General features: G+C 32.6%; 3 protein-coding genes across 3 annotated transcripts; 2 read left to right on the top strand and 1 right to left on the bottom strand.

Moving 5' to 3' along the window:
• The first annotated feature begins 27,875 nt into the window (after positions 1-27,875).
• LOC115886155 (KRAB-A domain-containing protein 2-like) lies at positions 27,876-28,265 on the top strand. The gene has a single exon (XM_030905227.1). It carries the CDS (start codon positions 27,876-27,878, stop codon positions 28,263-28,265), a length of 390 nt encoding a protein of 129 aa, XP_030761087.1.
• A 3,379-nt stretch (positions 28,266-31,644) lies between these two features.
• Positions 31,645-82,992, bottom strand: LOC115886153 (far upstream element-binding protein 3). The gene is made up of 13 exons (XM_030905226.1): positions 82,966-82,992; positions 81,576-81,651; positions 70,774-70,935; positions 70,395-70,555; positions 68,935-69,098; positions 68,638-68,860; positions 59,376-59,658; positions 54,690-54,907; positions 41,691-41,920; positions 36,278-36,533; positions 35,372-35,471; positions 34,943-35,090; positions 31,645-33,264 (listed from the first exon to the last, which is right to left on the bottom strand). The coding sequence occupies exons 1-12, from the start codon at positions 82,990-82,992 to the stop codon at positions 34,963-34,965; spliced, it is 2,028 nt and encodes a 675-aa protein (XP_030761086.1). The 3' UTR covers positions 31,645-33,264; positions 34,943-34,962.
• A 33,715-nt stretch (positions 82,993-116,707) lies between these two features.
• LOC115886145 lies at positions 116,708-117,765 on the top strand. Its single transcript, XM_030905219.1, has 2 exons — positions 116,708-117,620; positions 117,683-117,765. The coding sequence occupies exons 1-2, from the start codon at positions 116,832-116,834 to the stop codon at positions 117,695-117,697; spliced, it is 804 nt and encodes a 267-aa protein (XP_030761079.1). The 5' UTR covers positions 116,708-116,831; the 3' UTR covers positions 117,698-117,765.
• The last annotated feature ends 26,414 nt before the right edge of the window (positions 117,766-144,179 follow it).

The following is a 144,179-nucleotide window of genomic DNA, read 5'->3' as shown; positions in this document are numbered from 1 at the left end:
TTGTCTAATATTAATGGCTTAAAAAGTAAGGCCTTTTAAATATTAAGCAATGGGTTAGAAACACCTATAATATATATATATATATATATATATATATATATATATATATATATATATATATATATATATATATATATATATATATATATATATATATATATATATATATATATATATATATATATATATATATATATATATATATATATATTAAACCTCACTATAGTCGAGTTATCCACGCAGTTCTACATTGAGACAGGGATTTCTATCGACACGATGAGTTAACTGGTTTATAAAGTATAATTGAACAATTTTGGCAGAATCCTTTATGGAAGTGCCATCTTATGGGTTTCTGTCTCTGCTTAGTATGCATATATGTATACGTTAAATTGTCACAATTTAATAAATCCATGTACTGATGGCCGTTAAATTGATTTCATTTTGGTTGCATTCAATAAACATATTTATAATTTCAGCTATTTTTGTCTCAAAAAAATGCTTTCTGCACGGCATTCATTAATTTGCAACCATCAGTTCTTTAAACATCTACGTATAGAAAAATCAAGATAATACATTCGGACTGGACGCGAATATAATTATACGATCAAACGAACTTACCTGAAGTGAAGTTCGATCGTAATTATATGAGGCGTCCAGTCCGAATGTACTATCTTCCCACCCTTCCCGTTTTGCCCCATGGTCGCTTGAATTAATGAATAAATCTTTGAAAAATGAATACCGCCGCTCCAGGGCCGGCGGCGGCGCCGCCACCTAGACTAGCAACGGAAGGGAATTTAGCTTATAGCTTTAAAATTGTGCACGCAGGGACGGTACTACGTATAGAAAAATCAAGATAATACATTCGGACTGGACGCCACATATAATTACGATCGAACTTCACTTCAGGTAAGTTCGTTTGATCGTATAATTTACCAACATTTTACCAAGCGAACTTTCCATGGTTACAACACCAACTCCAAGACATCGTAATGAAAGTTGTTCCCCAATTATATCGCAATTTTGGCGCTTTTCCTTCTTTTTATAAAATGGATACATCTTGGATTTAACGTGTCCGGAAATCGAGGTGCTGCGGGTAAATTCAATGTAATAACTATGTTAAGACCACATGCAACATTTCTTGCTTTCTGCATAAACCGTCAGATTTTGCCAATTTTTCTTGATGTGCCGCTTACACTATTAATTGTCATTTATCCATGTTCGTTCTTGATTCGACCCCATAAATTTTTATTTAATTTTTTTAAAACATGCTTGGGTTTTTTTATCCAGACACTTTAAATTCGCATTATATTTTTGATGAGGAATCCATGAGTACTTATTTAACATTTAGGCAAGTTAATGACATTAAGTGGCCGGCCGTAGCGCAAGCAGTTAGTGTGTCGACCTGCGATGCGAGAGATGGGATGGTACTGGGTTCGATCCTCAGCCAGTACGGTCGCTTTATTTATTTAAATAAAATATTTATTTACCTAAATAGAGCGAGCCACCTCAAGGAAGGCAATGACAAACCACCTTGAGTATATTTGCCTTGTACAGGGTGGGTCAAATTGGACGCTTTTAAAGGAAAACACCCTTTCTATAGGAGATAGATGAAAAACTAGTATTTATCAAAGACATGATGGCGAAAACCGCACATCGATATCTGTTACCGTTTCGGAGTTACAGGTGTTTTTCAAAAATGTGCATTTTAAAAAATCGCTATAACTTTTTTGCTATGGAAAATTTTGTATTTTGGTGAAAACATTTTCAAAGCACCTTTTATGCAGAATTTAATGGTTTAAGTATATTTTTTCAAAATTAATAATTTAAGAATTATCAACAAAAAATTTGATTTTTTATATGGAACACCCTGTATATTTTTAATTAGTTGAAAATAATTTAAAATTGCCTTTCCGAAAATATAGCATACTTCATATTTTGCTTGATTCCTCTTCGAGATAGAGATTTTTCAAAAATTCGCCCACTTTGAATAAGTAGGCTTTGAACGATGCTGACTGTAATGCAAAAAAAATTCTAGTTGTGAGCAGCAATTAAAACAAAAATAATATTTACAATGAGAGATGCAGAATTTTATAACAATTTAAACTATATTTAACAACATCAACATATTTAAACTATATCTAATAACAATAAAAATTAATAGCGAACCAAGACATGAGATTTTGCTACAGGTGTTTTTTGCTACATGTCGACCGTCTTCTGTCTTCTGTTATGGATAGACGGGACCGTTTTTGAACATTCATTAACTCAGTGAGGGTGAAAGATATATACCCTCGCCTAACCGATAAGTACTTCTAATATTCTTGTTTAGATTATACGGGCAATTTTAAGAACCTTTATTCTTCCGCAAAGATAAAAAAAATCAACTAAGGATAACAGGCGCTAAGTTCGGCGGCCTCGACGGTCAACGGCTGGAATCTTGGTTAGCTATTCAATTATTCTCGAAATTAGCTGCAAAAATTTGCTGATAACTTCAGCGTTCTGAGGTCTTGCTGGAAAAATATGTTGTCGAGTTCCATTAGGGGAAGATCATCAATAAGGGGTTCAAAGCCTACTATAGCTAAAAGTGGCGAACTTATAAAAATTCTGTATTTCGAAGAGGACTATAACAAAATATGAAGTGTGCTATATTTTTGGAAAGGTAATTTTAAGTTCTTTTCACCTAATTAAAAATATACAGGGTGTCCCCAATAAAAAATCATTTTTTCTGTTGATAACTCTTAAATTATTAACTTTAAAAAAATTATACTTAAACCATTAAATTCTACGTAAAAAGTGCTTTGGAAATGTTTTCACAAAAATATAAAATTTTCCATAGAAAAAAAAAGTTAGAGCGATTTGTTTAAAATGCATATTTTTGAATAACACCCCGTAACTCATTAACGGTAATAGATATCGATGTGCGGTTTTCACCATCATGTTTTTTGATAAAAATTGAGCTCCAGACACCGATATTAGTTTTCGTCTATCTCCTATAGAAAAGGGTGTTTCCCTTTAAAAGCGTCGAATTTGACCCACCCTGTACAGCCTCTCAAATAGTGCCGTTCGGATTCGGCGATGAACTGTGGTCCCGTGTACTTGTGAAACACTGATGACACACATCACAAGAACATACGAGAGGTAGCCGCCCGCTCTGTATAGAGTATGGTACTGTAAGAAGAAATTACATTAATTTTTTTTTAAAGGTTGCTATTAGAACTTGATTAAGACAAATTAATTAAACTGCGTATATCTCATCAAGGAGATTGAAATCGATAAAATATCAAGAGACAATTTTTTAATCAGCATAAATCAATAGATCTGGATCTTATAGAATAGTAAATATAGTAGTTTATAGAAATATAGTAATTTCTCCAGCGACTACTATTCCTTTCTCCCCTTCATTTTCATAATTAAAAGCAGTCTTCAAGGAGGGTTATTAAAATATTATTTTCTCCATTTAAATGAGTTGATTTCCTAAATATCTAAATTCTATACACGAAAGATATTTAAATGTGATTGTTAACCGGTTAATCTTATGATCCAGCCGTTCGTAAACTACGTACTAGAGATGAGCAAAACTGCGCTTTTCCAATCGCAGTTGAAACTGCGATTGTGATTTGTAAATCGCTGCGACTGTAACCTGCGATTGCGATTTTGATATTTTTAAATTGATACGCTGTAAACTGGGAAGCTCAATCCCAAAATTTTTGAGAAAAAACAGAATAAATAGGGGAATAATTTTTTTTAATAAAATCTTACAAAGAAACTGTTGGGTGTTTCGATGCCATATGCCTTTTAAAGTGTTTTTTTATGATATTTTTGCTCTGCACACATATTGCACTTAAAATTTTCATCAATTACCAAAAAAAAATCAAACCAAACCAAACCACAAATAACTTAGTTTCCTTTTTTAAACATTTTTGATTAGAATAGACCAAATAAATTTAAAAGGGAAAAAATACATAAAATGTTCAAAATATTCGAATGTGCTTTTAGACAGTCTGTACGTATACTAACGAAAAATTTATTATAAAAAAGGTTGCCGCCAACCTTAATTCAAATAACGAGAAAAAAACTGTTTATTTTATCTTTTTTTCTCTTAAAAACATTTTCTTTATATGTAACTCAAAAGAAGCCGACGCCGACGGCTTTGATGCGGCCCGTCCAGTGCAAGTGCAAACTTTCGAACTTTTAGATAAATAAAAAGACAATATCACATTTTATTATATTTGAAATTTCTCTAAAATGAAAAAACTGATTGTAAAGGATGTATTTAAATTAACATAGCAGCCGATCCACAACTGTTAGTATATTCAGAAAATTATATTATATTATGGATTGTTATAAAAATGTTTATAATAATATATATACATATAACAAAATATAATAAAGAGAAAGGGCTGTTTCTTTTTCGTGCTCTATATCTTCTAGTAAATAAAGGATAAAAATAGATCATTTTTTATAATTTGAATCCAAAACTGTCCTTGAATGAATTATTTTATCTGAATCATTACCTGGGAGCAACTGTAACTATAATTAGTCATAACCGAAAACAAGAATTTTTAACCTTCTAAATCCATAATTATATTATAAATCTAAAACTATTATCAAAATTTAAAACTAAAAAATTATACATATATATTATGCGGTATATAAACATATATAAGCCTATTTTCCAACGCTTCATAAAAATAACGGGGCCCTGATGGCGAATGTGATTTTGCGATCTAGTCTAGGCCGATGTGTTGGGAGCTGCGAACGAAAATCACAATCGCCGCTCTTCGTTGGCGTGCCCACTCCCGATGCCGCGCCGCCGGTGCCAACGAAAATCGCAATCGCAATGTTGGGATGAGCTGCGATTTTCGTTCAGCTCCTCGTTCGCCTGCCCACTGCCGTATTGATGACGCGCCGCCGCCAGCCGGTGCGTACGAGAATCGCAATATTGCGATTTTCGTTCCCAGCTCATCGTTCGGCTTCTCAGTGCCGTGTCGATGCACTGCCGCGCCGCACATAGGTCATTTTCGCCAATTTAGGCGGTAATAAATAATGCCTTTAAAATTTAAATTATTTTTTAAAACAAAAATAAATTTGTTTGGTAAGAAAATAAATAAATGCGTGGGATAATGATATTTTCTTTCATTTTATGCTTGTACAGGGTGTCTTACGAAATATATTATTTTTTTCATTTTATTATATCGAACTCAAACAAAAACTGTAGTTCGTTACTTTTTTTGTAAGTGAATTTATTAGTATCTAGAAGGTTTACTAAATTTAATTTTTAATTTTAAAGTTAATTGAAAGTAAAAAATTAGCTTGAACAATGAAAAAAACAACCTAAAACATTTAACAAATATAAATAAAATGATAGTAACACTATTTTACTAGAGAAATTTATGTAATAATATTTTTATTTAATCACTATCGATATCCTCACTACTAAGGGGTACAAACATAGTGAAGCATCTAGATGCGATGCTCGCCGCGATGCATCCTACGCGCCCGTTCTAAGCACTGCAAACGAGTAAGTGCGCGTAGGATGCATCGCGGCGAACATCGCATCGAGATGCCTCACTATGTAGGTACCACTTTAGAGACATAATATCGATGATATCATCATCTGACTAATATTTTCATCAAGCTCTGATGCCTGTAAAGTACGCTCTCGAAGTAAATTAAGAACTTCTTTGATAAATGGTTCCTTGTTGACCGTGTTCCACACATACTCATCCTGACTAATATTTTCATCAAGCCTGATGCCTGTAGCACAGCTCGAAGTAAATTAAGAACTTCTTTGATAAATGGTTCCTTATTTTTGACCGTGTTCCCACACATATTTAGACAAAGAGTAATAATTATAATAATTACATTTTTAATAATTTTCACTATTTCATTATAATGTTCGTCGCCAACATGTTGCCCTAATTTAGCGTGTTCAGAACAAATGGCAAAACAGATGCATTTTGTTCTTCAAAGAATTGCTTCACACCAAGCTAAGAAAACAAGAGAGATTTTTCTATTGGACATGGTACCTAAAAACAATATATATATTTACTTGGCAATATCTTTGGCAGTTAAATTTAGATAGATTAATCGATAAAATGATTAGAATACGAAAAATGTTCTTGAAATAAATCTGTATAAATCCTGAATTATAAACATTTTAAATACAAAGTTATGAAAAACTATTTTTTTTTCTTATTATAAAAACATTGTATCTTTTTCGCCAAGTCACAAGCTTTTTAAACGGATATTATTTTTTTTTAATAATAAATCTTACCTTATGGTACACAATAACACAACACTACTTTTTAAACTCACCTTCTATTCGTAACAACAAAATTCGAAACTTTATGAACTAATGACAGTAATTTTACTATGCGAAATAATTCAAACAAACTTTGACATTGTCATTCTGGCCATGGCCACTTCTGTTAATATTAAAATATAATATCGCAGATATAACATCTATGGGGCCCTACCTCCAAGATGAAATATAAAAAAATATTTTTTTCGACATTCAATTTTTTTATTTATTAATTCCTAAAATACATAAAATGACCTATGTGCGCCGGTGCAAACGAAAATCGCAATGCTGTGATTTTCGTTCGCAGCTCTTCGTTCGCGTGCCCACTGCGATTGCAAATCGCAACTGGTGTAATATCGGTTGCCTAAAAATCCAAAATCGGCAGATATATGTTTCAATCGCAAGTCGCAGTTTGTTATGGAAAGGAATCACAGGTTGCGATTGCGAATTTACAATCGCTGCGATTAAATCGCAGTTTGCGATTTTCTGCTCATCTCTACTACGTACCAGCTGATTACTCTCAGCACTGTTATTGGTATAGCTGATAAGTAAATTCTTTTAAAATAATTGAAATCTTAGATTAGATTTTAATTTTTTAAGGTAATTTGACTCAGATAGAGTTTTTTCAGATAATACGGTATATATAGTGAACGTATTGTGCGATCTTGCGACGTGTACCTTGCAAACTTTTAATATCAAGCCGGTTTTGATTTGCAGTTAAAACAGACGGCGTTATTTTTCAATCATATGGTAGTTATTTCATTCCACACAATATTTTGATAAAATTTGCTCACCCTTTATGAGGATATTTCAGCTGAATGGGGATAATATGAAAATATTTCTGCGAAATATACAAACCTGGTCATTCTAATACCGCCCTTTTTAACGTGTAAAATAATGATGTAGTTATCCTAACCTCACATAATTTACATTCTGTTGGGATGTCCAGTTATTTTGATCTCTCTAATTTTAGATCATGCGTACCGCACGTAGGAACCGGTTATCCTGCATTCCTTTGTATCTATCAACTGGTTATAAGACAACTATTTTATCTTTATTTTGCTCATTAAAATACAGACGACAGATATAGAATGACAGGGCCGGGTACGTTAAACAAGGTCTAGATTTTTTTGTAAAAAATTAAAGTATATCATAATTGAGCATGTGAATAAAAATGTGAATAAAAATTGGTAATAATTTTAATTTTCGTATTTTCGTAGCGGGTAAACCACTTGTATGTACCTAAAATAAATAAGAACAGTTCGTTTTAATTAAACGCTAAAAAAATATGGATGGTATAAAATTTCATAATTAATAAGTGATATGTTAAAGAATTAATGAAAAAAATATATTTTTTTTTCAGGATTTACTTACCACAAATGAAGAAATAGCAATTATCTAAAAAAATATAAATACAGAAAAGTAAAATAAAAATTATAGATAAAATAAACAGAATTTGGAATAAAATATGTCAATGTAATATCAATAATTTTCAATCAAATAAATGGAAAATATAGCGTATGGATATAAAATGTTACATTTTGAATAATTTTGTAATTTAAAAATAACAATCAATAATTTTAATAATACTTAAAGGATGATCATCAAAATGTAACTTGTTTAATCAAACAAAAAAATATATATATATAGCAATTCAATGGGAAAAATCAGTAATATTCGGTAAAAAAGATCGGTAATATTCATAAATCAATATAAAATACATAAATATACAGAATGTACAAATCAATTATTGACAGTTGATGTTTGTTTAATAGAAAGACGGAAACTATTTTTACCTTATTTTATGATTAGACTAGACTTAGTATTCATTTCGGGTTTGTGGTGGCTTGGTTAGTGTTTTTTATTTCTCTTTGACGATGAACGGAACCGTATTGTTTTTTTAACAAATATAAAGCCGGACTCTAACGACTCGTGTACTTGGCAAACATTTTTTATTGAGATACAGGGTCCGGCGATAGTGCGTTGTAGCTCCTATAATAAATTACTTTTTAATTTAATTAAATAACCAGGACTGATAACAACAAAGGCCGCAGCAGCAACGACAATTTCAGGACGACCGCTATCCATGGCTGCCCTATACTGTTTACTTGCCAATGATTTTAAATAATGTCCGTGCTGGAGTACTTGATTAAAAGAATACGTCATGTGAGCGATAAGCTTGCTCTGACAAAGTTGATATACTTGCCAAGTACATGAGTCGTCTGAGTCCGGCTATAGATGGATGAAGATAAGCGACGCATATAGGCGAATTTTTCAAAATTCGTTGCCAAAACATAAAATATGAAAGTTGGTTTGCTTTTAACCTATACCATTAGATTACATACCTAGATTACATTGTTTGCTTATCAAGGTGCATCATCTTACCAACTTAAAATTTTAAGAATTATTGGAGACCCATATTACATTAAGGTTGACAATTGTTGAAGATGAATTTTGGAGTGGCTTTCTGTTCTATAAATGACCATTTATATATGCTTTATTTCTTTTATTTCCAATTTATTTATTAGAGCGATTTAATATAGATAATATTGCAGGATGTATGTAGAACTTGTTTAGCAATTAGAGTCAAAATGTGTTATTAGAGACAAAGTAAAACATGCTTATTTAGAATTATGTTGTCACTATACTACCCAGAAGCTTAAGACTCATGGAAATGTTTATGAAATATTTTACATATCTTTTCCCAATTTTTAGGTTTGGTTTCAGTTATGTTAATTAATTAATTATATTTCGAAGACTGCAAGAATCATTAATGTAGTCCCAAATCGCGATATGAGTCTGAATTACAGCAATGAAACTATCCGTATGGTTAACCGATTTCGTCTTAAAAAAGCTGCCCCGCTGAAATCGGTGCGGTCTAAAATTCGATCTAAACACTCGCTAAGTTGGTAGGTACCCCATTATATGGCTGAAGACCGCCCGACAGTGGTGTGCTTTGGTAAACTATGTGGAAGTTACTATTATAAAAAATGTCTATACCTATGTGGCGGATTCATCTCTCCAAAAAATCCTATATAGGTATTTCGCCACTGTAGGAAAATCTACAAAATAAAATAGTTATTTTTTGTAAACACTTCTGCGTTAATCCAAACGGAAACTACTTGTCAGAAGTTAGATATAGTTACAGATATAAAAATTTGCCTAACGAACAAAAAAGTCGTCGGAAGCAAAAAAAAAATACAAAGAATAAAGAAAAAACTATTTAAAATATTTAAATTCAACTATTCGAGAACACTTTAATGTTTTAAAACAGATGCGTCTACAAAAACGGTTGACGTTCTTTTAGTTACTATTATCACAGATTAAGTATACTATATGTATACATATAAAAATTTTGTCCCTAATTCGTGGTACGAAAATTGTATTTTATGACGATGAGCAAACGAGTAAAATTTCCTGTGCGCAAAAATAAACTCGCGTTTAAACAGCGTAATAGCTGGGCCGGTCAGGCCATAAGTGGACGTGCGCAAACTAGTAACCTAACTAGTGCGCGACTCCGAAAATTGGAACCACAAAAAACAATGCTTTTGACGATAAGTTTATAATCTGTATAATCTGTGCTATTATATTAACAAATAATTTTTAATTGATGTTCAATAACAAAGTATATTCATAATTTTAACTTTAAAGACATTTACTGCATTTTTTCCCAACAATTAGAAAATAGTACGTACACAATACAAGACACACTTGTCTGTTTAAGTACTCTACACATAATGGTAAACTATTTTTTACATATTTCACAGAAAACTGTATTCTTCATAAAACTTACTGCATTAAGCAGTACTAATTTTGGCAATATGTATTTTTAGGTCAGACATACAGTGTACAGGGTGTTTAAAAATAAAATGCAGATTGAACACAAATCTCACAAATTTTAATTTTTAGACCTCAGAATTAAATACCATAAAAATTCATGTAGAATATCCTATAAAGGTTTCACTTTGTCTAGCCTCTCGGTACCGGTTTCCGAAGAAATCCCGGTAAAAAGTTTGACGTACACGAATGACGTAAAAATGTACCGGTACTTGCAGTAATCCCGGTAAAATTTGAGATGTTACTCAATAACGTACTAGAAAATATAGTGCCGGTACCTGCAGTAATCCCGGTAACATTTGAGGTGTTACTCAATAACGTACACTATACGTAACGTAATATACAGGTAATCCCGGTTGTTTATATATTGTTTTAATTTGAAATTTATTTAGTTTCTAATCTATCTAGGGTTTTTTATTTAGTTTCTAATCTATCTTCGGTCATCACTTGGAAGTTGTAATTATTCTTAATGAACCATACAATCATGTACCATACAATTAAAAAAAATGGCGTCGGAGTTGACTTTTGAAAATATAGATCGCTGTCATTTTATATGTAATATCGAATGGAGAACGTCATCGATCATCATTTCCAAGTCAATTTGAAGCTTTTTATGTTACAACCGCACGGTATTTATCCGAATTCAATTTCGGAGATGTAATAATGCTTAGGTATATTGATATTGTTTAAATAACTTAACTGAAAATTAATATATTCAGTTCTTTACGAACTAGAGAAAACAAGTTTAGTTTAGGTAGGTAAATTAAAAAAAAATGATAATCAAGCGATAGTCCTACAGGTCAATTAATTAACTATATTTCGAAGACGGATAACTACTTAATAAAAATGAAACAAATTAAATTACAATAAGTAGATAGGTAGATACATATTATTTTTTCTTTTCAAAATTAACAAAACTAGAATTTTATTTTCTTTTTCAATGCTAGACATTTAGCGTGATTTTTAAGCAGACACAAACTGCAAGTTATTTTTTCTTCTTCAGCGACATGTCATAGTTGCATACTTTTGACTTACCAAAGAAAACAAAAAATGCCAAAAAATATTTTCCCCCGTAATATTTTAATTCTGGCTTAATTCTTCTAAAAATTCTTCTTGAAGAAGCAATAAGACGAGCGTCATGTTTCCAATATTTTGTAAATATTTTCAGCTCGTATTGCTTGATGCACAGAATTAACACGACCCTTGATGGCTGTATGTGCTTCCTTAAATGTTTTGAATTTTTGTCTAACGAAAAACGCCATTATTAATGATTACTCAAAAAGTACGTTTTTTTTTAAATTAACAAAATAATAAGATTGATGTACATATATAATAGACTAAGAGCCAGTGAAAGGCTACCTGTATATATTTGACCAGACCTAGGGTTTTGTACAGTGAGGCCTCTATACTTACTGTCCATGACATGGGGATTCACTAAAGCGGCGCGCAAACCAGAGCGGGTGCGGGCGCGGTGGCGGATGCGGTGGCGTTGCGGACAGTATTGGCACATGTAACTAAATTGAAGGGAGCACACTACCGCGATCTGGCGAACGCGCCCGCCTTTTCTTGCAGCGAACTACCGCGTGGAACTTTGCGGACGGCGGTACAGCAGATTAGAACGCTGCATGCACCATTTGCCCGCCAGTTCGCACGATATTTAACAAGTAGAAACACCCTAGTTATCATGTGTAATACAGAAAAAAAATATTGAAAAAGTGTGTGTGCAACCAATTTTATATGATTTATCTAATAAATCCGAGAGTAATGGTATATTGTTTTATTAAGAGTAAAAATGATACTTTTCGTGGCGAAGTTATACGTTTGACGCGTAAAAATGCTTTACTTTTACGCCTAAGCGTTAAAATTGCGTTTTTATATTGTCAATCACGTCGTAAAAATTAATACCTCTGTGACGTTGGAAAAAAAATGTTTGTTCAATGTTCATTATTATAAAAAATGAAAATTTGTAACAAACTTCTCTAAACGGTGCTGACACTGACCGCCAATTAGCTCTGTTATCTATGACCGCGGACCGCCTTGGTGTGCGGATGTTCCCGATCGTATTGTGACCGCACCGCCACCGCTTCCGCCACCGCGCCCGCTGCCGCTCAGGTCTGCGCGCCGCTTAAGCCCAACGTAGCGGACGCGGCGGGCGCCAAGGTAAAAAAGGTATCGATTTTTGGTAAATGTTAAATGTTTTTGACCACGTCTGTCGTTTTGCAATTTGAAAATATATTATTATTATTATCGGAAAACAACAATGGCAGACCATTGTCGTGCGTTTAATATTGTGGCAGACAGTTTTAAAAGTGCTAAAAAAATAAAATTTTGAAAGTAATTGACCAGATCTGCCATTGATATATTTTATTTATAAAAATAATAATAGCTCCCGTATATAGCCTTTGACGCTTTGGGAGTAGCAAGGTACAGCTTGCCATGCTAGAGCCGTTCGGTATACAAGGAAGGTAGTGTGGCTAGCACACCGCTTCAACCGCCTATTATTACCTCAGGATTGTGAATCCCAAGTACTCATTTAAGGCTGAGTCGTAGGTACGCAAACCTGGTACCGGATCCTAGGTACCCAAACTATTTTTTATTTTAATAAAAATAGTCGGCTGATGAAATGCCGGGTGTGGGATTCGAACCCAAACCTTGAGATTGGTAGACGAGAGCCTGTACCTCTACACTACCGGGCACATATATTTTATTTATTAGGGTCTTATAAACTTATGTTAATCACAGCAGATGTCTTTATTGAGTACACACTTCAACAGACAACAAAATCTGAACTACTATCCGGTCAGATGTATGCACAGACTAATACCGTATGATCGAAAAAAACGGCGTCCAGTTGGCTGGGGAATGACGATCGATGACATTTCCTATATAAATTTACATATAAAATGACAGCGATCTTCATTTCATAGCCATCGCTGACGCCGCTTTTTTTCGATCATACGGTAGCTTTATAATGATTGGTATTCTGACACATTTACAAAATTCTCATTCGAATATTTGGATGTTCTATGGAACTGGAAATAACGTATATGGACGTCACAAAAATTTATAAAGAGCTTGATGAATTGTTAGCCAAAATTTTAATCGACATCCATGCGTTCACAGGATGTGATTCTAATCCGGCTTTCTTTAATAAAGGGAAGAAAAGACTTTTTACGTTACTGAAAAAAATGTTGAATTTCAACAAGCATTTGTGATGCTTGGAGAAGATTTGACAGGTTAAAACAGGTATTTAACAGCATTCAGAAATTTACTTGCCAGCTTTATAATGCAAAAAAATCAATTGACGTTGATGATAGAATTAAGGTACCAACTTTTCGACAACAATTATAAAGCTTCCGACGTCAATTAAAACTTCAGCAAAAAATACTTAATTTTGATGCAAGCTTAATACCACCATGTTAGAGTGTACCAGCAACTTCTAAGAACACATTATGTTTCAACAATTTGGAAAAATGCTCACAAAAAGCAAACCTAGGACATTGGACCCTTTAGAGTATGGTTGGATTGAGCAAGACGAGAAATTTGCGTCCAAATGGTTCGAAGGAGATCAACTTCCAACCCTTGTGAGTGACTTAATTATCCAAGTCCCTGGTAAATTCATAGTAATCAATTCTTTATCGGCTATGTTCGGATCAATTTACAAATTACTTTCACACCATGAAAAACATGATTCCGATGAATACAAATTCAAATTGATAAAAAAGAAATTTATTTTATAACGATTCACGTTTTTAATTAATTTTTTTTTAAATTTTGTCTTAAATATATAAAAAAAAGAAAATCAAATGAATATTTGAATGATTATTTGCTGATTGCGTTATACCTAGATATTTGAAATTCTGTCAAAATATATTTACTTTTTTATCATCAGCCTTATATGCTTTAGTATATTGTTGACAAAATTAAATAAAAATTTCTATAAATACAGTGACAGAGTAAATCATATTGATGTGAAACAGGGAACGTCATGAACAAACATCTGATCGGATAGCAGTTTAGATTTTGTTGCCTGCTGAAGTGTGTACTCAATAAAGACATCTGCTGTGATTAACATAAGTTTATAAGACCCTAATAAATCAAATATATCAATGGCAGAGCTGGTCAATTACTTTCATTTTTTTTTTCACCACTTTCAAAACTGTCTGCAGCAATGTTAAACGCGCGATAATGGTCTGCCATTGTTGTTTTCCGATAATAATAATATATTTTCAAATTGCAAAACGGCAGACGTGGTCAAATACATTTAGAATTTACCAAAAATCGATACCTTTTTTACCTTGGCGCCCGCCGCGTCCGCCACGTTGGACTTAGTGAGTCCCCATGTTATGTACAGTAAGTATAGGGGCCTCACTGTACAAAACCCTAGGTCTGGTCAAATACATACAGATAGTCTTTCACTGGCTCTTAGACTATAATAGCTGTGATAACAAATAAAAATCAAATAAACATACATATATTAGGATAAGTATAAGTTTCGTATCGCCTAATATCTACCGGGACTTTTTTCAATACAGGTAGATTCTTACGTCAAATGCTTACGTCACTATTTTTGCCGGAATTAATTCGAATACCGGTACCGGGGGGCTAGACAGCGTAAAGTTTTTTATGCAATTTCCAAAATAAGTAAATCATTATCCAGCAAACAAACAGCAAAAAATGCCAAATTTTAAATAGGTATACAGGGTGTCCCAGGCTGAGCGTCCATTAGTATTTTCTGGAGAACTACAATATCTAGATAGGATATTTTTTGCTTTAAAACTAAATCTTAAATAACTTAAAAACGATTTATTTTAAGTATAATGTATAATCACAAAGTAAAAAATTGAAAACCCGTTTCACTAGCGAAATAAAAAGAATGTATGATATCAAAATTCATAAAATGTCTATTTGTTAAAAATGGGGGTGCCCATTTAAAATAAGACAGTTGCTGTCAACTTCCGGTGTTCCCGGAAGTGCCGCCATATTGAAAATATTTTTAATTGATAGATCTCATTGTAAAACAATGATATGCAAAAAATCTCCGATCTAGATCTTGTAGTTCTTTAGAAATTTCTAATGCACGTTAAGCATGGGACACCCTGTATACCATACAGACAAATACAATTCTGTTTTTAAGCGCACCTAGAAAAAAACTCGTCGCCCGCTATGTTTATCGTTGTCAGAACTACATTTTTATTACATATGTTTAATCCTTAAGGCAACTCTAAGAATATTTCATTACTAACCGCGGATATCTATTTTCGTAATAACTTCCATCTAGTTTGTGTGGCGCCGTTACCCAAACCTGTTTAAATTAATAATAAAAAGTATAAAGTCCCTTTGTACTCAAAAAAGCCTTTTGAAGGGAAAGTTTTGAGGTAGTTCTTATTTCTTCTATTTATTATGTTTTTTGGGGGTGCTGATTTCGAATCTGATGTTTGCTAACAAAATTTCATGACGGACCATGGAGAAAAATGCAAAAAAGTAAAAAAAAATAATTTTTGCGGTTTTTTGTTTATAACTTTAACAATATCGACTTTTCGTAAATAACATTACTATTCAAAATTAAATATAATTTCCTATAATTTTTGCTAATTAAAAAAACTCACAGACAGGTAAGTATCTCAAACACTATGATACTTTTTCTTACAGCCGACAAAACTAAATTCTGATACTACAGTAATCCTTAAATTATAGTAATCCTTCACGCAATAAATAAGGGTACAAACATAGTGAGGTATCTCGATGCGATGCTGGCCGCGCTGCTCGCCAGGATGGTAGCCGCGATGCATCCTACGCGCACTGTTTTAAAACGGCGAATAGGTGCGCGTAGGCATACTGAAACATTTACCATCGCCGTTTTATTAAGCACCAGTTTATGTAATAGTAGTTATTAATTAGTATAGGCTTGGTGCATTTCAGTTGATTTCAACAAATTCCTACCGCAGCGAGTCAATGGCAAAAATCAGAAATTATCCCTATCTATTTCACGTCGCCGTCATGTTGATCGCGTAAAATAATATTGAAATCGTGGTTTTGTTATAATATATAAGTATTTTAGTTGTTTGCTAGTACAGTTATTGAGCCAAAAAGAGATAACACTCAGGTACCAGATTTGTATGATGTAACGCTGTTTCGGGTAGTAAAAAATAAATGAAAAAGAATTCGAACTAGGCGTCGGCGTCGTGCTGTGTTGGAAAAATGTTAACGCATAAAGGAGAGCGCAATTAGGGCGTTGTTGGGTGCAATTACATTCAATAACTCACCTTTCCCGGATATTCAACTCTCCTGAAACAAAATTTTATAGCTTCATAGTTTCTCACACCGATTTGATCAAAAGCAAAAATGTTTTCAAGCAGTTCGACGAAACAAGTGAGTAAACAAAGTGCTCGTAACATAATCAAAAAATTAAAAAGACATATACTATGAGAGGATAAAATATAATTTGCAATATTAATGGTACACTTTTTTTAATCAACTAGTGATTAAAGTACTTGCTATAAATAAATATAGTCCATAAACTAATTTCGATTTTGAAAATAGCTACTGTCACTAGAAACCTGCCATGACGACATCAGCCCTCTTTGTTGCCATTTTATTGAAAAATTGCTCTTTATTCAAAATCTGAGCTAGATAGGTATAGGACACCCTAATATATGTAGTTTGAAAGAGCATTTGAATCTGTTTCGATTTATTTTAAAAAATAGGTTGTCGTATTTGAAATAACAAAGTTTTTATGTAAAATAAATATTTAAAATAAATTATCAATTTTTGGTACCCTGTATAAATTTAAGACAGCAATACAATTTTTCAGTAAAGTTTACTTCTCTATCACAAGAATGCAACTCAGCACAAGAATTAATTCTAAAAAGTAATGTACAGGGTGTTGATAATCTATTCCATTGTAGCATGCATATTTAAATATCTATAAATATCTCAAAAACCAAAGCTTGTAAACATATTAATATATAATAACCCTTATAATACATGCCTTATTTTGTGTCCAAAGATCCAAATAAAAAATAAAATATCGGGTGTTCCATAAGAAAAAATATAATTTTGGTGTAAATCTTAGTTCTCACATACCCTGTACATTTCAAAATAATTTTAAATTATGCATATGGTCTTCCCACATATGCCCATAAAATATTTTGTTTCTACATATTTCCGTTTTCGTATAATCAACCGACGCGAATGAGTTGCGCCACCCCGTATATAGGTGTTCCATTTAAAAAAATATTCGCGATCCACTCACACTTTTTTGAGCCACCCTTTAGAAGTTTAAATATTTTCCTCAAATACATCCTAATACATACTTTATGTCTGGACTACAAAATTCATAAGTTTTTTATTATTAGAACTACAGATGCCCGACGCACTATTGCCGGACCCTGTAGAATCAAGGTTATTACATTGTTGGTGATAAATTAAATATTAGTATTGTGAACATTTTATTCTACCCGACTCTAGTTCGACATATGCTCAACGAATTGTTATCCTAAACCGACCAATCAAATGTAAAGTTTCAGGCATCCGCGTCCGCTTCTCGCAAAAAAACAAAAATTTTGTTTTTTAGGAAGCATCCCGCTGAACATCTAGGTGCGTGGCGAGGTGCGAGGCTCCGGTATGTTTTGACGCATAAATTTGTACGTGTTTGATTCAGCATCGCTGGATGGCGAAGTGAATGGCGCGCATCGCATCGAGACGAAATGCCCCGCACTATGTTTGTACGATAGTCGCGATGCATCCTACGCGCACCTATTCGCCGTTTTAAAACAGTGCGCGTAGGATGCATCGCGGCTAGCATCCTGGCGAGCAGCGCGGCCAGCATCTTGGCGAGCATCGCATCGAGATGCCTCACTATGTTTGCGCCCTAAGTCTGACACAACGAAAATGTTCAACTAGAGAAAATTAAAATTTCTTAAAGTTTTTTGTTGTAATCTAAGTTAAAACTGATATAAAATTTGGAACCATCCTTCATGTCTTCAGTGAAAAACTCGATTTGGAAGCGATAGCTTAAAATACGCTAATCAAAGCTAGAGCCTAATCATATTGTATGAGGAAAAACAAATATAAAAAACTGAATCTGTAGGAAATTTTGTCTACTTTTATTTTGTATAGAAGTATTATTTCCGAAAAATTTACATTTTTGGAGTTACTAAGCAAAAAAAAACCGCAAAAATTGTAATTTTTTACATTTTTTTCCTGTTCCAAATGTTCCGTCATCGTCACGAAATTAAAATGAACAAAATAGACCCCGTCCAGATTAGCAATAGCAGCAAAAATAAAATGTTACCGTATTAACTTAATTTCGAATCCCGTAGGTGTACATGTACAGGGTGTCCCATTTTCGTGTTTTACAGGGTTTCTCGTTTATGAGTAGAGGTACAAAGATGCGGTTTTCACATTACTACTTTTTGCTACTACTGCTACTTTTTATGAAACTAAAGATGCTACACTTGTCCTAGTTCTCTTAGTTCGTGAAATACAGGGGGGAACTTGAATTTGTTGCATTTTTTGACTATGATCGTATCTCGTTTATCTCATACCTAATCGGAATGGTGAAGTCCGATAGAGCTTTTCATGTAGAATATTCAGTGACGTAACTAGTTCTTCGATGGAAGCTGTCATGAAATTGAATGTCATGCTGTCATGAAAACTTGAGATATGACATAAAGTTATGTTCGTTTTAATACGATACTCTGTATATTAGAAGTGGGCAAAGACTTAACGAGTCGTTTATTTGTATGAGTATTAAAAATGAATAGTGAGATTCGATTCGCCGTTTAAAATACGGTTCGTTCAATTGAATCGTTGCCAGCACGGTATTGTATTATTGTTCAGAGACTCGGCTACAGAATAAACCAGGAGTAAAGGCAAAACTCATAAACTTTTATTGAAAAACGGTAGACACACTATAAACAGAAACTACAACTACAGATTATTATCGTTGTCACGACATATGCACATAATGCAGCCAGCAATACATACATACCGGATTGTCTGGTTTTCTACCCACGCCACGGATCCATAAAATTTGAACTAACGAGTTGTAAAAAAGAGTCGTGTAAATTGAATCGGATCACAATGCGATCGTTCGTTTCTACGGCTCGTTCAATCACTCGTGAGAATTGATTCATTGCTCACAATACGGTTCGCTCAATTGAATCGTGGCGGAATCGATACGGATCTATAAAATTTGAATCATGAGCCGTAAAAAGAGTCGTGAGAATTGAATCAGATCACAATGCGATCGTTCGTTCAAAGAGTCGTGAGAATTGATTCATTTCTTACAATACGGTTCGCCCAATTGAATCGTGGCTAGCACGCCATAAAATTTGAACGATGAGCCGTAAAAGAGTCGTGAGAATTGAATCGGATCACAATGCGATCGTTCATTTCTACGGATGGTTCGTTCAAAGAGTCGTGATTGATTGATTTCTTACATTAAGGTTCGCTCAATTGAATCGTGGCCAGCACGGATCCATAAAATTAGAGTCGTAAGAATTGAATCGGATCACAATGCGACTAGTTCGTTTCTATGGCTGTGGCGCGGCGACGATATAGGCATAGTGAGAGTTGAGTACCGATATTTAGATTTGAACAAAGCCCTAAACAAAAATCATGGGCATAAAATGCAAACGATAAGAAAGTTATTTACAAGAAAAAAACTTTATATTTATATTATGCTTAGTACGGAAGTATCTGTAATGCATTTAATTTTTTCGTAATGGCAGTATTTCAACCTGTTATTTTAGATTTTCTTGAAATATAGATATATCTATCCGTTTATTGTTTTTGTTTAAATATTTCATAGATTAAATTTAAATCTATAATTAAAGACGCGAACAGTCAGACGCTAACTTGATTTAGGTAATAGATAGAAACTCTGAAAATTACTTGTATTGGTTAGTACGAAAATTAATCGCGAAGCACTTTTCACGCTTGCGTAGTTAAAAGCCGTTCAACCAAAAGGACCGACTTATGCGGATTTTTTATAGCTCCATCTCAAAAATTTGGCTTCAATTTCTGTGCGTGACTAGCCATATAGTCTTTAAATATATATGAGATTTTAATTATATTTTTAGAAAGCTCATGACAAGGCAAATAAAACAAAGAAATAATATACAGTGTGTCCCATTTTAAAACAACAAAAGTTTGAGTAATAATACTAAAATAACAGCCCCCAGTGAAAAACTCTACGGGACAAAATGTTCACCTTTTCGATAAGTTAAGATAACCAAGATACCAAAGGAGTCGAAAAATGCAACATTTTAAAATTCCCTGTATTACAAAAACTAAGAAGGATAAGACAAATCTGTGTAATATCTTTACTTTCATAAAAAGTAGCACAATAATGCGAAAACCGCATCTTTATGCCTCTACTCACGAAAGCCTAAAAACACGAAAATGGGACACCCTTTTATTATTTACCCGGGAATTAAACTCTGTGTGGAAGGAAATAAGAGAGGTCCGATATCAAAGTTTAATCAGGACCGACTATAATATAATGTTAGTGAAGGGTGGGGGATTTAGTGATGGGGGGATTTAAGAAACTTCTGTCAGCTACGGAAATTATACCGGGTGCGTCTCGAAAGTGGCCCACCCCTATAACTTTTTAATTTGTTCAAATAAAAAAAAACGAAATTTGGTATGTTCGTATATGACATAAATTAGGATTGTTTGACGCATTCAGTTATTTTTGGTCACTTCCTGTTTCACCGGAAATGACTACAACTTTTGATTTTTAAATGGCACACTCGGTATATTTCTACCTTATTCAATCGAAAATGACACTCTGAATAGAATGACATATCATATGTCAACTTTTGACATTTTCGCTTAAAAACAAATCGTACCTTAAATTTCAATCTGTGTTAAAAACACTAATTTTTAATCAAAGAGCCTCGGAAAAATAGTTTTGATCATCTATGTTTTTCGAGTCTTGTCCTGGCCGGTTAAAAGATGCCCTATAACTTTTTAATTTGTTCAAATAAAAAACGAAATTTGGTATGTTCGTATATGACATAAATTAGATTGTTTGACGCATTCAGTTATTTTTGGTCACTTCCTGTTTCACCGGAAATGACTACAACTTTTGATTTTTAAATGGCACACTCGGTATATTTCTACCTTATTCAATCGAAAATGACACTCTGAATAGAATGACATATCATATGTCAACTTTTGACATTTTCGCTTAAAAACAAATCGTACCTTAAATTTCAATCTGTGTTAAAAACACTAATTTTTAATCAAAGAGCCTCGGAAAAATAGTTTTGATCATCTATGTTTTTCGAGTCTTGTCCTGGCCGGTTAAAAGATGCCCTATAACTTTTTAATTTGTTCAAATAAAAAAAAACGAAATTTGGTATGTTCGTATATGACATAAATTAGGATTGTTTGACGCATTCAGTTATTTTTGGTCACTTCCTGTTTCACCGGAAATGACTACAACTTTTGATTTTTAAATGGCACACTCGGTATATTTCTACCTTATTCAATCGAAAATGACACTCTGAATAGAATGACATATCATATGTCAACTTTTGACATTTTCGCTTAAAAACAAATCGTACCTTAAATTTCAATCTGTGTTAAAAACACTAATTTTTAATCAAAGAGCCTCGGAAAAATAGTTTTGATCATCTATGTTTTTCGAGTCTTGTCCTGGCCGGTTAAAAGATGCCCAAGTTGTATTTTTATTCTTATCTCAATTTTTTCAAATGGAACAAGAGTGGCTCATTAACATATTTGGAAAAAGCATTCTTTACGAATAATTTGGTACCATACACTTATTATTATACAGGGTGGTTCGAACTGTATTCCGGAAACTTCAGCGGCAAATTCTGCAGATAAAAATAAGTAAAAAAGTTCGTATAAATGTATGTCCTAAATGCTTGGTTTCGGAGATACAGGGTGTAGAAGTTTAATTTTTATTTCGATTTTATCCAAATAATTTCTGAAGTAACGTCAATATTTAGATGAAAATTGGTGTCTGGGAGAGTTTTTTGACACCAAAAATTTGATTTTGATGTCAATATGACTCCTACTAGTAGAGGACGCCACCTACATATTTTTAACTAGTTTGAAGTGTAATAACTTTTCGTCCGTCCTTGTATAAAACTACCAAGTAAAAAATATAAATTTACGACGTTTTCTACGTAAAAAAAGATTTCTTGGTAAAAATCGCTACGAGTACTAGTTTTCAAGATATTTGGAATCGAAATTATCAATACCTGTCATCATTGACATAAATTAAACATGTTGACTAAATAGTTATAAGCCTGAAATCATAAATTTGAAATGTTTTTGTGTCAAAAGTTCAATAGAAACTGCTATATTTTTTGCAGAAAAAATATAGCAGTAAAAGCAATATAGCAGAAAAATATATAATTAATTAAAAAAAATAAAAATTTCCCAAATTTATTATTTCAGTGAAATAACTATCTATTCAACGTGTTTATTTTTCATCAATAATGGCATGTATTGACTATTTCCAGTCTAAATATCTTGAGAACGGTTGCTCCTAGCGATTTTTACAAAGAGATATTTTTTGCGTGAAAAGTCTCAGAAACGTATATTTTTCCCTCGGTAGTTTTATACAGTTACGGATAAAAAGTTATTAAGCTTCAAAACAGTTAAAACACAGGTAGGTGGCGCCCTCTACTAATAGGAGTCATATTGACATCAAAATCAAATTTCTCATGTCCAAAAAGTCCCAGTCACCAATTTTCATCCAAATATTGACGTTATTTCAGAAATTATTTGGAAAAAATCGAAATAAAAATGAAACTTCTACACCCTGTATCTCTGAATATACGAACTTTTTTAATTATTTTCATCTGCAGAATATGCTGCCGAAGTTTCCGTTTCAAATATAGTTCGGACCACCCTGTATAATTCGGCATTTCGAGTCAAATTGTCGTTATGAACAGCAAGTTACAATTTCAAATAAACCATATGTGAAAATGTCAAAAGTTGACATGACATATCATACTATTCAGAGTGTCATTTTCTATCGAATAAATTAGAAATATACAGAGGGTGTCATTTAAAAATCAAAAGTTGTAGTCATCTCCGGTGAAACAGGAAATGACCAAAAACAATTGAATACGTGAATCAATCCTAATTTATGCCATATATTAACATACGAAATTTCGTTTTTTTTATCTAAAAAAAAATTAAAAAGTTATAAGGGTGTGCCACTTTTGAGACGCACCCGGTATAGACTGAGGACAACATTTTGCACATTTCTTCATTACTGCATAGTAATTCAGAAACACATGCCAAAAATATTTATTGTAGAAACGATTAAATCGCTCCTATTTCCTCTAAAAACTAATTCGAAATGGGACTTTTTACTGATGAAAATATCCAAACAGAAAGCTTAGATTTATTTTTAAACTATGTAAAAAATTTAAAAATGAGGAATTAACAGGCGTCAGTGTTACCTTGGAAATAAAGATCTCTATCATTCTATATGTAAAATTAAATGGTAAATAGCATCGATGGTCATTTGCAAGCTAACTTGATTGAATTGAATTACTTTTTTCGATTATCTACAGGAAAATGTCAAATATAAACCCGAATAAAAAATCTACTATAGTCAGTTATTCATTTCCACCCAATATAAGTTTGTGGTATTATTAGTGATAATATTAGTATTTCGCTGTGATAATCATTCTATTACGCAAACAACAACCCATTAAAGAAAAAAATGCACATTCTGTATTAAAAAAGTCATTGTCAATCAATATCCGAGACATTCGTAACACTATTCTTACGTAACATAGCATCATCCTCAAAGACCGTCGAGAAAGCACCCCATCACGATCGCCTCGACATTCTTCAAACTGTTTTTTAGGCGAAATCCATTTAGCAGGCGCAGAGAGCCCCAATCCCTACAACGTAAAAGGTGTACTGTAGTGTACAACTTTAAAGATAACATTTTCGTTGCGTTTCGCTATACCGTACACCCTCTCCAGGTAAAACTTCATCAACACAATAACCGCCAACAAAAAAATATCACCTTTAGTGGCAAATCACAAAATATACAGAAATAGCAGTATGAAAAGTATAGGCAATATGAATACATAATATAAATATGTCAAACAGGGTATCAATATACGATATCAGAACTTTTGGTGGGACAAAAAATCACAAAATATATAGAAATAACATTATAAAAAGTAATATTATATCTAGATAATATTAATAACTCAGATCATGGTATTAAACAACAAAATAAAAATAAAAACAATAAATAATATAAATCTAGACGAAATTAGACGAACAATATGTGTACAGTATATCAAAGATTGTAATATAGTAGACAGAAAATTTTAGATAGGCAAAATATAATGGGAAATGTTTTAAATACATCGCCTTTCTTGTAAAGCGTGTCATCAAAATACTTACTTACTGTGTGTGTGTGTTGACATGCCTATTCAACATTTAAAACACAGCTTATTCAATTACCCAGCTGAACATTTCTCCAAATTTTCAAGACGACCTGTCATCTGCTGCTCATATGTGTGCATATGACTTCGTAGATGGGTTCTTGTAATCTTCACATTCTACATGTATTAAAACAAAAATATATAAAGGGTTGCCAGTAGTATCTGCCACAACATATCAAGCTATTGAATAAGCTGCACCTATATTTAAGGTAACTTAATAGAAATGAGATAAGTATCATTCAAACAAGTTTCGTGATGACAAATGACCTATAAGCTACAAATATGTCCATCCTTAAGCTTACGTAAATTGTCACAGAATACTTTAGCCTTATGACGGATCCAGATCAAGGTCACAAAAGGAAAACATAATTTCGAGACAAATACAAGAAAACCTTAAGGCAAAATTAAAAGGAAAACTAAACTGAAACAACTACACACACCAGCTAATGCAACACTTCTATTGCACTGCCGACAGCATTAAATACCGAGTTTTCAAAAGTGGCTCACCACTATCACTTTATTTTTTCAAATAAAAAAAACAGATCTGGTGTGTTAGTAAATGGCATAAATCAGAATTGATTGACGTATCCAATTAGTCTCGGTCACTTCCTGTTTCACCGGAAATTAGTACAACTTTTGATTTTTAAATTGTACCCTCGACATATCGTAAAAACATTTTTTTACTTTATTTGATAGAAAATAACATTCTGTATAGAATGATGTATCATCAAGGAGCCTTGGAAAAATACCTTTCATAGACTAATGTTTAAACGTTTCCTGACCGATTAAAAGATACCCCCGATTGTATTTTTAATCATTATTCAAACTTCAAACGGAACGTGGGCTCATTAGCATATTCAGAGTCAAATTGTCATTATGAACACAGCCATTACTCTAGATTGAAATTTAAATACTCTTTTTTTAGCAAACATGTCAAAAGCAAAGATTTCAGTTAACGTCCCCTTTTTGCTGCCAGGGCTAATCTGGACGGGGCCCACTTTGTTTACGCGGAATCCGAACCGCGGTCCTCGGCCATATCATAGTCAATGGCCTACCGACTTGGCAAGTGTCTAAATCGACGTAGCTGGGCCGTTGCCCATGTCAAAAGTTGTTTCAACGTTGTTAGCGAACATGTCATTCTATTCAGAATGTCATTGTCTAACAAATAAATTAAAAAATACCGAGGTTACCATTTAAAAATCAAAAGTTGTAGCTTCCATTATAGTACAATAATAGGTATTTAATGAGGGCTTAGTATTTCCCTAATATTTTACCGTGTCTCCCCAGAAAATTGTATGCAAAAGTTGAATTAAACTCTTAAAGAGACGTTGAAGTTGTACTTTCGCCAAGAATTTTACTTTATTCGGAATGGGCATTTAAATGTTATATCGTCAATGAAACGTGCAAACCTGCCAACTCCATTCTTGATTTTAAATAAATAATACTTTTATTACATCATTTTTACGTAAAATTTTTAACGAAATATTGATTTTTATTCTTCCCCAACAAATATTATGCTTACCTCTGTATCATAATGCATGAATATACTTGCTACATGTGTACTGTGTACATATATTTTTTGTACCGTTTCTTTTCTCTCCTCTAAAATTAGGAATAATGGAGTTAGCAGTTCATCACATTTCACCGACGATATACTAAAATCTACCTTCAAATTAGTAAAATTTATAATACGGCCCAGGGATAGCTGCAATTAAAATACCAGCAAAAATATGATTTTGTCATTGTCAAATTCGATGTCACATTTTGTTTACAATAATTTGTGTGATTTGGAAGGGCTGGATATTTTTTTCTAAATTGGGATGTTCTATAAAAGAATTAGTTGAGTTGAAAATAGTATTCACGGTGTATATGTTTACTATTCATTATTCTATCACTTTCATGACCTCGCTTATACCACATACATCCAAAATGCAATGTTCTGTGCGACCCAAAAGCGCAAATTAGCAAGAACGCTTAGGCCAAACATTAAGTTATCCACAACTAACACGCTAGAATTCTCTGTATGATGCTCTAACACAAATTATTCAATAAAGGTTGAATAGAACTATTTGAAAAGTTGGGCTACTGCCGAGATCTTAAAACGTTTAACTAATTCCATCGACATTTTACAAGGTGAACAAAATACCTTTTACGGATATCTTATGCCCACTCTTGGAGCTATTTTCAAGAAATGGAGAGATTAGAGACACCAGATTGAAAACTTCAAATGCGGCTTATAAAATTCTAAAGGCAAGTCAAGAAGCATTGTTAAAACGCTTTAAAGTTCTTTAACTTTTCCAAAACACAGGCTAAAGAAGCAATTTTGGTTTCCTTCACTTGGACCAGATTTAAATTACGCTGGGTAAAAGCGTTCTAATCTGTTTACAGAGACAGTGAATTTGTAGTAGAGGCAGCCGACAAAATAGAGGTAACTAATAGTGTATCTGTTAGGAGCAAACACCGATTTCGGCCAATGGACGGAAAATATGGTCAAAACGCGTTCTGGCTGTTATCATTTTGCCAATGTCCGAATTATCGCTTTCTGGCTATTTAATGAAGCCCAGAACGCGTTTTGGGCCACCTGCAATTGCCAGAACGCGTTCTGTTTTCTACTGCGATTGCCATAATGCGTCGCCGATTTTATGCGAGTCTCAGCTTGTAAACGATACCACCGGAGCTAGAGCCTAGAGCATTCATTTAGTATTTGATCTTTGTGCGGGTTAGAAAGTCGCTAGAAAGTATCATGGAGGACCTTAAATTATGTTTTAATGATGAACTGCAAAAGGCATAAGTGATAGCAATGATCGTAGCAATATTTTTACAAGAGAAAGATACGACCAAATACTTACGGAGGTGAAGGCGGCAAAAGCTTGTAAAAGCAACGGTGATACAATATCTTCGAAACAAAGACGGCGATTAAAAAGGTATATTTTAAAAATTGGCGAAACCGAAAAACTAATTGAAAGGAAGACAGACGAAACTGCCGAACTACGGTATTTTTGCATGACCCACGAATTGTTTGACATTATTCATTCCGCTGATGTGGAGGCAGGACATAAGAGACTACGAGGTATGTTTTTTCAGTTTTTTAATGGACTCAAGATCTACAAGTGTTTTTATTTATTTTAGTTATGAATTCTGAACTCAAGAGAAAATATTGTAATATAACACGGCAAATAGTTGAAATTTATTTATTACTTTGCAAGCAATGCCAATTAAAACAGAAAGTTCTACGAAAAGGACTAGTGGTTAAGCCAATTTTGACAAATGAAATGAATTCTCGCTGTCAAGTAGATTTAATTGACATGCAAAGTGAACCAGACCAAGAATTTCGTTTCATCCTAAACTATCAGGATCATTTAACAAAATTCACCGTACTACGAGCATTGAAAACAAAGACAGCTGAAGAAGTTGCCTATCATTTATTAGATATTTTCTGTTTATTGGGCGCACCTATGATTCTACAAAGCGACAATGGTAGAGAATTTGCAAACCGTATAATCAAAAATCTTGCTGAAATGTGGACCGGATTAAAGCTGGTCCATAGAAAACCTCGCCACTCGCAGAGTCAAGGGTCCGTAGAGAGATCAAATCAAGATGTAAGGGACATGCTGGTTACATGGTTAGCCGATCAACACACAACAAAATGGTCTGAGAGGTAGCGATTCGTGCAAAGCAATAAAAATCGTTCTCTGCATACAGGAATAATGAAAAGTCCTTATGAAGCTATGTTCGGTGCGCCTCAGAAGATCGGTCTCAAGGATTCGTCACTTCCTGAAGAACTTTTGTCTAACATCGAAACAGAAGAAGAGCTGCAAAAGTTGTGCGATCAGAAGAATTCAGACGAAAGTGAAGATAAACATGATGAAGATCAACGAGAGAAAAAATTTTGTACAATATGCGAAAAAGAAATTTCAGATACTTATCAATGTTCAGTTTGTTACCTACCTATTCATATCATTTGCGGAAAAACTAACGAAACAAATGGAGAGGGTGAGCAGAAAATTACATGTGACCGATGTCTACGAACTGAAAAAATAACTATTGTCCGGGACGAGGCTAAAGAAGGACTAGAGAAACAATCCGAGAAAATGATTGCCCTTTCGTATTCAAAGTTACCACCTATAGATGTAGGAAGAACTGTTATTGTACGAGTACCTGATGTTGACAGAGGTAGACTTGCCCCGAGAAATGTGTTAGCTGTTGTACTCAGTATTAACGACTCTGGACTTTATCAGCTTGGTGTGTAATAAATGTATGTGAGCTATTTAACATTATAACTTTTAATTCATTTTCAGGAACGAAAGATGGAACTTTGCAGTCGCTGTACTGTCGTAATGAGTTTACTTTGGCCGACTCAAACTTTATCGACATTTCTTCAGTTCCATCAACGTCTGTTTCTCTCCGTACAGCTTCTGGTTTAGCATCTGGATCAAAACAGGGCTTTGTACAATGTAATTGCAAGCGCTATTGCGTAGACAAGAAGTGCGCGTGTAGGGCGAAGAAAATAGTATGTAACAGTAAATGTCACAACAATAGTTCGTGTAAAAATAAGTAGATAGACAAGATGAAAATTGTTTTTTTTGTTCCGCGTTTGAATATTTTACGTTTCTTTTAAAAATAATGTTAGTTTTAAGGTTTGTATGTCGTATTTACATAAACAATAAAAATATTTTTTCGCATTGAGCATTGAATATTTGTGTGCTTGACTCGTCCTGACAATGACGCATGCCATAATGCTTCTGGGCTGATTTGGGAGAGTTGGAATGCGTTCTGGTAAATGCTAAAGGCCCCGAACGCGTTCTGTTCTCCCTTAGACGACCGGAAAGCGATATTTCGAACATTGGCAAGTGGCTGGCGGCCAAAACGCGTTTTGGCCATATTTTCCGTCCATTATCCGAAATCGGTGTTTGCTCCTAACATATCCATTAAAAAGAATATTATAAAAAACACTACTGAATTATTATTTTTTACTATTCATATGCTTTAAATTAGACCTTTATGACTCTCCAGACACGCTTAAAAGTTGCAATAAAAGGAAATTTGAGATTTTGCAGTATGTAGAGGATCGAAGTATGGACTTGAAATCATTAGATCGATTTCCTTTTATACGGGAACTATTTTTGAGATATAGTAACTCTAAGTTTGAATTTGTGCCTGCCTGTTCATTTCAACGTGTGTCTGCCTACCGTCATGCGTCATCGGCACACGTTGAAAGGCTTTTCAGTAACATAAACAGTAAACGTGACTTGAACATATGTGCTTTCTAACTTATACTTCAAACAATTAGTTATACTAAACGGTAAAATACTTACGACTGAAGTAAAAAAATATAAGTACTTATTGTTATAGTTACAAGCTCAAGTTAGCTTATTTATAGTTAATAATTAATAATAAATAAATAATATAATTTATTTATAAAGTTCATTATTAATACTTATTTGTAAGTACACTTTAGTTAATACATACTTCTTACATTTTTAACTGTTTTTCTGATGCACTTTCTGCAAATCCTTTAAATACTACATAAATACATGAAATAAACATGTGGTATTCGAAGTACGTTATTTGAACAAAAGCAGGTACTATTAAAGTATTTGATTCTTGAAATACTTTACAATACCCACATCATAACCATAAAAATATATATGTCGCAGGCGCAGGCGTATCGAATAACTCGGCATTTTGCAAAAAGACTAGGCATATCATAAAAAACGCCGGTGTTTTTAACAATAGAAGGATATTTTACAAAGAGCATATCTGTTTTTAGTCGCCTTGCAAAATGCCTAATGAAAACTAGTCAGATTGCACAAAACATTTACGTGGGATTGGTAAAACTAACTTAAATTTATCCAACGACATTTCTTGAACTTCTCTTTCAAAATTAGGAAATAATGGTACAAAAAGTGATAATTCTGTTAAATAGAGTATGGTTAACGGCGGTTATTATGAAGATATAAATTCATTTTATTCTAAAAGAATAAAAGTCCCAAAAAAAGAAAGCAAAGTTCCACAAAGAAGCAGCCCTGTACACAGAATCTGCCTGGCAACGATTTGGCATTTTGTAAAACGACTAAAAACTTTTTTACAGAGGTGTACAGAAAATATCGTCATTGTTAATATGCCTAATTTTGATTAGGTTTTTTGCAGAGTTATTTTTAATAGGGTTTTTGTAAAAATTCTTTCTTTTGTTTTTTAAAGCCGGCGATTTATAAGATGCCTAGTCTTTTTGCAAAAAGCCGGATTATTCTATGCACCTGCGACATACATATAAAATTTCAACGCGCACAGGTAACTAAATTTAGCGAATCTTATTTAAAAAGTCACCTACATTAGAAGCGGTATGTTAGTTTTTATGATATGTAAAATACCTAAATTAAATAATGTAAAATACCTAATGTGTTAAAAGCCTCTGGCAGACCTTCCTCTATCTATATAGAAATATTACTTTCTTAAAAAGAAAAAAAAACTATAAATTAGAAGGCACAATAGAATAATCATATCAATAAAAAATACCTAAAATTTAAATATGCAATTGTAAATAAATATCAAAAAGTAAAACTGAAATATAAAATTTTATATCATATTCAAGAAATCACGTATTAGTAGAAGTCTGATGTTAATTTTATCAAAAAATGGTAAAATAAGTATCAAAACATAATAAAAATAATTTTGTGCAGTCATTCCAATTCACCATGAATATCCATCAGAAAGTCATTCTGTGCTGTTTTTTCCTGAAATGCATCATATATACCTTACCTTTTTATTAAAAAATATGTTTTAGGAAATAAAATTATAAATCAAAGGACAGTACATATCACATAATAGAGAAAATCATACCAATAAAAATTTATAAAATTTAAATATGGTTATATATGTATCAAAATCAATAGATATGGTGTAAAAAGTCATATAAATATATACATATAAACTATAAAAGATCCCATTATGTCGCGAAAATATATACGTACTGTACCTCGACCAGCTTTTGTTGGATGGGTAAATGATCTGAAAAAGAGAATAAAAAACAACAAACGCAAAAAGAGTTAAAGAGTAAATTTAATTGTCTTCGTACATAAATGGACAGACGAACTGCCTAAATACATATTAAAATGTTACAATAGGTTTGGGACTAACGGTCAGATAATCAAAAAATAAATGAATTTCATACTCTCAAACAAAGAGGACCATTTAATAATCGTAACGTTTTCTTTTTCTTGCTTTTAGTTTCAGAGACTATCAATGATTTAGTTTTTGATCTGATAATTTTTCAATCGTAAGCAGTATTTTATTTTTAAGGGTATTTTCTAAAACTAGAAATTGCATTGTTTATTCAACATACTAAAACCGAACTGATATCTTTTATTTTAAAGAATGAATCTAAAAATCAATTTATAACATTCCTATCGTTGTTTTGTTCGATAATATCTCTCCTAGAGTTCGCTGGCTTACCCCCAGCAACTCTTTTAGTAGTTCAAAAGTACTATGAACTATACAAATATTCCTAAAAGACCTTATAAAAAAAATACTGCGGCGATATCCCAATAAAATCGTAAAAAGTAAACTATTTAAGAAAGAACATTGAGTGTGCTGCTTCCTGATTTAAAAAAATATAATATAAACAGAAGAATAGACTAACCTAACACTGCGTCTGAGACATACAACCCTCTGTCAACTTTACTGTGTTGGCCTGATTTATTTAACATTAGATCGTACATACTTTGCGGATACCCCTACTTAATAAAATTTTTTAAATTATTATGCAAATCAATTGACAATATCCATATATATATACATATATATAAAAGGCTCAAGCTCAAAAAATATTTTTGTACTGCTTCACTCAATCCTCAATTCCAAAAAGTTATCAAATGATTTTGTTGAAGAAATAAATAGTAAACACACATTTTCGCTTGCCAGGTTTGCAGGCAAGCACTATTGCTGTTTTTCCTAGTACCGTATGATCGAGAAAAATCGGCGTCAGCGATAGCTATTAAATGAAGATCGCTGTCATTTTATATGTAAATTTATATGAGAAATGTTATCGATCGTCATTTCCCAGCCAACTGGACCTCATTTTTTTCGATCATACGGTATAATAGGTGTACGTTTGTGTTTTGATTAATATTGAATTTAAAACTTTTCACCATCAAACATATGACTTAGACAGTCCTATCAGGGAGCTCAATAGTCGAGCAAACAAAGAAATCGTCATCCCACCCAGAGAAAGACCCATGCCCTAGACTAGAATGTATCTATATCCTACATATATATTCTTTAATTTTGAGCCACGATTCGATAAAATGCACGCGGTATATTCTTTTATAAGTATATGAATTCAATAATAAAAAAAAATGTTGCAAGCTTTATGGTGATTACTATATAAAAAATATCAAATTATATATCTGAAATTTTACTTAGCGGTTCAACGCTGTAAAGTTGATCGAAAGTGTTGAAATGTTTCTAGACCAGGTCCATTTACACGTTAACCTAAAAAAAATCAAGCATTATCTCCTATATATAGTTTGTCTCATGCCGCCGTGCCAATCGAATAAAATAAGTTGCGTAAATCTAGGACGACCTTAAAAAATTCCTTATGTAAAGAAATTTGAATGTTTCCGTTGTCGATTCTCAGGTTAGACGGCTGACCACATTTATAATCTGGAAATGATATATAATACTGATTGGTGCTGTTGGCTGTGCTTGGCTGAAAGAGAACTGGCAAGGTATTGCTCAAACATTCACAGTAAAAATGCAAAATGACTGGTAAATAAAACATTCTCTTACTTATGACTAAACGTTTGAATATAGAAATATCTCAGACCAATTATTATAAATATACAAGTAAAGCATTTGAAAAACTGTTGAGAGATAGACAAGACGAACGTTTATTTTCGAAGTTTAATAACCTTTTCATGCCAGTGATTGGCAAAGAAATGTTTATACGGTACTACCGCTACTAATAATACAGTTATTAATTTTAAATAGTTTTCAAAATTAGTGTGATAAAAAAAATCGACGATCAGGCAGATTTTGGATGGTGACAGATAACATAGATATAGTTATACAGTAAATGTGTCAAGTCAGCTCGATCAAACAGTATACAGGGTGTTCCTTAATGACATGCTAATATTTAAGGGGGCGATTCTAACCTATGGTGACCTATATTAAGAAAAAAACTCATATGAATGTATGCCTTAAACATCCTAACTTCTGAGAAACAAGGTTTTTTCATAATAACTGAGGTTATTGTAATTATCTTTATGAAATTTCATACACGCCTACTATGCATAAAACTGTTTTTTTTTTGGTGCAATTTTTTTTGTTGTATCTCTTAATTTCCATCCATTAATTTTATCTTAATTTATTTTTAAAACCTAAACCTTAAATTTACCCGCCTATGTAGGATTCCGCGAAATAAGACGGAAAGGAGAAGATCTGATAAAACTTCAATCGGGAAACATGTTCTACTATAAAGGTACATCTACTGGAAGGATTAGTGGCATAGAATTTCTTATCAAAAAGGAATGGAAAGACAGAGTAGTGAATGTAACAGGTATCTTAGATAGAGTGGCAAGCCTAACACTCCAACTGTCAGAGAAATATTACTTGCAAGTGGTACAAACATACGCTTCAACAACTAGTCATTCGAAGAGAAAGTAGAAGAATTCTATAATAAAATCAACCAAGCATTGGTTTGGTACTAAAACGCCCTCTAGCTACGAAACAAAGCAGAATCGGACCATGTTGACGTAAAAAATAAATTCTATTTGTAAATGAGGAATCTCTGAATCCACGAGAGATGGTATATGTTTTTTGAACACTCTGTATAAGTATATGTATCATTGCAGATCAAAGAATCAACGAATGAAAATATAAAGCGTATTGTGGAGTAGCAATTATCAAATTAAAACAAATTGAAAAGTATTGAGTGTATTATTAATCTAAGGTTCCAAACATATTGAAACATTTGAAATGAGACTACAGTTTTTATTTATGTTTTACACTAAAAAATACTATGCTTTTAAATGGACTTTACTGGTCTATTTATATTTGGCCAGAGAGAAGTAACATTCAAAACGCTATTTTGTTTTTCATGCAACTCTCACGTATTTTTACTGAAAAATCTAACAGTACCTTTTGCTATCAAACTACACATAAAATTATAACAATGAATTCCTGTATCCTGAAATAGAGAACCTCATAATCGACGTAAAAAACGAAAAGTTTGAAAAATAGAATAGAAAAGAAAGCAAAAAAATAAAATAAACACACAATATATCAAATTCGTGGGGGTTAAAATGTAAAAGAGAAGAATAAAAAACGAAATTATACTCACAAGTCTGAAAATATTGAAGGTTAGTTATCAGGCGGGTTAGGGGGCGCTGACGTCGGTTGCCCTCCGTACCCGTATTGCGGAAACCCGTAGTTTTGCTGACCAACACCGCCAGGAACTGGAGCTTGGGGCTGACCGGCGTAATAACCACCTAAAAATAATTGTACATACAAAGTGTGCAACAAAAGAAACGAATATTATTGATATTGAAAAAAGTTTGTGCAAAATTTCTTCAGAATGCCCAATTACAGCAAAAAATAATTTTGACATTTGTAATCACTGTCATGGCGGCAGAGTATAAAGTCCTCTTTACACAGCAAAAAGTGGGGTTAGGTTTCAAAATAACGAAAAAAAGTCAGAAAAATATATCAGGATAATGTAAAAACGGTGCTAATTATGAATATAAAGTAGTGTGAAGCTTATCTATTTTACCTGGTTGTTGATATCCTCCATATGGTTGTTGATATCCTCCAGGTGCTACTTGTGCAGCGCCTTGTGAAACAGGAGCTGCGGGCGCTGCAGCACCACCAGTCTGTTAAAAAGAAATATATCCACACATTTATTTAGCAGTTTACAGAAAAATAAAAATATTACTGTGTTTGAAACTTAATAACTAAACATAAAAACATATCCCACTGAACAATAAAAAAGAACAAATACCATTACAAAGAGATGAGAAATAGATAAAAGATAAGAATTTAATTTTTATGTAGCAAATAACTTAAAACACTAGTTTTTCTATTCTTAAAATTTTCCAGTACTGATGACAGATTATTAAATAATTTTTAACCCTTCATAAATAATGGTTTGTCCATCATAATACTGCTGTTTTTCAATGTGATAGCTTAAAGCTTTTCTTAAATCACACCAAATCATAGATCCTCTTTTCTTAACCACTTTTTAAAGAACGCTGTTAAAAATTTTATGTATCACTTTATAAATAAAAATTATAATTGCCTCTTTCACTATTTGTTGAATATTTAAATATTTAAAAGCTCAGTATTTCAACACAAACAAATCTTTCACCTTACAATATCTATTCCATCCTAGCACAATTCTTAATGTTCTGTTTTGTTATACTTGCGGTCGGTTTAAATCTGTTTAATTAATTTTGTTTTTAATAAGGCGTTGAATGAGCTGCGGCTGATGCAGGTCGATGCCGGGGCTTCGAAAAATGTTTAAGTAAAATAACTCGGCTATTTTGAATTTATTTTAAAAATGGTAAATAGAAAGTATGTTTCTTTTATACATATCTAGCACTCCTTAAAATACTTATGCCTCACTTAAGAGGCATCCCGTAAAAATAAATATTTTGTTACTGAACTACTGCTACCCTACCTTATTTTTCATCTGTGCCTCGATAGCTTCCGCCTCCTTCATTTTACCGATGCTTCGGTAATATTCAGCCCACTGAGCACTGTAATCCGGTTGACCCGACCCTCCCGCACTGGCAGGTGCTTGAGCACCACCTCCGGGCTGGGTTCCCGCTTGGGGAAGGACGGGGGGAGCGGCTCCGTTGGCCTCCGGCGTCGGGCCCGTTCTCGCCTTAGCCTGATGTTCGATTACCTCGGCCTCGCGGTGCATGCCCAAGGATCTGGAAGAAAAAATATGAGTTTAGGCAAATGGGACATTCAAAAGACTACTCTCTCTACTAGGCTCTTGATTCGAGAAAGAAGAATTGCGTCAGGTTAGAGGGAAATTACTTGGTAATTGTCTTAAAAGTAAAAAATGGCTTTACCTCTGGATCAACTAAAGATTAAGGTACATAATAAAATTATATAAGAGTTTCTTGCCTTGAACTGCTAATATAGAAATTGATTCCACGCTGTGTTCGACATAATGTGGATCAACTTGCTCTCACTACCGGTTTCAGGGCCCGACCCCATCATCAGGTGAGCTTGGGTCGTTTCCACAAAATGTCGAGCACAGCGCAGAGTATATAAACACGACTTGTCGTTAAAGTAGCGGTAAGATATTAAGTCCCGCGTCGCGAGATATCACATTTTGTGGAAACGACCCAAGCTCACCTGATGATGAGGTAGGGCCCCGAAACCGGTAGTGAGAGCAGGTTGATCCACATTATGTCGAACACAGCGTGGAATCAATTTCTATATTAGCAGTTCAAGGCAAGAAACTCTTATATAATTTTATTATATACCTAAAAACTGCAAGAAATTTATTTTCCATTATATAGATTAAGGTACATTTAGATGGTCAGTTGAGTTTTCCGTTTAGTTTCAGTCTCAATTCAGTTTAAAAATAACGATCTATTTAGACATCAATTGAGTTTTCATTATTGTCGTCCACAGTGCAGTCGACATGTATGAGGAATGGCTAATTGCGTTAATTTTCGCCTTAGCACCGAAGAAACCAAGAAAGAAAAGAAGTAAATAGAGCAAAGACTGTCTTCTAGAGAATATCACTGTCTCATGTAAATTTCAAATCTTGCGGATCTGTCCCACCGTCTATTGTGCGATTATCATATTTAACAATTACAGTGTTGATGTTTTTTTTAATGGATATAATATATAATTTTCCCATAAATATGTTTGGTTGGGTGAATTTTTTCAATATTTTATAAAATATAAAAACCCACAACTCTACAGTATATATTATGTACAGGGTGGGTCAAATTCGACGCTTTTAAATGGAAACATCCTTTTCTATATAGATATACGGAAGAATAAGGAACATTTATTCTTCCGCAAATATATCCATAGGATTAGATCCATGGGCACTAAGTCAGGCGGCTTCGACGGCCAACGGCTGGGATCTTGGTTAGCTATTCAATTATTCTTGAAATTGGCTGCAGAAATTTGCTGATAAGTTCAGCTTTCAGAGGCGGTGCGTCGTCTTGCTGGAAAAATATGTTTTCGAGTTCCATTAAGGGCATATCATCAATAAGGGGTCCAAAGCCTACTAGTTAAAAGTGGCAAACTTTTAAAAATTCTTTATTTCAAAGGGGATTACAACAAAATATCAAGTGTGCTATATTTTTGGAGAGGTATTTTTAAGTTCTTTTCAGTTAATTAAAAATATACAGGGTGTCCCAAATAAAAAATCAATTTTTCTGTTGATAATTCTTAAATTATTAATTTAAAAAAAATTATACTTAAACCATTAAATTCTACGTAAAAAGGTGCTTTGGAAATGTTTTCATAAAAATACAAAATTTTCCATAGCAAAAAAGTTACAGGGATTTGTTAAAGATGCACATTTTTGAAAAACGCCCCGTAACTCCGAAACAGTAACAGATATCGATATGCGGTTTTCATCATCATGTTATTGACAAAAATTGAGCTCCAGATACCGATATTAGTTTTTGTCTATCTCCTATAGTAAAGGGTGTTTCCATTAAAAAGCGTCGAATTTGACCCACCCTGTACAACATATGAAGGGTCCAGGGGAAGAACTTGATAAGCGCCAATTTCTTAATTTAAAGGTTTTACAATATTATAGTAGGTCTCACTAGTCCCTACAAAATGTATAAACTCGGCAGGGTTAATAAGTTGTTAAATCCTATAATATATGCCTAGTAAAAACATATAATACACGGAAAGAACCTGATAAGCACCAGTTGTGTTCTCACCAACTGTTTCCAGTGCTCTCCTGTAAAATTAGTATAATGGCGCTTATCATGTTTTTCCCTTGGACCCTCCATATTTCAACATGTTCTAATTTTTTTCTTCTAAAGTAATTCACATTTTTGTAAGATTTAAAAATAACTAGTTTGTAATTGTTTAAATGAAATAAAACCCTACAGGGAAGTTACCACTTACAAGTCACAGTTACATGCACAAACATTCGCCTGCAGAAAAGTATAATAAAGGAGTTTTACATTATCATATTTCTTGTAAGCTAATTAATTAAAATTATTTAATTATTTTGGGTTTCCCAAACTTCTAGAGTATACAGGGTTAGTTTTCTACGATGTTCTCTATGGATATCTCGGAAACCACTGGAGATACAGAGTCCGTTAAATGGGGAAAGAATTGCAGTTTTGTGGGGTCATAAATATGCGCCTTTCAGATTTTCTAAAAATTTCATGGCTTACTAGATATTTCCACAGATTATACAGATTATAAACTTTGTTTTTTCTTTATTGTTTTTCGCGGTTCCAATTTTCGGAATCGGGCACTAGTTAGGTTACTAGTTTGCGCACATAGCACGCCCACTTATGGCCTCTAAAATTGTGAACAGAAAACCGAATAGCGTCATGCTGTATTTACGTGTACCTTATTTTGACAGTTACGATATGCGCAAGTCAATTTTTAACGCAACGCCCGCTAATAACGTTACCGCCTGACGTAATTTGCGGATCAATTACACCAAGCGTTTTTTAATTAAATAAATATGGCCCAAAATAGGGATTCCACGTCTTCCAATATTACAGAACCTATAAAGAGGCTTAGGTTTACAGCAGATGACGACTTAGCCCTTCTAAGAGAATTTGTTGCCCTAAACCCACTGGCAGACGTTGCACAATAAAGCACTTAAGCCCTTTAGTTTTAAAATACCTAGTAAACAAAACAATTCCAAAGTTTTAAATTCAAAGTTAGGTTAAGTTTAAATAGCGGACGCGACGCGAATAGAATTCTTTCCGATCCGATAACTATAAATGAAGAGAGTTAATACCACCTCACGTAAAGGAAATAACACCTGGCGTTATTAACGTCCATGCACGCTACTCGGTTTACCGATATCTCTCTATTACGCTGTTTATTGTTATTTTACGCGAGTTTATTTTTGCGCATAAGAAATTTTACTCGTTTGCTCATCGACATAAAAAACAATTTTCGTACCACGAATTAGGGATAAGATTTTTATCTGTATACATATAGTATACCTAATCTGTGATATTTCGAAAAAAGCAAATTTCGGCTATTTTAAAAATTGTCCCTAATGCCATTATAATCTATTTTAGACAGAAAGTTGTCAGATAAAAGTTGTAAATAATCACATCCTTGATGAGATTGTGTCCTCCGTTTGTTTCTAAAGCCTGTCATTTTTGACATATGACACAAACATATATTTTTTAAATGGAAACCATAGTTTGCCATGACTTCACAAAAAGTGCAACTTTTTAAGCGTTTCAGCGATATATAAGCTATATTTTTTTGAAAAATTACCGATTTATAGCCAATTATTATCATTTTTAAACAATTTCGCTTAGTTAGCTATGGAAACAAGTTCAATCGTCGTTACTCTCAGAAATGTGAAACTGTCACATCCAAAGTTTCTATATTAAAATAAACAAAAATTGTAAATATTAATTTTGCAAATGAAGAAAAGCGTGTAGGATTATTGGTTGAACTTTTCTTGGCCATACATTTTCGAGGATACGTTGACCGGTGACGGTTACTTACATTTTTTAGAGAACGGTTTTCAAGACACGTTAGAAAAGTTAAATTTAGATACTCGCGCATCAATAGAGTGTTTCCAACATGACTTTCAGTATGACATCCCCCCCCTCCCCCATAATGAAAGAAATGTTAACAATTATTTATATCATGATTATGTAAACTCAGGGATAGGAAGAAGTGTACCACTTGCATGGGTCTCCTCGATCACCTGACCTATCCATTTTAGATTTTTTATGCGGTATGATTAACAAGGTTTACAAAAGAACTTATGAATTAAGAGAGGCACTCGAAGAGGCGGCACGGGAGAAGTTTAATTACGCCGACCGGTCGTTCTGTGAGAATAACTAGTAATTCAGTTTTAAAAAGATGCATTTATGTACTCAAAACAATGGCAGATTTTTTGAACATTTTGTAAAATAACTTAAAGTGTATGTAATGATATTTTTTTTTTAAGTTTTAGTTTGTGCAATGTAAATTGTAAACAACCGTTTGATAATATATTCTGTCTTTTTATAAGTTATAAATCATAACAGAATAAGAATACCATACCAACTAAGTGAAATTAGTCAAGAAAGATAAGAATTGGCTATAACTCAGTCATTAAAAAAAAACATATTATAGCTTACATCGCCGAAAAGCTTTAAAAATGGCGCTTTGTCTGAAGTCATGGCTAACTATGGTTTCCATTTAAAAAAAACATATGTTAGTGTCATATGTCAAAAATAACAGGCTTCAGAAAAAATCGGAGAACACAAGCTCATGAGGGATGTGATTATCTACAACTTTTATCTAAAAACTCTTTGTCTGAAATAGATTATAATGGAATTAGGGACAATTTTTAAAATAGCCAAAATTTGTTTTTTTCGAAATATCTAGTAAGCCATGAACTTTTTCAAAAATCTGAAAGGCGCATATTTATGACCCCGCAAAACTGCAATTCTTTCCCCATTTAACCGACTCTATCTCCAGTAGTTTCCCAGATACTCATAGAGAACATCGTAGGAAAGTCACCCTGTATAAGAGTATTTTATTGTGTAGAGCAGCCTCTAAGATTTTTCACAAGGTTATTTTAAAAATAAATGCGATTTACCTGGAATGATGAAAAACAATAAAAATGAATAAAGGCACAATATACCCACATATATGAGATGAATACAAACTGAACTCACTGAATTAATAATTTCGGAACGCACTTCAAATTTTCTAAACAATATGTACTGATCTCAGACACACCCTAAAACGCATATTTGACAAATAATGATGACGTTTAACGATCGGTGAACATTCACTAAGTTATACTTTTAGGACAATAATTATTTATATGAAAATAAAAAGACAAAAATTATATTAGTTAAAACAAAAGATATGAATATAAAACAACTGCTTACCTGTAGTATTCTGCCCATTGTAAAGAATAATCAGGTTGACCTGTCGAAGGATTGACTTGTACACCGGCACCACCTCCCGCGCCACCCTGCGGTGGTCCTTGCGCCGGACCTGTGTTACTCTGACCGGAGACGTCCCCTTGGCCCTGCTGGCCCCATTGTTGTTGGGGATAATTAGGCATTCCTCCCCAGCCTTGTGGATTATAACCTTGCGGCGCCATACCAGGATAGGCCTGATAAAGTGTAAAAGGAATTATAATTTAATAAGGAATATTTATTTTATTTAATATAGGATTTTGCTACATTTCAATGTCACACTGTTGTTACGTAATTTGGCTGATTCTGTGGGTTCAGTCCAGCTGTTAGACTAAAGGTCTGTTCCCAGAAGAATCTCTGACTAGTCAGCGCGTTTCTTATTGGTTGAAATGCGTAGAAACCTGACTAACAATCAGGTTTCTACGCATTTTAACCAATGAGAAACGTGCTGACTAGTCAGGGATTCTTCTGGGAACAGACCTTAAGTCACGTCCGTAACCAAATTATTTTTGTTATTATGTAACCGTAGTATGCATCACTCACGTGTCCGTTCATCGGAACCGTCTCTATTTACTTTAAACTATTAAAAAAATTAATTACTATACAATTAAAATGAGCAGAAAATTAATAGAGAAAAAGAAGAAAAAATAATAATTTCAGAGAATTACTACTAGGTCACCCAAGAAAAGAAAGAAGTATGTTACTTTTACACAACTTCTTATTGTGTTATTGATCAGATTTAACGCTGGCCTCATCTCTATTATCAAGGAATAATAAATGAGAATAAATTGTAGTAATTTCATTGATAATAGTTTTTTTTGTTAAGAGTGTTAGCGTTTTTCTATGTTTTTATCATCTCGGGGAATAACCTTTTTGACAGTGTTTGCTTCATACACAATACATTAGTTTCGGAAAATTCAAGAAAATGGCTACTATCTATGTGATGCTTAGATAGAACACAAGAACGTATTAATAACCTGCAATCACTTTTGTGTGTTATTCTGTCTTTTAGAGCTCTTGATGTTTGTCCGATGTAAGTCTGTTCACAAGACAAACAGAGAATGCTATAAACCACCCCTAATTTTTTATAATTGGATCCTTCTCTTTAATACTACTGTACAAAATGCCATTTTTTAAAAGCTATTAACTAAACTACTCAAAACAATTATCGCATATTTTCTAAAACAAAATATTAATTTGAAGACACTTTGAATTCTGCGACTTTTTTTAATAGTTTTGATACTGTAAAGTGAAATTCGAAGCAATAAGCATACGCGCTGATCTGCAATTTTAGAATTTGCAGTCGGCCGACTATTTAGTTGCTAAAGTGAAAACAATACGTATATACTTACGAAGCCGACGCGCGACGTGCTGACTGTTGATTGCTGATTGCATGTGAGCGCGGCCCTATTAGAATATATTGAACGAATTACAAATTTACAACTAATTAGTCGGCCGACTAAAAATTGCGTGTCAGCGCGTAGCCCAATTACATATCCCAAAAAAACTCAGAAAAATGCATACTTCATTTACAAGTATGTAATAATTCCTTTTTTCAAATATGCAGGAACCGTTTTGAGCAGGGCGCAATGATTTAAATCAACTTTATTTAAATCAACGGATTTTATTTTAATCATCGATTTAAATCAAAAAAATTAACTTGTTTAAAAACTTATGATAAATCGAAAGATAACTCTAAAAATTATAAAAACTTTTTCTATAAAGCTATAAAAAGTATTCCTACATCAAATATATCGTATATCTATGCATCAAATAAGTACAAAGTTACACTTCCTGTTGTAACGTTTAAATACTGAAATAGATCGAAAAATAATTGTAATAACATATAACACATATACCTACTTAATATTTATTTACCTATTAAAATGTTGGACCGATTTTTGAAGTTATTTCGTGTGAATCAATTACACTTCTAAATGGCAGAATCCATTACACTTCTAAATGGCATTTTGAAATTGTGAAGTGCCAGAAATCCGGTATTTGAATACATTTAATTCGCAAACTATAGTGCAAAACTAGTTTCTTCTGATGTCAGGTTGTATTTTTATTCCCGAGGACTAATCAATGTCAAAACTAAAACCGCCCACTCTTCTTGGTGAGACAATTCCGTTTGCGGAGGAAGTTAAGTATCTAGGATTAAACCTGGACAAAAAACTTAGCTGGAACTCCCATCTGGAAAAAATATCAGAAAAGGCTTGCTATGCTCTATGGGCATGCCGCCGAATTTGTGGTAGAAACTGGGGATTAAACCCCAAAAATATGTACTGGCTATACGTGACAGCCATCAGACCTATTATCACGTATGGCGCAGTTGCCTGGTGGCAGAAAGCCAACCAAACAACGGCAAAGAATAAACTGTCAAAATTACAACGACAAGCATGCTTAGCGGTGACAGGTGCCTTTCATTCTACGCCTTCAAAAGCTATGGAAACCCTACTCGACTTACCTCCTCTTCAAATTATTTTGGAGAGGGAGGCGAGATGAGCTACATATAGGTTTCTAAATATGGCACGAGAGAGCCAAGGAACAATCATGTTCATACAAAACCGACTAGTAGACGAACTACAAATGAGATTCTGGGAATAGTCTCGGATCTCACACCACCAATCCAACTCTAACGCGCACCTACAACGTCCTGTTTCCGAATAGGGACGAATGGGATAAGCCGAGAAACGGCTTATTATTTGCGGAAATGTGTTGGTACACGGACGGATCCAAAAACGATAAAGGATCTGGCGCAGGAATTTACTGCAGCAGTCCAAAGACTGAGATCTACCACAGTCTTGGAAAACACACCACTATTTTCCATGCTGAGCTATCTGCGATTGAAACCTGTGTGCAACTGCTGGTAGAACAGCAATACACCGGGAAAACAATAAGCATATTTTCGGATAGTCAAGCCGCGTTGAAAGCACTTGAGGCAACGAAAAGTACGTCCAGGACGATTCTTCAATGTAAGAAACTACCCAATATATTAGGAGATGGAAACAAAGTGTCGCTAATATGGATACCGGGACATGTCGGCCTAGAGGGAAATGAACGTGCTGATTCCCTCGCCAAAACTGGTGCAGGCTCGCCATTCGTGGACCCAGAACCGACACTTAGCGTACCAAAAAATCTCGCAAGAGACAGGCTCTGTGAATGGGTTAGGGATGTAACGCTTCGGGACTGGTATGACAGTCCCGGAATGGAACATGCCAAAACAATCCTAGCAGGGCCATCCAAACGTAGAACAGATGAACTCCTAAAGGCTGGTAGGAACGGAGCGCGTACGCTTACTGCAGTATACAAGGGCCACTGCCGGCTGAGATCACACCTACAGAGGATGGGACTGGTGGAAGACGCCGAATGCCGACTCTGTATGGAAGATGACGAAACAATGAAGCACGTTATGTGTACCTGCCCCGCTGGGGGCAGGACCAGGTTTGAGGTGTTTGGCAAACCCACGCTAGACTTATCAGACCTAGAAGACATATCACCCTCGGACATAACGGCCTATGTTAAAAGGATGGGTCTTGAGGGCGAACTTTAATGCTCTTTTTCTATTAAAGAGCTTGTAGAAACTGAGCCACAATAGGCCCTCGCGGCGTCAGTGGAGGGTCCCAACTGGGACTCACTCTTAGTAAAATACAAAATACAATCAATGTCAAAAGATAAGCTGGAGTCAAGGCTGTTTTATACCTTTTTTGAAACAGCTAAATGTTTATCAAGCTAACTTCCGCCTTCCCTAATTTATCTTCTAGTTCATTCCAAATTTCTACCGACATTTTGTTCTGCAATAAACACTTTGCACTTTAAACATTAGATGGTACTTCTCGACTAACTTTAGATGGTTTTATTCTCGACTTAAGACTGTCATGACTATTTCCAAAAAAAAATCCTTCGATCTAAGCGGCCGATTTTTTTGCGGAAACAGGGGCATCGGCAAAGTTTACAGTATAAACTATATCGGTGGCCGATGTGGAAAAACGACACGCGCCGTAGAAATGTTAATATTGTTGCGGACCCGTGTGGACTCGACCTAACCTAACTATATGTCCCGGAGGGCGGGACATATAGTTAGGTTAGGTCGAATCCACACGGGTCCGCAACAATATTGTCAATATCGGTCACGAAGATTTAGCCATTTAGGATAGGACTTAAATAGAAAATTGATTAAAATAAAAAAAACATCCGATTAAAATCAAATAAATCGATATTTTTTTATTATGTTTTTTAAAAATCACGATTTTTTTTGCACCCTGGTTTTGAGTAGTGTATTTTTATATTCGGTTCGTCCTTGAAACGTCCCTTGAAAAGCTTAAAGCCCCATACTCACACTTCGCTCCTTCCTTCGCTTCCTTCCTTCCTTCCCTTCGCTTCCTTCCTTCCTATTCGATGCTTGGAAATTAGTCAGTTATGCAACAAGACACCACAAAATATTTTTAATATAGCAGCTACATGTTTAATACGAAATATCTAGTAACCTCTAAAATTTTTAAAAAATCCGAAAGGCGCATAATATTTATTTTATAAAACTGCAATTCTTTGTCGTGTCAAAAATTAAAATTGAATTTTAATAATATATTTTTTTTAATAAATCCGAATATTTCGGTATCATGTACAAGGTATATCAGTATGAATGTACAAGGCGAGTCAACAATAGAGTAAAGTTTATTATGTAATTTATATCAAAACCATGAAATTATGACATACTAATTAAACGTTAATGATGTCAATCCCCATTTCTTCAGATATTTTTGTAAAGGCATCATGCACAATATTTCTATTTTTTTTTATTTTTGTCGCTACGATTACATAAATATGGACATGCATTTTTTCACAAATATGAAGACAATAATTGTTTTTTTCTTCCATTTTTTAGACTATTGTGTGTGAATTATTTTTATATCGACTGGCGATTGCTAGATGTACAGGATGTCCTATTTGTGTGTGTTTTATGGGGTTTCTGGTTTATGAGTAGAGATATAAAGATGCTGTTTTCACATCATTGTTCTACTTATTATGAAACTAAATATACTACATAAGAAATAAGAAATAACTTTGAACTAAGAAGGCTAGGATAAATATGTATTTATCCTAGCCTTCTTAGTTCAAAGTTATTTCTTATTTCTTTCTTTTACTTTTTATTTTTTAATTAGTAGAAATTTTTGCATTTTTCGATAACCTTTGTATCTCGATTATCTTATAACTTATTGAAAAGGTGAAAAGGATCAGTGATGGGCTGTGGGTAAGTACCCAGTTTGTAGATAAATAAAATCTGGGTATATATGTATATACCTGTAGATTTAGATGAACATCCTAATTTTAATAAAAGGAGTTTCCGACGACGGCATAGAAAATACCCGGTATAATGCCGGGAATAGAAATATACCAATATATAATATCTACAATATACAGTGTGACCCACTCAAGACCGGGCACCCTCCATAAAATCTGTGTTTATAGTCCGATTTTGATGATTTTTTTTTCAAATATAAAGTTTCAAAAAATGTACTTTAGGGCTCAATGTCATGTTATTTCACAAAAAACAAGGCCTACTTAATAAAGTTTTTGTGGTGAAAAATTTGCAAAATCATATTAGCGATTTTTTTCAAAAATTTGAGTACACCCCTACATTCGGCATCCCCAAAACAGTTCTGTACCAAATTTCGTTTAAAAATATTAATTATTAATAATTCTGCAGTTAAATTAAATAATTCCCTATTTTTGCCAATTTAACGACGAGTTATCAAGTAACCCTTGAAAAAAACAATCCACGACAACGAGTTTTATTACAAACAATGATAAAAATACTACAAGCAACACAATAACCGAATAATAAGTTAAACATATTCAAATAATTCTAGTTGCTTCTACCAGCCCTCCATTCAGTTCAATACATTTGTAGCATCTTTTTCTTAGATTAACAGTTACATTCCTAAGCTGCTGTGGTGTAATATTTGCAGAAGCCTCTGTAATTCTAATACGTAATTCATCTACAGATTGAGGTCTAGACTTGTAAACTTGTTGCTTTAAGAAACCCCAAAGAAAGAAATCAAGGGGTGTTAGGTCCGGGGATCTCGGTGGCCACTCAATTAGCGGGCTATTTCGACCTATCCACTTATTTTCAAAATTTTCATTTAACCATTCCCTGACAACTGCCGCGTTATGCACAGGTGATCCGTCCAATTGAAATTTTAAATTCAAACGGGTTTGGCATGGTAAATTATGTATTGCATCCCAAAAGTCATTAATCAGAAAATTCAAAAACGTTGGACTATTCAAATTTCTCTCAAAAAAATATGGACCAATGATTCTATCATCAAGTATGCCACACCACACATTTAATTTCTGAGAATACTGTCTTCTTGTATTGATCACCCATTCAGGGTTTTCGACTGCCCAGAATCGCGAATTTTGAGAGGATACTACTCCGTTTGTACTAAATGTTGCCTCATCACTAAATAAAATTTCTTTTAAGAAATTTCTATTATTTAAATACTCTGCTTGAGCCCATAAGCAGAATTCTAATCGTCTAACATCATCTCCGTTTTCCAAAGTGTGTAAAATCTTTGGTTTAAAGGGTTTAACTTTATTAGTTCGCAAACATCTCCTAATATTTTCCCTTGGTATATCCAAATCAACACTGGCGCCTCTAATGCTTGCACGAGGATTGTTACGAAAATATTCTAATATTTCCTCATTCCGCCTATTTATTCAATGTTCCGGCCTTCTGTTTTTTAGTAAGTATTTTGACACACAACCAGTTTCATTAAAAACTCTATTTATTCGTTGAACCGTGCTTCTACTTACTGCAGGTCTGTCGGGATGTCTGTTGTTAAATTCTCTGGCAGCTTCTCCTGCTTGAAGATAGTTATCACCCACTAAACGAATCATTTCAATTTTATCCCTAATATTTAATTGTTCCATAATGCAAATAATATTTCTTGATACAACACTTTTCTGCGTGCTATTAAATTAATATTCAATTCTACGCTGCAAGAATTGACAGCTAATAAAACCCATTGTTGTGGATTGTTTTTTTCAAGGGTTACGTTATAACTCATCGTTAAATTGGCAAAAATAGGGAATTATTTAATTTAACTGCAGAATTATTAATAATTAATATTTTTAAACGAAATTTGGTACAGAACTGTTTTGAGGGATGCCGAATGTAGGGGTGTACTCAAATTTTTTGAAAAAAAATCGCTAATATGATTTTGCAAATTTTTCACCACAAAAACTTTATTAAGTAGGCCTTGTTTTTTGTGAAATAACATGACATTGAGCCCTAAAGTACATTTTTTGAAACTTTATATTTGAAAAAAAAATCATCAAAATCGGACTATAAACACAGATTTTATGGAGGGTGCCCGGTCTTGAGTGGGTCACACTGTGTATATATATATATATATATATATATATATATATATATATATATATATATATATATATATATAAGAAATATTGTAGATATACTCGTATTCCTGACCATTACTGGTATTATATCGGGTATTTACTATGCGGTCGTTGGAAATACCTTTTATAAAATTAGACTGTTCATCTAAATGTACAGGTATATACCGGATACCCTGATTTTTTGTTTTGTTCTACCTATTGAGTACTTACCCACCACCCGTGTCTCGTTTTTCAGATAGAATAGCAGTGACGAAAGTGGTTCTTCGTTGGGAGCTGTCTATTTCGAAAAATGACTCAAACTTATGTTCTTTTTTTTAAACAGGACACTCTATATATTATTTTTTATTTTATTTGCCTTGTTAATCTTTGATTAACGAGAGCTTTCGAAAATTATAATATACTCTATAGTTATTTATTTAGGTACTGCTAAACTGCTAAACGGCTCTTATTTTATTTAACTTAATTTTACCAGATAATTTTGCTTTGCATCGTGATATTTTGATAAACTACACGGAAACTGAACTTGTGCTGCTTTTAAATAACATGCCAATAACCAACATTTTACGTCGAATAAATCAGTTGATTGTTTTGATTACCTAATTTAAACCGGCCGACTATGTAATAAAGTTAAATAATGCATTTTTACCCCGTTTATGAAAATAAGTATTTTAGAAAGCTCGTAACAAGGAAAATAAAATAATATACAAAATATCGTATTTAAAAAAACATATAAGTTTTAGTCAATTTAAAAAAAGACGTCAGAGTTATGTCACTGCATTCTACGTGAAAAACTGTACGGGAGACCGTTTTCACCTTTTCGATAAGTTATGATACAAAGGGGATCGAAAAACGCAATAATTTCAGATTCGCCCTGTATTTTAGGAAGTAAGAGAGCTAGGACATATCTGTATGTAGCATCTTTAGTTTCATAAAAAAGTAACAGCGTAATGTGAAAACCGTATCTTTGTATTTCGACTCATAAACGAGAAACCCTGCAAACCACACGAAAATGCGACACCCTGTACAGACGTACTGCCAAATCAAGAAATCAACTACGAATGAAATCCAAGATCGATTTAAATATTTTATATATTTTAATACTTTTTTGTGTTCGTGATAATTCCCCAAAAACCGACAGTACGTGGAAGGACCGTTTCGAGGAAGTAAATGGACGAAGTAGCATTTTGGCGAAGGAGGAAGGAAGGAACACACAGTCGCATAAAATCTACATTTTCCCATAGTAAATATATGATTTTTGAACGAAGGGACGCGAGGAAGTAACGCGAGGAAGGAGCGAAGTGTGAGTATGGGGCTTAAGAGTAACTGTTTTTATTAACGGAAGTGAAAATCTGTATATGTTTATAGTTTCTGTATTTGGAGGACTCATTTTTTCAGGATTCCTGTTAACGTCAGGCAGAAGAATTTTGCTCTGTTTTTGTCATCCTCAAGATGTGGATACCAAGCAACTCTTGAATTTAGTTGTACACCTCCAAATTAATGCTGAGAAGCAGCATCTGATGTGGATAATGAAGAAAGTGTTAAAGAGAAGGTTCCATTAACGCTGTTTTGATAGGCGTTTTCATTTAACAATGAGTAGCTAACTTAGCGTTTTTATTGATTTTCTGCCCCTTATTAGAAAAAACGAAAGCTCCTCTCCAGTAGGTAAGATGATATTTTTATAATTTCTATCATTGGGATTCGAACAGATATCTTAGTCCTATGTCTCTTCCACTGAAGAAGCCCAATGGTAGTTTTTTTTTCATAAATTTTCATAATTCATTTCATAACGCCTATTTTAGTTTGTAGCAATTTTATGTGTATTATTTGAACTTAATTTAATGTTAATTATTTGTATATTACTGCTACAAACTAAAAAGGCGCTATGACATCTTCCATTTTATTTTGCGAAAAAAATTTACAAGTTGTTGGAGAAACGACAGCACTTAGAAGGGTAAGGTAAGATATCTTTTTCAATCCCAATGATAAAAATAGCAACATACCTACTGGAGACGAATTTCTGAATTATCTATATGGGGTGAATCAATCAATATAAAGCTATATTAACTTCCTTTTTTTTTAATCTCGCCACTTTCCAAGAAAAATAATGTAAACTACCTTCTACAGCAACAATATTAGATGCTGCTTTAAAGTATATAGTGTGGGTGTAACACCAAATTCAGGAAATCTTGGTTAGGTACTATACTTGGAGATGAAGGGAGAAAAAGGGCGAAATGTAGAAGTTTGTTTCTTTAATTTTAATGTAAGCATTCAGAATGTTAAAATTAGTGGTAGTCATTTTCAATTAGTAGAAAAAGTTAACTTAAAATTAATTTTTAACTGTTACGCTAATTATACTTCTAAATTTGCGAAGAATGTCATTTTGGCCTTTGATTTTCATCCGTCAAGAGAAATTGTGGTTAGAAATCAAAAGTTGATCGTTTTGTAAGCTAAATATTAGTCTTTCTCTATGGATACAACTCATTACCGCAAGCTGTTGCTATATGGCGCGTTGCTATATGGCATGTAGCTATAGGTGGCGCACCTCATTCGCCTCGGTTGTTCTACGAAAACGGAAAGATGTAGAAATAAAATATTTTATGGGTATATGTGGGGAGGCAACGTGCACAATTTAAAATTATTTTGAAATATACAGGGTGTCCCAGAACTAAGATCCATACCAAAGTTATATTTTTTCTTATGGAACACCAGGTATTTTATTTCATTTTTGGATTCTTGGACCCAAAAAAAGACATTTATTATAAGGGTTAAATATGTTTAAAATCTTTGGTTTTTGAGATATTTAAATATGCACCCTATGGGGATACACGTCCGTTTGTAATTCATCGTTCAGTTAAACCAATAATATTGAAATATGATCTGTAATTTTTGAAATAAACCAATAAAACTGGTTAAAAACAAGAGATGACGCATGGCGGATTTATATATAAACCCATCCAAAGTTAACTTAAAAAATATTAGAAACTTTTTTAGTTAAATAAATGGATTGGTATGGACGGTCACCTGCTTTTTTTCTGTCATCGTCTGTCAAAATCTTACCTGAGAAAAAAAACGGAGTATACACCATTTTATAAGTGATAATTTTGGTAACTAGCATTTTTTAATAAAGATGACAGTATCAAAGATATTTAACATAAACTAAAAATTGTTATTTTAAGGGTAGTTTTGGGGTGGTTTACACAGTCGGAGGGATGGGGACTTTTAGTATGTCAATCTGGACTACAATGGCTATTTAGCCACAACAATTCAGCTTTAAGGGGTTTTGTCCCACGAAGCACCTTAATTGCCCTGAATACGACTAATATAGTATAGGTTAGTTTAGTAGTATAGGTATAGGTTATTATTAGCGATGGGAACTATCGAATGAATTAGACTATCGAATGGTTAATGAATGAATGATTTCAACTATCGAATGGTTTTATTCGAATAAAATCATTCATTCATTTGTATACTAATGCATATGTGACAACCTCGCCGTGCGACTAAATGGTTATCGTTGAGCCACGACTATCGAATGCTTTTGATAAATGAAATTTAGTATTCGTTTGATTTTTGTATGCGTCAGTGCATTATTAGTTCTTCCAAATTTTTATAACTTCGCCGTATAAATACTGTGCTATTTTTGCGTTTATTAAAATAGTTAAAATACTAAAATAGTAGTTAATTTTGAATTTTATTTATTGACTATTGTGTGCATGTGCAGGTGGTCAAAATTTTTCCGAAAATTTGTGTGGTTTTCCATAGTCCGATCTGTCAATTATTTAATTTTATATGGTATATGGTATATTTTTTAATGGGAAATTTTGAGAAGTAGCAATTTTTAAGAGAGATGAGATGAACTACAATTAATTTTAAAAATACATATTTGTATTTTAGATGTTTTAATAATATGAATTAGTTGAACTTACTAATCATATTTAAGTAATGTGGTTAAGTAAATGGTTATCGAACTCAAACTATGGGCTGAGAAAATTAAAATGAAAGTTTTACACGTGCCAATTTAAAAAAAAAGTTAACGATGTTTGTATTTTGTTTATGCTAATTCTCTTACATGTAGTTTTTTGCGAAGAAATATTTCATTTATTTTTTAAAGTAAATGTCAGTAAAAGTAAATATAATTTTTAAATAGTAATATAAAGCACCTAATATAAATAATTTTGATTTCTAATTTTTATTTATATTTTCCTTCCATTACACTGCATGCTTAGAAAATTAATAAATGTTTATATTTCATGATTTTAAAATTTGTTGTTAATATAACAAATTAGTTCTGTAATTATTATTATTTAATAAACCAACGTTGCCACACACAAAAAATTTAGAGACTATATTATTTTTAAATAGGATCTAATATAAATAATTTTGACATCTAATTTGTTGTTTATATTTTGCTACTACTTCAAAAAAAATATTTATATTAAATGATTTTAAATTATGTTGTTAATAGGTATAACAAATTATTACTGTTATTATTATTTATTAAACCAGTCTTTGCTTAAAAACATTAAAAATCATTTTCCTCTACATCCAAAATAACAAGTATTATTGCAGTGTAACAACAGAATATTAATAAAAAAAATGCAGAATCTATAGACATACTATCCCTAACTAACTAAAGCCAAACAATAATATATTTTGCTAATATCAACTAATACCAAAATATGGCAACAGCGCCCTTCATAATGTATTTTCTGTGTAAATACTAGCACCTCAATAAAAAAAATAATGTGTCCTTATCTATATCTGACTCGGCAAAAAATCAAAGATGCCGGCTTCTTTCATAGCATTGCCACCGACCGCTGTCGGGTTTCTCGGAAAGAAACCTACGTCGCCGGGCGACAACTAAAATTCAGTTAATATTTTATTATAATCGATCCTGACGAATAAATGAATTTCATAAATGAATGAATTTTATAAATGAATGGTTTTTGCTGCCGAATTACTAGAATACAATATTTCAAGGCAGATGACGGATCTATTCGATAATTTTTATTCGAATAGTTTTCAACGAATGTTTTCTTACTAACTATCGAATTATTCGAATGAATTGCAACTATCGAATGTTTCGATAGTATTCATTCGGTAGTTCCCACTACTAGTTATTATAATAGAGAAGTTATGAGATATGAAAAAAGTTTCGAAAAATGTAATAATATACAATTGGTGTTCAATTTAAAATACGACAGATGCTACTACTTTTAGTATGAAGCGGAAACACTGTAAAGCTGAAAATAATTTACAGATGGAGTACCGGTTCTCCATAACATCTAACGTACCGTGTACGCCTTGAATCATTCTGTATAGAAAATATATAAATCGATGCATAAACAAAAATATAGAGAACAATTGGTTGGTCTCAATCATTCCAAAATATTCTATCAATCAGACATTGACACAAGATTGACAAAAAACACTTCACTGTTCACTCAGGCGGTATGAAGTTATTCAGATCAGCTAGTATAAAAATGTTATTTATGAATGGGCTATTCTGGTTAACTGGCAAAGCTAAAATAAAATAATACTTACTGTTGGTATGTTGTTGGCCATTGGAGCTGGAGCACCTCCCATATTGAGAAAATGAATGGGCATTTGTATTTTGTCGCTAATTATTCTTTTAGCAGCTTCTATACAGTCGGGATCACCCTTTATCGTAAACGTTTTCTCATTCTGATTGGCACTACTTCTTCTGTCTAGTTCGCAAAACGCTCCAGATTGCTGGTTTATTTGTTTTATGGTCTCACCACCTGAAAAAGTAAAAAAAAAATTACTATAGTAGAAATTAGTTGAAATTTTCCCTTTTCAAATAGATAAGCTGTTCCGAAAGTAATTGAAACCAATATACACATAATGGTGGTCACAAGATGCTATTACTGATACCAGCCATTGAATATAAAGGATGAAGCATAATGTTACGGATTCCATGGATTGTTAATTTTAGCACGATAAAAACCAAACTACAATTCACTACTTAATTATAATCGATACTAAATTAACTTTTAGTTACGCCATCGACAGCGCGATTAATAAATTCATTGTTGTCAACCATGGATATATTCGGTACCGGGCTGACTAACTAGAATTTAAATTCAATGTACTTAAACTGCCGTTAAACGGTAGCCTACTAAGATGCCGTTAACAGATATTATGACATCGTTGATGTCGGCGAAAAGTAACGCCTGGCTATGGCAGTTTTGCAAGAGCACCTGTGACTCCGTCGGCATCGTGAGCGAATTGTCCGTGGTTCAAATCTCACGCCAGACCAAGACTTTTTTATATATATTTTTTTTTGCTTATAGCGTGATTTATTTGGCGGGTCGGTTAGCGTGGTTATTTGCAGGGTGTTAATTCATTGGTTAGTTGGTTATTTGGTGGGGTTGGTTGGTTTTTACTAATTTATATATTTTGTTTTTCATATTTTTTTACCAGTGTCGAGGTTAAGTTGATTATTTGGTGGGGTGGATAGCGTTGGTTAGTCCTTATAAAATTCCTATATTTCATAAAGCCGTCAAGTGCATCACATCAACGATGTCATACCTATTAACGGCATTTTAGTAAGCTACCGTTTAACGGCAGTTTAAGTACAGCGATTTAAATTTCCCGCTGGTGATTCAGGTGAATAGATCTTCTGAAAAAAATGTCAGGTTGCCACATTTATTTATTTATTTCGTGACGTTTTGATTTGTATTACGAGTTTTTGGTTTAAGTGAATTGTGTTGTAATACTTTAAACTAAAAACTTTTTACTAGCAGACCTTGTAGTCGAAAATTGTTCTTTTTAGAACCGCTTGTAGCGCGAGGTGTACAAGATGACAAAGCACTTAACAGCCGTTACAAGAAAACTCGAATCTCTAGAAAACTACAATATTTTCAACAGGAAATAATAGCCCTTTGTGTCCCTTAAGTTTTGTTGATGTAAATAATAACTGTTTATATATTTATAATTAATTCATTTTTGGTTCCTAAAATATCTAGGAACCAAATTAAAATATTTGGATTAAAAGAAAATATGTAAAAGTCGGCATAATATGTGTATTGGTCAAGCTTAATCACGTAACTAAAAGTTTATTTGGTATGAGCTATACAGGGTGGTCCGAACGGTATCCCCGAAACTTCGGCATGTTCTACGAAAACTTGAGGGACAGGTAAAAAATGATATAATACAATTTGATAGACAATTAAATTGCGCATCTAATTCTCATAAAATATACAGGGTGTTCCATTTAAATCAAACGAGTTTTTGCCATTTAAAGGCGGGCGGCCACTGCGGGCGAAACTAAACTAAGCGAAGATAGGATTTGCAAAAATCAGCTTCCATACTTTTTAATGCGTCAGCGGCTACTTGACCGAAACAAACGAAAATATATGAACGAAGATTCGAATCGTAGTTTAGTTTCGCTCGTTTTAGTTCGTGACAGGTTCCAGCGAATTTTTCGCAGCGATTAGTTCTATGATAGCGGAGAAACAATACGAAAACTTAGCTGACTACTGAGCGAAAATCGTTCCCAGTGGAGTTCCCATTTAATTACCGTTTGTTTTCATATTCTTAGCTTAGTTTAGTTACGCTCGCAGTGGCCGCTCGCCTTAAAGCTAGAAATTATTTAAAATTAATTTTTAGACACTCTGTATGAGGTGTATATATAAAAATAAATGTATTGCTCATGCATCTGTAGATGTTAGTAATGTATGGCAATCGCTTCTTTGATTTTAAAGAACAACATAAATAAACATAACATACGTAAAATTTAAAAATAATCATACAGAAAGTTTGGGCTTTTTGGTTTTACCTTATTAAGTAATTGTTATCAGGTAGTAATTGTTAATTTTGAAGTTTAACTTAATATAAAATGTAATTTTAACAGAACGTCAACGATTTCTTGTAGACGTATCTGTTTTAAAAAGTAAAGTGTTCTCGAATAGTTCAATTTAAATATTTTAAATAGTTTTTTTCTTGATTTTTTATATTTTTTTGCTTCCGACGACGGAAAGAGAAAACTTTCCGACACGTTAAGCATTTTTTTCTTTGTTAAGCAAATTTTTATAACTGTAAACACAACTTCTGACAAGCAGCGTCCGTTTAGGTTTAACGCAGAAGTGTTTACAAAAAATAACTATTTTATTTTGTAGATTTTTCTTGCAGTGCAGTGGCGAAATACCCATAAAGGATTTTTTTGGATAGATGAATCCGCCACATAGGTATAGACATTTTTTACTCTGTATGAGGTAGTATTATTTTTATTATTGCAACACAATACTGATCAATAAATAAACTTCAGTAAATATTTAGTATTAAAAACTTTAATACCCTTGGAGAAATGAAGCCTTAAGATTTAACTACAATTTCACAAAATTAAAAATACACAGGTTATAGAAGTTTCATTTTTATTACAATTTTTTCAGAATAATTTCTGAAGTAACGTCAATATTTGAATGAAAATTGGTGTTTGGGAGTTTTTTGACATGTCAATATGACTCCTATTTGCAGGAGGCGCCACCTACATGGGTTTTAACTGTTTTGACGAGTGAAAACTTTTTATCTGTATCTGTATGAAACTACTGAGTGAAAAAATATACATTTTCGTAATTTTTTACGTAAAAAATGTCTCTTAGTAAACTAAGATATTTATATATATTTTATAAGTGTTTTATAAGATAAGTGTTTTGGTGTATTGTGGTGATTTAGTGTTTTTATTTTGCCATACATTTATACTAACTTTTTTACTTATTTTTATCTGAAGAATATGCTGCCGAAGTTTCCGGAATACAGTTCGGACCACCCTGTATACTTTAGGCTGGCACTGATATACAATTTCTAAGTTTTTTATTATAGGAGCTGCAGATGCCCTTTTGAGATGAACTTTTTGATAGGCACCCTTTTAACATTATGCACAGAATAAAAATAGCTTTAATTATACAGGGTGATCCGAACTGTATTCCGGAAACTTCGGCATCATATTCTGCATATAATAATAAGTAAAATAGTTCGTATAAATGTATGTCCTAAAAAGCTTAGCTTCGGAGATACAGGGTGGAGAAGTTTCATTTTTATTTCTATTTTTTTCTAAATAATTTATGAAGTAACGTTAATATTTGGATGAAAATTGGTGTCTGGTAGTTTTTGACATGAGAAATTTGATTTTGATGTCAATATGACTCCTACTCGTAGAGGGCGCTACCTACATGTTTTTTAATTGGTTTGAATAATAACTTTTCGTCCATACCTGTATAAAACTACTGAGTAAAAAATATACAATTACGACGTTTTTTACGTAAAAAAGGTTTCTTGGTAAAAATCGCTACGAGTAATAATTCTCGAGATATTTGGAATCGAAATTACTAATACCTGTCAACATTGACATAAATTAAACATGTTGACTAAATAGTTATTAAGCTGAAATCATAAATTTGAACAGTTTTGTGCCAAAAAGTTCAATAGAAACTGTTTTATCATAATTTTTTCGCTGAAAAATATATGATTAATTTAAAAAAATAAATATTTCCTAAATTTATTATTTCAGTTAAATACCTATCTACTCACCGTGTTTATTTTTTGTCAATAATGATATGTATTGACTATTTCCATTCTAAATATTTTGAGAACGGTTGCTCGTAGCGATTTTTACTAAGAGACATTTTTTACGTAGAAAGTCACAGAAATGTATATTTTTTCACTCAGTAGTTTTATACAGGTACGGACAAAAAGTTATTACTCTCCAAATCAGTTAAAAAACATGTAGGTGGCGCCCTCTACAAGTAGGAGTCATATTGACATCAAAATCAAATTTCTCATGTAAAAAAACTCCCAGACACAAATTTTCATCCAAATATTGACTTTAATTCAGAAATTATTTAAAAAAATCGAAATAAAAATGAAACTTCTACACCCTGTATCTCCGAAACTAAGCATTTTAGGACATACATTTATACGAACTTTTTTACTTATTTTTATCTGCAGAATATGCTGCCGAAGTTTCCGGAATACAATTCGGACCACCCTGTATATCAGGATGTATTTCAGGAAAATATTTTAACTTCTACAGGATGGCTCGAAAAAGTGAGTGGATCGTTACATAGTTGCGGCAATTTTTTGATAGACACCGATTTGATTGATTGCACCCTGCAGCCCGATCCTGTACTAACTGGTACACACTAGATCGGAGGTTTCAAGTTGAAATGGCATGCTTAATTTTTAATGTGGAAAATCTTATTCACTTACCTCGTCCGATAATGACGCCACACTTATTAGCCGGCACTGTAAAAGACACCTCCTGCTGGGGCCCAGGGCCGCCCCGGTCGTTCCAGCCTCCCGCGCCGCCGTAGTCGCCTCCGCCACCGTTGCGGTCGCCACCAAAGTGCCCGCCGCCTCTTCCGCCGCCCCGGCCTCCTCTACCGCCGCCACGGCCTCCCCTTCCGCCCGCGTGGCCACCGCCCATGGGACCGTCGTGGCCACCGTCACGCTGCATCACGCTGTCGATCAGTTCTTCGATCCTTTGGCGGGCCTGAAATTCAAAATCAAAAAAGGAGAAATTAAAATGGTTTACGTTTAAGAACTTCCTTTCAGAGTCAATTCAAATTTGTGGGATGATAGTTTATATTATAAGTTACAGCTGCAAATAGCCTAGCTAATGTGGAACATCCCGAAAGCCTTGCCAGACTCGTCAAACGCTCGGCAGGCGCGCTAAATTCATACGGCCGTGCCGATGCCGCTTCGTCTCCTCATTTAACTACCTGTCTTGTGAGTCTGGCAGGGCATTCGTAATCCGGTGTTTAACCATAGTAAATTTTTGTTATTTTTAATATAAAATTCAATTGAAGTGATTAAAAAATACTCCCTCAATAGAAAAAGAAATGCAACAAAGTTACAATTAAGGAATAAATAATAAACCAAATTCAATACAAATTTCACTGGTTTGAAATGACGCGTAGAAAATTGTGACGTCACCTATTAGTATTTGACTGAATAGTTGACAGAGGGCGCGAGATAATATTATGTTCGAGCAATGCCGTCTCTAATAGAACAGCCTCGGATCGAGAATTATGACGTCACGCTAGTTAGAGACTACGGATACTTTGATTGACTATGAACCATACAAATGCAGCAAATGTTTTACAATATACAAATAATAAATGCGTACATAAAATAATGGATAAAATGTAAAATATATTTTCAATTTTACGGTGTGAAAATCGATCTAATTTAATACCCAAAAACATTCAATATCTACTAGTGATGTGTTATTATTTGCATTCACAAAATTTATATGTATATTTTGCAAGTATCAATGTTCGAAAAATTATATTTGCAAATAATACAATATCATCGAAAAAAAGGCGTCATTGTTGGCTATTAAATAAAGATCGCAGTCATTTTATATGTAATATTATTTAGGGAATGTCATCGATGTTCATTTCCAAGCCATCTAGACGCCGTTTTTTTTTTTCGATGATACAGTATAATTCTTACATAAAATGTAAATAACATTAGACCAATTAAAAAAAAAGAAATATGATTTTTTTTTATTAAATATAATAATTGAAACACCTTTATCCTTAAAACTTGATTTTGTATTGTAAATATACCAGTTTTATTGTTATTTTATTCAAATTGTATTCAGCCATCACTTAAATATTTGATATTAATTTGGTATTATAAATAATCAACTATCTATCTAAAAAACTATCTATCGAAGCTGAACCAACAACACTTGGGAGTGGAGATGCCACAATATGGATAAAATAAATATAATTGTCCAGTTTTCTTTAATATCAGCCTGGGAGAATATTTTTAAATTTATTAAAGATATTTTCAATAGAATTATCTTGATTTATAACTCATACCCACTTTTCTTGCTCTTCCGGACACTTTAGGCTGCCTAGTATAATAATCCCTGCAATCAGGAACACAACAAAAATGAGGCATAGCACCAAAAACACATTCCACTTACGCTTTATTGATGAATTGTTAGAGTCTTAAAAAACATACACAAAAATTATGATAAATATAAAACTTTAATAAAACCTTTTATATTTCGTGTTTTTTTTTTTATGAGAAACAGAGTGACCATATATCTGGTAGTAGTTTATGTCACTTAAACACTAAAATAATTAGTTTTTTGCACTACAATAACAAATAATATCAAAAATTAACCGACAAAATATGAATACAGAATCTAACCGAATATCTAACTATGAACAGCTGATGAAGTACACAAAAGTCCGTGCTCGACTGATCTATTAGAGATGGCAGTGGTTCGAGGCGTTCGAGGGTTCGAGGTTATATTTGTATTTTCAAGTATTTTGTACATTTTGCGTTTGGCGTTAAATACTTGTTTTCAATTTTGTTTTATTGTACCCTCTTTATTATTTTTGTAATGAAGGGTGTTAAAGTTTGTTTTGTAAAGGGCTGTCTAAATAACTCTGAAGGCTCTCCAGAAAAAGTTTTTATAACTGTTCCTTTGGATGAAAGCCGTCGAAGAGCATGGTTTGAAGCGGCAAGACAACAATATGTCAGCAAAAGTACGAGATTTTGCTGTGAAGATCATTTCAACGTAAGTTCCTTAAGTTTTATTTTACAATTAATTTTATATCTACTTTAAAATGCATTTATAAAAATGATTTTTATTTACCTTGTACCTTTGTTTTAGGTTACAGAAGATATAGAAAATTATATGAGGTACAAGCTGGTTGGAGGACTGGTTTTAGTTAAAAAAAAACATGTTATTCCTCATATATTTAAAAGGCAGCAAACCACATTTAAATTTAAAATGTGAGGTTGAAGACGAAGGTGCAGCACCGGTGGAAGAAGCAATCGAACAAACATGTAAGAAGAGACGGATACGTGATACCGAGTTTGATGAAAATTTACCATCCACTTCAGGATCCACAACAAGACAGCGCACTATTGGCATTCAGGTCAAGTGTCATTCCTACTCTATTGGGGTTCAAACACATATTGAACAAAAATATTTTTCCAGTAGTGGTCACCAAAAATGAAACATTTTTCAGTAATGTGTAATATCCCTCCTAAATCTCGCCATGTTAAGATAGACACATCTAGTTTATCTTTAAAATGTGACACTGCTACATCACCTCTTAAATGTCCACCACCATCAGTCAGTAAACAGATACTTTGTTTACGGGAAAGTTCTGTCAGTGTTACAAGTAAAGAAAACATTAAACCTAGTACTTCAGAGTTTGTTCCCAGTAGTGATGCCATTAGTAAAGATAAAAATAAGGACTTATTGAAAGAGTTAGAGCAACAAGCTACTTGTGAATATACTATTAAATTAATTGAGAAAAATCCTAAACGCTACATAGGTATTCCAAAACAGTGGTTCAATAGTGTATTAAACAAGCTAATTGTAAAAGCAAATTTAAAAAAGGCAGACGTTTTGTTGAGTTTAATGAAAATTAAGTTAAATGATTCGTTCATGCGTTTAGGTGATCAGTTTGGTATATCAGGTAGTAGAGCTTCAACAATTTAAAAAAAAACTATTCCAAAAATTGAATTTTATTTAAAAACATTAGTTTTTTGGCCAAAGCCAGACATAATAAAAGTGTGCCTCCCTATTCCATTTAGAATCCGATATAATGAGGTACAATCTATAATAGATTGTTTAGAAATTCAAATTCAAAAGCCTACTGACAGTTTAAAACAAGTCCTAACATGGTCAGAATATAAAAAGGGCAACACAATTAAATATTTAATTTCGTGCACACCAGATGGTTTTGTAAATTTTGTATCCACAGGTTATGGTGGTAGGACTAGTGACATGACAATTTTGGAACAGTGCAATTTTTTAAAAGAGCTTCCAGAAAATTGTCATGTAATGGCTGATAGAGGTTTCAAACATGTAGATAGGATGTTAGCAGAAAAAAAATGCAAATTAGTTCGACCACCTTCAGTTTCATCAACTAGCAGACTCTTAAAAGAAGAGGTTATAGAATCGAAAAGAATTGCAAGCTTAAGGATCCACATAGAAAGGGTAATTAAGCGTTTAAGAGAATTATCTTTTTTAAAACCCCATGCTGTTATTGATCATCACCTTATTGGCCATACAGATTCTGTAATTACTATTTGTTGTGCGTTAATTAATTTACAAAGCCCAATTATTAAGTAAAGTAAAAAAATCACTTTTGAAATTATTTTTGTTGTAGTGTTTATGTAATATATTATATTATTTTTTAGGAGGTAGGTACTATAGGTATTAGGGTAATAGTTTAGATACTTATGCTTAAAATTTCATTTATGTTTCTTTTTATAGACTGGTTTTTTGTATTACTAGGATAATTTGCATTGTAAAAACTTTCAAGGCATTTTTTTTGAAAAAATAAACTATTTTGTATGTGTTGTTAACAATAAAAAATTATAATTATTCAAGTACAAATTTTATTAAGAATATTATTCTTATAAAAATCCATGCAATTTTCCAACCACGATTTTAAACATTCCTCATCATAGTTAACCCAAATAATTTGAACGTTCTTTGTTGTTTCAAAATCAGGCTCTGCCACACAAAATAATGCTTTTTGCATCCCAGTAGCTAACATTTGCAGCTGAACTTGACCATTGCATTTTTTTGTTATTTCTCCTTTGTTAATATAATTTTTAAGGGTTTTATTACTGATAGGGCACTTAACTTCTACCACAAAATCAGTACCCAAAGCATCTGGAAAGGCCCCAAATATTGATTAAATTTAAATTATAGTATTATTTAACATGTGACAAATTTTAAAATCCGAAGATAAAAAGCAAAAAAGTGAAATAAGAGCAAAAAAATGTTTGGTTTGGTTTGGTTTGGTTTGGCTTGTAATTTAATACCTATATGATAAATCAACAAAACTGCTTAATTTTTTGGAAAAGGCTCTCACATAGAGCCACAAAGAAAATTAATTACCTACCATTATAAAAATTAATAAATTAAAATTATTAAAATACGCTTTGCGGTACTTTCCACCTTTATATGTACTCTTTTGTTTGTGCATGTAATAAAGATTATTTTATTTTATTTTAAAGCCTTGTTATATTGTTTTATAAAAAATATAGCGTTTGGAGCGCAAACACTCTGAACGTTTGAGCTGAGTGCATAGGAGTATTTACAGGGGACTACGAGGGTGCCGGGCCCACCCTAAGTTTTACTGGGCACCCCCAGAAAAATCTTAATTTTTGACTAAATTATGACTCTTGACTAAATATTAATTTTTATTTTAATATTATTATTCTTCACTTTTTATAAAACAGAAGTCCTAAGCCCCGTAGCCCTCCCCCAAAATAAATTGCTAGTTACGCTAATGACTGAGTGTCCTCAATATAAGGATGGCATATATGTCATTCGCTAATGAAATGCCGATGTTGTGCAATTTTTGGATCCCAACTCCCTTAATGACAATGAAAAGAAAGGTGTTGACACCCAGCTGCGGTCATTTTCCATTGGTTTATATCGAAAATTGTTTTATATATTTAACTCAGATCTGGATATGACCGCTGCTTATATTCTGCTAGTTTTTGTTAGACAAAAACATCCACATGATGTTCTAGTTAAATAACGCATGGCGATATGCAAGTTTTTTTCTAATTTCTGATAATTGCTAATAAAACTAAATGATTATTATTATTATTCATTTTAATAAAAACTTAAAAAAACGTCATATGTTGCTTTGTTATGTTTTCATTTGTTGAAATTTAGTTAATACTATATTATTATAAAAGAAATTTATGAAGTATCAACAAAAACATTAAATAAATCAATAAAACAGGCGTTTTATTATACTAATTACTAAATAATGTATTTTAAAATTGCTGTTTTATAAAGACTTTTTAACTAAATCTTTTAGAAATACCATTGGAATAGTTGATACATTGAATTTCAGGAGTAAATCAAACTCCACCAAGACACGTTTTGACCGCATGTTTAGCTAACCATTAATATTTGCTTAACATCATCATATCGGTTTAAGAAATTCATAAAATTTTACCTCAAATTAAACTTAAAAATCACCTGAACTTACCACCTCGTACGGAGTTTTAAACACTGGCACACAAAAACTACAAATGATAATAAAAATGTTTTTTTTTGCTATTTCAGGAAAATATATAAAACTAGTTGAAGCCTGGCGCATCCGCCACGACATGCGACATCAGGAAAAAATTCTTTTTATTTTTTTTTTAATTAAATGAAAAACAAAAAATCCGGCGAGGGCAGTTTTTAGAAGAGCCAATTAGCTATCTTTTAGTAAAAAAAGCAACTTTCTAGAGCAAGTCGTTACTTCAGTAGAGACGACACAGATAAACATTAGCATTTTATATATATGTAGATAATAATAATTATTTTGTAGTTTATTTAACCTTCCTTAATTTGCCAGTTTATACATGAAAGTAAGCAGCCATTAAAACATGATATAAACGACTGGTTACAATCACAATCCCCGCACGCCTCAAAAAAACTACGAATGCCGTTTCGAACGCTAGGCATTGCCACGTTTACTTCCTTTTCAATATCGAGGTATTTTAGAATTTTATATTATTTTATAAAATTTAAAAATGAATCAAAATTTTAAATAACATTGAAGAAGGAAACTAGTATTAATATTTATTTCTTAAAAATATTTTTTTAATACTTGAGTATCTTAAGTTTTTTTGAGTTGCATATACGGGAAAGTTGGGTTATTGAATATTATTGCACCCAAACACGCCATATTACACTCTCTTTTACGCGTTAACATGTTTTTGGCAATTTTATTAACATTTGAAATTGTCACAACATAACACGACGCCTAGTTCGAATCGGTCAACTAACAACTATCCAAACTCCTACTTCCCACTCCAAGGTAAATTATAAGCGGAAGAGATTCTTCAATGATACCAACATTTTCGGTTTCTGTTCATATCTGGAACAAGAGAGCTGGGCCGATTTGGAAGAGTACTTGGATGTAAATAGTAAGTACGAATGTTTTTTCCGAATTTTCTCCTATTAATTTGAACTAAGCTTCCTTTGTGTAACGCTAGGGAGAAGGCGATCCCAGATTGGGTGAATAATGAAATTAAGCACTACTCGGCACATATTAAAGATCTTTACGTTACATACAAACAAACCAATAGTCCAATAATTTACTCTCGTTATAAACAAGAAAGAAAGAAATATAGAAAGTATGTATCTAATTATAAAAAAAGTCTTAATGAGAACAAAATTTTAAATGCAAAAAATAAATCAAAAACTGCATGGAATATTATAAATAAGCAAACTAATAAATCAAATTCGCATAAGGATATTTCAATAAAGTACAAGGACACTAAGGTTCGTGAGCCGAAGGCGGTGGCGGAACTGTTTAGTAAACACTTCAACCTCCCCTTTTCTTACAACGATACTTATGTGGATGTTGGTGAATCCATTACACCCACAATTTTTCTCAATCCTGTTAATTCACAGGAAATTTTTACATTCTAATGAATCTTCCAAACAAGCATTCCGCAGGTCTGGATGATATTCCGGTATTTCTGTTAAAACGCATTGCCTCCTTCATATGTACACCTCTTGCAGCACTCATAAACGTACCCTTCTCATCTGGGGTTTTTCCTTCAGCCTTGAAGGTTGCTAAACTTATCCCGGTCCTTAAAGGGGGTAATGCTTGTCTCATGAACAATTACCGTCCAGTGTCACTTCTGTCATCTTTTTCAAAAGTGTTTGAGAGGGCTCTTTGTGATAGACTTGCATCTTTTTTGGATCGAAATAGTATATTATCGGATACTCAATATGGGTTTAGGCCAAAAAAGTCATGCCACCTGGCAATATATAATGTGCTGAATTTTATTATTGAAAGGGTCGACAGAGGTGAGGAGGTAGCAGGTATATTCTTTGATTTATCCAAGGCTTTCGACATCTTGAATCATGGCGTCCTGTTAAATAAGTTGAATATATATGGAATAAGGGGAGTTGCCGCGCGGTTGCTCGAATCGTATTTATCTAATCGTCAACAACTAATTTGTGTCATTCATGAAAAGTCAAAATACCTCTCTCAGTCCGTCACAGTAAGCCAGGGAGTCCCACAGGGCTCTATATTGGGACCGCTTTTGTTCCTACTGTATGTGAATGATCTTCATGGGGAGTTTGTTTCGGGGCTGGTTTGCCAGTATGCAGACGACACCTCTCTGGTGTTGACCGACCAAGTTTTGCGGGGGCTCTCTGGGGCTTGTTCGCAGGCAGTGGGGGCGATGCGGGAGTGGTGTAGGAAAAATAGCCTACAATTGAACAATTCCAAGACCGGACTTCTTACTTTTGGTAAAACCAGAGATAACGAGTCCTTGTATGTCAGCTGTGATAACAAGTCTATACCACTGGCCGATTATGTAAAGTTTCTCGGTGTCTACATTGATCCTACGCTTCACTGGACAAAACACATAGATATTTTGACTTCTAAATTAAACAGTAACTGCGCGATAATACGAAGATTAAGGGACCAATTGTCTCTGGACACCATTCGAACTCTTTACATCGCCACTTCACAATCCTTAATTATGTATAGCGTTATGTTTTGGGGATCTTCGGCTCTAGCAGAGCAGATCTTCAGGGCCCAAAAGAGAATGATCAGGTGTATGTTCGGCTTGCATCCGAGGACATCTTGTAGGCCATATTTTGCAAAAATTCATGTCCTGACTGTGCCCTCTTTATATTTTCTGTCCCTAGTGATGTTCGTTAAAAAGCATTCCGCCCTTTTTGCTACGAACTCGAGTCACTATGGTCCAGATATGGAACGGATTACCAGGGGGCGGGATGATTTAAGCATACCTTTGCATAGCTCGTCTTTTTTTCGGAGGGGCCCAGGCTACAGGGCGGTCAAGGCCTTTGAAATGCTCCCAGCAAATATTGGGGCTGTAGGTAGCGATTACCACTTTAGGGGGTCGGTGTTGGAATTTTTACACACACGCGGTTTTTATAGCTTTAACTTTGAATTTTAATTATGTCCTTTGTCTGAAATTGTTGAATTTTTATTATTGTTATTTTTGTGCATTTATTACTATGTTTTAATGTTCTAAGATAATATACTCTGTAATGGGATAATATACTCTGTTCTGTGACGTTGCTTTGTGATCGGGAAGATCATTTTGTCGGCAATAAAGTATTTGTATTTGTATTTGTAATTCTTTTTCACTTATTTTTTACTACCCGAAATAGCGTTACATCCCACAGACCTCGTACCTGAGTTTTTTATAGTCTCAATAACTGCACTAGCAAAAAACTAAAATACTTAAATATAATAATAAAATACTTGAATTTTGTTGGCATCCAGAATAGAGGTAAAAATATCAAAATTGTCGGGCTGATAAGAGACGGCGAACTACTGGACTAACCCATTTAGCGCGTGTCCGAATTAGTAAAGTTCTACTGTATATAATCCCTTATTTTAGTTCAAAATTGAGCAGCATTACCTCTGTGAGTTAACAGATTACAGTAATTTTATATCAAAAGGAATAAGTTGCTTACATGATCAACTTGTTTAGGGTTTCCATTCAAAGAACACCTTCTATCGCCAGGTCCCTCATCCCTGGCCTGTTGGAACTGCACCCTGCAACCAGTCTCAGCTTGTATTTTCTTTATCATATCGCCACCCTTGCCTATAACCACTCCTACCGCAGCCTTGGGCACCAAAACTTCAAAATCGCCGCCTCCGCCTCCGCCATAGTCGCTGTAGCCATCACCACCAGCTCTGCGAATAAATTTCAACAAGTAAAAATTAACAATTCTATACAATGACTCAACAATAGTAAATAATGTTTTTACCTATTATCATTACGTCCTCGTCCACCACCACCTCCCCCTCTATTATTGAAACTCTTCATTTCCTTTTCTGCAATTAAATCATAAACCAATTGCTTTGCATACTCTATTTTCTGAGGATCCCCGCTAATAACCAAAGGTTTTTCTAGCTCTTGAGCAGGGCCATCCTGTAACAGAACGATTTATCAGTTTTTTTAAATTAACAAAAATAATTATCTAATAGTTTTTTATTGGAAAAAATATTAAAATACTCAAAAAACGTTTAAATAATTTGGACATTATGATTCTGTTGAGTAAATCGAATGACAAGATTCAATTAATCTATATCTCTATATAATATTCAGCGATCGTTCAACGTTACGTCATATACTGTCGTACTCTCTCTACCACTTGACAACCATTTCACTCTGATATTTATTCAAACTTGATATATTATGTTGAATTAGTACATAAATATTTAAATTATAAGTACATTATTATATTTATTAATTCACACTCACTTATCTTAATATTACCAAGATGATATATGACATTAACCTTGAAATTATGATCTAGGAAAATAAACTATGATAAATATGCAGGTAATTAACATTAATTCAACTGTAACTCTCAACTGTAATAAACATTATTTTGAATTTGTATAATAAAAAATAGAATGAAACATGATTGTAGCAGCAAATCAACAATTACAGACAACCAATACAAGATTCTACCAGGACAGTTGCTGTCTATACCCTTAAACTCTAGAAGGCTCTAAACAATTGAAACAAATTGGGCATTCACAAACAAGTTTGTTGTTATATTTGGTAATTATTAAAAAAAAATATTTGGTAATATGGCGAAAAAAAGCTGCTATAATGGTACGCGTACACTGACCAGAACCGCACGCGCCGCGACGACCCAAGATAACATAGATTAAATGAAGCGATGCGGCTCTGACTAGAGTGCGCACCTTCATTGAAAATATCACAAACAATATTTTTCTTAGGTCGATGCGGCGCGTGCGGCTCGGGTCAGTGTGCGCGTACCTTAATTGTTCATTATTTAGTGTTTCATTATTTCAATTTACTAAACTGTAAAAAAGGTATTTAAAATAGTAGACGTTGCACTATACCTAATAGTAATCTACAATGAGTAAAACATCAACAATGAATAAGATTAATCTAAGTATTGTTTGTTTTTTTAAATATTTTTAAATTTAAATGTCTACTGATAACTTAAAAAATGTGGATAACATAGGAGGTTGTGTTGGGCAACATTGCATTCTCCCGAAGTACTATAAACAAATATCCGCAAACTGAACAAGCTCAGAAGTATTTAAACCTTTGTACCTTGCTACTCCCAAGGCGTTAAACGTTATATACGGGAGCTATTATTATTATTTAAGCATTTAAACTATTTTGTTAAACACAGAAAATTGTATATTGATTTGATCAAAATATAATGTATGCAAACTATGTTACCTGTATAACAACCATCTTGGCTCCACTTTTCTCCTGGAGCTGTTTAATAGTTTCTCCACCTTTGCCAATAATAAGCCCCACTTTTGGACCTGGGATCATAATTTCGAGGCTATTTCTTCCACCTTGGCCTCCTGGAGGACCACCCATACCTAATGGATTACCTAAATATTCATAAGATTTGTGTTAATCAATGCATTTTTTAAATATTAATACAGAATTTTTAAAAAATAAGGGAAAACAGTCTAATAAGTAAATATTTCAACACAATAAATAATAAATATAATTTCTATTATCCCTTAACTTATTTTAATTTTCTAAACCTAATATATTAAAATAAAGACTGCCATAAGATTTTATTTCGGTATTATAGAAAACTTACGCATTCCCATGCCCATTTTGTCACCAGGGGCCGGTCCTGGAGCCTTCATATCCTCGGTGCCGGGTGGCCCGTTGCCTATTGGTCCCCCCATTGGTAATGCGACCTGGGGGGGTCTGCCCATTTGCGGTGGTCCTAAACCAGGACCCTTCTTCGCATCTGGTTCTAAAAAAATAATACTATATACGACCCAAAATCAAAAACAGTTATAATGGGGCGTCCACACTTAGCGACTTGGTTGAACAGTCTAGTTTATACACACTTAAGTTCAGTATAGAGTGGGGCGTGGATTGAACCCTAGCTACGCATACAGTTAAGCATGTGCAAACTTCAGTTCACACAACACTTCACAGTTCAATTCGACTCTTACGGCCTGAACGTATGTACTTACCTGCTAGAATTATCAGGAAAATATTGGGTTGTGATAAGTTTTTTAACTTTATTTTATATTTCATTTCAAAATTATTTGAAATAGATCAAATTTTGATGGAAATGGTTGTTAAATACAAAGCTGAGCCAAATATAATAAACGCAGCATAGACCTGAACCCACTTTCCAAACCTGATCCGGTTCAAGATTGTTTTCGCTCTATAAAACCATTAAACCCAGAGAAAAAATAATAAAGATGTGACTCCTAGGACGGAGATATTAATATCTATCGCAGTTTAGATTTTTATCACTCCAAACTCAGCAAGGTAGTTTTTACAGCAATTTTCTGTTGACTCAGGATTGATAGAAAAATCTAAAAAGTTAGTTTACTGATTTTCTGTCCGTAGCGCTCGCAGCTACTGTTGCTGTATCTCTATATGTTACAGTAAAAGTCAGAAATCAGTGATTGTTAACAATTACTAGTAAACGCTCACATTAACTGATTTGCTAAGACTACGCTAGTAAAAGTTCAACAGCTATTTTTGAAACCAACTTTTACTAGTGAATGCTAGCTGCTAGCATTCCCTGGAGGATAGCAGTGAATTTGGAAGATTCAGTTTGCGCGGTTGCCATATGTTGTAAAATATAACGATAAATACGGATAAGTAGAATAATAGGCAATATAAGGATAACGTTAAACTGGGTTAAACATTGGCAACGGTGACATCCATCTGGCGTAAATTGGCTTCGTTTTTTGTGGTTATGTATAATTGTTTTGATATCGTTGAAAATGTGCTGTGGGGAATTTTCCGTAAATTGAAGAAATTTTCTATGAAAAATTAAAACAAAATAGGCTCTCGCAAAAATGTAATAGTACAAATAAATTTTTCATTTTTGCAATATAATGAAATCATAGCAAGAGTTAAATATACTATAGAAAAAGTTATTAAGGAACCTAGTGACTTATTAAACGTTTTGATGCTTGAAGTGCCGGGTTTGAAAAAACTAATATAGCTCCAGATGAAGAAAATTCGGGCATCCTTTATTTTGTCTACTATGAAGAACTTTATAAAAAAAAAACATTGTACCAATAAATAATCTTATGTTTATGAATGTTTTTTAATTGTTTTGTACAGTTTAAAATGTTTACTCTTGCAAGTCTTGCACTTTTTAAATTATTTTTACTAAAGGCACTTTCTACATAGGAAAATGTTAAATAAATAGCAGTTTAAGTAATTAAATACAAATGAAAATTTTGAAGAACGAAACAATATATATATGTACAGGGTGTCCCACTAAGAATAGCTCTCGGCTGTATCTCGGAAAGTATTAGCCGTAGGGCCTGCGGAAAAAAATATTTATAACTAAAGAGGGTATGAGAAATTGCTGGAAATTATTTTCAAGTTTGTAGAACAACCGCTAAGGGGCGCAACTGAAACAAAAAATAAGAAAATTGAGTTTTTACACAATTTTGCCTAGATCAGGTGTACTATAAGTAATAGCTTCATAATATTCAGTAAATTTTGAATATTTTTTGTTAGAGCCATTTTCCCCTATCTACCAAAATAAAGTGGTGGGGGGAGGTTAGATCTGTTTTTATTTAAATATTAATAACTCCGGACTGGATGATCGGAATCCAACAAGCCAGGGCTCGTTTAAAAGAGCGTTTCTTACTCTATATTGTACCGTATAAGGTATAATAAAAAGTTTTTGAACATAGACGCTAGGGGACGTTCTCTTACAATTTAACAAACATTGCGCGTTTTTTCAAAAAAATTAAATGCGATAGTATATGTAATTTTAGCTGATAGTAAAGAGTAATAAAAGCTTAACAAGTCAGCGAAAACCGCATCTTGATATCTTTTTTCAAACCAAAGTTATTAACAAAATTATAGTAAATATGATAATATAAGCCCTTAATTACCTTATTTTTCTAACACGGTATACTAGCCCTCTTGATTATGAAAATTCTGACAAAAAATATAGAAATGATTAGATTATTCTAAAATCGACAATATACCAGAATACCATAACACCAGATCTATTAATATCTACACTCGATGCAAAAAAAAACGCAATGGAGAAAATTTTGGTCAAATTTAAACTGTTATATTTTTGTTATATTTAGCCCTATTTTCATGATTTTTTTAGCAAACTGTATATTATTATATCAACTTTAATTCGTAAACTAAGTTTTTTATAAACTTTAGTATTTGGCATATTATACAAGGTTAATCGGGGGATTGTTTTTTTACCTTAACTTTAAAACACCCTGTGCAATAATTTCGTGTGCAAATTTTCCTAAAATATAATTTTACGGCCAGAACCATGACACCTGAGCATTTTGTTTTTTGATTCATGTCAATACATACTTTGGTTAATTTTTAAGAACGAAATGAACTGATCACGATCAAATTGCAATTTTTTTAATTATCATTACTTTTGGATGTCATTTTTTAATATGACGAGATGGTTTTGGTGACTATTGTCGCAACTTCGTATTACGCTGCATTGGATACTCTATACTAAATTTAAAAAAAACGTTAAAGACTAACGAAACTGTCCTGGTTTTAATAAACATTAATAACGATAACATAACCAACGATATGAAAGAAAACATTTGTAATACTCAAGTATACAAACAGAAAAAAAATTGTAAAAAATACCCTAATACTTTGTATAACCTCCCTTGGCTGATATAGTTACCTGTATACGTTCGATCATACTGTCATTGAGGCTACATATGTATACCATATTGCGTTCTGCTTTCTCATACTTCTTTAAGAACCTAACGAAGTTCATTTAATGAAGCTGGTAGCGCTTCGCGACCTCTAACCTCTAACCCTCCTGCCAAGCATTTCCCAAACGTCGAACGTGATGGTCAGTTCATAGTAGCATATAGTTCACAATAATCACCAAAGAGGCCTTGTCATATTGAAAAATTACTTCAAAGAGAAATGATCATTGAAAAAATTGCAAATTATTGGTGGCAAGTTCATTTCGCTCTTAAAAATTAACTATGGCATGTATTGACATGATCCAAAAAACAAAATGCTCAGGAGACATGGTTCTGACCATAAAATTATATTTTAGGAAACTCTACACACGAAATTATTGCACAGGGTGTTCTAAAGTTAGGGTAAAAAAACAATCCCTCGATTAACCTTGTATAATAGCCAAATACCAAAGTTTATAAAAAACTGAGTTTACGAATTAAAGTTGATATAATTACATACAGTTTGCATATATAATTACATATAATTACATTCATGAAAATAGGGCAAAAATATAACACTTTAAATTTGACCAAAAATGTCTCCATTGCGTTTTTTTGCACCTGAGTGTAATAATTAAGATATCAATGACAATTAATAAGAAAAGACGCCTCAGTGAAGTTATGGTAGGCTTTGGAAAAAAGATGCTTTTGACGTAATAGTATCAACGTCAAAGTGTTATTAGATTAACATTTTGATAGTCTTAGCAGCGTTTTTTCTCTGTTGAAGAAAGGCATTTTTAGAAAAGTAATCAAAAGACAAAAAAAAGACTGCAGAGACTATCAAAATGTTGATATAATAACATTTTGATGTTTAAACTGTCCGTTTAAAAGCAACTTTTTTCCAAAGCCTACCATGAATTCACTGAGGTGTCGTTTCTTGTCCACCGTCATTGGTATCTTAATTATTAGATATTAATACATCTAGTATTATGGTTTTCTGGTTCATTGTCGATTTTTTGAATAAAATAATCTTTTTTATATTATTTTCTATTAGAATGATCATAATCAAGAGGGCTAGTGATACCGTATTAGAAAAATAAGGTAATTAAGGGCATATATTTTCGTATTTATTATAATTTTGCTAATAACTTTGGTTTGAAAAAAGATATCAAGATGCGGTTTTCGCTGACTTGTTAAGCTTTTATTACTCTTTACTATCAGCTAAAATTACATATACTATCGCATTTAATTTTTTTGAAAAAACGCGCAATGTTTGTTAAATTGTAAGAGAACGCCCCCTAGCGTCTACGTTCAAAAGCTTATTATTATTGTTTATATGGTACAATATAGAGTAAGAAACGCTCTTTTAAACGAGCCCTCGCTTGTTGAATTCCGATCATCCAGTCCGGAGTTATTAATATTTAAATAAAAACAGATCTAACCTCCCCCACCACTTTATTTTAGCAGATAGGGGAAAATGGTTCTAACAAAAAAGAAGCTATTATTTATAGTACATCGTATCTATAGGCAAAATTTCTTAAAAATTCCATTTTGTTATTTTCCATAGCAGTTACGCCCTCCAGCGGCCGTCCTACAAACTTGAAAATAATTTCCAGCAATTTCTCATGGTCTTATTAGTTATAAATATTTTTTCCGCAAGTTCTACGACTAATACTTTCTGAGATACAGCCGAGAGCTATTCTTAGTGGGACACCGTGTACAATGAAAATTTTAATTTTTCAATATACAGGGTGGTCCGAATTTAAATAGAGAAACTTCTTAAATAAACTACTCAAAACAATTATCGCGTATTTAAAAAAATATATTAATTTGAAAAAACAAGACACATTGAATTCTCCCAATTACATTTTTAAATAGTTTGGATACTGTAAAGGGAAATTCAAAACATTAAGCCTATGCTAAGACATGCAATTTTTAGTCGGCCGGCTATTACAATGCAATCAAATAGTCGGCCAATCCGCTCCATAAGAATGTATTGTTGTCACTTTTGCACCTAAATAGTCGGTCGTTTAAAAACTGCATGTCAGCGAGTAGCCTATTATCCCAAGAAAACTCGCAAGAGGAAGGCAAAAAAGGCATGGTTCATTTAGTCATATAATAATTACTTTTTTTCAAATATGCGATAATTATTATGAGTAGTGTACTCGTATATTCTGCAGATAAAAATGAGTGAAAAAGTTGTTATAAATTTATGTCCTAAAATGCTTCGTTTCGGAGATTCTGATTCTTCGTTTCTGAACTAACGTGAAATATGACGTCTGGTTTTCGTTGAATCTTTGGCACAATAAAAATCTAGATTTATTACTGCAGTCTAATAACTATCTACACTGTACAGGGTGTTTCAAAAACCATGTGCCATCTCTCGTGGGGAGATTCTTCACGTAAAAATAAGATTTATTTTTCATATCAACATATGTCCGATTCTGCTTTGTTTCGTAGCTACAGGGGGATATAGTTTTAATATTTTTTCGATTTATTATAATTTTCTTTCAAGTACTTTTAACGATTCAAATCAAATTTTGAGGATAAAAGTTACTATAAGTGAGACATATTTTAATGCTAAAAAAAGTCGACTTAATCACCAGGGACATGCATATGAATTATAACTGAAATATTTTTCTAAAAAGGGTTTTTCTTCAGGTGGCAGCTCTGCTGTAAAAATGTCAAACTGCCACATTTATTTATTTATTTCCTGATATTATCATTCGTTTTGACATTTTAGTTTTGTATTACGAGTTTTTGGTTTAAATAAATAGTGTTGTGATACTTTAAACTTAAAATTTTTACTAGCAGACGTTGCAGTCGAACATTGTTCTTTTTAGAACCTCTTTTAGCGCGAAGTGTACAAGATAGCTTAATAGCCTTTAATAAAAAAACTCTTCATTGATTCCATAAAAATTGGTCAAGTGCGAGTCGGACTCGCGCACGAAGGGTTCCGTACAATTCATTATCTATACAACATTACACACTATATTATTATAAACTTTTTTTCCGATTTAGCTGAAATTTTGAATGCGCGTATAAGTAATTTAAAAAAAATGAAGAAACACAATACTAAAAATTGTATTAATGAATAATAAATATGTAAAAAGTAAAAATAAATATGTAAAAATTAAAAAAAACGATTAAAAAAGTCGCCTTGCTAGGATTCGAACCTGCCTGACTACGGCTCCAACGTCATAGCAGCGTAAAGTTCTAAAGCCCCGTTCTCAGAACTGCGTCGTGTCGACAGCGACACTGATTGACACTTCAAACGACCAATGGGAGCTGTACTAAATTTAAAATTGACAGCTGTTTGAATTTTGTACAAATCTGATTGGTTCTTTTGTCGTGTCGCTGGCGACAGTCGCAGTTCTGAGAACGGGGCTTAATGCTTTAACCACGCGGCCACCGAGGACTTGAAAGATTCTATGTAAAATTCTTACTTAAAAGATAATGTTTAGTGAAAGTACTTTTTTATTTATAAACATATATTTAATTCTGTTTTTAGTATCTTATAGCGGCAACTAGTGATGTTGGTAGCGAATATTTCCATTCGAATTTTGCAGGAAATTTCAGAAATTTCCGAAATATTCGGTTCCGAAATCGCGAGTATTCGCAAAAATCTGAATTTTGCAAAGAGCAAAAATTTAACGAAAGTGTATCAAGTATGCCTAGTGTTAAATCAGAAGAAAAAAAATGCTTCTCCGCCTTACAAAATAGAAAACGTATGGCTCTTAAACCAATGCATTTTGCCGCGAATCTCTTGGATCCCTCTGTTTCCTGGGAGAGCACCTTAACAATGAAGAACACATAGCCGCTATGGAATTTATCAACAATATCACCAACAAACATCCTCAGTGTGTCAATAATAAAGAAGCCATTTTTACAGATGTAACAAATTATTGCGCCAAATCGGGTTTATGGGCTCTCGTTTGGATGTAAGTTAAAAATGTAGACTGTCTAAGTTGGTGGCAAGCAATGTGTAAAAATACTCAGTTGAAATATTTAGCTGTTGCTCTTCTGTCTTTACCAACGTCATCTGCAGCTACTGAGAGAAGTTTCACTACTTACAGTTTTATCCATACTAAAAAAAGGAAGCGCTTAACTGCACAAAGAGCCAGCAAAATAATGTTTGTAGCTCATAACAATAAATTATTACTACAAAAACAAAAAGTAGATATGGAGCATAATATTCAACAACATGAAACTCCTCCAGAACCACTAGAACCCGTAGAGGTAGAGGTCCATCCTTCAGAATCAGAACCAGATGATACATCAAATATATCTGATTTGGAAATAGAAACTGACGAATACAGTACTACTACTACTATAATACCCTATGAAGATGGGGACCAGCTTGGCGCCTGAAAATATTCCGGAATAGAATAATTCAGTTATTTGTGTTTTACGTTTTTTAAATTTATATTTCGTACTTTTTGTTTTTTTTTAAGTTCATAGTCATAGTTCATGGTTTATGTACAAAATACAAATGTTACTAAATGATTTTAGTAGTGATGGGCAAAACTGTTATTTTTAGATAACAGTTGAAACTGTTATAGTTATTTATAAAAAACAGCTTAAAATAACAGCTTAAAAATAACAGGTTTCTTTATTTTATTGCTAAATATCTGAAAGAGTATGAAGCGGTCGCCGCCAGGCGTATTAACGCAGTTGCAAGTTGCTACAATGACATGCTCGGTGGTAGTATTTCCAGGGTGTCTAAAAATTTCCAAATATCGATTGTTATCTAAAATACCTCTCTAAAAACGGTCGGAATTGCGATATAAAAAAGCCAAAATTCCGCCACTCGTCTATACGTATACATTCCGATCTACCTACGCCTTGCCCATCGATCGGCGTAGATCCTGAATTGCGTAGCAGTGTACAGGGTGCATCTCACTCGACGGGCAAGAAGCCCTTAGTTATAATTTTACCATTTGTGGTCAAAAAATAGCAATATAAGAAAATGTGTAGTATATTCTTCATAAGTAAACCAACTATACACTAGAGTTCGAATTAGTTTTACACTTAAACTAGCGTGTACCCGCGACTTCGTCCGCGTCGAATTAATAATTTGTAATGGTGATGATAAAGCAAAGCAAGAATTTCTATTGACATACAAACTGGATAAAATTTTCTCACATTTGCCAAAAATAAGCTTTAAACGTCGAGCAGTTTAAGCAGAATCGTGGTTAATCAATTGCTCAACTTTTTGGAACACCCTGTATTATTTTTTAAAAAATTTCAAAATATGTAAAAAAACAAAATAAATTATGCGTGTCCAAGCGTTTTCCCGAAAGACTAACCGTTTTTTAAATAACAAGTATTGTAATATTTGAGGGGCGTTTTCACCCTCTTGGAATTTAGGATTCGAGAAACCCCTCCTTATCGAACCTCAACCTCACAGTCAATCCGTTTGCCAAAAATCAGCTTTAAACGTCAAGCAGAATCGCGATTACTCAATGGTCACATTTTATGAAACACCCTGTATATATTTTTAAAAAATCTTAAAATATGTAAAACAACGAAATAAAATATACGTGTTTAAGAGTTTTTCCGGAAAACTCACCGGTTTTTAAATAAAAAATATTCTATTATTTGAGGGTGGTTTCACCCCCTTTGAATTCGAGTTTCGAAAAATCCCTTCTTATCGAACCTCTGCACCCTAAAGTCAATCCGTTTTCCAAAAATCAGCTTTTTACGTCAAGGGCTTTAAGCAGGATCGTGATTAATCAATGACCAGATTTTTCAAAACACCCTGTATATATTTTTAAAAAATCTTAAAATATTATTCTGAAAATTTTTCAGAATAAATAAATACCTAAATATTGAAACTTAATAACGTACTGAAACATACAGCGCCATAATATCTCGACCTCCGCCCGTTATGCTCGTAACAGGTTGAAAAACAATATATCTACAACAACTGATGCGTTATTCTCCAACCTGTTTCGAACTTCCATCGACAATCGACCGATGCAGCAGCCTTCCTTTCCCACTCCTGTTTTCTCGACCGCCAGGCGTTATGCCCGCAACTGTTTCAAAAAACCTGCTTCTTTTATATCCTATTATTTTTAAGCTGTTATAAGCGCAATACGACCGTCGACGGGATCGACCGAAGCAGCTACGTTCGCCGTAGCGCATTCCCCACTCCGTTGTCTGTTGTCTCGCCGCCTGTATCGATGGTTGACGAAATAACAGGTTTTCCATCCATACTAGTTGTTTTTTGGAATTGCTTCGAGCAGCATAGAATTTCGGGGCGGTGCAGAGCGCCGACTTCGTTTTTCGTTTCACGAGCGGCCGATCTCTACGTGTCTTTATTTTATATCTGTTATTTTTTAGAAGTAGTAACGGTTGCGTTATGTTATTTCTAAATAATTGTTATAAAATAACAGATAGTTAAATAACAACCCATCACTAGATTTTAGTTATGTGTTATGTTTATGACTATTATGAGTCATGTATTGTTTATTAAAAATATAACAACTAATATTGTGTTTATTGTTTTTTTTCACTCACATGTTGGTATCAAATGTCCATCTAATTTATTCCTTTATATCAGTATCAACAAAAAATATGTAAAATTTCTTAAAATTTCATAAATTTCCGAAAGTTTCGGAAAATTCTTGGAACAATCAAAAATTTCTGAAATATTAACATCACTAGCGGCAACATAGATATACATTATCTGTAAAAATTTCAACTGTCTAGCTATAAAGGTTCATAAGATAGACCTTTGTCAGACAGGCGGACAGCGAAGTCTTAGTAATAGGGTTCCCATTTTTACCCTTTGGGTACGGAACCCTAGAAAGCTGTAACTCTTAAAAATTCTCATTGAAAATTTATTAGAATATGTTGAACGGGAAAGCGGTAGTAATGTCTAGTGATGGAATAACTCGAGCGAAAACTGCGACATACTCGAATTTTCTACATGCATTGCAGGTAGCAAATTTATACGATGTTATATTTTGCGTATCTGAGTGACAACATTTTACAACCTACATCGACAATGCTTTGAAATAAACTAAATTAAGCGAATTACTCGTCGCTTACTACTTGCCATTCATCACCGAAAGAATATGGCACTGCGCACGCAGCTTACTGCTTGGAATTACAGGTACAATAAGTGACGGGCCAAAACTGTATTTTTAACCCTCAACTGGCATGGTGGGGTCTAGCGAACCCCAAGCACTATTTAAACTTCTGTAAAAAATTTACGTTTAACATTTAGGCCTTGCAGCGCCATTTACCATTTTACCATATAATTTAGCTAGAGTAACCATAACTCCGATTCTGAATCTCTTACTTATAGAAGAGAGAAAATTGAATAATCAATACCAGAAAAGAAAGAGATGTGGTATATGTCAACAAAGAAATGACAAAAAAAATCTTTACCTATAAAATACCCGAAAATATTTTTACCTATAATTTACTTAGCCAGCTTAGCTATTAAAGTGTGTTTTACCATGGTCTTTGATTCTCTTTTAAACTCATATATAGAAATTTTGCACATCAGCATTTTGAAATGGAACTTTAATCTCAAAAAATAATTTAATAAAAAGAGAATTAAATTAATACAGAACAAGAGCCTGCTGATAAAAAAAATAAGAAATTATAAAGCGGCTCGCTTCAAGGTTATTTAGGCGGCAATAATTATCGATCGAACTAATACAATTTTTTCAAGCGACCAATTACAATAATAATTATTAGTACTTACCGGGACTATCTTCTAAAGGCCTCTTCCCTCTAGATTCACTAACAGGAGTGCCCCCGGGATTAATTTTAGCGGCTATCTATTACAAAATAAAGAGAATGAATAGGACACATCAGAATCGATATTAAAAACCTATGCCGCATGATGACGGCGTAGGGTCGTGTATGAAGTTTATCGAAACTTACTTGTGACAAAAGCCCTTAAAACGGTAAAATAGCAAAAAGCGCTTGAGACGCAAAAATGGTCGTGGGCTAATACGCTAGGTAAAAAAATATTTCTTTACTGTCAACATACACGAAGGAGATTATTATAGGAAGTTTAATTATTATTGAATCTTGTTGCCTAGTAAATTAAATATACAGGGCGAGCCAACGATAAAGTTCATTATTTTATTTGTTTTGAGAATTATTAAAAAGTGTTTTAGAATTATTAAAAAAATAGAAAAACTGTAGAGAAGGTTAAGATACACATTTTAAAATTATTATAGAATATACAGGGTGGTTCAAAATAGTGTTACGGATATAACATGGTTTTTTAAATGTAATAATACATTATTTTTTTTTATTTTTACATTCTGCGTAAAATTTTATAACTTTTTATTTATGTATAATGCGAGGTATAACGTTATATACCTAAAACTAATAGTTTTTGTAATATTTCAATTTGCTTAAACAAAAAATGTTAGATTTCAGAGTCGTAAAAAATTGTCATTAATGTTTTGTTTTAAGTTGGAGTGCTAAAATTTGTTAGGATAGTTTTATAGGGACGAAGAAAAAGATATAGGTAAAGATATTTGAGTTAGATGCTATTAGAATTAGTGTGTTCAACAAATATTTATGAATTTCGACTATTTAAAATTAAATAATCCCAAATCTTTTAAATCGAACACCGTATATGTATTATCATTTTTAATAGAATTTATAAATTTTGCGTCACTGGCACTTTTTACCGTACCGAAATCTATTTCTTTAAACAAATTGAATTATTACAAAATCGATTATTTTAGATATATAATATGATATGCAAAAAAAGTTACCGAATTGCACGTAGAATCTAATAATAAAATAAAAAATAGGGTATTCCCATTAAAACATACCGCGTGTGAGAGAGTCACAGTGTTGTTTTTTCTCGAATAAAGTAAGAAAATACCGAGGGTCCCATTTAAAAATCACATGTTGCAGTCATTTCGTGAAACCGGAAGTGGCCGAAAACAATTGAATATGTCAATCAATCCTAATTTATGTCATATACTAGCATACCAAATCTCGTTTTTTTATCTAAAAAATAAAAAAGTTATAGGGGTGCGCCACTTTTGAGACGCACCCGGTATATCCGTAACACTTTTCGAAGTACCCTGTATACTCTACAGTAATTTTCAAATGTGCTTCCTAACCTTTCCTATAACCTTTCTATTTAACATTTTGTTCTAAAAAACGGATTTTGTAAAAGACGTCGCGTCGTGTCTCGAAACAAATGAAGGATAAAAGGGGAAAAAATTGACGATGAATGAAATAAGTCGAACCAAATATCATGTTAAAGATACATAAATTTATTACTTATGCGTTATTATTTGCTGCAGCTTTTCATCGGACATGTTTACACAAACCGATCACCTTTCACTATGATCCAACTCGCTTGTCTCGCGGCAGCCTTGAGTCAAAAAATGGATAGAAAATGTCTTGTTCTCGTCTCGCACTCGTCTTGCTCTTGCCTCGCTCTTGTCTCGCTCATGTCTTGCTCTCGTCTCGCACTCGACTCCTCAGGTCTGGACGCACCATTACGTTGAGTGGTTTGAGCAGGATCGTGATTAATCAGTGAGTCACTTAAGGATTTTTATATATTAGTATAGATTAAAGAAATCTTTGTAATCTCGTCTTTGAATCCGTTATAAATCCAGTTTCCAGTTCATTTTCAAGTCGGTATCAAAACAATGCATTTATACCCTTCCACTACGATCTTCCTAGGTAGCCATTACATCAAATTTCCCCCGTGTGCCATCTTGTTACGCGTCTTGTTACTAACCGTATAATTTACAGCGCGACATTTATTATTGTCCTCAAAGTTTAATGATCACACCGTCTGCGCTCGGTCATTTTGCCAGATATCTCAGACGTCAAGACAAGCAGCTTGGACAGTAGTATAAATTGAATCTGTTCTTTGTTTTAACGTCTAGCACTTGCATATCGTTTTCCGGACATTACGTGTCTGGCGATTTGAATTAACAACGTCAAATAAAACGCAGATACCCAACCAGGAGTATAGTAAACATAAATAATATCTACTGTATATTAGGGTGGGCCAGAAAAATCGACTATGATTTTTTTTCACTTTATACTCTGAAAAAAAGGTTGGTTGAGCATTTCAACAAAATTCTCTCCAAGTATGAGCTCTTAATTTTAATAGGAAGGTCCTCCGCCTTTCAGTTTTCTATTTTTTTCATTATTATTAGAAAGAAAAAATCATATTTTGGGATCTACTATTTGGAAAAAATATCTCGTCTAATCTGTTTGTAGGAAATTGAATTCTCTACAAAACAGGTCTCTTACAATTTTTTTGTAAACCTCACGTTCGAAAGTTATTAAATGTTGAAGTTTGATTATTTTAAGGCAGATTTCTTGTTTCTTATGAATTTTATAACTCGTTAACAAAAAATCATTATGATACGCGCACTCACGGTTTTGTAGGAAATTCACTGCTTTACAAAAATGGTTTCTTATGATTAATCAATTAAATTAACAAATATTCATGGTCAAACTTAATGCAGAATAATTTTAACAGTTTTTGATCAATAAATGGAACAATCTTTCCTCCTTTTTTTAAATTTGTAAAAATGTTAACAAATTTAAGTTTCTGTCATGACAGTAACTACCGTATGATCGAGAAAAACGGCGTCAGCAACGACTATGAAATGAAGATCGCTGTACAATTGGAACGCCATAGCATGAAATGAATACTTTATTATTATATTTATCAATATATGTAACTTATGTACAGAGTGGGTCAAATTCGACGCTTTTAAATGGAAACACCCTTTTCTATAGGAGATACACGAAAACTAATATCGGTGTCTGAGCTCAATTTTTGTCAAAAACATGATGGTGAAAACCGCATATCGATATCTGTTACCGTTTCGGAGTTACGGGGTGTTATTCAAAAATATGCACTTTTAACAAATCGCTGTAACTTTTTTGCTGTGGAAAATTTTGTATTTTTATGAAAACATTGCCAAAGCACCTTTTTACGTAGAATTCAATGGTTCAAGTATAATTTTTTTAAAATAAATAATTTATGAATTATCAACAGAAAATTTGATTTTTTATATGGAACACCCTGTATATTTTTAATTTATTGAAACGAATTTAAAATTGTCTTTCCAAAAATATAACACACTTGATATTTTGCTCGATTCCTCTTCGAGATATAGAATATATAAAAATTCGCCCGCTTTAAATAAGTAGGCTTGGAACGGCACCGGCTGTAATGCAAAAAAAATCCAGCTGTGAGCATCAATTAAAACGAAAATAATATTTGCTATGAGAGATGCAGAATTTTATAACAATTTAAAATAAATTTAACCAACATCAACACATTTAAACTATATCTAATAACAATAAAAATAAATATCAAACCAAGACATGAGATTTTGCTACAGGTGTTCGACATATCGACCCTCTTCTGTTATGGACAATTTTTGAACATTTCTCGCGGAATTCATTAACTCAGTGGAGGTGAAAGATACCCTCTCATAACTGCTAAGTATTTCTAATTCTTGTCGAGATTATACGGAAGAACCTTTATTCTTCCGCAAATATATCCATAGGATTAGATCCATGGGCACTAAGTCAGGCGGCCTCGACGGCCAACGGCTGGGATCTTGGTTAGCTATTCAATTATTCTTGAAATTGGCTGCAAAAATTTGCTGATAACTTCAGCGTTCAGAGGTGGTGCCTCGTGTTGCTGGAAAAATATGTTTTCGAGTTCCATTAAGAGCATATCATCAATAAGGGGTCCAAAGCCTACTAGTTAAAAGTGGCAAACTTTTAAAAATTCTGTATTTCGAAGAGGAATCGAGCAAAATATCAAATGTGTTATATTTTTGGAAAGGTAATTTTAAATTCTTTTCAATAAATTAAAAATATAGAGGGTGTCCCAAATAAAAAATCAATTTTTCTGTTGATAACTCTTAAATTATCAATTTTAAAAAAATTATACTTAAACCATAAAAATCTACGTAAAAAGGTGCTTTGGAAATGTTTTCATAGAAATACAAAATTTTCCATAGCAAAAAAGTTACAGCGATTTGTTAAAAATGCACATTTTTGAAAAACACCTCGTAACTCTGAAACGGTAACAGATATCGATATGCGGTTTTCACCATCATGTTTTTGACAAAAATTGAGCTCCGGACACCGATATTACTTTTGGTCTATCTCCTATAGAAAAGGGTGTTTCCATTTAAAAGCTTCGAATTTGACCCACCCTGTACAAATATTCTTTTTAATATTGTACAGGAATAAATAAGACACAACATAAATAAAACGAAATATTTTATTGATAATAACACTTACTGAATTTTATACTTTAAAAGTTCATTTACCAGTACCTTTTGACATATTCTTAGCAATGTGCACAGTTTCTCGGTTTATTTCATACGTGTTTACTGTTCTCACTTTGTTCAGTACATTATAAACGCATTGTACTCTTCTTAAGAAACGCTTACTCAGCATATAAAAGACCATACCATCACGTGGTATACTGATGCTTCCAAAACCAAAGCAGTGACAGGGATAGGAGTATTTGGGCCGAAAACTGAATACTCCGAACCAATGGGCACCTACCCCAGTATCCTTCAGGCAGAAATTTGCGCTATCGAAAGATGCGTACAATTTATCTTGGATAGGAACTATCGAAAACAGGAAATTGCCATCCTATCCGATAGTCAAGCAGCACTTAACGCGATCAACTCAGTAACCATCAATTCGAAGTTGGTCAAAGAATGCCTAGAGAAGCTCAACAAATTAGGGGCAAAGAAAATAAAGTCCTCCCTACTCTGGGTGCCTGCTCACCAAGGGATAGAAGGCAATGAAAAAGCAAATGATCTAGCTAGGAAAGGAGCGAACACTCCACTAACTGGACCAGAACCGTTCTGTTTTCCAAACGGGAACCAACTGAAAGCGGAACTGAAGAATCTGGAAGACTCCATCCGTAACTTGGAATGGGTGTCCTCCAACGGTCTAAGACACTCGAAAAAGTTCCTTAGAACTTATGACCGAGAAAAATCAAAGGTTTTCCTTGATTTAAGTAAAAACAATCTTCGGATTGTCACGGGGTTTCTAACAGGACACTGTCTCCTCAACGAACACCTCAGTAGGCTGAAACTGAGAAACAACGGCGAATGCAGATTTTGTGGGGAAAATGGGGAAACACCAGAACACCTTATCACTGAGTGCGCCGAGACGACGACCATTCGTGCCATGAACCTTGGCACGTCTGATGTCGAGGATGGAGAGCTGGCCTCTGTGGAGCCGTCTCAGATACTGGCTTTTCTTAAAGCCCTGAGACTGTATGATGAGTTATAACTCGTTATAACTCAAGAAAGGGGAACACACAATAGATCTATAAGGTCGCGGTGATTAACTCCCCTTCTAAACATTCTACATTGTACTCTTCTTACATACGGAAATCTCAACCCAAAACTAACCTTTGTCAGCCCTTAGTATACAGGGCGGTCCGTATTCCGGAAACTCTGGCAGCATATTCTGCAGGTAAAAATAAGTAAAAAGTTGGAATGAATGTATGTCCTAAAATGCTTAGTTTCAGAGATACAGGGTGTAGAATTTTTATTTTTATTTCGATTTTTTTCAAATAATTTCTGAAGCAATGTCTTACTACTTTAATTAAGCGTATCTTACTACTTTAATTAATGAGTCATTCCAAAAAGGAGTTTTTCCAAACTGCCTTAAGACAGCCATAATTATTCCTCTGCATAAAGGAGGAGATAAAGATCAAGCTTCGAACTATCGCCCAATTGCTCTCCTGCCCACATTATCTAAGATCATTGAAAGATTGGTTAAAAAAAGGCTTCTATCTTTTTCCTTAAATATAAAGTACTTTCTACCCATCAATTTGGATTTCTAAGTAACAGTTGCACAAATGATGCTATGTTCGACCTTTTTAATAATGTATACTCTAGCCTGAATAACCATCACTCTACAGCTACAATTTTCTGTGATTTCTCTAAGGCTTTCGACTGTGTAAATCATAATATCTTAATTAACAAATTGCAAAACTATGGATTCAGGGGAGTGCCGCTCGAATGGCTTAAGTCGTATCTTGGCAACAGAAGGCAGCTTGTGAGGATTGATACGTCTATGTCTTCTTGTAAGCCTATAGAATGTGGTGTCCCTCAGGGTTCAGTACTTGGCCCTATTTTATTTCTGGTGTTTATCAACGACATTGCAAATCTAGACATTAGCGGTAAAATCTGCCTCTTTACGGACGATACTAGTTTCACTTGGAGCGGCCCAGATGTTACGGCACTATATGATACTATATCCAGTGACTTACGCACCATTAAATCTTGGTGCGATTCTAATCTCCTATGCCTCAACCTTTCAAAAACTAAAGTTTTGTCATATAAAAGTACTATACAACCTTTTGTACTTAATAACACCACTACTGACGTCGTGGACTCTGTGAGATTCTTAGGACTTGTTGTGGACAACTCTTTAAAATGGGACTTGCACATCGAAGGAACTTAACTCATCAACCTCTAGAATGGTCTATTATGCCCTTTTTGAGTCGCATCTTCGTTATGCCCTTCCATTCTGGGGTACTTGCTGCGCGACAAAATTTGATCGTATTTTCAAACTTCAAAAGAGAGCAGTTCGATACTTATTGGGACTAAACAGTAGAACTCACTGCCAGAATTTCTTTAAAAATTTCAAAATACTGACTCTTCCTTCCTTATTCATTTTTGAATCCGTTTGCTTAATCCGCAAGCACATATTCTCTATTCCGGAAAGGCCTTCTCACAACTATCCACTTAGGAATGCGGAGCACGATATTTATCTGCCAACCCCGAGCTCAGAACTAGTTAAGGGCTCAATACTGTACAATGCCAAGAAAATGTACAATCATTTGCCTTCGAATATCAAGTCACTTTCATTCTTTCCCGCATTTCGCAAAGCTCTGAAATCATACTTACTGGAGAGAGCCCTATATGCGGTAAACGACTTTTTTGTTGATGTTTAATCATGAACAATTTAGAATTTTAATTTTAATATTTTGATCATCTCACACACTGGTTAAAGGTCTAGTATTTAATATTTTATAACTCTTGATTTTATGTTATTATAACATGATTTTATCCATTTACAGTTTTCCTTTTGTAAAATTTTCTAGATACGCCTGTGTTCTGCAATGTCCATATATGTTTTATTTGTAATTTTATGACGTATTTTTTTTTTTTGAATTGATTTGTATTGTATGACATTTTTTGTATTATTTGTATATTTGTTTTTGTGCTTTTTTTGTTTTGCTTTGTCGATGAAGCTGTTTTGGCTTTTTGTACAATTAAGCGTTGTTTAAGAAGTAACGTCAATATTTGAATGAAAATTGGTGTCTAGGAGTTTTTTGATATGAGAAATTTGATTTTGAAGTAAATATGACTATTACTAGTAGAGGGCGCCACCTACATGTGTTTTAACTATTTTGAGGCGCAATAACTTTTTGTCCGTACCTGTATAAAACTACAGAGGGAAAAAATATACATCTCTGTGACCTTTTACGTATTATCAAAATATCTCTTTGTAAAAATCGCAACCGTTCTCTAAATATTTAGAATGGAAATAGTCAATACATGTCATTATTGAAGAAAAATAAACATGTTGAGTAGATAGTTATTTCACTGAAATAATAAATTTGGGAAATTTTTATTTTTTAAAATTAATCATAAATTTTTCTGCAAAAAAGTGATGATAAAACAGTTTCTGTTAACTTTTGGCACAAAATTACATTTCAAATTTATCATCTCAGTCTACATCGTCTCAACTATTCAATCAACATGTTTATATTTCGATTCCAAATATCTCGAAAACTATTACTTGTAGCGAGTTTTACCAAGAGACTTTTTTTACGTAAAAAAACGTGGTAAATGTATATTTTTTTACTCAGTAGTTTTATACAGGAACGGACGAAAAGTTCTTACTCTTCAAACTAGTTAAAAAATATGTAGGTGTATGACATCAAAATGAAATTTCTCATGTCAAAAAACTCCCAGACACCAATTTTCATCCGAATATTGACGTTACTGCAGAAATTATTTGGAAAAAATCAAAATAAAAATGAAACTTCTACACCCTGTATCTCCGAAACTAAGCATTTTAGGACATACATTTATAACAAACTTTTTTACTTGTTTTTATCCGCAGCATATGCTGCTGAAGTTTCCGGAATACAGTTCGGACCACCCTGTATATATTTGCTATTATTGGAGAGAGCGAGGTACCCATAGGTAAAGCATCAGTTTAAGCATAAAACTTTTCTTTAACTTAAAAATAGGAATTATGCAAACAACACCTAAAAAATAATAAAAAAAGACAATAGAAGGCCGAAATTCTTTTAGTTTTAATGAAATATACCAAGTTTCAAAATATACATTTATTGTAGATAATTAGTATTAAAAAGGAAAACACAATTCAAAATGCGCTTTTCAAGCAAATACCTATATGGCTTTGACGTATATAACATCTAAATTGCCATAAGAAGAACAAGTCTATCCGAAATAATTTAGCTCTGCAACTGATATATTTTAAATTGATTATTGAACGAAACTTGAAGGAAATGAATCCTGTCGTTCAAATTGTTGCAGACGCGTGAGATAGAGTACAATAATGGCGGAAAATGGAACGGCATATACCTCTATTGTTCAGATATCAAACGGTTTTATTGGCAATAACATAAAACAATCGGATATGATTGCAGAAATTACAGAAAATAATGCCTTCCTGTTTTTTATCGGCTATTGTTCACTTGTGTCAATAATCGTATCGTGTGTCATGTTTTGTTCTTCATATATTGATCGCTTTAATTATCTTATTTTGTTTCTCTACTTTTTATAGCGTTTGTATTTTTCAAAACATGTACAGGGTGGGTCAAATTGGGTGCTTTTAAAAGGAAACACCCTTTTCTATAGGAGATAGACGAAAACTAATATCGGTGTCTGGGGTTCAATTTTTATCAAAAACATGATGGTGAAAACCGCACATCGATATCTGGTGTTTTTCAAAAATGTATTTTTGTATATTTTTTGTATTTTTGTGTATTTTTAACAAATCGCTGTAATTTTTTTGCTATGAAAAATTTTGTATTTCTATGAAAACATTTCCAAAACGCTTTTTTACGTAGAATTTAATGGTTTAAGTATAATTTTTTTAAAATTAATAATTTAAGAGTTATCAACAGAAAAAATGATTTTTTATATGGGACACCCTGTATATTTTTAATTAAATGAAAAGAATTTAAAATTACCTTTCCAAAAATATAGCACACGATATTTTATTATAATCCCCTTCGAAATACAAAATTTTTAAAGGTTTGCCATTTTTAACTAGTATAGGCTTTGGATCCCTTATTGACGATCTGCCCCTAATGGAACTTGAAAACATATTTTTCCAGCAAGACGAGGCACCGCCTCAGAACGCTTAAGTTATCGGCAAATTTTTGCAGCCAATTTCCAAGATCCTAGCCGTTGGCCGTCCAGGCCGCCGGACTTTAGAAGACAGTCGATATGTTGAACACCTGTAGCAAAATCTCATATATCGGTTTGCTATATATTTTTATTATTATTAGAATATAGTTTAAATATATTGATGTTGGTACAATATAGTTTAAATTGTTATAAAATTCTGGATCACTCATTGAAAATATTATTTTCGTTTTAATTGCTGCTCACCACTATTTTTTTTTTCATTACAGCCGGCGCCATTCAAAGCCTACTTATTTAAAGTGAGCGAATTTTAATAAACTCTATCTCGGGAAGAGGAATCGAGCAAAATATCAAGTGTGCTATATTTTTAGAAAGGTAATTTTAAATTCTTTTCAATGAGTTAAAAATATTACAGTTGAGGGTTGGAACCTTTGGTGTTTGAACAGAGTTTATAATCATCTGCTGATGATGCTAACATGGTTAGCGAAACGCGCGTCCAGTGAAAAAGTAAAAGTGTTTTGGTGTATTGTGGTGATTTAGTGTTTTTATTTTGCTGAGTTAAAAATATACAGGGTGTCCCATTTAAAAAATAAAATTTTCTGTTGATAATTCTTAAATTATTAATTGTAGCATTTTCATTTTCCAAATGCTACTTTGTTTTATTATAGACGGTATTTTATTATTGTATCGATATTCTTTTTACATTTCTACAACACTTAAATTTCGGAACGCTCTCTATCGAAAATATTGGATAGTATGGTATTATCCCTGGTGTATCGACAAGACGGGAAACGTCAAAATCGTCACCTCGGATTTGGCCGTTGCCGAGGTCACTGTGCCATTTTAAGAATTAAATTTATTTGGCCGGTATTTTTCACAATATGGGAAAAATATTGTGATTTTGTTTTCTTGATGTTTCCGAAAATTTCGAATTTTCAAATTTTCAAAGGTTTTTTTGGGATTTCCAGAAAAAGTCGTAAATAAAAGAAAATTGCATAATTACGAATAGTCGAATTGGTTTTTTTTAAGAACAATTTTACGAAAAAAAGTGCCATGATCATTTTTTTAGCCAAGGACCCAATCTTCCATTTGGCGATCATGAAAATCATCTAAATGCCATATTTCGACCAATATTGGCGGAAACCCGTTCTTTGACCGTTTAGGGTCGTTTTTAACAGAGTCAGGACGTTTTTGACATGTATCAGAACGTTTTTTGTAGATAATGACCTAAGCTTAATTTTTTGTTCCAAGATTTTTTTTGTAAATTGCATATTTTGCCAAATATTTGCAAAAAACTGATTTTTCGGGGCCATTTTTTAACTCCCCAAAAAATACACGATTCGCCTAAAAAGTCAAGGTCGGCGAATTACACCTTGAATTGTTTTTTTTTCGTGTTCTTATTTACTGGAATATTAAATAAAATTACGGTATATATGTATATATCTCATAAAATAATCGTTGTTAACAAAGAATTAAAAAAAGGTAAGTAATTAAAACAGCACATGGGGCATTTTTTAATTATAAACTAAGAAAAAAGAAAAGAACTGAAATCTGACTTTAACAACTCGAATAATTTCATTGTCTGGTAATTTTAAAAAATAGAGCTGGAAAACATAATGCAATATTTCTAAAGGAAAATTGTTAATTACTGAGTTAAAACAGTTCCCTCGGGCGACAGAAAAGAAATTTATTTGTGTGTGCAAGGCCACTTCTCGAGGCAGACTGGTTTAAATGCCGGTTGAATGCTTAAAATGCGACAAACATTTTGTTGCATTTGGCAGTAATTTGCAATTGTAGCGGGTAAATAATGAAAAAGTGTAGTGGTTAAACGAAATCAATTTATCTGGATACAAGAAAGTTCAAAACACAATTAAAAAATAAGTTCAAAATTATTCCAAATTTAAAATAAATTTAATCATAAATTATTTAATAAATACCTACAGTATTATGTAAATTAAGGTTAATACAGGGTGAGTCTTTAAATAAGTGCAAATATTTTTAGGAATAGTATATTTGGACCACAGAAGCACGATTAAGTATGAAGGTTTTTTTTCGCGAAAAAAAATTAGAAAATTTGGAATTTTTTGAGAAATTTTTTGGAAATGTTTTTAGTTTTTAGCTAAAAAACTTAATTTGTTGATAATACGGCAACATAGATAGTAGATTAAACTTACAAGTTATTTTGGATTTATTTGAAAAACGGTAAAGAGAAAATAATATGTTTCTTTTATCGAGATCTACCAGGCCTGAAAATATTTGCACTTATTTAAGACTCATCCTGTATATAAAGCGAATAAGCTCTTAACACCGATTAGAGTATAAATTAAAGTTATACAGGGTGGTCCGAACTGTATTCCGGAAACTTGGGCAGCATATTCTACTGATAAAAATAAGCAAAAAAGTTCGTATAAATGTACGTCCTAAAATGCTTAGTTTCGGAGATACAGGGTGTAGAAGTTTCATTTTTATTTCGACTTTTTCCAAATAATTTCTGAAGTAACGTCAATATTTGGATGAAAATTGGTGTCTGGAAGTTTTTTTTAACATGAGGAATTTGATTTTGATGTCAATATGACTCGTATTTGGAAGGAGCGCCAACTAAATGTGTTTTAACTGTTTTGCAGAGTAATAACTTTTCGTCCGTACCTGTATAAAACTACTGAGTGAAAAATGGCATTTACATGATTTTTTACGTAAAAAAGTCTCCCAAGTAAAAATCCGTTCCCAATATATTTAGAATGGACATCAATACATGTCATTATTGACTAAAAATAAACATGTTTAGTAGATAGTTTTTGACTGAAATAATAAATTTGAGAACTTTTTATTTTTTTAAATTAATCATAATTTTTTCTTCGAAAAAATTAATCGATATAAAACAGTTTCTATTGAACTTTTGTCAAAAAAACATTTCAAATTTATGAGTCTAATAACTATTTAGTCAACACAGTACATTTAATTTATATCAATGATGACAGGTATTGACAATATCTCGAGAACCATTACTCGTAGCGATAGGACTCATATTGACATCAAAATCAAATTTCTCATGTTCATGTTCAAAAAACTCCCATACACACATTTTCATCCCAATATTGACGTTACTTCAGAAATTATTTGGAAAAAATCGAAATAATAATGAAACTTCTACACCCTGTATCTCCGAAACTAAGCAATTTATGACATACATTTAGGTATACGAACTTTTTTACTTATTTTTATCTACAGAATATGCTGCCGAAGACCCTGTATAATATATTTTATTATTCTTGTTACTTTTGCCTTTTATTTCGAACTTCTGTCAATTATTTACAAACATTTCATGGACATCCATCATTTGAACCATTATAATGTAACTTAATGAGGGTAGTAGTCAAAAAGAATTTATAATTCAAGGCACAATTTTTCTCTCTTTTATAAAAAGGTGAGAAGCAGTACGTGCGAAGATTTGAAAAATATATACTCTTGGTCTTTTTGAAAAAACTGTAAATAAAAAAGTGTTTCTTCTGTTCTGAGAAAAATAAAATGTAAATCGACATTTTTATATTTTTTTATAAAGTTCCCGTCTTCATAAAAAATGGATTCTGTATGAAAACTTGACGAGAGAGGTAAAAAATGGTATAACACAATTTAATAGACAATTAAATTGTACATCTGATTATCGTAAAATGTACAAGGTGTTCCGTTTAAGTTAAACAAGTTATTGCCGTTTAAATCTAGTAATTATTTAAAATAAAATTTTAGATATTCTGTATAAGGTAACGGTTATTGACATATATTGGTTAGTTAGTAGTTATTTTGACATATATTGTAGATCTAATCCTGAGGTAACCCTATTTTATCGTCTGCAAAGCATAACGTATATACAGGGTTGTTCACCACACACGACATGGAGTATTGTAGCTAAACGATTAGATTTTTACAAATTATAAGTTTTGAGTTCGTTGAAGGACTATTAGAGCTACAATTTAAAAATAATTTTAAAACATACAGAGTGTCCCAAATAAGTAAAAAATATTTTAGTTGTATTTTTTAAAATAGAACACCCTGTATATTATTACATTTTTAGTTTCTACCATTAAAATAAAGGTAAATTTGGTTAAAGTTTATCACACTTAAACCTTAGGGTTTTTGAAATATTCTCAATTTTGTGAAATTGCAGTAAAAAATGTATGGCTTCATGTCTCCTAAGTTTTTAAAACTAAATATTTCGTGAAGATTATTTATTGATTAGATATTGTGTTGCAATAATAAAAATTATACTGCTTTATACAGAGTGTCCACAAATTTATGTTAAATAATTACTGGCTTTAACCGGCAATAACTTGTTTAATTTAAATGAAACACCCTGTGTATTTTACTTGAATCAGATGCACAATTTAATTGTCTATCGAATTGTATTAAACTATTTTTTATCTATCTCTTCAAGTTTTCGTAGAAAATGCATTATCTTATAATTTGGACTTCATTTGTCGCTATACCCATGGAATATTGACATTTTAGATTTTTTTTAAAGCAATATATTATGTACAAAATGTACAGGTTAAAAAAAATTAAATCTTTGTAATACTCTTTTACACCAAACCAAACCAAACAAAAATTACCATACGTTTTAATTAATAAATTATTCTAAATAAATGTGGATTTGACTCAGAAATCAATTATATATTAGTAAGATATGGAAATGAACGTCTTTGTTGTTATAAATAAGCATTCGTCAAAAATAAAATATAAAATTTATAAGGTCTTACTTTTTACCACACTAACTGTCTAATACACATACAAAATTCAGTTTTTTACTATTTGGAGCAATTATTATTAATCAACGTTAACAGTCAATTAATGTAGTTGTAAATACCGGGATCGTGTTAATTGGTCCTCTCTTTAACAAAAAATATTTAAACAGTTTTTTTTAATTTTTAATGAAATAAGCAAACTATATCGACAATATTAGTATCTGTACTGTTTGAAAATTTGTTACATCTTTAAAAATAATCTAAAATGGTATTCCTTGGGTATAGTGATAAATGAGGTATAAATTATAAGAAAATGCATTTTCTACGAAAACTTGAATAGATAGGTAAAAAATGGTATAACACAATTTGATAGACAATTAAATTTTGCATCTGATTCTCGTAAATATACAGGGTGCTGCATTTAAATTAACCAAGTTATTGCCGTTAAAAGCTCTATAACTTTATATATATATATATATATATATATATAGATTTATTAAACCGCTTATACGAGCCCAAAAACTACGTTGCTTCATTGGGCTCAGACCCGATTTCGACATTTCAGGCCCGGGGTCGGGTCTGAGTATATATATATATATATATATATATATATATATATATATATATATATATATATATATATATATATATATATATATATATATATATATATATATATATATATATATATATATATTTATATATAGTTATATATATAGTTTTATTTTTAAATTGTATATATATATATATATATATATTTATATATATATATATATCTTTTATATTTATATATGTATATATATATATATATATATATATATATATATATATATATATATATATATATATATATATATATATATATATATATATATATATATACCTTTTGGACTTTTGGACACTGTATAAGGTAGTATAATTTTTATTATTGCGACACAATATCCGATCAATAAATAATCTTCAGTAAATATTTAGTATTAAAAACTTTGATACCCTTGGAGAATTGAAGCATTAAATTTTTTACTGCAATTTTATAAAATTGAAAATATTTCAAAAACGGAAAGGTTGAAGTGTAATAAACCTTGATCAAATTTACCTTTATTTCAATCGTATAATCTAAAAATAGAATAATATACAGGGTGTTCCATTTAAAAAAATACAACTATAATATTTTTTACTTATTTGGGACGCTTTGTATGTTGTAAAAATATTTTTAAATTGTAGATCTAATAGTCCTTCAATGAACCCAAAACTTACAATTTGTGAAAATCTAATCGTTTAGCTACAATACTCCGTGTCGTATGTGGTGAACAACCCTGTAGAATATAGAGTGGAAGCATCAGTTAGGTTAGGTTGTGTATCCCTATGTTTTCATTTCCACTTCCATGTTTTTAATGCTTGTTCAAGATAAATTTTAAAAAGTAACGGTGAGAGGCGACATCCTTGTTTAAGCCCTTTATTAACTTGACACCCCTTTGATAATTGTTTAACTTAAGTTAGATTAAACAGTCGAAAATAGCAATTGGCTCAGTTTCCATGAAGATTATGGCTGGTGTCAGCTATTTTGCCGTTTGCAACCGTTAATTACAAACAAGTTATCGTTTCAGATACCGATGTGATTAATGTAAAGCGGGAAATGATTTATAACTGGGGATTAAGCTGAGGCGGTTTTGTGCTCTATTTGCCTATAGTTGCTAAGATTAGGAAGGCGATCGCATAGAGTTAGGCTGTTGGCGCTAAGTGAGCTAAGAGTTTACGTAAATACAAGTTGAAGATCGATCAGCAAATGTATTGGAGCTAACATGATCCGAAGGGTAAATAGAGAAAGCTACGCGAGAATGTTCTGGTTATTATCAGATTTGAAACTTTATATTATAGAAACAAAGTTTAAAGAATAAGAACGGAATAAGTAAGGAAATGCTACTTCGGTGGAACACTGATCGACAACAAAAAAAGAACGCCTTGTAATTTTGACGTTGTTTAGAGTTGAATATATTTTGTTCTAGTGGGTTATTTTTTAAGCAATTTGTAACACATTTTGTTTAATTATGTTATGTTCTTCAAAAACATATGGAATTGTGATTTTTATACATTGTATATTGTTATCATTGTGTGTATTCTGACTATGATTTGAGGTTTATATTTCTTGATATTTTAGTGTCAAAGTTTCAAAATAAACTAAGTTTAGATTTTTACAGAAAACCAACAAATACAGACAGATACTTAATATTTTCATATCAAATCACAGTACAAGTGTAAAAAAGGTGTTATAAAAAGTTTATATGATAAACAAGGGCAAAATAATATGTTCAGACAAACTAAACAGAGATATAAACCACGTAAAAAATAGATTAATAAAAAACGATTATCCACCACCTCATTGACAAAACATTAAACGAAATACAACTCTATATACAGGGTGTCCCAGGCTGAGCGTGCATTAGAAGTTCCTAGAGAACTACAATATCTAGATCGGAGATTTTTGCACATCATAGTTTCACAACGAGATCTATCAATTAAAAATATTTTCAATATGGCAGCACTTCCGGAAATACCGGAAGTTGACAGCAACTTTCTTATTTTAAATGGGTACCCCAATTTTTTATTACATACTTGAATTCTCTGTAAAATTTTATGAATTTTGATATGAAACACTCTATACCTAACATTAACCGTTTTGGAAAAAAACTGCCTCTCAAAAAAATTTTATAGCCTAAACGTCAAATTTAGTGATTATCGCAGCCACTGTGACATAAAGAGAAGATATTATGTGGCTATCTATACTCTGTTTTTTTTTCTCAGGTAAGATTTCGACAGACGATGACAGAAGAAAAGCAGATGACGTCCCATACCAATCTATTTATTTTACTAAAAAAAGTTTCTAATAATTTTTAAGTTAACTATGGATGGGTTTAAATATAAATCCGTCATGCGTCGTCTCTTGTTGTTTTCAACCAGTTTTATTGGTTTATTTCAAAAATGACGGAACGATGACGGTTTGACGGAACGATGAACGACAAACGGACGCCGATGCGTATGAACTCGCCTTTAGATTTTTGACGCTTGTCAAAGTCTTGCCAAATTAGAGGTTATAATTTTGTGCCAACTTTTGTCAGTTTTGCAAATACCCTGCGTTTTGGAAGATGATGCATTTTGATTCGTGTTATTACGTGTGTTTTGTGTCTTTTGAAGTCAAGTGGAGGAAAAATCGAGTGAAAATTAACTGTAGACCCAGAGCACAGTTTATGGTTAATACTCGCTGCCCAGGCAAAAAGTCTTATACACCAATAAAATTACCATCATTAAAGTTCGTACACCATCTCGTCGTAGATAAGTGCATCTCGAATATGGTAGAAGGATTATACTAAACACATGCTAAAAACTGGAGTAGCTGTAAAATATCGACATCACACGATACGTAAATAATGGATTTTAGTACTGCACAAGGAAAATAATGCCAAAGGTACTGGTTTAAAAAATTAAGATTAAAGTTAATTAATCAACCTTTAAGGTACCCATAAAATTTGGTAAGTGTTATTAATAATAAAATAGTTTGTTTTATTTATGTTGTTTTATTTATTCCTGCGGAATATTACAAATTTGTATTTGTACATAAGTTATATTGATAAATATAATCATAAATGCGGGAAGTTTCATAAAGCTTGAAAGTAAGAAATAGTTCTTTTTATATTTTTTGGTATGTGTTGTCTTGTTCTTGTTTGTTTTGTATTAACACATACTGTTTTTTTATTAAATTAAATAACTCGATTACATTTTTCAGTTTTATACAGTTTTTTTCACAATATTTTGAAGTAATCACTTGTCAGTCAAATTTTAAATATAATAATTTCCTGCTATGCGTTCCAGTTGTACCAACTTATTTCTTTGTAAAATAAAATAAACTACTTTGAAATTAAAATGACAGACACATCTATCAGTGTCAAGGATCTTCTCGTTGGACAGACTATATTTCAAAAATTAAATCGTTTGAATGTCATATAATATCGGGTGTAGCTGTCATGGAATTGAGAGATTAAAAAACAATCATAAATAATTTTTTTCAAATGGAAACCTACTTTTTTATTTCATTAATGGAAATGCTTTTTAATTCATTATTTTTTAATTATACATGTTCCTATACCTAAAATATATCGTTTTTAAGTTATTTAAGATTTAGTTTTAAAGCGTATATTTTTCTGGTTTCTAACAAGTAGCCTATGACTTTAAACCTCAATCGATGTAAAACTATATCTGACCATGTCATATTGCCATTAGATATCATCAAAATACGAGATATATTTTTCTAAATTCATTTTATAAAGTTTTAGCAGCAGTATTTATAATATACGAAATCCAGATAATTAGGTTTTTGACAGAAGGAAATAAATTGTGTGATGGTTTGACACTTAAGGTCAAAGGAAGCTAGATAAAATCAAGAAAAAATATGCTTTAAAACTAAATTTTAAACAACTTAAAAACGATTTATTTTAGGTATAGGAACATGTATATTCAAAAAGTAATGAATTGAAAAACTTTTTTACTAGTAAGATAAAACGTGGGTTTCCATTTGAAAAAAATGAATTATCATTTTACATTCAAACAATTTAATTTTTGAAATAGATAACCACATGTCTTCTCTTTATGTCCCAGTGGCTGTGGTAATCACTAAATTTGACGTTTAGGCTATACAATTTTTTTTGACAGGCAGTTTTTTTCCCCAAAAAATTTTAAATATTTTTTTCACAAAAACGGTTAATGTTAAACGGTTATTATTCATAAAATTTTACAGAGAATTTAAGTATGTAATAAAAAATGAGGGTACCCATTTAAAATAAGAAAGTTGCTGTCAATTTCCGGTATTTCCGGAAGTGCCGCCATATTAAAAGTATTTTAATCGATAGATCTCGTTGTGAAACAGTGATGTGCAAAAAATCTCCGATCTAGATATTGTAGTTTTCTAGAAACTTCTAATGAACGCTCAGCCTGGGCACCTTGTATACAGTGATAATTAAATACTAAAGAGTTAGATCGTTTAAAACTGCATAAATTGGCTAAAAAATAAACATTTGAACGTTACAGTTTTACTACGATAAGATACAGTATTTTCAGTACCGAATAGAGATCAAATAGCCTGGCTTTGAAAAGTCTGTTATTACAAAAAACAAATCGGGATATCCGAATTCGACAAAATCCAATGTTTTTATCCATTGATGCATTTGTGTACGCCGTGGTTATCTTGTTTATCTTTCTGGCCTGCCCCGATCCTATCACTCTTTTATCGTCGGGGTTAAATCTGGCCCGAAAAGTAGGAAATCGAACATCTATGTCGAAAATCCGTTTCAATTTTTCGAATGTCGAAAATTTAAATCCGTTGCGAACAAGGAAATTGACTTTTGCGTAATATCCCCTTTTCGTGTTTTCGAAAAAGGGTAACATTTTGCAGCGTACGCCGATACAGATGGATTGATTCGTTACATGTCTGTACGTGAAGTTCGTATAAAACAGTAGATTGAAATAGACTTAGAAAATATTAAATTAGTAAATTGCATAAAATTGAAAAAAAGAGTTAGTTTCAATGCAATAAATTACCATGAAAAATATTACTGGTTAATTATTACCTAGTTAATTTTAATAAAATAGTATATTGTTTTATTAGGAGTAAAAATGACACATTTTGTGCGAGGCACAAAAAGTAATTTTTACTCCGAATAGAACATGCTATTTTTTTCAAACGTTCCAAATAATATAAAAAATTTAAAAGTATTACCTTGTCAGTATAGTACCAGAGCTAGCAACGTCGCAAAAACAAGTATTTTAAGACGTCTGGCTCTTTGATATATCTTTTACTATGCTCTCTAGAACAGCATGCGGCCCGTCTGGCTGCCGGTAAACGTTGCGTTCCCTACTGCGCCTTGAAAGAAGATCCTATATTTTTATTAGTCCTTTAAATTTGTAATAAAGTTCATAAAAATTTCTGCACGTATTCCTGGAAGACCCTGTATATTGTGTTAAATTATATTATACAAGAATAAAAGGGACTTCATTTTCTTTTAATAATGACTGTCAATGTATTTTATTGTTAATTATTAAAACATTATTGTAATGAACTTCATTAGTGTTCTGGTTGTTAAATTAAATAAGTTAAATATTTAATTGCCATATTGTAAGAGAGTTTTGATCGGTTTTGGTAGCTATAGATCTAATGCGAGAAAACAAACAGTCCGCGCCGATCGCCCTAATCTGCTAGTGCATACTAAGTGGAGGGGGCACCAGTCGAGTACCTTGGCTGCAGGAGTTCAAAACGACAGTTGGTGGTCGCACGCGAAGCGGTGGACAGTGAGTTCCAGCCCGGAGTGCCCCGCCGAGTAACCAGCTGCCAGCTGCCGTACTGTGCAAGGTAAGCACCAGCCGCCGAAGTGATCGAGGGTAGGTCGTATTCTTTTTATTATTGCTAGCGTTTACCCTACTACCTGGGCGCGTTATAGGGATAAGGGAGTTAGTCGCCGGGATTTTGGGATTGGCTAGGATATTAAAAGCGCGACCAGGCGAAAGAGAGAATACACAGTGCTAGGGCAGGTCGCCAGGAATCGTGGCTCTTCGGAGAGGTCTGCCTGACATCTGCTCAAGTACGACGTATCCTTCGGTTGCGAAGACGAGAGTCCTTAGTTTCTTTATTGACATTAAAAACGCGGGAGAACAACCATTGCCGACTAGGCAAAAGGGGGAATACGCTGTACTGGGGCAGGTCGCCAGGAATCGTGGCTCTTCGGAGAGAGAGTTCAGTCTGACATCTGCTCATGTACGACGTATCCTTCGGTTGTGGAGACGAGGGTCCTTAGTTTCCTTTCTTGACATTAAAATTACCAGGGTTGCCGACCAGGCAAAAGAGGGACTACGTGGTGCTAGGGCAGGTCGCCAGGAATCGTGGCCCTTCGGGGTTCTGTCTGACATCTGCTCCGGTAAAACGTACCTCTCGGGAAAAGCTAGTTAAGGGTTAATGATTAATTGTTTTCTTAAGGGACAGCCAGGGTAGTTCAGTAAACGCACGGGTGGCGAATATTTATGGTGCTTGAACAGGATCTCGCCCAACTCCCGAGGCTGGTTCTGTCGCGCCCGCTTTTCTCTAGGTGTGTCGTCCGGACGGCACCCTGCAACAGTCAGGCTGGACGGGATCTAGCCGAAATCCCGAGGCTGTCCTGACCGGGCGCTGTGTGTGCGTGCTGCGCTAACGCAAACGGTGTACAACTCGCCGAGGCGTCGCTAACTTCGACGCGGATCCGGGACTCGCGTCCGTGTACCACGGGACGCTGTTTACTTCGAGATCGATCCGGGACTCGCATCCGTGTCCAACTGGACGCTTTTAACTCCGACGCCGATCTGGGGTCCGTGTTTCGCTGTAAAAAAAAGGACTCCGCTCCGATAAATACGTTCCTGTGACCATCGGGACGCCTGTAACTACGTCGCCGCCGTTTAGAGAGTCGCGTCGCTGTAGAGTGTGTTGCTCCGGTACCTACGTGTCTGTGTCCAATGGGACGCCGCTTACTTCGACGCCGATCTGGAACTGGCGTCGTCGTGTCTAACGGGATGCTGTTAACATCGCCGCCGATCCGGGAACCGCGTCTCTGTGTATAACGGAACGATACTTCGGGAACGGGTCTTGTGTTCGAGTGATAGAGTCAGTCAGAGAGTTGCGTATTGGGAATAATCGATCAGAACTCTAGAGGTACACGGTTGTTATTGTAAATTTTGCTTTACGAGTTTCTAGCCTTCATTTTATTTTAATATTGTTACAATTCGAGAACGGAAACTTTCTTTGATTGCTTTTGTACATAATTAATTGGTTAACTAAAAACCTAGTGTTACGTTATAGTTAATTGTGTGTTTTATTTTCTTTTCATCTCATCACTCCCTGGTATCTCCACTTTATAAAAGCTACCCGCACTGGCACTAGTGGTCTCTCAAACACTATAAACTTTGAGGGTGGCTCCCGAGTACCGAGCCAAGGCAACTGAGCGAACGTGAGCGTTCTCAAAAAGGAAGAGAACTTCACAAATTCTAGTATTGAATATAAATCGAACATGTGTTCAGAGCGCAGTGCGTATTCAGAGTTCGAATCCGGGTCAGGATAAAGACTTATTTATTACTTTTAGATTTATTACACCAGATTTATTTAATACTTTACTATCAGAATATAAACGAAAATAAAATAAAAAAGTCTTTGCCCTGACCCGGATTTGAACTCTGAATCATCGGTTCGTGGTTGGAAACTCTACGCACTGCGCTATGGAGACATGTTCGATTTATTTTCAGTACTAGAATTTATAGGACTAGATTAATAAAAAATATAGGATCTTCTTCCGATGCGCAGTAGTGAACGCAACGGGTATCGGCAGCCAGACGGGCCGCATGCTGTTCCAGAGAGCATAGATATATCAAAAAGCCAGACGTCTTAAAATACTTTCTCGAAAACGTTGCTAGCTCTTAGACTAGTAGAGGTGGGCAAAGATTGAACGAGTCGTTCATTTGAACGAGTATTAAAAATGAATCGTGAGATTCGATTCACTGCTTAGAATACGGTTCGTTCAATTGTTCTATTATACAGGAATAAAATTATTTATTAATTTATTACTTTTTCAACATTTCAAACTACACTTTTTCAAGCATTTCCTTCAAATCCTCCATTTTAGTAGCTGTTAGTAAGAAGTTTCACTTCAAATATGGGCACATAGTGCACACACATTTTTTTTTATTAATACTATTTAAAAATTAAATATATAAAATAAATATTTTTCTTCGTTTAATTATTATGGAAATCAATTTATCTACGCGGGCCATTTATCGATGCAAACACTTGCTTTAAACGATTATTTACGTTTCACAGAGCAAGATCAGAAAATACGTCGTTCGGCGCAAACACTCTATTGTGTAGATTGGCAGAGCGGCAGCGACTTCGGCGGAAATCAAATAACCTTTCCAATTTACAAATGCACGGAATTCTTTGTGGGAGTGCGCCAAAAACGACGAGAACACAGATAAAAGTTGATAATGGAAAATGAAAAAACATCGCGCTTTGACGGCGGTTTTGGGTTAGTAAAAAAATGGGTCAGTCGTTTTACACTTTCAATAAATTTTGTTACATTTTTTAAAAATCATTATTAACATTCTCAGCTGTTGTTTAGATATGCACATGTTTAGATATAAATGCCTTATGTTATGTTCTTTAAAATCAACGAAGGCGATTGCCATACATTACTAACATCTACAGATGCGTGAGCAATACGTTTATTTTTATTAGATTGTATTAAAAAAGCCTCTTATTTTTCTTTTAGAGGCTATCGCTTCTTGCATTATAATGTTGGCGTTATTAAAATTTATTCTGTGCCCTGTGTCCCATGAATGCTGACAAATATAAGAATCTTTATGTTCTTTAATTCTAACATTTAAGGGTCTAGATGTTTCACCTATGTAAAATTTATCGCATTCACAGGGTATTTGGTATATTACATTTTTTGTTTGTTGTTCTGTATTCATTTGTTTAGTATGTGATAAAATGGATCTAAGTGTATTTTGTGTTTTGAAAGATGTTCGTATGTTATATTGTTTTTCTATCCTTCTTATTTTTTCCGAAACGCCTCGTATGTATGGAATTGTAAGTTGTATATATTGTGTATTGTTATCATTGTGTCTATGATTTGGGCTTTGTATTTCGTTTAATGTTTTATCAATAAAATATGGTGGATAGTCGTTTTGTATTAATGTATGTATTTATTATTTATTTTATATGGTTTGAACATATTATTTTTGCCCTCTCATATAAACTTTTTATAACACCTTTTTTTACACTTATACTGTGATTAGATGTGAAATTTAAGTATGTATCTGTGTTTGTGAATTTTCTGTAAACATCTAAAATTAGTTTATTTTGAAACTTTGACACTAAAACATCAAGAAATGGCAAACGATTACTTCTCTCTAATTCTAAAGTAATTTTATGGTAGCGCGAGAATTAATATAATCCAACTTCCCCTAGGAGATGCAAGACCTTGCTGTTGGTGGGGAAGCTCCTGGTCTATAGAACTCTCATACCAAATTTTGGTATTCCAACTTCAGAAACAATGGTACCACCGACAATTTTTTACCACACTGCAATTTAACAAACTTAACTTAAATTTAATTTTAGGTATATAACATTATATATAAAAAAGTTATAGAATTTTACTCAGAATCTAAAAATAAAATAAAAAATAGGGTGTTGCATTTAAAACAACATATGTTATATCCGCCACACATTTTTGAAGCACCCTGTATACTCTATAATAATTTTATAATGTGTATCTTAACCTTCCCTATAACTTTTGTATTTAACATTTTTTTGTAAACCTCGAAATAAATGAGATAATGGACTTTACTCTATCGTTGACTCACCTTTGCCTAGAACTCTAAGTACTGACAGAGGTACTGATTGGGCTGACACGGTTGACCGGTTGACTGCGACAAATTGCTATATCCCCTTCTACGTCTATAACAGCTCTTTCAGATGTAGCGGAGCGTCCGCAACGGACCGTCCGCGACTTCGAGCAAGTACCATGAGCTTATATGAACAATTTCACATGGGTCGCGTATGCTCCGTCCGGATGAGCTGAAAAAACATCCGCCCGGACGGTCCGCTCCATCTGGAAGCGCTGTTAGCAATGCGCACAGTTTCTCGGTTTATTTCAGCTCTTTGTTCAGTACATTATAAACGCATTATACTCTTCTTACATACGGAAATCTCGATCCAAGACTAACCTTTGCCCGCCATTAGTATAATATGATCATAACATTCATGGAAATATAACATCACATATTTCATATAAGTACATATCATTAATCCATATTCCTTTTTGAGATATGCATAATAATTATCCCAACCCAAAGTGCTAACTATATGCAGGATAAATGTCGCTTTTGGCGCAAATTGCAGGTGCACTCTCTGCCAAACTTAACGGGGGCTTAACTAAATTATCCGTAAAGCTGGGCTTATATCCGGCTAATATCGTCGTGGGATTTTCTGATAAAAGCAAATAGCTGTATTTTAGCCTCAAAAAGCAAGGAATCTTTTAAGTTTTATTGTCATGTGTAAAAGCGTTTAAAGTACCTAAATGGGATTAAATTAATAATTGCAATTGTAAGTAAATTAATATCAGTTTTTGTTAAGCTAGTATTAAATTAATATCAGGCTACCTCTCGCATGTACTTGTGATGTGTCATCAGCGTTTCACAAGTACACGGGATCTACAGTTTATTGCCGAATCCGAACGGCACTATTTGAGAGGCTGTACAAGGCAAATATACTCAAGATGGTTTGCCATTGCCTTCCTTGAGGTGGCGGCTCGTTGGTCGCTCTATTTAGATAAATAAATATTTTTTATTTAAATAAATAAAGCGACCGTACTGGCTCGGGATCGAACCCAGTACCTTCTGCTCCGTAGATCGACACACTAACGCTGAAGCTACGGCCCGCCACGTATATGTATTAGGGCCGGTCAAAAAAGCCCACTAATATTTTTTCATTTTATACTCTGAAAAAATGGTTGGTAGACACCTCAAAAAAATTATCTCCAAGTATGAGCTCTTAATTTTAATAGGAAGGTCATCCGCCTTTCAGTTTTCTATTTGTTCTTTATTATTAGAAAGAAAAATTCATATCTCGGTATGTACTATTTGAAAAAAATATCTCGCCTCATATGTTTGTAGGAAATTGAATTTTATACAAAACAGATATCCTACAATTTTTTTGTAAATCTCACCGTTCGAAAGTTATTAGAGGTTGAAGTTTGATTATTTTATGGCAGATTTCTTTTTTTCTTATGAATTTTATAAGTCGCTTTTAAAATCGCGCAACTCATGATTTTGTAGGAAATTCACTGCTCTAAAAATGGTTTCTTATGATTAGTCGAGTAAAGTAACCGTTTAAAAATAATTTTAACAGTTTTTGATTAATAATTCGAACAATTACAATTTATTTTATGAGTTTCGGGAAAATTTGTGCAAATTTGAGTTTCTGTGAACAAATAAATGTTTTAATTTTTTTTGTAGTTTTTTTAGTCGTTATTTTCTTCTTCTTCTTCCTTCTTTATAGTAGGCGAATCGCCTGTTTGGTTTCGTCGTCTCTACTGGTTAGACTGACAAGCTGTCGCTGCATCGTTTTCGTGGACGTCCTAAACTTAAGTCGTTATTTTATCGAGATTTAATGAATCATTGACTCTAAGAAAAAATGCAATAATTTTTTGTTTCAATGTACATGCTTAGGGCTAAAAAAGTAGTTTCCTTTAGTCGTTTTTTATTAACGCATTTTTTATGTGGTTTATATTAGGGCTGCACCGAGTACCAGGTAGTTCAGTGCTCGGCCAGAATTTTAACCGAGTAATATGTACTCGGTGCTCGGCCTTACTCGGCCGGGTAGGCCGAGTAAAGTATAGTAATAGAAACAATCCATTTATACATGTCCAAAACAGAAAGAAAAGAGACTCACAGTGGCAAATAATAAAATAAACAAAGAGTGTTATTTATTCATAACTGTAATTAATGTATTTTAGCAAAGTAATAAGTATAAGTAATAACACAAACACAGTGAAATAATAATTTAATACTTATAATCTAAAAGAAAAAGATTATGATGTAAATAGATAAGTTTTTCCTCATTTTCCGGTTTCAAAGCATTTCTTTTTAGCTCAAAGACGTTTCCCGGTTCTGAAAATAATCTTTCATTAAAAGTGGTGGACGCTGGAGCAGACAAGTACTGCTTCATTGGCTTGAGTAAATGGGGAAAATTATTTTGATTGGCTTGCCACCAGTCAAATGGTGATAGTGTTCTATCAATTATATTATATCATTTTAATATAACTTTAAAGGGTATTATTAATTGTTTTAATTATTTTTCACTTTTAAATTAGTTACACATATAAGTTTTGCTTAAAACAAAATCAACGTCGCCACCGCACCTTAAAAGAATCAATTCAGAATCCAGCACATTAGAAATGGGGAACCACAGAACAAAACAATATCTCCATAAGCAAAACAAACCAGGTCATTGGTTTGTAGGCGGGGAATCCCAGCCGCTCGCCAATCATAGGCAAAACAAACAAGGTCATTGGTTTAAGGCCGGGGAATTCCGGGAATTTTAACTAGCTTTCTTTAATGTTAAATTATCTACATATATAAAATGCTAATGTTTATCTGTGTCGTCTCTACTGAAGTAACGACTTGCTCTAGAAAGTTGCTTTTTTTACTAAAAGATAGGCCATTGGCTCTTCTAAAAACTGTTGTCGCCGGGTTTTTTGTTTTTCATTTAATTAAAAAAAATAAATAAGAAGTATTTTTTTTCTGATGTGGCGGATGCGCCAGGCTTCAACTAGTATATTTATATTTATATTATGTATAAAATATAATATTATTATGTTATGGTGTATAGTATACTTAGTATATATTGATAAAGGTCGCATAACCTGTTAAGACTATTAAAAACCCGACAATTCCACTACTCGGCAGCCCAGTACTAGGTACTCGGCCATTACCTTTAACCGAGTACTCGGTACTCGGTCAAGTTAAAAAAACAGTGCTCGTTACAGCCCTAGTTTATATCTCTGTTTAGTAAATTGTCGTCTGAACATATTATTTTTGCCCTATCATATAAACTTTTTATTTTTTTATCTCGAAAACTATTAGAGATTGGTATAAGTAACTACAAAAAACGCTTAATTGCAAAAGTGTACATTACTATGAAAAGCTTCACAACAAAAAATATATTTTCTATCATTCACACAGAAAAATTACTTATATACTCTATCATTCGCACAGAAGAAATCACTTAGAAATTGCCAAATTATTCTTTATTATGCACACTATTTTGAGACTTTCTGTTGTTATTATTCAAGATGCATCTTATGAATTGGCATTATTTTGAAATGAACAAAAATTTCTTATGCATTCTTGTAAATTATGAATATAGAAATATATCGGTACTTACTTTAAATTTACCTAAAATTACCTATTCAGATCAATAATTTAATTCATCCCTTTGAAAAGCAGATCAATAATAATCGAATAAGCAAAGATATGGTTCTCGTATACAAACAAATTATGAACGCCGCTTTCATTCGCAAATTTCGGACAAAGTTATCATCTGATACGAATTGCAGAGGCACTTTCCACGAAATTTACATCGGCTTAAGCAAATTACCAATAAATCCAGTTGAAATGGTCTACACAGGTAATTTTCCGTTTTAACGATTTTTTTTATCGTCAAAGACCGGCTACTATCTGATTTGCTTTTTTATTACTTAGATGAAACACATACATTCCACTAAATTTAACAATGCCTGTGCAAAATTAAACGAAGTTAAAAGATATCCCATAAAGCGATATATGTAAAATATATTAATTTTAAAATTGTTTTAGTAAAATTTAATTAAAATTATAAATATATTTAACATTAAATACATTTATATAGTTATGTAACAGTCAAATTTCCTGGCAACGACCTCTGTGTGCTAGCTCATAAATTATCGCAAATAACTATTATTTTTGCATCATGTTTACTATAATTTTATTGTTAAATATTATTTTATATAAATTTTACGATTATGCAACCCGATATACACCGCGCTATTATACATATATTGTCACTGATGCCGACCAGCAGTAGGCTTTTTGTCCATCTCTCTATATCTTTGATCATCACCTCCGTCACTTGTCACTGTCAGATCAAATCAGATGTTTTTGGATTTATTTATCCTTTGTTTTGGTTATTGAAATTTTATAATTATCAGATAAAATTTCGTAGTTAAATTGGTTATTTTTGATGTGGATCGCAGTGTGCAATTCGTTTATTTAATTGTGGAATTTCTGAGTTTAGTTCGTTCATTGACCGGATATGGAATATGGCTGAGGAGAAAACATCATTTTTATTTATGCCTTTTTGTGAGTTGGACTAGTCAAGATATATAGTTCTCTATCTATATCCTGGAGGGAGATTTCCGGTTGAAATCTGATTTTGTGAAGGAAATCGAAACCTTGCATCACTTCTTGTGTACTCCCCGACCGAGAATATCGTCGTGAAGAACTGGCTGCCGTTTCGTGAAGCATTCCCTGTTGGTGAATAGCAGGTCTTCGTAAAGAAGGATTTAGGCTTCCGAAACATATTTGGTCAGAGACGTGGTTGGATTTTGATGATTTTTATGGACCGCCGACCAATTTCCGCAATGGGATTAAAATAGCCAAATTTTCCGACCGATAGTCCGATTCCACGTGCCCAAGAAGTCCCCGAATTCCACGTGCCCAAGAAGTCCCCAAGGTATGCTATAATTCTTCTGCCTATTCTAAGTCAATGCTCAACTGATTTTTATTCGTATTGTTGACTGGTTTTCGACTTTTCCACGCCCACGTGGTGTAGAAAGATTAGTTGAGTGTTATCTTTCTTAAATCTTATTTGGTTGTTCGTAATTGTAGAGCAAGAAGACCGATCCAGACCGTACAGCACAGAACAGTCCAGAATTCTATCCGTTCCTGTTGCCCGTGTGTAGAGTTACCCGTTGGACATCATAAACCGTCATTGAGGTAAAGTTCAGATTTGATTAGTCCTTCTTTATTACCTTTATTAACTCCTACACGTTGTGCTAGTCCTTGTTCTATAATTGAGGCTCTTTTCTAAGTCAACCAATATGATTTAGGGTTTTTTATGTTCACCATCTGAAATCTCAACACCTACCTTTCACCTGTACCTCTGCTGACATCCGTGGGCTCCAGTGATAATACACCGAGCTGCTGTACACCGCCTTAACAACCCTGTAGCTATACGCCGTAGCTCAGCCGGAGGAAGTTTTCAAGTATATCACATCGAGTAGAGTAAGACTGTTTAGATATTTGTATAATTTTAGATTGGATTTATGGGTATAAACCACCCTGATTGTATCTAGTATTAAGTTAGATAAGGGGGTTTGACGTCATAGGTTTAGTTATTTCTCATTTGATTTAAATTCTATCTTCTTTTCGTACATTTCAATTTGCTTTTCTTAACACATTTCATTTCTCTTACATTTCATTCGTTACTTTATATATATTAACTTTTTCATAGTTTAATAAATTGATTAAATATTTTTAGTAGTCTTATTTACAGTCTAGTCTCACAGTTAAGTTAGAGTCACTTAAGTACAAATAGTTATAGAATATTTGAACTTCATGATAGTTGCACTCAACAGTTCGAGGTTAGTGTTGAAGTCTACTTAATAGTTACATCTTTATTGCCGAGTTCATAGAGTATAATCTCGTGGCGCCCTTTTATTAATATCTTTGAATCCCGACCACCCGGCTGTTAAAATTAAAAAGCTAGTGGCCTCTATGCAACTCATTCAGATTAAGTAAACTTTGTGTTTTATTGAACTTCAAATTAGAAAGGGCGTGGCAGTTACCTACCTATATTAATATCAGGATAGTCAGTAAGTTATAAAAATTACTAAGTATAGAAACTATAATAGTAGTTGGGCCCATTGTTGATTACTGTTTACTATGCGGGTTCAAGTTATCCCTGCTAATTTCCTAATATCATGGTTATCTCAGGGGTTTGGTTTTCTTCTCGGTCTCTTAATTTCTCATTGGTAGCATGCTGTAATTTTTGTGGCCCATCTGTTGTCCGTCCTTCTTGCCAGGGGTCCTTCCCATTGCCACTTGAGGGATTTGATTCTGTTGAGGACATCAATTACCTGGGTCTTTTGTCGTATCCCACAGGATAGTTTTTGGTCTCAGCAGATTTCGTTCCATTGAGCGTTTTGCGATCTGCAGTTTTCTTATAATGTCCCTTAAGTGTCCAGGTTTCGCATGTATAGGTTTTAGATAAAGTGGCATTCTAAATTTGAATATGATTGAGTTTGCAGTTTTGTTAGGACAAACATATGCTCCTCTGGGATTTTTGAAAAAGTTTATTTTCCAATTTCCAAAATTCCGGCTATTTTAAAAATGCTCCCTAATTCCATTAAAATCTATTTTAGACAAAAAGTTTTCAGAGAAATGTTGTAGATAATCACATTCTTAAAGAGAGCCTGTCATTTTTGACATATGACACAAACAAATGAGACCATAAAACACTCAAGTACGAGGTTTGTGTAATGTAACCCTGTTTCGGGTAGTACAGGATAAGTGAAAAAGAATTCAAACTAAGCGTCGTGTTGTGTTGTGACAATTTCAAATGCTAATAAAATTGCCGAAAAAATGTAAAAGAGAACGCAATTAGGGCGTTGTTGGGTGCAATAACATTCAATAACTCAACTTTCCCGAAACAACATTTTATAGCTTCATAGTTTCTTAAACCGATTTTTTCAAAAACAAAAATCGATTCAAGCAGTTCAACGAAACAAGTGAGTAAACAAAGTGCTTGTTACATAATCAAAAAATTAAATAGACATATAAGACATATACTATGAGAGGATAAAATATAATTTGCAATAATTTTTATTTTAATCAACTAGTGATTAAATGTTTTATTTATAACTATGTACCTTTAAAAAATTTCGTTATAGCCGAAATAGCCCTAAATATGCCCCACTAGCAAAACCAGTGATTAAACCTATGCTCGCTACCGTAGTTTAACTCATCTAAAAAGTTTTTTTTTAACTGAAATAATCAGTTAGATCTTCTGAAAATATCAAAATATTTAGTTTTTTATATTTATTTTTAGAGTTTCTACAAATTATACTTCCTAACATTTTTAGAATAATTAAATGATATTTTTTTTCGTATAAATTATTATATTTTTTAAAATAGCCGAAATTTGCTTTTTATATCTAGTTTGCTTAGAATATCTTGTAAGCCATATACTTTTTCAAAAATCTGAAAGGCGCATATTCTTGACCTCACAAAACCGCAATTCTTTCCCCATTTAACCGACTCTCTATCTCCAGTAGTTTTCGAGATACCCATAGAGAACATCGTAGGAAACTCACCCTGTATAGAAGCAGTTACAATTTAAGAGAGATTAATGATAAATCGAAACTGTTGCAACCCGTTCAATTTAACAAAAACGATGTTCATCTTCTCGCCGGACAAAAGCGAGTCCGCATATTTCACAAATCACTCCGATATAAATGGAACGAATGTGGGGTTAGAAAATCCACCTACTTCCACTTAATATATTCTCTCGACCTTTACCTAATGGATTGCGGTCATTGGATAAGTTGAAAGTTCGTGAGATGGACTGATGGCCGGTAAAAATCCTTTCTTTGAAGCAGTAACCTTTGTGTTATTTGTTAAAAATGTTATTTTAGAGAGTATTTTATACGCAGAGAGTTTAATAAGAGTTATACACTCAGATGCAAAAAAAAACGCAAGTTTAAAGTTTTATATTTTTTACTTTTAGTCCTATTTTCATGATTTTTTTAGCAAACTGTATACAGGGTTATTCAAAAAACATGTACCATCTCTCATGAGGAGATTCTTCACGTAAAAATAAGATTTATTTTTCATATTAACATAGGTCCGATTTTGCTTTGTTTCGTGGTTACAGGGTGTTAAAGATTTATTTTTTTTTCGATTTATTATAATTTTCTTCCAAGTGCTTTTTTCGATTCCAATAAAATTTTGGGGGTAAAAGTTACTATAAATGCGACATATTTAAACGCTAAAAACTGTCGCCATATTCACCAGAGACATGCATATATGGGTTACCACTAGAATATTTTTCTAAGAAAAGCACGTACACCACTCACTTTTTTTTTCGACAAAGACTGTGTAGACTTTTTTGTGTAGACTGTTAGAGAAATAGTGGAAGTCGTTTAATGGCTGATTAAAAATGGCCGATTTCGGCCTCCTTGATGAGATAAACGCAATTTTATTAATTTGCTTTGATCCAAATCTAATAGCAACCTTTAAAAAAATTTAATATCATTAACTTGCGATAATTTTAAATAAGTACTCATTGGTTCCTCATCAAAAAATATGAAAAAATTTCCTTTAAATATAGATGTGGAAATGCATAGTTTTAAAATTACAGGATGTTAAAATTATTTAAAATTAGGTCTTTTTGTAATTATCTTAAATTCCATTATTTTTTTATCTGAATTTTCTGTAGGTAGGACAAATAATAATTATAACTAATAGTAATAATATTTAATAATAAATTACGTGAAATAAATAATTTATTAATTTTATTTTTAATTTAATTTAATTTTATCAATTGTGATTAATAAAATTAAATTTATCTCATCAAGGAAATCGAAATCGACAAAATATCAAGATACAACTTTTAATTGATATTAAACAGCCTACACAATTTTGCTATCAAAAGAAAAAAGTCAGTGGTGTACATGTTTTTTTTCGAAAAATATTCCAGTAATAACCCATATGCACGTCCCTGATGAATTTATCGACACTTTCTTAGCATTAAAATATGTAGGACGTATATATACTAATTTTTACCCTCCAAATTTCATTGGAGTCGGTAAAAGCACTTAATGAAAATTATAATAAATCGAAAAAAAATAAGACTTTAACACCCTCTGTAGCCACGAAACAAAGTAGAATCGAACCTACGTTGATATGAAAAATAAATCATATTTTTACGTGAGAAATTTCCCCACGAGATATGGCACATGTTTTTTGAAACACCTTGTATATAAATCTATCAACTTTAATTCATAAACTAAGTTTTTTTATAAACTTTAGTATTCCGTTTATTATACAGGGTTAATTGAAGGGTTGTTTTTTACAATAACTTTAAAACACCCAGTGCAATAATTTCGTGAGTAACTTTTCCTAATACATTATTTTTCGATCAGAACCATATCTCCTGAGCTTTTCTTTTTTGACTCATGTCAACACATGCCTTGGTTAGTTTTTAAGAGCGAAATGAACTTGCCACCAACAATTTGCAATTTTTTCAATTTTCATTACTTCATGATGTTATTTTTTAATATCACCAGGTGGCTTTGGTGTCTATTGTAGTGATGTCATATCGACACTTATTACACCCCTATATTAAAATTTAAAAAAACTTTAAAAAGTAACACGATACAGGCTTGGTTCTAATAAATATTCGTAACACTAATAAAACTTTTGTGTTATGTTTTCCAATTATTCATAATTTCGGCCATTTTCAACAAGATCAATGACTTTTGCACAATCTTTGACACTATGAACCATATTCAATCGTACACAACATGAATCACCTACCTCGTCATTATGCAGAATAACAACAAAAAGTAACGATAATTGAAAAAATTGCAAGTGTTCATAGCAAGTTCATTTTGGTCTTAAAAATTAACCAAGGCATATGTTGAGATAAGTTGAAAAAACAAAATATTCGGGAAACATGGTTTTGACCGCAAAATAATGTTTTAGGAAAATTTGCTCACGAAATTATTGCACAGTTCTTCGATTAACCCTGTATAATAAGTTAAATACTATAGTTTATAATAAACTGAGAGTTTATTAAACGTTTAATTAAAGTTGATATATTTATATAGTTTGCTAAAAAATCAAAGAAATAGAGCTAAAAATAAAAAAAAAATAATATAAAACTAATCAGTATCATCCGAGATGGCGGACGAGGATGACGTATCTCATCCCGTCCCGCCTAATATTAAGTTAAAAAGTTATAGCTATCAGTGTTGTGCTAAAAAAGCTTGTAGCTCCATTAATTGCATATTGTGTGGCAAGGTCTATCATGTTAGTTGTCTTTTGAGAGACTATGATAAATTTAAAATAATAGATAAAAGTACTATTATATGTTGTGGTAATGATGACATAACCTCAAATACCAATATAGATTTAGACTCCGAATGTGATATGGGTTTGCTAAAACTGCTTCTCAAAAAAGTAATACAAAACAAGAATAAACTAGCTTTAGAAAATGAAAATCTCAGAAGAATGATACTAAAAAATAATAATAATCCTTCCAATGATCTAACTAGTCATGTCACCAATGAAGTTTCTGTTACTAAAAGTGACTCAATTATCAATTTGCTCAAAGACAAAATTAATGATAAAGATCAACTAATAGAAGAAATTACAGATAAAAATAATGTCTTAAAACAAAACATAATTTTGCAAAATGGAAACCTAACTTTGATTAAAGAGAAACTAGTTAATTTAGAAAAACAAAAAAATCAAATTGAGATGAAATCATTTGCACAAGCTACGAAAGTAACCTATAACAAATTTGAAAATACCGAGATTGTACCAGCTATTATCGTCCAGTGTAACAAAAAAGAACAAATAAACAATGTGCACAATAAAACTAAACAGTTATTAACAACAAACAAAAATATCCAATATAATAAAATAACAAGAACTAAAGATAAAATTATCATCAAATGTAATAGATCTATGGATATTACTGAAACTAAAGAACTACTAGGGTCAATTTCTAATGATGAAATTTCTGTCGAGGTTGAAAAAAAGAATAACCCAAGAATCAAAGTGATAAATATTGATTATGATTTGGGAAATGAAAACATAGAAAATATAAAGGAAGATATCTTAATACGTAATGATCTGAAAGATGAAGCTGATAAATTTGACATTGTGTATAAATACTTAAATGAAGACAATAAAATATGGACTATTATAGTTGAAGTAAGTTCGTGTTCTTATGCTAAAATCATGGATACCAAGAAACTTTATGTTGGAACGAATAGATGTCCTGTGTTTGATGATTTCAACTTAAACATATGTTACAAGTGTTCAAAGTATGGTCATAGTAGTAAGAAATGTAGAAATAATGAAACATGTGGTTATTGTGCTCAGAATCATTCGAGCAAAAACTGTCAACAAAAGGACGACACTAAATGTTCTAATTGTATAGACTTTAATAATAGATATAACCAAAATAGGCCGATCAACCATGCAGCTGGAAATAGGAATATCTGCCCATCTTACAAAGCACTTCTTGGTAAATGCATCGCTAAAACAGACTATCCATATAATCCACTCAACAACACAAGTACTATCATAAGTAAGAAGGCAACAAATATTGCAAGAAATAATAATGGCTCTTAATTTGGATTTTCTTGATAACATACAGAAAGATTTGATACATAGTGAAGAAAGCTGTAATGATGTGGAAGCTTTCAATAGAAATGTTAATAGTAATGATAATATAGTACTAAATATAAATATTAGGAGCATAGATGCTAATTTTGAAAGTCTAGAAATTTTTGTTGCAAGCTTGTATATCAAACCTTTTTATATTTGTTGTACTGAATCTTGGAACATTGTAAATAATAATTTTTATAATTTGGCAGGCTATAGAATGTATTACAATGAAAGTAAGTTAAATAGGGCTGACGGTGTTGTTATCTATATAAAAAGTGATATCATAGAGGAAACTGAAATTATCGAGGTTAATAAATTAAATATAATAAACACTTCTATCAAAATGAATAATGGTAACAACATTGAAATATCGGCTTTATATAGATCTCATAGTATAACCAAGGCTGAATTTATTTATGATTTAAAATCATATTTAAATGAAGTTAAAAAATATAGAAATCACTTTGTGGTTGGTGATTTCAACATTGATTTGCTAAAATGTGATATTTACTCGCAAGAATTTTTAAATAATTTTCTTGAAATGGGGTTTGTACCAGGTTTCCAGAACACCACTAGACCATCGAATACAGAAAATATTAGTGGGACTTGCATTGATAATATTTTTTATAAAATTGATAACTTAAATGTAAAAACTTATACAATTAAAAATACTATAACGGATCATTATACTCTACTTGTTAAAATAAAAAAGAATAAACTATTTCAAGAAATAAAACAAACTAAAAATTTTAATATAAACTACAACATATTATTGAACAATGCATGTTACACTAACTGGAATGAAGTGTACAATATGAATGATCCAGATGTTGCTATTAATTTTCTAATCTCGAGCATTAAAAATTGTATTAGTAATTCAATGATTGTGAACAATAAGAAAACGAGACATAGAAAGAACTGGATTACTAATGATATTATACAATTATGTAATAAGAAAGATAAACTGTACCATGAGTGGATTAAAGATAGAAGCAATGATGAATTAAAATTAAAGTACAAACAATTTACGAATAGGCTAAGTATAATTATTAAACATGCTAAAATAAATTTTGATAAGAATCAAATTAGAAACAACGCTAATAACACAAGAAAACTGTGGGATTTTGTAAATGCTAAAATATCAAAGAAAACCAAAAAAGAAACAAAGATTGACTATTTAATAAACGAGAACAACCAAAAACTTACTGACAACTTACAGATAGTAAATACAATTAATAATTATTTTAGCTCAGTTGGAAGAAAATTGAGTAATAAAATAGTAAAGCCACTGGATCAGTCATTGAGAATGCCAAAATTAAATAAGAAAACTATATTCATAGAACCTACCAGTCCTATAGAGATTTATAATATAATTACTAAATTTGAATTCAAAAATGGTGGAGTCGATATGATCAATACTAAAGTATTAAAAACCATTGCTGATTTTATAGTAGAGCCACTAAGTTACATATTCAACTTATGCATCGAGAAATCGACTTGGCCGGTAGCACTTAAATTAGCTGATATAGTTCCCATACATAAAAGTTCAAGTAAATCTATGGTATCTAACTACAGACCTATCTCTTTAATCTCGAATATTGCAAAAATTTTTGAAAAAATTGTTCATTCAAGAATTTATAAATTTATTATAAATTGTAATATTTTATCTAAAAAACAATTTGGTTTTATTAAAAGAATAGGAACTGCAGACGCTTTAAATCATATAACTAACATCATTTATAACAAATTAGACAAAAGCAAACCAGTATTAATAACTTTTTTAGATCTGGCAAAAGCCTTTGACACGGTAGATCATGGTATATTATTGGATAAGCTTTCATGTATGGGAATTAGAGGCAAGGCCAATGAACTAATGAAAAGTTATCTTGAGCATAGAAAGCAGAGAGTTAAAATTAATGATTATATAAGCGAGAATAAAGATGTAACTATTGGAGTGCCTCAAGGAACTATCCTTGGGCCATTGATGTTTATTTTATATGTAAATGATTTATTAATTGGCATACAGGATGGTTGTATAATATCGTATGCAGATGATACTGCAATCATTGCTACTGAGGACACTTGGGAGCAAAGTATTAAAAAAATGAATGAACTACTAGATAAGGTTGCAAATTGGCTTGCACTTAATAAACTGTCTTTAAATATTGATAAGACTGTTTTCATGACTTTTGGAAATTACTCAGATAGTGTTCCTAAATTAGTTGAAATAAAAATTAAAGACATATATGTAAAAAGAGTTGATTGTTGTAAATATTTGGGTATTATTTTTGACTCTAATGTAAAATGGGATAAACAAATTGAATATCTGATTAGCAAGACTAAATATTTAATTTTTGTTTTCTATAAACTTAACAATATTTGCTTTTGCATTGCATTATGGCATTTGCATTGCATTGGTTTACCTTGCATTAGGGTAGTTCCCTGATTTCTATACAGGGTGAGTCTTAAATAAGTGCAAATATTTTCAGGGCTGGTAAATCTCGATAAAAGAAACATAATAGTTTCTCTTTACCGTTTTTTGAAATAAATCCAAAACAACCGAGTTATTTCACTTTTAAAATTTCCATTTTTTTGCTATAATTTTGAGAATTATTGGATTTTCTTTCTTGTAAATTTAATCTACTACTTCTGTTGCCATATTACAAACAATGTATGTTTTTAAACTAAAAATTTTAAAAAATTCCAAATTTTTAAAAAAAAAATATCGCCCAAAAAACCTCATAATCGTGTTTCTTAGGTCGAAATATACTACCCCTAAAAACATTTACATTTATTTAAGATTCACCCTGTATATAATAGGAGAAAAATTGACCAAAACCTAAGGCGAAAAAATAAGCAAAAAAATCCACACGGGCCCCTTCTTACATTGCCACCCGGGCCCCTTTGGCCTAGTGCGACCCTGGATCGAAGTACTGTCCTAAAGAAACATACGAGTAAGAATCCGTGTGTTTGCTTTAGCGTGATCGTAACGGAAATTATGGAGTTAGCAGATATTATTGAGTTAAAATTGCAAATTTTCTTTAATGGGAAAAATGTATTTGCTTTCCCTACTTATAGAGTATTTTTTTCTCTTTCTAATGGTATAAAAACCTTATTAACGTAAAAAATAGAGTTAGCAGGTTATCACGTTTCAATGACGATATCGACACTTATTACACCCCTATATTAAAATTTAAAAAAAACGTTAAAAAGTAACACGATACAGGCTTGGTTTTGATAAATATTCGTAACACTAATAAAACTTTTGTGTTATGTTTTCCAATTTTACTTAAAGAACCAAACGAATATTCATAATTTCGGCCATTTTCAACAAGATCAATGACTTTTGCACAATCTTTGACACTATGAACCATATTCAATCGTACACAACATGAATCACCAAAGCTACCTCGTCATTATGCAGAATAACAACAAAAAGTAACGATAATTGAAAAAAGTTCATTTTGGTCTTAAAAATTAACCAAGGCATATGTTGAGATAAGTTGAAAAAACAAAATATTCAGGAAACATGGTTTTGACCGCAAAATAATGTTTTAGGAAAATTTACTCACGAAATTATTGCACAGGATGTTTTAAAGATAGGGTAAAAAACAGTTCTTCGATTAACTCTGTATAATAAGTCAAATACTATAGTTTATAATCAACTGAGAGTTTACGATAATTAAACGTTTAATTAAAGTTGATATATTTATATAGTTTGCTAAAAAATCAAAGAAATAGAGCTAAAAATAAAAAAAAATAATATAAAACTAATCGCAAACAGACACATTTCAAATCCTACTTAATCAAAGCGTCACGAAGAAGAAGATTCTTTTTCTATACCTTTGTAGCGAAAGATTCTTTATAGTTCATTAAGTTTCTTAATATCTAACTTCCACACTAATATATTAAGTGCGGGTTATGAAATTTCAACTTATACATTTATTCATCAACAATATCCAGGTGAATTATGATTACGCTCCGCTTAAAAAGCGAAATATATAGCATAATGCAAAGTTAGGAGAGCGCTAGGATTCTATATAAAATGCACTTCGGAGAATTGATTTATAGAATGCGCCAAGCGTCGTTATTAAAACCCCTGAAGGAAACTGCAAGTTTCCTTAAGTTCGTTACGTCTTTTTTTTGCTTGGCAATATTCCCCATAGTTTTCACAGTTCATCAGCTATTTTCCATAGTACATATGTAAAAGTCTAGTTGAATTCTCTTGAAAATTGAAAATATTAAACTCAGTTAATAGAGATAAATATTTTTTTTAGAGAAAATATAAATTGTAATCGCAAAACATTTTCCGAAGCACGTCATCAATCATATCGAAATCGACACAAATTTCTTTACAGATGAAAATTTAATTAAAGTTTCTATTTTATTTTACCATTATAATATTTCTTACGTATTTGAGTTTAATTAAAGTTTCTATTTTATTGGATATTATAATTTTCTTTGCATATTTGAATTTAGAGACTGTGAACTTAGTTATATTGTTATCGTAGTTAATTGATTTAATTTTTCTTTTCTGCGGTATCCGACCTATTTCTGTATGGATTGATATAATTTATTTTTGATCATTGTTGCTATATTTTCTGTTATAATATTTCTTTACAGGTTTCAATTTAGATACTGTGATAGAATGTCTTTGCTCTCTACTAGTTCGTTGTACATTACTTTAGTTTTTGCTAAGTTCGTTCTGAAACCCACTTTATTCCTGGCTATATTTAATTCGTTAATTTTTGCTTGTAGTTCTCCAGAGCTATTATTGGCATTAAGAACTATGTCATCAGCGAATCTTGGATGGTTGAGATATTCTTCATCTAGTTTTAATCCTTTGTTGGTCCAGTCCGTTGAAGGAAGATTTCTTCTAGTATAGCTGTTTATTCCTTTCAAAATGTCTATATTTGAGATTTTTAAGAAGAAATAAAATAGCAGGTATAAATAATAATCTCTTGAAAAAAAGTCTGGCAAAATAAAACTAGAAAAATATTCTAGTGAAAATTCCACACCTCTAATTTTTAACCAATCAAAACGAGTTTTTTTTGACAAATCACCATGGCAACGGATAAACTTTAGTGAAAATTTTCTCCTTGTGGGTACCCAACAGCGAATTATACTGGAAATTTTTTGACGTTTATAATGACAGAATATCTTTTTGAGAGTCTGGTTTTTATTTGTTTACATGATAATTTTGATACATTTCGCTGAGATGTTTTCTATATTCTTTGTTCACCTTCTTTCTTGGAATGGACTGAATTAAATGTCTATGTCTAATGAAATATATATAATATTTAGACACTATTTTATTCACCTTTTTTCCATTTAGCATTTTGAATTTTGAGTAGTTTAGATGCAAATATTCAATTTGAACCCATAGTCTTCAAGAATAATCGCCAGTTCTTCCACAGGTATATCCGCTCTGTCGAAATCATACGATTTTTCTGCGCAAAAGTTTGTAAACTGCTTCCATACGCTTGACTTCGATTTCCTAGTATTCGCGGATATCAACTGCTTAATCTCCTGACGAATATTTTCTTTGCTTTCTTGACCGAAGCGAAACATTTTTTTTAAGTCGTGCCGCTTGACAGCTTCAAAACTGAAATAGTTTTTAGGTTTGGGTGTCACTTAGTTACCATAGTAACTAAATAATGAAGTCGACCAAAAATCGAAAAATACATTTTAATTATTTGATTTTCAAACACAATTTGGTGAGGAATTTTCTTACCGAATACCACACGAGGTCAAATTAAATTCGGAATTTTTTTCTCGCTCATGAATATTTTTAGAAAATTATCCCTCGTCTTCGACTCAGGATAATTTTCAAAATATTCATAAGCTCAAAAAAAATTCCGGAAATAATTTGACCTCTAGTGGTATTACTAGTGATAACACATATGCACATCCCTGGTAAATCGGTCGACACTTTTCTAGCATTAAAATATGTAGCACTAATAGTAACTTTTACCCTACAAATTTCATTCGAATCGCCAAAAGCACTTATTTTAATAAAAAAATATATACCGGGTGCGTCTCAAAAATGGCTCATCCCTAAAACTTTTTTATTTTTTCAGATAAAAAACGAGATTTGGTATGTTAGTATATGACATAAATTAGGATTGATGATGTATTTAATTGTTTTTGGTCACTTTATGTTTCACCGGAAATGACTACAACTTTTGATTTTTAAATGGCACCATCGGTATTTTTTTTACTTTATTCGATAGAATATCAAATTCTGAATAGAATGGCATATCATATGTCAATTTTTGGCATTCTCGCTTAATAAAAAATCGTATTTTAGATTTCAATCTAGAGTGCCATGGCTATGTTAAAAACACTAATTCTTAATCAAGAAACCTTGGAAAAAAGATTTGATCGTCTAATGTTTTTAGTGTCTTGTCCTGGCCGGTTCCCAAGATTCCCAAATCGTATTTTTAATCATACCTCAATTTTTTTCAAATGGAACGAGGGTGGCTCATTAGCATATTTGGAAAAAAACATTTTTTTACGAATAATTTGGTATTACACACTTGGTATTTGGAGTCAAATTGTCGTTATATTTATGGCCATGGCACTCTAAATTAAAATTTAAAATGCTATTTTTTTAATTAAAAATGTCAAAAGTTGACATATGGTATGTCATTCTATTTAGAATGTCTTTTTCTATCAAGTAAAGTAAAAAAATACCAAGGATGTCATTTAAAAATCAAAAATTGTAGTAATTTCCGGTAAAACAGGAAGTGACCGAAAACAACTAAATATGTCAATCAATCCTAATTTATGTCATATACTAACATACCAAATCTCGTTTTTTATCTGAAAAAATAAAAAAGTTATAGGGCATTTTTGAGACGCACCCGGTATACAACCTTAATACTTCAATCTTATTTATTCTTATTTATTTGGGACCCCAATAAATTAAAATTGTGGCTCTTGGTAATATTCAGCGACTCAAGTATTTCACATGTTCACAATTTCTAAACATCCACTAAATAACTGGATTTTTAGAAATGGAAACTATGGAGACGCGGAGTATTGTACCTAAATAAGGTACAATAATACTCCGCGTTTCTATAGAAATTAGAAAATTTTGGAGAATACATTTTCTCTTTTCCAGATTTAATTTGTTAATTTAGGTCAATTTCCAGCATACTCACAATACACTTTACACACACAACATAAAACTTGATTATATATTCTAATCACATTATCTAAAACAGAAAGCTTAACAAATTAGATGTAGGGTAGATAGAAACTAGAAGCAATATCTAGAACAAAACTCAGAATTAGATAATTTCGTTTTTAATATAGAAATTCCCACCGCGAATTGAAAACGGCGTTCTTTATGCAAATGCTTCCGAGAAAATCAATTCGATAGTGCACGGCAGCCAAAGTTATCGAAATGAGCTCTCTCGCTAATAAGATTATCAATTCTCCTTGGCAATTTGAATACGCTGCTAGCTGGGTCGATATCCCCTTTATCATTTATCGATAATAATTATTGTTTGAGGAAGTAAAACGGAGAATAAATGCAGAGGATTGTATAGCTGAACAATTGTGTTCTAAACTTTTTTACTATAGAAAATTTTGGATTTTTATGAAAATATTTCCTTAGTACCTTTTTACGAAGAATTTAATGGTTTTAGTACAATTTTTTTTAAATTAATAATTTAAGAGTTATCAACAGAAAAATTGATTTTTTTTATTTAGTACATCCTGTATATTTTTAATTAAGTGAAAAGAACTTAAAATTACCTTTCCAAAAATATAGCACACTTGATATTTTGTTATAGTCCTCTTCGAAATACAGAATTTTTAAAAGTTCGCCACTTTTAACTAGTAGGTTTTGACCACTTATTGACGATCTGCCCCTAATGGAACTGGAAAACATATTTTTCCAGCAAGACGAGGCGCCGCCTCAGAACGCTGAAGTTATCCGCAAATATTTTTGCAGCCAATTTCAAAAATAATTGAATAGCTAACCAAGATCCCAGCCGTTGGCCGTCGAGGCCGCCGGATTTAGTGCCTGTTATCCTTAATGGATTTTTATCTTTGCGGAAGAATAAAGGTTCTTATTTTTAAATTGCCCGTATAATCTAGACAAGAATTAGAAGTACTTAGCGGTTATGCGAGGGTGTCTTTCATCCCCACTGAGTTAATTAATTTTGCAAGAAATGTTCAAAAACGGTCCTATCTGTCCATAACCGAAGACAGTCGACACGTCGAACATCTGTAGGGAAATCTCATGTCTTGGTTTGCTATTAATGTTTATTGTTATTAGATGTAGTTCAAATGTGTTGATGTTGGTTAATATAGTTTTTTCCATAGCAACTGTTAAAATTACCTTATATCTATCAAAAATAGTAGAAAAAATAGTACTTTAACCGCAAGGGTAGATTAAATGATACTTTAACAGCGAGGATAGGTTAAAAACTTTATTTCTTTTGGCACGTTTTTTAATTGCTTCCATTTTTGAAAATTTTTGTATTCTCTTTCATACGTTATTGGGGATTTAAATGGAAGTAATTTGGATATAGCGTTTGTCGCCACAGCCTGAATATCTGTTCGTAATTTACTTATTTCGTTCTGAGCCATTTCTGGCTCCAATTCAATCAGCAATCGACACGAATGGGAATTAAAAAATATTGACTCAAAACTGACAACTAAAGAGACAGCTTTATTTATTTGTTAAATTACATAAAAACCAACGCCAACTCAGCACAATATTTTTTCTACTCGTAATAAATTCCTTGAAATAATAATTTCGGAATAATATTGTTTTATACACGACGATAAAATTGCATTATCGTGTCCCGAAATTGATCTTTTCGGTCGACGATAAAATACCATTTTATCGTCTTGTATAAAAAATAACTATTAAATTGTTATAAAAGTCTGCATCTCTCATTGCAAATATTTTCGTTTTAATTGTTGCTCACAGCTAGATTTTTTTTGCATTACAGCCGACGCCGTTCAAGGCCTACTAATTTTAATATCTGTATGACTATTTTAGTAAATTCCATTTTGTTTTTTTTTATTTATCACGGCCTACTAATAAAAAAATTATATATTTTAAATATTGCAGTAAATAGTAAAAATAAATATAGAGTGATATATATTATATAGAGGAGACTTATGAATATAGAGGGTGTTCCATTTGAACAAACATAACTTTAATTCATATTTTCAAAAATATTTTTTTCGTAGAAAAACAGACTACGGCACTGTATTCTACGTAAAAAGTTCCTACAAGAAAGTTTTTAACTTCTCGATATCATCCACAAATCCCGGTGATACAGGGGCTGTCTCAAATTGCAAAATTTTCGAAAAGTTTGTAAAAACCCTCGGCTATGAAAATTTTGTTTACAGCATCTTTCGTTTGACAAAAAAGTGGAACAGGTTTGTGCAAACCGCATCCTTCTATCTTCACTAATAACGGAGATATCGTATGATTTCAACTAAAATGGGACACCCTGTACACTCAAAACTCATGATCCGCTACTGCATTAGACCATCTAATAACTCAGAACCTGACCCTCGCCAAATTTTTGAGCCTCATTTTCGGCGTATTAGGCCATAAATCGGTTATTAGTCGATTGTTTATCGGAGAGTTAAGTCTCGGACAGTGATTTACGAAGTAAAATAGGCGGTAATCAGAACGGAAAGGGAAAAGGATGTATCGACCCGGCAAACGTATTGGCGTGCCAAGGAGAATTAATAATCGCATTACGGGAGCTGGATTTCGATAACGGTACTGGCTGCTCCGCGCCATTGAATAGCTTTTCCTGGTCGCATTTACATAAAGAACGTCTTTTTCGCTTCGCCCAGTGAATACTAATTTTAAAGAAGAATATGTTCCATTTGGAGTGTTTTTTTTTGTTTTACAATTATTCTGAAATATGGCATTATACCTGGTGGTCCAAACTGTATACCGGAAACTTCCGCAACTTATTCTGCAGATAAAAATTAGGAAAAAAGTTCGTATAAATGTATGCCCAAAAGTGCTTAGTTTTGGAGATACAGGGTGTAGAAGTTTCATTTTTATTTCGATTGTTTCCAAATTTATTTATTTATCGTATGGCAAGCACATCGTTTAACAGATATTACAAAATAATACACGTAAAAATATAAACAATACAAAAAGATATAAAATATATAAATAGAAAAAGAACACGGTATATCACAGACAAAATACGCGCAACAGGAGACAAATACAGTGAGATTAAATACAAACGTCAAGATTACGTATATAGTCTATTGCAGCGTCATCAGCAGTCAGGAAATCGGAGTAGTTTCCACCGTAAGCTCTTATCTCGCACTCCTCCACTATGTGGCGTACGGTTTGTCTGTCGGCTCCACAGTCGCATCTGGCAAACCAAACCAAACCAAATAATTTATGAAGTAACGTCAATATTTGGATGACAATTAGTGTCTGGGAGTTTTTTGACATGCGAAATTTGATTTTGATGTCAATATGACTCCTACTTGTAGAGGGCGCCACCTACATATTGTTTAACTGGTTTGAAAAGTAATAACTTTTCGTCCGTACTTGTATAAAACTACTGAGGAAAAAATATCCATTTACGAAATTTTTTACGTAAAAAAAGTATTTTGGCAAAAATCGCTACTAATGGTTTTCGAGATATTAGGAATCGAAAATATCAATACCTGTCATCATTGACATAAATTAAACATGTTGACTAAATAATTATTAGACTGAAATCACAAATATCAAATGATTTTGTGGCAAAAGATCAACAGAAATTGTTTTATCATCATTTTTTCGAAGAAAAATTTACGATTAATTTAAAAAAAAATAAAAAGCTCCCAAATTTATCATTTCAGTCAAATAAGTATCTACTCAACATATTTATTTTTTGTCAATAATGACATGTATTGATTATTTCCATATTAAATATATTGAGAACGATTAGTCTTCAAAACAGTTTAAACACATGTAGGTGGCGCCCTCTACGGGTAGGAGTCATATTGACATAGAAATCAAATTGCTCATATCAAATAACTCCCAGACACCAATTTCTAGACCCTGTATCTCTGAAACTAAGCATTTTAGAACAAACATTTATACGAACTTTTTTACATATTTTTATCTGCAGAATATGCTGCCGAAGTTTCCGGAATACAGTTCGGACCACCCTGTATATAAATTGAATTGATAATTTAATAGTATTGGTAAAATAATCAATCCCATTACGTCAGTGCCAGTGTCAGAAAGTGTTGAAAAACAAATAAAAGAACTGTATATTTATTTTTCTGGTCCCTTAAGTAATTGCCAGACAAAATTATCGCCGGTAGTGCCAGTTACGATTCTAGTTTTTATAAAACGTAATTGTGCATGTGGTTCATTCAAATGAACGAATCGTAGGCGTCGATTCATATGAGAAATTGAATCGTGTAATTCGATTCACTAAAAAGAATCGTAATGACCATCACTAGCCTAGGGTACCAATTAGGGATTGCAATCCCGCACCAAAATCTCAATCCCGCAAACCCGCGGGATTAAAGCAATCAATCCCGCGGATCCGCAAAATTGCGGGACTGTAAACAATAGTCATACATTTGGTCCTAAATATTCCACAATATATTGATATAGCGTGTATCTTAAACTAGCTGTACAGAAATTTGGACCGATGTATACAGAGTGTTCAAAAAATATATTTAACATTAAATAAACTTAAATTTTATTATAATTTATCTACTTATTTTATAAATGAAAATATTATTCTGATGCTGAAGTTTTTTTAACTTGTGTTAGTTATCTGTTTTAGATACACTGTATATCAATAACATTTTGGCATATGCAGAATGTACAAAGCTTTTTGTGCCATTTAGGACCATACGTATGACTAAAAATGCATATTTTTCGAAAAAAAAGTCGTATTTTCCTTAAAACAAAAAAAAACGATCAAATCGTTTTTTCTAATTTCAATACAGATTAGTCGTACTTGGTAAAAATTTCGATTTTTTAAAAATGTAAATTTGCAATAAAAAAGATTCTTGACCAAATTTTCACGCTCTTATAAAACACCCTTTATACGAGAATTCACTAAATATATTTTCGAAAACCACATAGATCACAATAGCATCTTAATCACAATAGATGCATCTAAAACCTGGTCCAAACCGCATCCCAAAATCTTTTAGTTCAAGAGATATTCAACTTTAAATTTGCCTTAAAATTTTGCTTGTCCCGATAATTATGTCCGGCAGTTTATTTGACGAAATTGTCCACAAGTACTAGTTAAAAGCTTTTCTTCACCTAGGCACATACGCCAGAAAGAAATATAACAACTAACCTGTTTGTTCCACTTATTTTTAATGGCCAAGCCGTAAGGGTAATCCCCCGGGTTCTGAGCGTCGACGCATCGGCCCGGAACGAAGCAGTTTGATCTTGATTGAGATCGATTCGGTTACCCAGTAGTAATATGTCGATGGCCTGCGGCAGTAAATCTATCAACTTTGATCCCGCGGAATCTCAGAGGGAGATCTCTATCTATCCCGCACGGTAAATCCCGCAACTTTGCGGGATTGCATTCCCTAGTACCAATATACTTTGACGCGTTCCTGAGCATATTACATTAATAAAAATATATAACCGAAAATATATATATTTTGAAAATAACCGACTTTATTCGTCTTGTTGCAAGTCTGGCTTTTCGTCCATCGCTCCTTTGAAATCAAACGAGGACCGAAGAGCAAAACCGTGCCGAATCTCGGAGCATCGAACGGCTGCAAAACCGAATTAAGCGCCGCAACGATGCCCTTTCATTTAGCGTAATTAACGGAGCGATAGAGCAAAGTTCGTACTCCATTAACTGGCCTAATGGCGCTAATAATCGCCAGAATACGAATTTTTCACGGTATCCCGCTCGCAATAACCATAAATTGGTTATTAGTTAACTGTTTATCGGATTTCTGTACTGTCCACGGGATTAGTATACAAACGAGGAATGATTAAGATGTAAGATTAATTGAGACCTTTCAACAATTCAAAAGGATAAGGATTTAATGATCATATTTCAATTTTATTGGTTTAACGGAACGATAAACGAAAAACGGATGCCGATGCGTATGAACTCGTCTTTAGATTTTTGAGGCTTGTCAAAGTCTTGCCAAATTATAGGTTATAATTTTGTGTCAACTTATGTCAAATATCTGCATTTTGGAAGATGATGCATTTTGATTCGTGTTATTACGTGTGATTTGTGTCTTTTGAAGTCAGGTGGAGGAAAAATCGAGAGAAAATTAACTGTAGACCCAGAGCACAGTTTATAGACTCGCTGCCCAGGCAGAAAGTCTTATACACCAATAATATTACCATCAATAAAGTTTCTATATAATTTCGTCGTAGATAAGTGCATCTTGTATATGCTACAAGGATCGTACTAAACATATACTTCTGGAGTAGCTGTAAAATATCGACACCTATCACACGATAGGTAAATAATGGATTTTAGTACTGCAGAAAAATAATGTCAAAAGGTACTGGTTTATTAAATGCAAATACAAGATAAAATATAATTAAAACTAATTTGCATACATAAATTTAAATAACTGAAATACATCTCTGAAAATAAATTCCATTATCACACTACAAGAAATGCTTTGGGTCCTCTCACCTTTAAATCTGAATTTTTTCCTCCCTTCTTTCAGAAATCGTTTTAAGTAATCCTCTTGATATTTGAAAAAGTTTAAATGCTGTCATTGTAATTGTAATTTATTTGTTATAAAACTCAGCTTGGCGTTTTGTAACATTTCTTTGTACAAATCGTTTGGATAATCTTAACTTTTTATGATTTGTATCCGTATTTTATTGTTTGGTTACTTGACTTTGTTCGTTTGACAAAATTGTTTGACCTACCTTAGTCGTTTTTTATAATATTTTTAGCTTTTGGGCCTGAGAATGGGATTTGATTCCCAAAACATATTGCCCCCTTTATTTAAATAGTAAAAATTAAAAAAAAAGACGTGACTGTGAGTTTGAGTCTCCTGTCCCTCAGTAGAGGATTCTAACTAATTATTATGTACTCACATTGGGTCGCTGAACGTTTACTAGTTATAGATATATAAACAGTTATTATTTACATCAACAAAATTCACCTCCTTAACAGCACTTAAGGGACATAAAGTGCCACTACTATCGTTTTCCCGTTCAAAATATTTTAGTTGCGATGAATTTTTTGCAACGGATATTAAGCTATCTTGTACGCTTCGCACTAAAAGAGGTTCTAAAAAGAAAAATGTTCGACTGCAAGGTCTGCCAGTAAAAATGTTTAAGCTTAAAGTTTCGCAATTTATTTACTAAGAACTCGTGATTCAAACTAAAGTGCCAAAACGAATGACAATGTTAGGAAATAAATAAATAAATGTAGCAACTTGACATGAATCAAACCTTGTTCTTTTTAGAACCTCTTTTAGTGCGAAGCGTACAAGATAGCTTAATATTCGTTGCAAAAAAACCATCGCAACCTTATTCGAATATTTTGAACGGAAAAGCGGTTGTAATGACCCTTTATATCCCTTAAGTGCCGTTAAGGAGGTGAGTTTTGTTGATATAAATAATAACTGTTTATATATTTATAATTAATTTATTTTTGTTTCCTAAAAAATCTTGATTAAAAGAAAATATGTAAAAGTGGGCAACGCTGTGCCGGTCAAGCTTAATCACGTGACTAAAAGTTTATTTGATATGAACTATAGCTATATTTTTTCAATAATAATTTTAGTCCCACCATTCACTATTTTCTCGAACAATATTCTGTTCCAAATACTTATCTCAATTTTTCCACAATAAAAAAACAAAAAAGCAATCTCTTATTTTCGTAAACAATGCAATAAAATATTTTATACCGGCCATCATGGATGATGGTCGGATAATCTTTGGACTAAAATTGGAGATATAGCCTATAAAAGTAGTCGTGAACATTTTAAACGTCATGCATGCCGAAGTGGGCTATTTTGTTATAGTTTTAAGATCGTTCCATTAATAATAAAACAAGTGAGGTCCAATTTAGAGCGCCATCTACTATAATATTTGTTTTATGGCCATTTATATGGTACATTAAGGCTCTCGGTTGTCTTAAGGTTTTTACAGCATAATCTGTGAAGCTCGAAGTAGTTTTCCATTTTAATAAAATTTAGTAAAATCATTATATGTAATAAAATGGAGAATGTAAAATCGCCATTTTTTGTAATCGCTTACTCAACCGGGTCTCACAATGCAAATTCACCTCAAATATCCATTTAGTTGGTCATTGGCAAGCACTCTCTCATTGTACATGAAAATAACAAAACAAACATTTACTGATCTGGATAAAATTGATAGTTAAATAGTAAGACTCACCCGGGGGTACTCCGCCCCCTAACCACTGACATCACTGACATTCTATTCAATATATCACATTCCATATCTTCCATCTAATTCAAATATTATTCGGATCTATTGGTTAATAATCTTCAAAAACTAGCTAGTGTCACCTGAAATAGTATAGGGGCTTCCCCCGGACGCAATTCTATTCTTTTCTATTCTTCCGACCGCTAAATAGATTCGCATCCCAATCGAATAAGCTAATTGGGGTAGCTCACTACCCCAACGCCGCATCGTCAATCGAGAAGACATCTTCTATGGAGACCTCAAACTCTCAAGACCAACTCGAAGGCAGGACGTCACAAGAGGTTTTCTTTCTGTGGTCAAACGACCCCGTTGGCTTACAGTCAAACGACTTGCAACTCTGTTAGTCAAAAGACTCGCAACCCCCATTTGTCAGCTCTGTGACAAAACACAACACTACACAGCCGGCCGGCCTATCAACTACTGACCTGCCGCTGGCAAGCTAAGCCTCCTCTTGCATCACAATTTTACCTGATCACAAATATTTACATCGCTTGCCAATGAATCATACTATTTTCTCTAATCAACTTTCAAATAGAGTGTTTTAGCATTACTAGATAAATAAATAGAGAGTTTCCGAAGGAATGCATATTGTTTATTAGAATAGTGAATAAATAAAAGCATTATTATGACGAACTTATTTTCCAAGTTTTACAAAAACAAATTTCTTGCAATATAGGTATATAATTTTTTTTTAGTTTTTAGTTAAAATACATAATTTCTTGATAATATGGCAACATAGATAGTAGATTAAATTTACAAGAAAGAAACCTTAAAAAAGATCCAGTAGTTCTCAAAATTTAAAGAAAAAATCATTTTTTCTTGTAAATTTTCAAAGTAAAACAACTCGGTTATTTTAGACTTTTTGAAAAACGGTAAAGAGAAAATATGTTTTTCTCCGAGATCTACCAGCCCTAAAATTATTTGCACTTATTTTAGACTCACCCTGTATAATATAACAAATATATAACCAATATTTCCTATAAGATTTCCTGGAATTTTGAAATATGATGGTCCGTTTTCGAAATATTGAAATAAATCTCGAATTTGACAACTTAACAAGGTCACGTAACTTGTCTATAATACATCATGTGACTTATTATAGAAGCCATATATCTATTGCGTAAATTTTTGGGTCTAAAGTATGTTATAGACCGTTTTGTCCCTGTATTTGCGTTATATATATTATCCTTTTTAGACAGATTTTATTTATAGTATATTAATATTAAAAGTACGAAGGTGCTATAGAAACAGTAGGTACCATGGAAAGTACTTACTTGTCTCTTATATTGAATTTATAACTTTAATTTGAGTTCAATGATTTCCGATAGTTAACAATTAACTCTCCCTGATGTTGAATAATCTAAGAAATTCTAACTTGAATTTCTGAACTTGAATGTTCAGAAGTGGATAAGGTTTTTAAACTAATTTAATATAGCGTTCATAATTCGTTAATTTCGGATACATGTTTTCTATTAGTCCGTTCAAATGTTAGTGTTTTGTACTTTATTTTTATTCTTCAGAATAGACCAATTAAAATACTAAGTGTTAGTGTTTTGTAATTCAATTTACCTATTTCAAATAGTACAATAGAAAAGCTTTTATTTTATGTTTATTTGCTGTTTTAATGAAAAGCTTATTTGCCGTTCATAATTTCTTAATTTATGATACACATTTTCTTATAATTAAAATATTAAGCTAGTGGTAATTTATTTTTTTCTATTCGGTATAGAACATAATAATAGCATTTAATTCGGGTCAAATTTCGTTTAGCTGAAATCGGTTATTAGAAAAAAAAATTGTCTTTAAAAAGCTACTGTGAACCACGGAAAACACAAATTTCCTGCGGAAATGCGTAACTTCCTAATTTCGCACTTTAGAATAACTGAAATCTGCTATAAATCAGATAGATAAACTAGATAATAAAATCAGATAGATAAACAGATAGTTTTAAAATCAAAAAAAAATAAAGAAAGATAACACCGTAAATCAAAGGAAAGAATAATTCTTATTTAGCTCGAAACATTCAGTTGTTTATGTATGTTTATGTAACTGTAGGCTGACTGAAAAATATCATTCGACATTATCGACAAAAAATATGCATTCACATAGGTTGGCTATCAGAATTGTTGTTTTTATTTGTAACTGTTCTAAATACTCCATCCCACGACATTGGCCACCACTCTTTGAGGTTCTTCAGCCAGAATGTTCTTCTTCTGCCTCGATGGCGTCCTTCCTAGATTTTCCCCCGCCACGCAGTGGGCAAAAATCCAGAAGTATGTTGCAAAAATTATTTCTTTATACGATTTCGTTCAAATTTGGTAAAAACATTCTATGCCAGTAGCCCGTGAACTCAGTTAGTTTTGGCTGACTTGAGAGTGGTTGGGGGTGGCGGGGGGGATTCATAAAATGGAAAAATAATCTTTTGACTAATACAGCTACCAAAATGCGGTAATAATATTTTTCATTTCACTAAATTTTACGATTTTTGGCAGAGCCAAGATGAAACAGACAAATATTGAGCAATTATTACTCCTCCGTCATATACAGGGTTTGTTATATATATTGACATCCTCTGTATCTTTTTTATTCGACGTTTTCGAAAAAAGTGCCTTGAATAAGAGTTTAATGGTCTCGAATACATTTTTCAAAACAGTCTTCTTTGCATATACAGAGTGCCTTAGAAATCCTGTGCGTGGCCCACCTTTCTTATTTCAAATTAGTACCCAATTTTTTATTTGATTTTTATTTTCTCCTAAAAATCCTAAGTACTTTTATGTAGTATACCTAATTTGAAATAAGATAGTTGAACCACGCCCAGACTTTTTGAAGCACTTTGTATATGCGAAATAGACTTTTTTGGCAAATTTATTCAAAACCACTTTCATTTGAGACAGTTTTCGGAAACGTCAAATAAAAAAGATAAAGGGGGTGTCAATGTATAAAAGAAAATCCTACATGATTAGTTTAGTACCCATACAGGATTTTTTTGAAATATCCATTATATCTGGACACCCCTCTTAAATGAATTATTGTTAAATTGTTATAATAGCTAGGAATACCTACAGTTGTCGGGGAGTGATATTACCTGTGCATCATAATATGGTTACCAGTAAAACTCATAAGAATCCTCTACATGATGCCATGTGGAATGTCACAATGAGATAACAGGTATTCCTAAATTAAATAAAATACCCTGTATATGATATATTTAAATAGCATTTTCCTTCTGATTTTGAAATGCCTACTTTGCTATCACTATTTTTAACCATTGACCAGTAAAATGGTAATATTTCCCACAAAAGCTTACCTACTATTTACTGATATTTTTTTTATAACAGCTGAAAGAAATGGTCACAAAGTGCACATTTTTAAATCTGAACGAAAAATCCATTTCAATTAATTAAAAAAATTAGGTACTGTCAAAATTTGTCAATTTCTCAAAAAATGTCATTTGACATTTATGACATACCTCTTCGGAAATCTTGAGAAACATTACGTAACTTTATATTTCAAGTTCTTCTCTAGTTACTATAACAATTAATTTATGAGAAGTATCCACATAAAGGATCTTACTATACACATACACATGGAGGCTTACGCTTCCAATAAATTTAGTGTTGCGATTTTTTGCGATTTCTTTGACTTAACTTTTCTAAGATAGAATATATGCCACTATCAAAAAAACCTTAAATGATTATGTTCTACTTTGACCTTTACCTAGTTTTTATCCAAAAAAATCAAAATAAAAGATACTTTTTTTACTTAGCTTAGCATTAAATTTACCGCAACCTGGAATCCACGTAAAACACGTTATGACAATTTCACAATAATTATTGACAGCAAGCTAAGGTCGTCCGATTCAATTGTTATAATACTGTGTCACTTGAATGCAATGGCTGCTATTTAAAAAATTGTAGAAAAAAGGCAGTTATTGGACACAAATTAACTGAAAATGTAGGTTTTGCGCAAAGTTCTAAATAGCTTTTCTTTACAGCCCCTCGAAAGAGACTCCGAATATGTTTTTTTGTTGGTTTTATGTGGTTTTCTCTTAACTAATATGTTTCCAATCTAATGTTATTGCCATAAATGCTCACTGTGGATGTTATTTTTTGCAACTTGGTTTGGGCATATTGCCTACTGTGCACCATAGAATATTCTACAGTAACTGAGACTTGGGATTTCTTAGGAATATATGCAAAATATTCTATTTTCCTTTTCTTAAGGGTTTTACATGTCTCTTCTTCTTTGTTCATACGGTGTAGCACCACAATATATGTAACTCTATCAGCCCAAGGAATTCGTAACATGCGACACTAGTGGCACCATCTTTTGGAAGTCACCAATTTTGGTTGTTGTAAGGGTCCATATTTCGGTGGCATATAGTAAGGTTGACATCATGAAGCATCGGAGCATTTTTGTTCTTAATTGGAAGTTAATGTTTCTACTGCAATGAAATTTCTTGAGTTTTAGAAAAGATTCGGGCTATCTCGATCCTCGATATCATTTCTTATAACTGCTCGACAGTTTTATTTATTATTGTGACCAAGTGCTTGTAGTATTGGATTTATTCTATTGTCACATTGTCTGTGGATATATTAATAATTATATTTTGGTGTTTTGTCGTAATCACGAACTTTGTTTCGTGAAATTCACATTCGGATGATGTCTATTAATTATTTGTACGTGTTGTTGTTTTCCTTTTCCAAAAAATCCTGATGTTGTCTCACACCCTCTAATAGCGTGAATAAATAAAATTGATTTTTTTTTAAATTTAAATTACGTATAATACTGGATGATTGCAAGTCTCTCGAACTATACATTCGTTGTTTCACATTACCTATGGCTTCATTCGGAAAAAGAATGTTTTTTTCATCGGGGGAAAGTGCTGCTAATAAAACAACAAGATCGACATCTTGTCCAACGACTAGAACTTGTTCATTTTTCTCAGATATTTTGATTGTAGTACGAATAATTTGAACATCAGCAAACAATATTGTGTTAAAAACATGCAGTTGCATTAAAGCCGGCATGAAATGTACAACTATATGCGGAAACTGTCGTGGGCAAAGTTGTTCGAATACTGAGCACATTCTAGAAACTATAGACGATGACAATATGTAGATGACAGTATGAATGTTAGTTTAGTGGAATAGGCAATGTTTTTGTTTATATTATACAGTATTATATATGTTGCGTGTATATTTAGCACGTTAAAATACCTTGGGAGACTAATTTGAAAGACGACCTGTATTTTTTTTGTACTTCATTTTTCAAACGGTTATTGCTCGAAATGCATTGGATAAATATAATTAATGAATAGAACCTTTTTTGTAGCAAATTTTATAAGGAAAATTTTTGACAAGAATAAAATGCGACTCCATTAGTCGCATTAGTCAAATTCTTTTCGAGAAAAACGAGAAAAACCACCGCAGTGCGTATTGGGGGTGAAGCTCACACTTTACAGTTAGGAACTCTTTTGATTTTAAAAAGTCTTCTTTTAGTACGTATAACCTCAACATATCAAAACTTTATAATTTTTTATATGCTAATATCAACGTACTATTAATACATTGCTTCAAACTAAATGAAGAATAACTTATATGAAGTTAAAATACCTATACCCCCTACCTTATCCATCTAAATTATTTGATTTTAAAAATATCAACCCTACTATGCTACATCTCTACAAATCCTCCAGGCCGCAATCCCAATATGCCCTAGCTAAGAACTGCTAAGTGCTTCCTAAGCTTTATTAAGATTCTAAACCATCCCTCTGACCAGATAATCGGAAACTTCCAATAAGCTCTTAAGAGCTTATTGTAAATAGTATTTTGTACAGTTGTTGCTTTAAAAACAATCTAAAATCTCAATATTCCATGGGTATATTGATAAATGATGTCTAAATTTTAAAAAAATGCATTTTTTATGAAAACTTGAAGAAATAGGTAAAAAACACTTTTTGGACCCTCTGTATGAGGTAGTATTACTTTTATTATTGCAACACAATAACTGATCAATAAACAAACTTCAGTAAATATTTAGTGTTAAAAACCAGGATACCCTTTGAGAAATGAAACCTTAAAATTATTAGTGCAATTTCACAAAATTGAAAATATTTCAAAAACGGTAAGGTTTAAGTGTGGTAAACGTTAACAAATTTACCTTTATTTTAATCGTAGAAACTAAATATGTAATAATATACCAGGTGTTCCATTTAAAAAAATACAACTTTGATATTTTTCATTTATTTAGGCCGCTCTGTATCTTGTAGAAATATTTTTAAATTGTAGCTCTAATAGTCCTTCAACAAACCCAAAACTTTCGTTTAACTACAATAATCCGTATCGTATGTGGTGAACAACCCTGTATAAGAACTTCAAATTTATTTTAGTTTTTTCCTTTGAATAAGAAGACTAAGGAAGGAGCATAATGCTATCCATGTATTCATGTATGGTGGGCGGAAAAGGCACCATAAAAGCTCTCTAGGGTGGGGATCCTTGACAGTTCTGTTTGACGATTCATTTGACACATTTGAATTTGATTTGAAATTTTGTGGATTTGTCAGTCTTTATGGAGCTTATTTTATGTTATTTATTATTTATTCTACTACTGATAGTTGTATAAAGGTAGTAAATCTAGATGGAAATTGTGGCAGAACTTAAATTAACAGTGACACTATCGCGATTTATCGAAAAAGACTCTAAAATAGTTGGTTGTGTCGGCACGATCTCGGCAAAAATTGAGTGATATAATGGAACAACTTTTCGCTAGTAAGTGACTATATAATATACATACGTGTAGTAAACCGATCATTTATGAAATTCACTTAAATTAACTAAATTATATATTTTTCTTGCATTTTAGCTTTTATTTATTACTTGTCAAAGATTAGATGTCAAAGAATTTAGATACGTTAATTTCACTTACCTACTTCAGTAGCGTATCGGATGTTTGTGTTAATAAATACTTATTATAACTTATCTATTTTTATTAGAATTATATATTTTTATAACAATTTTAATAACTACCAACATTTATTCACAACGTAAAATAAAACAACAAATTATTGAGTCTACCCCACGTCTACCCTACATCATAGTTTTACATTTTTAAAATAAAATTAGAACGACACTGATAAACCGGAATTTAAGTCGGCCATATTTGAGGGCCATCGCGGTGTACCTAAGATTTTTGATATGCTTCTTCCTTAGTCTTCTTATTCAAAGGTTTTTTCCTATAATCCTGAAATCGTCAGTTTTATAAAAGCTAACACTCGAGACGTTCTCTCAAATAGATTGAAATTGCAATTATTTTTTTAGTTAGAGGAATCCTCTTTTTCTCGACTTCGAAGAACAATTTAGAAGCGAAGCGAAAACCTGTCCGGTCCAACCTTTTTAATTACTGGTGCGTGATAAGACCGTTTTAGTTAATTAGTAATTAGAACCCCGTGGAAATTAATTGGATTTCCTTTTATTACATCTTCCATGGTTAGAAATTGGAAATGAACTTGGAAAATATGAAAGGAAAAAAATTCTTTATTATTGATTAACTATTGTTATTTAGTGGAACAAGGCGTTCAAGACACTTCGATATACAGGGTATCTCAGAAATAAGTGAGAAATCCAAAAAGGTGAGGTCTTCCACGTTGTGAGCCGTATATTCCATGCTGAAATTGACACTTAATGTCAAAGAAAACGGAAGGACGAAGTTGGTTCCATTTTTGAAAAAACTCTCAGCTGGACACCGACCGTCCTAAGAAGTCCAAGGTTTTAACTCGTGAAGAAATCAATCAATTCATAAAAGAGGCAAATGATGAAACCTATTTGATGGTTAAGGTACATTTTTAGTAAAATGTATGTTTTTTTTATTACTGAACATCGTCATTTCCTTTTAGGGCGTTTTAATACTTGGTATTTCTGGTGCTTGCCGCCGTGAGGAACTTACTAAAATGACGGTCAATAACATCGAAGATGAAGATTCAATTTTGATTGTTAAAGCACCCTATACCAAAACAAACATAGACCGAGTCTTTACATTGTCAAATTTGAATTATATTGAGATTTACCGAAAATACGCAGCTCTTCGTCCAAGAAATGCTGCCAGTCGCAGATTGTTTTTAAAATATCAAAATAAAATTTTTGCCCCTCAAGACATTATGCGCGCCGCGGCCGGTCCAATTTATATTTTAAACAATAATTTAAATACCAGCTTCGCAGATATTTTTACAGAAGCAAACAGAAACATGGACGAATTGTTTGGACAGGAAATAAAAAAACCCCGAATAACTAGTAGACAAAAAACAGGCCGAATTTTAAAACTGAAACTGCTCAAGATTATTACAGATTATCAATCTTTATTTCTTTTCAGTGGCGTAACAACAGACTCACGGGCCTGTGTGCAAAAATTTTACCGGGCCCCCTATTACACCTTCATATATATACAGTTAGAAATAACATTATCAAATTAATTTTTATATATGTAGTATTATTTATTACTGCAACACAGAATATGTAACCCAAAACATATAAAATATCAAATAAATAAAAAAATAAATAAAAACAAAACAAAAAACAACAGCAAAACTAACTAAATTAAAATAAACAATGTAAATAGGAACATGAACATGTTAAAATTCTTTTTTCCTTGCTTTAGCATGGGCGAAAGTTGACACAATATTACCAATGTCTATTGTACGGGCAACTTCATTTTCTATTGAAATAATTGCCAAAGCTGATAACCGTTTTTCGCCCATAGTATTTCTTAAATAATTTTTGACAAGCTTTAATTTGGAAAAAGATCTTTCAGCCGAGGCCACAGAAAAATATGACACGCTGTTAAAATCTCGCTGAAACTAGAAGACGATGAAAGGTTTTTAATTAAAATAAATTCAGTGAGTTCAAAAATGCAATTGATTTCATATAAATTATTTCGGAAACATTGCCTGAAGGAGAGTAATTGAGAAGAAATCGTATAGGCAATATCATCGGGGTATTTAAGGTATAGAACCTAACCCATTTCATATATATCCACATCAGAAACAGAAAGATTCTGCTTGATTCGCGATAGCATGTGATAGATATGGAAATGTAGCCCGAGCCCGTGTGCTTCGCACACACGGCACATCGATAGTTACACCACTGTTTCTTTTTTAGATCACGTAGTATTAAGGTGCGTATTCATTATCCGCACGAACGAACGAACGAACGAACGAACGTACGCTAGTGGTATGGACGGGGACCGCACGATAGAACCGCACGAGAAGACCGCACGCATTTCTTCATTCGCGCGCCAGTTCAAATCGTCAAGGTATTGTTATAAACCTGTTTTTTTTTGTTTATATACCGTCATTGAATTATCGCTAAGCAAGTTACTGTGGAGCAGTGCGTAAGGAGTTGGGCTAGGAAGCGAGAGACCGGAGTTCGAATCTCGGCCGGGACATAACTTTTTATTTATTTTTTTAAATACTGTTGTATTCTATAGTTTATTTTTGTAGTATAAAAAAAGAACTATTTATTCTGTTATTTTTTCATCTCCGGTATTAATATAAATTGACTGTTGGTACAATACCTCATTTAATATAAAATAATATTCTACTTTTTGAAATGTATCAGGCCCTAATTGTACCTAAAAGTAATATATTTTTAATGATATACCATATTGTAAACTATTTAATATTTCAGTCACTTAAAAAGTTAATTTGCATTGAATAATTGCCTACCATTAAAGGAAATTTGAGCTATATAATCTTTGATGGGCATATTCTGGGTATGCAAATACTTCCTCTAAATTTTGGGTGTCGTTCAACGGATTTATTCTCAAAACCAGAAACATCTACATATAAAAAGAAAAGCACAGGTCACTAATTATAATAAACTTCACCCTTGGAATTACTTCCACTAATTATAATAAACTTCACCCTTGGAATTACTTCTATCACAATTACAATACATTCATCTGCATTGGCATTTTCTACTTTTCGATGGGAAACAATAAACTTCCCAATATTTTTTAAATGATGTAACAATTCCTCTTGTGGTTACTTTTCCATAGATATCCTCAACTCTGTCCTCATGTGAATTCAGAGGCAATGAAAATGAAAATTATTTACCATAAACATCGCAAACTAAAAACCTAATAAACAATTTTATACCGAATATAGAAATAAATTCAGTTTTTTACCTATTATCGTCCAAATCCATGTTAATATATAATTATTATTCTTAAATATATTTTTGGAACTGCTGGTTTTAGTAATTATTAAATTAAACGAACTAAAAAGTCTTAAAAATAAAAAATTCTTAACCATAACCTCAAAAATGCAGATCTCCTGTCAACTTTCTTTATTTTTTATTTATTCCTCATTTTCCTAGTGACGTCACAGGTGGTATGCGCGAACTGAACGAAATTGGAGCCGCTATCGATCATACCGTGTATTCTTTGTACCATGACGTCTAAACGCCTTTGGTGTACCGACTCGAAGCGGATGGTCGAGCGCACGACCGAACGAACGGCCGCATGCGTTCGGTCCCCGTCTAAATATACCGCACTTTCATTCGTTCGTTCGTTCGTTCGGATAATGAATACGCACCTTTATATTTCGAAGAACGATTTGTTAAACAAAGACATACTATGGTCGTTTAGCTCTCTTATTCCCTCCTTAAATAAAAAATCCGATA

The sequence above is a fragment of the Sitophilus oryzae genome, unplaced genomic scaffold (assembly GCF_002938485.1).
Source record: "Sitophilus oryzae breed Bouriz unplaced genomic scaffold, Soryzae_2.0 scaffold_469_pilon_pilon, whole genome shotgun sequence".
Taxonomy (NCBI): domain Eukaryota; kingdom Metazoa; phylum Arthropoda; class Insecta; order Coleoptera; family Curculionidae; genus Sitophilus; species Sitophilus oryzae.
Note: the sequence above shows the minus strand (reverse complement) of the source record. Positions and strands in the feature narration are given on the sequence as shown.

What these genes read in the sequence shown, in the direction of transcription:
- LOC115886153 (XM_030905226.1), bottom strand. Translation starts at nt 82,992, where the DNA reads ATGTTAAATAGAAAGGTTATAGGAAAG. An exon ending in ACCCTAAACAAGTTGATCAT is followed by an intron (nt 59,659 to 68,637) that starts GTAAGCAACTTA and finishes TTTGAATTTCAG; the next exon opens with GCCCGCCAAAGGATCGAAGA. An exon ending in TGGAGGATATCAACAACCAG is followed by an intron (nt 35,091 to 35,371) that starts GTAAAATAGATA and finishes AATTATTTTTAG; the next exon opens with GTGGTTATTACGCCGGTCAG.
- LOC115886155 (XM_030905227.1), top strand. Translation starts at nt 27,876, where the DNA reads ATGAATTCTCGCTGTCAAGTAGATTTAATTGACATGCAAAGTGAACCA.
- LOC115886145 (XM_030905219.1), top strand. Translation starts at nt 116,832, where the DNA reads ATGGGTTTGCTAAAACTGCTTCTCAAAAAAGTAATACAAAACAAGAAT.